Genomic DNA, 113,364 nt, shown 5'->3' with positions numbered 1-113,364 from the left:
CGATAGCCACATGAACGGAGTGGGAATGGAAGGATACAAAAGAATGGTCTAGTTTGGACCAGGGAGCAGCACGGGCTTCACCGTTCAAATTTATTGGGTAAAACCTCCTGCAGGTATCATGCAGCCAGACAGAACAGCCATCAACTACATGTGGAAATGTACTTGCCCATTAGATCTGCATAATTGTGCACCTAAATATATAACGAGTTCACAAAAGATCATCTGTATGAAGATACTGACAATTACAAATCAATGGCTTCATTAAATATATTTATATGCACATCTGTATCTATAATATGAGAATGTATGTTGGTTGGAATGCAATAAAAGTTTTAAAATGCAAAATCCTGTATTTTGCTCACTATAATTCACTTCTTATCAGTATCTAATTTAATGATGTGTGAATTTACTTTAATATTATTAAACCAATTTAATAAAATAGTTCATTAGTGTCCTGTTGGAGATTAAAAATAAAACAATTGCTGCACTAAAAAAAGGCAAAAGTAAACAGAAAATTGATATTGAAATGTCAAAACAAGACAATCCAATTGGGACACTGTCTGTGTGGAGTCTGCACGTTCTCCCCGTGTCTGCGTGGGTTTCCTCCGGGTGCTCCAGTTTCTTCCCACAGACTGAAAGACGTGCTGGTTAGGTGCATTGGCCATCTCCCTCAGTGTACCCAAACAGGCGCTGGAGTGTAGCGACAAGGGAATGTTCACAGTAACTTCATTGCCTTCATAAGCCTACTTGTGACACTAATAAAAAAATAAACTTTAATCACTTTCCCATTTATTAAAAATGTTTTAACAGCTCTTTGGAATAATGAACTATTTTATTAAATTGGTTTTGTTCTTAACATTAAAGTAAAATTGCCTTCCTTGTAATAATAAACATTCAGATGGGTAATATGTTCATCAGTCACTAAATAAGCTTGTTGGTCTTTTGCAACAGAGCTCACATAGACTCATAGAGGTTTACAGCATGGAAACAGGCCCTTTGGCCCAACTTGTCCATGCCGCCTTTTTATTAAACTCCTAAGCTAATCCCAATTGCCCACATTTGGCCCATACCCCTCTATACCTATCGTACCCATGTAACTATCTAAATGCTTTTTAAAAGACAAAATTGTATCCGCCTCTACTACTACCTCTGGCAGCTTGTTCCAGACACTCACCACCCTCTGTGTGAAAAAATTGCCCCTCTGGACACTTTTGTATCTCTCCTCTCTCACCTTAAACCTATGCCCTCTAGTTTTAGACTCCCGTACCTTTGGGAAAAGATATTATCTATCCAGCTGATCTGTGCCCCTCATTATTTTATAGACCTCCATAAGATCACCCCTCAGTCTCCTACGCTCCAGAGAAAAAAGTCTCAGTCTATCCAGCCTCTCCTTATAACTCAATCCACCAAGTCCCAATAGCATCCTAGTAAATCTTTTCTGCACTCTTTCTAGTTTAATAATATCCTTTCTATAATAGGGTGACCAGAATTGCACACAGTATTCCAAGTGTGGCCTTACCAATGTCTTGTACAACTTCAACAAGATATTCCAACTCCTGTATTCAATGTTCTGACCGATGAAACCAAGCATGCCGAATACCTTCTTCACCACTCTGTCCACCTGTGACTCCACTTTCAAGAAGCTATGAACATGTACCCCTAGATCTCTTTGTTCTGTAACTTTCCCCACTGCCCTACCATTAACTGAGTAAGTCCTGCCCTGGTTCAATCTACCAAAATGCATCAACTTGCATTTGTCTAAATTAAACTCCATCTGCCATTCGTCAGCCCACAGACCCAATTGATCAAGATCTCATTGCAATTGGAGATAATCTTCTTCACTGTCCACTATGCCACCAATCTTAGTGTCATCTGCAAACTTACTAACCATGCCGCCTATATTCTCATCCAAATCATTAATATAAATGACAAATAACAGTGGACCTAGCACAGATCGCTGAGTCACACCGCTGGTCACAGGTCTCCAGTTTGAAAAACAACTCTCTACAACCACCCTCTGGCTTCTGTCAAGAAGCCAAATTTTGTATCCATTTAGATACCTCACCCTGGATCCCGTGAGATTTAACCTTGTGCAACAAGCTACCATGCGGTACCTTGTCAAAGGCCTTGCTAAAGTCCATGTAGACAACATCAACATATTTTCACTCAGGCTTAACTAGCAAAGGGGAAGAAAACATCAAAAGATCAAATGTTAAAATGTGAACTATTCAACCACAAAAATTTTGAAGATAAATTTTGATTTATTTAGACTCAAAAGTGTGACAAACAAGAATTGTTCAATAGGCGTAAACCTTGACTTTCTGAACTTCTTTGTCCTCACATTCCCTTTTCCTACTGTAGTAATAAAATGTGTTATCACGTCTTTGAAGTTTTTTCACGTATCCAGAATCTGGCCAACGATCCACCTGCATTGAATAGAACATCACTGTCTCAGTTTTGTCATCTATTTCCTTGATTATCTCACACATACGGCACATCGCAAACTGAAATGTAGCCATTGAGGTGCAGCATATGAAATATTTGGGTATCTATTGCGATATATCACAAAGCTTCCTAAAAATTATATTACAAACATTGTGTGGAATGGTATTTATTCTTTATTTGATAAGTATTCCACATTTCCCCAGTGGGAATAAACTAACCGATGTTAGGTTTGCAAAATGAGGACAAAAATCTAGGGTGCCTAGACCATCAGATTGTTTCGAAAGCTGCATTTTCCCCAGAAAAATATAACAATTGCCACTTTTAAATAAGGAGATAGTTTTAAACTGCTTTTATGTTATAAAAATCGGTGGCACAGTGGTTAGCACTGCTGCCTCACAGCGCCAGGGACCTGGGTTCAATTCCCAGCTTGGGTCACTGTCTGTGTGGAGTCTGCACGTTCTCCCCATGTCTGCGTGGGTGTCCTCCGGGTGCTCCGGTTTCCTCCCACAGTCTGAAAGGCATGCTGGTTAGGTGCATTGGCCGTGCTAAATTCTCCTTCAGTGAAACTGAACAGGCGCTGGAGTGTGGTGACTAGAGGATTTTCACTCCATGGCAGTGTTAATGTAAACCTACTTGTGACACTAATAAAATAAACTTTAAATCAGTCTTTATAACTTCTAGAATTGTAGAACTTGGCCATAATGCATTTGTGACTTCATCAGTCAAACCCAGTTGACCTTACTAGTGGAGCTGTGTATATCTCATTATTGTCACCGCTAGGGTGTTCATTCTTCAGGTTAAACCATCTGGATTAGATAAATGTGTACTACCCTTTATAAAATTTCTGCAGGTTTATAATTATAAAAATGGAAATTAGTCAATTGTAGCATGCAGTTAATAAATCATGGAATTCATTACCCCATCTACTTGTTTTACTTGCTTGTATTCTATTTCATCTCTGTACCCAGCTTGTTGAAATCTGTACAAATTTTCAATTTCTTCAGTCCACTGTTTGGCACGGCTCATAAATTTTGGTTTTACTTCCTGCCCTTGGGTTCCAAAATCTCTCAAAGACATAATGTAATAAATACCTAAAACAGAAAAGGAAATAAAAGTCTATCCTCTAATGTACACCTTCATGTAAAACTGGTTCACAAATCACACCTTTATCATTGATTATTTTTAAAAATTCAGCACCAATATATGAAAAATCTGAAGTTATACTCGTGTGGTCACTGATCCTTCAGAATACATTTAATAGGAAGAGTTACATTTATATTGTGCTTTTCATGCTTCAGGGCATCCCAAGTTACTCTTCAGCCAATGACATATATTTGAATTGCAGTCATTATTATAGTGTAGGAAATGGGGCAACCAATTCGCACACAGCAAGATCCCACAAACAGCAATGACAGATAACCTACTTTAGCTGCTTGAGGGATGAATATTGGCCAAGACACCCGGGTAAAACTCCCCCGTTCTTCTTCAAACAGTGACGTTGTCCATGTCATTTGAAAATGAATGCTGTGACCTGCCCAGTATGTTTGGAGCATGAATGCAAAGCCATCACTGTGCTGAAGGGTACTGAGAGATGTAACTTAAATGAACTTTCTCTTTGCATGCTTCAAAATGCATACTCGGTGTCAAGGGATATGGGGAGAAAGCAAGAATATGGTGTTGAGGTAGAGAATCAGCCATTGAATGGCAGAGCAGGTTTAAGGGGCTGAATAGCCTAGCTCTCCTCCTATTTTCGGTGGCACAGTGGTTAGCACTGCTGCCTCACAGCACCAGGGACCCGGGTTCGATTCCCAGCTTGGGTCACTGTCTGTGTGGAGTTTGCACATTCTCCCCGTGTCTCCATAGGTTTCCTCCGGGTGCTCCGATTTCCTCCCACAGTCCTAAAGGCGTGCTGGTTAGGGTGCATTGGCCGTGCTAAGTTCTCCCTCAGTGTACCCGAACAGGTGCCAGAGTGTGGCGACTAGGGGGTTTTCACAGTAACTTCACTACAGTGTGAATGTAAGCCTACTTGTGACTAATAAATAAACTTTATTTACTTTATTTTCTATGTTTCCCTTACAGTCAGGTCTCTCTTATCTAAGAACCTTAAGGGATATCTATTCTGTAGTTTATTGGCAAAGAGCATTGGTAACTTTACTTTGGATCACCCTGCTCTTCAGGGCATTAATATTCAAGGCTTTTGAGTGGGGGAACTTCCCAGTGACAGATCTGTTCCCCAGATCCAGCAATGAGTCAGTCTGGCCAATCTATAGCAGTAGCCTGAAGTATTGCAGAGCTGCCTGGCTCTACTGTAGGATGACCAACCTTCCCGAAGGTGTGGGGTGCAAACTCCAATCCCTGGGACCGTATTTTTGAACCAGATGCTTACTTACCTCAATCATCCTCCAGTTCCCCCATAGTGAGATCCCCCATAGTTAGCTGATTAGTTATTTAGCTTGCTAAAAATTCTCAGGTCGGCAGCAAAGACACACAGGAGAAGGACTTACCTTTGAAATGCTGCACAATTGGTTATTTCTACACAGAGAAAACAGGCTGGACTGTTACTTTATCCTGGACTTCTGGACGTTGGATGTCGTTGGCGTGTTGTTGTCATCTGTAACTAGGCAACTCATGACGCTACAATGCAGCTGAGAATACTCTTCCGGACTCATTGCAAACCACGTGGAGAGAGTAACAGCCCATTCTGAATGAACTGCCTTGTGTTCCTCGACATGGCCAAAACCATTCTTGAAACACATGTTTGATGAATACCGAAAACATTTTCCCGATTCATACAACAAATTACTTTAAGAAGCCTATATTTCCAAGTTATTTGTTTTATAAGTCAGTAATCGAATGTCAGTTAACAGAGAGAAACACTGTGACAGTACACGGGAGAGTGAATTAGTGGAACATAAAAGCAAGATAGCAAGGGAGAACCTCGGGATTGGACAGAAATGTGACAAAGTGGCAGACAGTAATGAGATTAGGGACAGATTCTGGTTAGGGTCTGCTATAAGTATTAATATATCAGAGAATGCAATACATTCAGCAACTGGATTTACAGAGGCAATCCAGATAGACTTGAATTGCTCTGAATTAATACGTGGCAGCATAATGTTAGTTCCTGAGATTGGAAGAATGGGGAGGGAGGGCATTTTTGAGCATGCTACTGCTGTACATGGCCGCCTGTGTGGCTGCAGTCATTGAGGTTGCTATGCCAAGTGTCAGTTGAAGCATTGAACTGAGGCAGCATTAGTCTGTGACTCTGAGTGAAGACCTAACATCACATCATTACTAGATCTACCACAGTCACAGCTGCCAGGATTACCACGTGCCAGATTAGTCAGGTGCAGTTTACACAGGGAATGGAGCAAAGGGCGGCACGGTAGCACAGTGGTTAGCACTGCTGCTTCACAGCTCCAGGGACCTGGGTTCAATTCCCGGCTTGGGTCACTGTCTGTGTGGAGTTTGCACATTCTTCCTGTGTCTGCGTGGGTTTCCTCCGGGTGCTCCGGTTTCATAGAAATCATAGAAACCCTACAGTACAGAAAGAGGCCATTCGGCCCATCGAGTCTGCACCGACCACAATCCCACCCAGGCCCTACCCCCATATCCCTACATATTTTACCCACTAATCTACTCATCTCAGGACACTAAGGGGCAATTTTAGCATGGCCAATCAACCTAACCCGCACATCTTTGGACTGTGGGAGGAAACCGGAGCACCCGGAGGAAACCCACGCAGACACGAGGAGAATGTGCAAACTCCACACAGACAGTGACCCAAGCCGGGAATCGAACCCAGGTCCCTGGAGCTGTGAAGCAGCAGTGCTAACCACTGTGCTACCGTGCCGCCCCACAGTCCAAAGATGTGCGGGTTAGGTTAATTAGCCATGCTAAATTGCCCCTTAGTGTCCTGGGATGCGTAGGTTAGAGGGATTAGTGGGTAAATATGTGGGGATATGGGGATAGGGCCTGGGTGGGATTGTGGTCGGTGCAGACTCGATGGGCTGAATGGCCTCTTTCTGCACTGTAGGGTTTCTATGATTTCTATGAGGTGTGGAATTGTCCAGAGATACAATACCTGCATCATACTGGAGGCGGGACCTGTACAAATTGGACAGGTTACACCTGGGCAGGACTGGGACTGATGTCCCAGTGGGAGTGTTTGCTAGAGCAGTTGGGGAGGGTTTAAACTAATATGCCAGGGGGATGGGAACCTATGTAAGGAGTCCGAGAAGGTGGGAGCAAGGACAAAATGTGGGGAGAATGTTCCAACTTCATCAAAAATCAGGAAAAAAGTTAAAAGGAAGGAGAACTCAGGAGATGTTATTAATGGAAGTGTTAGAATTCAAAAATAAGGTACAAAAACTAGCATAAGGGCACTTTATCTGAATGCTCATAGCATTCGAAACAAGGTAAATGAGTTGACGGCACAAATCATTGCGAATGAGTATGATTTGGTGGCCATTACAGAGACATGGTTGCAGGATGGTCACAACTGGGAGTTGAATATCCAGGGATATCAGACTGTTCGGAGGGACCGACAGGAAGGTAAGGGAGGTGGTGTAGCTCTGATATTTAAGGATGATATCAGGGCGGTAGTGAGAGATGATATAGGATCTATGGAAAAAAAGGTTGAATCCATTTGGGTGGAAATTAGAAATAGTGAGAAAAAGTCACTGATAGGCGTAGTCTATAGGCCACCAAATGATGACATCATGGTGGGGCGAGAAATAAACAAAGAAATAACTGATGCATGTAAAAATGATACAGCAATTATCATGGGGGATTTTAATCTACATGTCAATTGGTCAAACCAGGTCGGTCAAGGCACCCCTGAGGAGTTCACAGAATGTATCCATGATAGCTTCCTTGAACAGTATGTAATGGAACATAAGAACATAAGAAATAGGAGCAGGAGTAGGCCATCTAGCCGCTCGAGCCTGCCCCGCCATTCACTAAGATCATGGCTGATCTGAAGTGGATCAGTTCCACTTACCCGCCTGATCCCTATAACCCCTAATTCCCTTACCGATCAGGAATCCATCTATCCGTGATTTAAACATATTCAACGAGGAAGCCTCCACCACTTCAGTGGGCAGAGAATTCCAGAGATTCACCACCCTCTGAGAGAAGAAGTTCCTCCTCAACTCTGTCCTAAACTGACCCCCCTTTATTTTGAGGCTGTGCCCTCTAGTTCTAGTTTCCTTTCTAAGTGGAAAGAATCTCTCCACCTCTACCTATCCAGCCCCTTCATTATCTTATAGGTCTCTATAAGATCCCCCCTCAGCCTTCTAAATTCCAACGAGTACAAACCCAATCTGCTCAGTCTCTCCGCATAATCAACACCCCTCATCTCTGGTATCAACCTGGTGAACCTTCTCTGCACTCCCTCCAAGACCAATATATCCTTCCGCAAATATGAAGGAGCAAGCTATCCTAGATCTGGTCCTGTGTAATGAGACAGGAATAATTAATGATCTTGCAGTTAGGGATCCTCTCGGAAGAAGCGATCACAGTATGGTTGAATTTAAAATACAGATGGAGCGTGGGAAGGTAAAATCCAATACCAGTGTCTTGTGCTTAAACAAAGGAGACTACAAAGGGATGAGAGAGGCGTTGGCTAAGATAGACTGGGAGCAGAAACTTTATGGTGGGACAATTGAGGAACAGTGGATGGCTTTCAAAGCAATCTTTCACAGTGCTCAGCAAAAGTATATACCAGTGATAAAGAAGGACTGTAGAAAAAGAGATAATCAGCCATGGATATCTAAGGAAATAAAGGAGGGTATCAAATTGAAAGAAAATGCATACAAAGTGGCAAAGATTAGTGGGAACCTAGAGGATTGGGAAATCTTTAAAGGTCAACAGAAAACCACAAAAAAGGTATAAAGAAAAGTAAGATGGATTACGAGAGTAAACTAGCTCAAAATACAAAAACAGATAGCAAAAGTTTCTATAAGTATATAAAACGAAAAAAAGTGGCTAAAGTAAACATTGGTTCTTTAGAGGATGAGAAGGGGGATGTAATAACTGGAAATGAGAAAATGGCTGAGACATTGAACAGGTATTTTGTGTCGGTCTTCACAGTGGAAGACACAAATAACATGCCAAAAATTGATGATAGGAAGGCTATGGCAGGTGAGGACCGAGAAACTATCACTATCACGAAAGAGGTAGTGTTGAGCAAGTTAATGGGGCTAAAGGTAGACAAGTCTCCTGGTCCTGATGGAATGCATCCCAGGGTACTAAAAGAGATGGTGGGAGAAATAGCAAATGCACTAGTGATAATTTACCAAAATTCACTGGACTCTGGGGTGGTTCCCGCAGATTGGAAAACACCAAATGTGGCGCCACTGTTTAAAAAAGGAGGTAGACAAAAGGCGGATAACTATAGGCCGGTTAGCTTAACTTCTGTAGTAGGGAAAATGCTTGAATCTATCATCAAGGAAGAAATAGCTAGACATTTGGACATAAATTGTCCCATTGGTAAGACGCAGCATGGGTTCATGAAGGGAAGGTCATGTTTGACTAACTTGGTGGAATTCTTTGAGAACATTACATGTGCAGTGGACAATGAGGAACCTGTGGATCTGGTGGATCTGGATTTCCAAAAGGCATTTGACAAGGTGCCGCACCAAAGACTGCTACATAAGATAAAGGTGCACCGTGTTATGGGTAATGTATTAGTATGTATAGAGAATTGGTTAACTAACAGAAAGCAAAGAGTGGGGGTAAATGGATGTTTTTCTGGTTGGTGATCAGTGACTAGTGGTGTGCCTCAGGGATCAGTGCTGGGACTGCAATTGTTTACGATTTACATAGATGATTTGGAGTTGGGGACCAAGTGTAGTGTGTCAAAATTCACAGATGACACTAAGATGAGTGGCAGAGCAAAGTGTGCAGAGGATGCTGAAAGTCTACAAAGGGATATAGATAGTCTAAGTGAGTGGGCGAGGGTCTGGCAGATGGAGTACAATGCTGGTAAATGGGAGGTCATCCATTTTGGTAGGAATAACAGCAAAGTGGACTATTATTTAAATGGTAAAAAATTGCAGCATGCTGCTGTGCAGAGGGACCTGGGTGTCCTTATGCAAGAATCACAAGGAGTAGGGTTGCAGGTGCAGCAGGTCATTAAGAAGGCAAATGGAATTTTGTCCTTCATTGCTAGAGAGATGGAGTTTAAAAACAGCAAGGTGATGTTGCAGCTGTATAAGGTGCTGGTGAGGCCACACCTGGAGTACTGTGTACAGTTTTGGTCTCCTTACTTGAGAAAGGAGGAGGTACAGAGGAGATTCACTGGGTTGATTCCGGAGTTGAGAGGTTTGGCTTATGAGGAGAGACTGAGTAGGCTGGGACTATACTCATTGGAATTCAGAAGAATGAGGGGAGATCTTATAGAAACATATAAGGTGAGGTCCCAGAGGATTGGAGGATAGCTAATGTGGTCCTGTTATTTAAGAAGGGTAGGAAGGATAACCCGGGAAATTACAGGCCGGTGAGCTTGACATCCGTGGTAGGGAAGTTGTTAGAGAGGATTCTTAGAGATAGGATGTATGCACGTTTAGAAAGGAATAAACTCATTAACGATAGTCAGCATGGTTTTGTGAGAGGGAGGTCATGCCTCACTAACCTGGTGGAGTTTTTTGAAGAAGTGACTAGAATGGTTGACGAGGGAAGGCCGTGGATGTCGTCTATATGGACTTTAGTAAAGCGTTTGACAAAGTCCCTCATGGTAGGTTGGTGCAAAAGGTTGGATCTCATAGGATAAAGGGGGAGGTGGCTAGATGGGTGGAGAACTGGCTTGGTCACAGGAGACAGAGGGTGGTAGTGGAAGGGTCTTTTTCCGGCTGGATGCCTGTGACTAGTGGTGTTCCGCAGGGCTCTGTATTGGGACCTCTGCTGTTTGTGATTTATATAAACAATCTGGAAGGTGGTGTAACTGGGGTGATCAGTAAGTTTGCGGACGACACGAAAATGGCTGGACTTGCAGATAGTGAGGAACATTGTCAGAGGCTACAGAAGGATATAGATAGGCTGGAAATTTGGGCAAAGAAATGGCAGATGGAGTTCAATCCAGATAAATGCGAAGTGATGCATTTTGGTAGAACTAATGTAGGGGGGAGCTATACGATAAATGGCAGAACCATAAAGGGTGTAGATACGCAGAGGGACCTGGGTGTGCAAGTCCACAGATCCTTGAAGGTGATGTCACAGGTGGAGAAGGTAGTGAATAAGGCATATGGCATGCTTGCCTTTATAGGACGGGGCATAGAGTATAAAAGTTGGAGTCTGCTGTTGCAGTTGTATAGAACGTTGGTTCGGCCGCATTTGGAATACTGCGCCCAGTTCTGGTCGCCACACTACCAGAAGGACGAGGAGGCTTTAGAGGGAGTGCAGAGGAGCTTTACCAGGATGTTGCCTGGTATGGAAGGGCTTAGTTATGAGGAGAGATTGGGTAAACTGGGGTTGTTCTCACTGGAAAGACGGAGGATGAGGGGTGACCTAATAGAGGTGTATAAAATTATGAATGGCATAGATAGGGTAAACGGAGGGAAGCTTTTTCCCAGGTCGATGGTGACGTTCACGAGAGGTCCTAGGTTCAAGGTGAGGCGGGGTAGGTTTAACATGGATATCAGAAGGACGTATTTTACACAGAGGGTGGTGGGGGCCTGGAATGCGCTGCCGGGCAAGGTGGTGGAGGCGGACACACTGGGAACGTTTAAGACTTATCTAGATAGCCACATGAACGGAGTGGGAATGGAGGGATACAAAAGAATGGTCTAGTTTGGACCAGGGAGCGGCGCGTGCCTGGAGGGTCAAAGGGCCTGTTCCTGTGCTGTATTGTTCTTTGTTCTTTGTATTATGAAGGGAAAAGATAAGATAGAAACAGGGAAGTTATTTCCACTGGCAGGTGAAGCTAGAACTAGGGGACATGGCCTCAAAATAAGGGGGAGCAGATTTAGGACCGGGTTGAGAAGGAACTTCTTCACACAAAGGGTTGTGAATCTGTGGAATTCCCTGCCCAGTGAAGCAGTTGAGGCTACCTCATTGAATGTTTTTAAGGCAAGGATAGATACATTTTTGAACAGTAAAGGAATTAAGGGTTATGGTGAGCGGGCGGGTAAGTGGAGCTGAGTCCACGAAAAGATCAGCCACGATCTTATTGAATGGCGGAGCAGGCTTGAGGGGCCAGATGGCCTACTCCTGCTCCGAGTTCTTATGTTCTTATGGTATTAACCGTGCACTGGCTGCTGGAACTGGATTTCTATGGCCTACATCTACATGAGCGCTCACTGGAAGATACCAATCAGACCTGTGAGGTCCTTTCTGAAACTTCAATCTGTGCAATCTGCTAGAAAACCTGATGATAGAACACTGTTTAAAGTTTATTTATTAGTGTCACAGGTAGGCTTACATTAACACTGCAATGAAGTTACAGTGAAAATCCCCTAGTCGCCACACTCCGGCACCTGTTCGGGTAAACTGAGGGAGAATTTAGCACGGCCAATGCACCTAACCAGCACGTCTGAAGAAGATTAGGGCACACGGAGTTGGGGGTAGTGTGTTAAAGTGGATTGGGGACTGGCTATCCGACAGGAAGCAAAGAGTCGGAATAAATGGGTGTTTTTCCGGTTGGAGGAAGGTAACTAGTGGCGTGCCGCAGGGATCGGTACTCGGGCCGCAACTGTTTACCATTTATATAGATGATCTGGAGGAGGGGACGGAGTGTAGGGTAACGAAGTTTGCAGACGACACAAAGATAAGTGGAAAAGTGAATCGTGTGGAGGACGGAGAAGATCTGCAGAGAGATTTGGACAGGCTGAGTGAGTGGGCGAGGATATGGCAAATGGAGTATAACGTTGAGAAATGCGAGGTTATACACTTTGGAGGAAATAATAACAAATGGGATTACTATCTCAATGGAAACAAATTAAAACATGCTACCGTGCAAAGGGACCTGGGGGTCCTTGTGCATGAGACGCAAAAGCCCAGTCTGCAGGTACAACAGGTGATCAAGAAGGCAAATGGGATGTTGGCCTATATTGCGAGGGGGATAGAATATAAAAGCAGGGATGTCTTGATGCACCTGTACAGGGCATTGGTGAGGCCGCAGCTGGAATACTGTGTGCAGTATTGGTCCCCTTATATGAGGAAGGATATATTGGCATTGGAGGGAGTGCAGAGAAGGTTCACCAGGTTGATACCGGAGATGAGGGGTTTGGATTATGAGGAGAGGCTGAGGAGATTGGGTTTGTACTCGTTGGAGTTTAGAAGGATGAGGGGGGATCTTATGGAGACTTATAAGATAATGCGGGGGCTGGATAGGGTGGAGGCGGAGAGATTCTTTCCACTTAGTAAGGAAGTTAAAACTAGAGGACACAGCCTCAAAATAAAGGGGGGTCGGTTTAAGACAGAGTTGAGGAGGAACTTCTTCTCCCAGAGGGTGGTGAATCTCTGGAATTCTCTGCCCACTGAGGTGGTGGAGGCTACCTCGCAGAATATGTTTAAAGCGCGGATGGATGGATTCCTGAGCGGTAAGGGAATTAAGGGTTATGGGGATCAGGCGGGTAAGTGGTACTGATCCATGTCAGATCAGCCATGATCTTATTGAATGGCGGGGCAGGCTCGAGGGGCTAGATGGCCTACTCCTGCTCCTATTTCTTATGTTCTTATGTTCTTTCAGACTGTGGGAGGAAACCGGAGCATCCAGAGGGTTCCCATGCCGTCATGGGGAGAAAGTGCAGACTCCACACAGACAGTGACCCAAGCCGGGAATCGAACCCGGGTCCCTGACACTGTGAGGCAGCAGTGCTAACCACAGTGTCACCATGGCACCTTTGTTTTTGTATTTTGTGTATTGGAGTTCAGGTCTCTAAGGAGAAAAGCTGTTCTGGAGATGGTGCCAGGTAAACTGCAGAGTGCTGCGCGCATTTCATCCCCATAAAGATGCAGCATGTGGCCACTTCCCCGTAGACTTCAGCTGAATGGCACAATGCCCACTGACTGTCATTTATCTGTTCAGAAACTATTTAAAAGGATTGCATTCATTCGCTCTTTATTTAGGGGATACAACCTGATCCTAGAGTCATAGAGATATCCTGCACAGAAACAGGCCCTTCAGCGCAACTCATCCATGCTGACCAGGGTTCCTAAACTGAACGAGTCCCATTTGCCTGTGTTTGGCCCGTATCCCTCTAAACCTTTCCCAAATGTCTTTTAAATGTTGTAATTGTACCCGCCTCTGCCACCTCCTCCGTCAGCTCATTCAATATACGCACCACCCTCTGTGTGAAAAGGTTGCCCCTCAATCTTTCCCCTCTCATCTTAAACCTATGCCCTCTAGTTTTGGACTCACATCATGTTCCTCCACTGACTGTTCCACTACCTTCCTCAGTTTGCCTCTGCTCTATCTGCACAAATAGGATCTCCCATGGTAGATGTGTTGAGTTTGATGCTCGGCTGGGTTGATGTGAGTGATCTTGGCTGCCATGGGGTGTTTGGAAGGCCCAGACTGTGGCTTTATTGTGTAATTGCATCTGCTCTAATTGAATGTTAGCTCAGTGATAATATTCTTATTACTGAATTGAAAGTTGTGGACTTTAGGCCTGGGTGTGAGCAACACAGTCTCAGTTGGTGCAGCACTGAAGGACTGCTGCATTACTGAGGATGCTGTCATCAAAATGAGAAGTTCAACAGCTGGAGTTGTTGCTGTTTGACAGGGTCAGGCAGGAGGTGAGATATCCCAGAATGTTTTCCACCGGAGTTCAACATCTGTAACTCCAGCCACCCAACAGGAACTCGTTCCCACTCCAGCCGCCAACTTCAGCCATTGGCATCACTAAAGGGCATCCACTCCCTCCCGCCTGTCTCCCCTCTCAATGGAACAGGAGAGCAATAGGGGACAGGCATCCAGGGCAAGAGGAAATGGGAGGCAGAGAGGAGGTGTACAATCAGACATGCTGTTCTCTCTCTGTTTAGTCTCCTGCTTTGATATCACTCTGAGTGGGGATCGCACTCTCTGTAGCATCAGTTAATATAACCTTCATCACAGGGACTGCAGAAGACATCTAAACACCACCTTCTCCAGGGTCATTAGGGATGGGCACGAGATGCTGGCCTCGCCAGTGACACCCTCATCCCATGAATGAATAAAAGACAACAGTAACTCACACAAAGGACAGAACAACCCCCAATTTCAGCATCAAAGATAAAGGCAAATTACTGCGGATGCTGGAATCCAATGTTTCGAGTCTGGATGAGCTCATTTCTCTATTCTCTCCAGATGTTGTCCGACCCGCTGAGATTTTCCAGCATTTTCTGTTTTTGTTTCAGCATCAAAGATCAGTGGGCAAAGCTGCTAGTTTGAAGGTTAAAAAAGATTTGGATTTTCACTTGAAGGTTCTGTCACCTTCAGGGCTATGAGCTAGAAAGGTGGGCGGGTGGATTAGGCTGAATTGCTTGTTTTTGGTTGGCGCAGACACAATGGGCCAATTGGATGCATTCTGTTGCTATAAATTGATTCTGTTTCTGAATAATGAGTCCATAATTTCCCGAGGGGAGACGACAGAGATGAGCAATGACAAAAAAAAAGAGAAAACACTGAACTCTGGGGATTACTGAAATTATTTTTTAAATGGTGTAGAAATGTAGGCACCCAGGAAGAGCTCAGATTTCTCTTTGAGGATGATGATAGTCCCTCTGGAGATGGTTTGTTTAATGGTGTATATTCCTCACTTGGGGATTTTCACAACAACTTCATTGCGGTCACAAGCCTACTTGTGACACTAATAAATAAACTTATCAATTCATGTGAGATTGAAGTTTGGCACTGAAAGCACTCAGCTCCCAGGCAGCAGAGAGCAGCAGTGTCACACTCTCAGCTCTCAGCTCAGTTGTCACAGCCTGGGCTCCGGCTCCTCTTGCTGCTTCCTTCTTCCGGGATCATCACCACACAGTCCCGCCCCTGCCCCGCTCTGATTGGTGCTCTCCACACCCGCCCGGCACAGGGAGCTGTGTGATTGGCCGGTGGAGGTGTCAATCAGAGGTGGGGACTGTAGCAGTTTCAGATTGATACAGTTGCCGGGAGGGAACAGCGATGAGTTCCTTCCAGGGTCGGATGCGGGAATATCCCAGCGCTTCCATCGACAGGTTTGACAGGGATAACCTGCTGGCCAAGGCTTATTTCCTGTCGCACTGCCACAAAGGTGGGAAGCCCTCTTTTAAATCTCAATTGGGAATTGTCGAGTAACCCCAGATACAGGTTGTTCAGCTGGTTTCTGTAGCAAGGGGGTTCCTTTTCTGAAACCAGACGCCGCTACAAGTTTACTCAGTTTTGTTCCATCGTCCCTAACATTTCTGAGGGTAGAGTCAGTCCCCAGGGTATGTGGAGATGAAGCAGGGCAGCCTGTGTTAATGGAGTTCAGATGCACTATTGAATAGTGAAACAGACTCAAGGGATTGAATATGCGATTCCTGCTCCTCAGTTATGCAGGGTGTTTAGATTGACTGAGAGCTGTCTTCAGTCTTGGGCGAGGGTGGCACAATGATTAGCACTGCTGCCTCACAGCGCCAGGGACCCGGGTTCAATTCTGGCCTCGGATCACTGTCTTTGTAGAGTTTGCACATTCTCCTTGTGTCTGCGTAGGTTTCCTTCGGGTGCCTAGTTTCCTCCCACAGTCCAAATATGTGTGGGTTAGGTTGATTGGCCATGCTAAATTGACCCTGGTGTCAAGAGGATTCATGATGTGGAGATGCCGGCGTTGGACTGGGGTAAACACAGTAAGAGTTTTAACAACACCAGGTTAAAGTCCAACGGACTTTAACCTGGTGTTGTTAAAACTCTTACTGTGTCAGGGGGATTAGCAGGGTAAATGTGTGGGGTTACGGGAATAGGGCCTGGCTGGGATTGTGCTCAGTACATACTTGATGGGCCGATTGGCCTCCTTCTGTACTGTAGGGATTCTATGATTCCTGTTTTGTGAGTACCTGTTGGGTAAAGTTTTTTTGAAGTTTATTTATCAATGCCACAAGTAGGCTTACATTAACACTGCAATGAACTTACTGTGAACATCCTCTAGTTGCCACACTCTGGCACCTGTTCGGGTACACTGAGGGAGAATTTAGCATGGGCAATGCACCTAACCAGCATTCTTTCAGACTGTGGGAGGAAACCCATGCAGACACGGGGAGAACGTGCAGACTCCACACAGACAGTGACCCAAGCTGGGAATTGAACCCGGGTCCCTGGTGCTGTGAGGCAGCAGTGCTAACCACTGTGCCGCCTCACAGTGCTAGGGACCCGATTTTGATTCCCAGCTTGGGTCAATGTCTGTGTGGAGTCTGCATGTTCTCTCTGCATCTGCGTGGGTTTTCTCTGGGTGCTCCAGTTTCCTCCCACAGTCCAAAGATGTGCAGGCTGGGTTGATTGGCCATGCTGAATTGCCCCTTAGTGTCAGGTTACTTTAGCAGGGTAAACAGGTAAGGTTACAGGAATAGGGCCTGGGTGGGATTGTTGTCTGTGCAGACTCAATGGGCCAAATGGCCTCCTTCTGCACTGTAGGGATTCTATGAATCAAATTCCTGCACCACAGGCTTTGTTGAGGAAAGAGTTCATAGAATCCCTACAATGCAGAAGGAGGTGATTCGGCCCATCGCTGGACTTGAGGACTGTACTCAGCAGTGCCTCACAAGCAACCTGGTGATGCTGAGCAAACGGGAAGCACAAAATTGTCCACACTGCCTGGTCTAAATCTGCCCATAATGAACTCCTACAGGGATACACTTGGTTCCTTCACCAGGGAACATCATGACTGGTTTGACGAGAATGACCAGGTGATAAAGGAGCTGCTAATTCACAAGCCCAAGGCATTCCGGAACTGGAAAAACTACCAAAATCCGTGGGGATGAAAGCAGGTCCAGAGACAAATGAAGGCTGAGATCCAACAGAAAAGCTGTGAGCTAAAGAATAGATGTTGGGTGGAAGGAGCGCAGGAAATACAGCAACTCGCCAACAGCCATGACATGCATGGATTCTTCAGCACAATCAAGACCATTTACAGCCCAAACCTTCCAAGGACGTAGCCCACTGAGACTGCAGCATGGAGTGGGGCTTCTCGAGGACAGAGAGGCAGTCAACGCTTGTTGGAAGGAACACTTTTAGGATCTGCTCAACCAAGACTCAGTCTTTGATCATGTTCCACAATATGCTATCTGTCACCAGCTCAGTGCAATCCCAGCCCTATATGAGTTTGCAAAGACTATTCATCAGTTAAGAACAAACAAGGTTGCTGGCACAGACAGAACCCCTGTTGAAATACTAAAATATGGCGGAGGAATACTCTTGACATAAATGCATGATCTCATCTCCTTCACCTGGAAGGAGGAGAGTATGCCAAGATATCTGTGTGACAATGTAATTGTGATCATCTTTAAACAAAGAGACAAGACTGATTGCAGTAACTGTAGATCATGGGGAAGATCATTGCAAGAGTCTTTCTCAATCACCTTCTCCCCTGGTGAAGGGATCTTACCCGAGTCACAATGCAGGGTCCATCCATCAAGAGAAACGGTGAACATGATCCTCACAGCAAGACAAGTGCAAGAAAGTTACAGAGAGCAGCAGCAACCTCTAGTCATGACCTTCTTTGACCTTGCAGAGAACTTCAGCTCTATCAGCCGGGAGCGACTATGGAGTGGCTTCCGCAAAATTGACTGCCCACAGGAATTTGTCACTACCCTCTGCCTGCTGCGTGATGACAGGCTAGTTGTGATCCTTACCCACAGAACTGCCATAGACCCAGTATGAGTGCAAACTGGGGTCAAGCAATACTGTGTCATTGCACTAACGCTCTTTTCCATCTTCCTCACCCCAACACTCCACCCCACCTCCAGAAGCTCCCTGCTGGAGTGGAACTACGCCACAGGATAAGTGGGAAACTACTCAAACTGAGACACCCCCATTCGAGAACCAAGATCACCCCAACCTCTGTCATCCAGCTGTGCTATACTGATGTCACTTGCGTATGCGCACGCTCAAAGACCGAGCTCCGAACTATTGTCAGCGCATTCACGGGAGCTTATGAAAGAATGGACCTTGGGCTAAACATATGGAAGACAAAGTTCATCGACCAACCTGCTCTCGCTGCACAACACTGCTCCCTCCCCACCCTCCGACTATCAAGATCCACGGTGAATCATTGAACAACATCGATCATCTCTCATACTCTGGGAGCCTCCTCTCCGCAAGGTGATAAAACTCCACATTGCCTCCAGTGTGCCAACAGCTGCTTGGGGTAAAGAGTGTTTCATGGCAAAGTCCTCAACCCAGCTCCAAGCTCGTGGTCTACAAGGCTGCAGTGTGGACTGCCCTCCTGTGTACGTCAGAGACATGAACAATGCACAGCAGACACCTTACATCCTTGGAGAACTATCACTAGCGATGCCTCCTGTAAAATCAATAGCAGGATAAATACTCCAATCTCTCAGGCCAACAGTGCCAGTATTGAGGCACTGGTTGTGGTCAGTCAGTTACGTTAAGTGGGCCACATCATCCGCATGACACAAGATTCCCAAGATAAGCTTTTTTGAACCGCTGCAGTTTATGCAGCGTAGGTACACCCTCAGTGATGTTAGGGAGGGGGTTTGAGGATTTTGACCCAGCTGAAGAAACAGCGATACCTTTTCAAGTCAGGATAGTGTGTGGCTTGGAGGGGAACTTCCAGGTGATGGTGTCCCCTGCTTCTGCTGCCCTTGTCCTTCTAGATGATGGAGTTTGTGGGTTTGGAAACTAAAAAGTTGATGTTGAAGGAGCCTTGGAGAATTGCTGCAGTGCATTTTGTCGATGAAACACCCCGACACCACTGTGCAGGGGGTGGTGAAGGGGGTCAGTGTGAAGTGAAATTGAAGTTTATTTATTCATCACAAGTAATGCTTACATTAACACTGCACTGAAGCTGCTGTGAATTTCCCCTAGTCGCACAGTCTGGTGCCTGTTCGGGTCAGTGCACCTAACCAGCACGTCTTTCTGACATGGGGAGAACGTGAGAACTCCACACAGACAGTGACCCAAGCTGGGAATCGAACCCCGGGTCCCTGGCACTGCAGCAGGGCTAACCACTGTGCTATCAAAAATGGTGGATGGTGTACAATCAAGTGGGGCTGCTTTGTCCTGGATGGTGTCAAGCCTCTTGAGGGTCATTGGAGCTGCACTCATCCTTGCAAGTGGGCAGTATTCCATCACACCCCTGACTTGTGCCATGTAGATGATAGACAGACTTTGGGGAGTCAGGAGGTGAGTCGTTCACCTGAATGAAAGTCTAATGCTAATGACTCTTTAACACAATGTGCATTAGCGAATCACATACAGGAGCACTAATTCTACTCAATGAATTACAACCTGGAAGAAACATCTTGAGGTCATCATTTTCAAAGTATCTATGATGTAACAAGGAGAACATTAAAGATAATTTACAAATTTCATTTAATGGAAAGGACTCTATTAATGCCGCAAAGCTTTAAGTTTGGAAAAAGAATTACTGAATATTCGGGTTTCCAATTATTTTGCAGATCACATGAAAGGATTAAGAGCTCCTGTCTTGAAAAGACGACTGGAATGCAGGTACTGATCCCACTTTGGGTTTCTCTTAAATGATCATTGCAGGAAATGCCCCTTTGTGTTGCAATGGATTATGTATCTTGTGTATTTCAGTTAGGTTCTGCTTGTGTTCTCCCTCAGAGGAATTGTATTATTTGTATTTAATAGTATTTACAGAGTTGAAACAAACATTCCACCATCTGACTTGTCCAGTAATAACATCACACAGCTTGCCCTGAATTTGACGCAATGCTTCACTCATTCGTGTCTCACGCTCGCGCACAAAGATTAGATACTGATAAAGATAATATTCTGGTACAGCTTATAAATATCTCGGTCTCTTTCATGGCAGGCCTGTAGTTTCTTGGATGATGTTGATGCATTAGCTGAAGTGAAGGTCTAGTAAAGCAAATGATTCTGAGTATGCAGTGAGGTTTCTTGTAGTTGAATTTCCAGAGGTTGGATCCCAGGTGAATCTGAATTTGAAACAGGTTGGGTAATCTGGCTCTCTGTCGGAATCTCCCACTTTCAAAGAACAAAGAAAATTACAGCACAGGACTCAACTAAAACCCCCTACCCTTCCGGGGACCATATCCCTCTATTCCCATCCTATTCATGTATTTGTCAAGACGCCCCTTAAAAGTCACTACCGTATCCGCTTCCACTACCTTCCCCGGCAATGAGTTCCAGGCACCCATCACCCTGTATGTAAAAAAACCTGCCTCGTACATCTCCTTTAAACCTTGCCTCTCGCACCTTAAACCTGTGCCCCCTAGTAATTGACTCTTCCACCTAGGAAAAAGCTTCTGACTATCCACTCTGTCCATGCCTCTCATAATCTTGTAGACTTCTATCAGATCGCCCCTCAGCCTCCGTCGTTCCAGTGAGAACAAACCAAGTTTCTCCAACCTCTCCTCATAGCTAATGCCCTCCATACCAGGCAACGTCCTGGTAAATCTTTTCTGTACCCTCTCCAAAGCCTCCACATCCTTCTGGTAGTGTGGCGACCAGAATAGAACACTATATTCCAAGTGCCGCCTAACTAAGGTTCTACAAAGCTGCAACATGACTTGGCAATTTTTAAACTCAATGCCCAGGCCGATGAAGGCAAGCATGCCGTATGCTTTCAAGAAAGGTATCGCTGCTTGGATCACTTGTAGCTAGTTTGGTTTGCGGTGAAACTCTGTCTCCAAGCAGCTGGTTTTAAAAGCAGACATTCAAACTCAGTAGATTCCAGTCATCCTGTGTTTTTGTTCACTCTTGGATATCCACTCAGCGTCGTTTGGATGTTGAAAACCATCATGAATCAATGGAATGTAGATGAGATCCATTCACATCTGAAGTACTCACATTTCAACGTGCCCTTTTGACCCGGGTAGAACAGCGACTCACGTCAACTGGAATTCTACAATCCTCTGTGTCAATCCATCTTTAAACAAAGGGAGGTGTGAATTCCCCAGATGGTGGTGAATCTGTCAATGTCCATCTTTAATTAGGTATTTACTTGAGATTTAGGATTTAATTCCTTAGATTCTGGAGCAATCCCACTTGATAATAAATTGGCAAATGTTACACTTCTTTTCAAGATAGGAGAGAGAGAGAGAGTCAGCAGCAAATTACAGGTCAGTTAGTCTAACATCAGTCAGTGGGAAGATGCTGGAATTTATTGTTAAGGAAGGTCTTAACTATCCTCTTAGAAAAGCATTGTACATTTACAACAAACAACTTTTTTTAGAAGGGAAATCCTGTTTGACAAATTTATTTGGAGTTTTTTGAGGATGTAACTCGTAGACAAAGGGGAACCAGTAGATGTAGTATATCTAGACTTCCAAAGGGTATTCAATAAGGTGCCACACAAAAGATTAATAGGTAAGCTAAGAGCTCATGGAGTTGGGGGTGGTATTTTAGCACGGAAAGAGGATTGGTTAACAGATAGGAAGCAGAGTCAGCATAAACAAATCTTTCTCAAATTGGCAGGCAGTGAATAGTGGAGTGCTGCAAGGATCGGTGCTGGGGCCGCGCCTATTTACAATCTATATTAATCTCAGATGATAAGACACAGAGTAATGTATGTACAGTTCCTGATGAAACAAAGGGGAGGTAAGCTGTGGGGAGGACACAGCGAGGCTGCAAAGCGATTATAGGCAGGTTAAGTGAATGGGCAACAAGGTCTCTGATGGATTAAAATGTAGAGAAGTGTGACGTTATTCACTTTGGTCGTAATAGAATAGAAGCACAGAATATTTTTTAAAGAATGGGAAACTTGTAAGTTTTGATGTTCAAAGAGACTTGGGTGCTTGCACAACACAGAAAGGGCAGCATGGTGGCACAGAGGGCAGCACGGTGGCACAGTGGTTAGCACAGCTGCCTCACAGCTCCAGGGACCTGGGTTCGATTCCCGGCTTGGGTCACTGTCTGTGCGAAGTTTGCACATTCTCCCTGTGTCTGCGTGGGTTTCCTCCGGGTACTCCGGTTTCCTCCCACAGTCCAAAGATGTGTGGGTTAGGTTGTTTGGCCATGCTAAATTGCCCCTTAGTGTCCTGAGATGCATAGGTCAGAGGGATTAGCGGGGTAAATGTGTGGGGTTGTGGGGATAGGGTCTGGGGTGGGATTGTGGTCGGTGCAGACTCAATGGGCCAAATGGTCTCCTTCTGCACGGTAGGGATTCTATGATCTATTGGCATGCAGGTGCAGCAAGCAATTAGGAAGGCAGATGTTGCCCTTTATTGCAAGAAGATTAAATACATGAATAGAGGGGACTTGCTCCAGTTGTACAGGGTGTGGTGAGACCACACCAGGAACACTGTGCAGCTTTGGTTTCCATTTAAAAGAGGATGTATTTTTATTGCAGACGGTGCAGCAAAAGTTCACTATATTAGTCCCTGGGATGAGGGGGTTGCCTCGTGACGAGGGGCTGAGTAAATTGGGTTTAATCTCTCGAGTTTAGAAAAAAAAAAAGAGGCGGTTTCATGAAACCTACAAAATTCTGAAGGGGTTTGATCGGGTCAATGTTGAGAGATTGTTTCTGCTGGTCAGGGAATCTAAAACACTGGGCACATCCTCAGGATAAGAGGCTGATCATTTAAAACTGAGATGAGAAGAAATTACTTCACTCAAAGGGTTGTGAATCTTTGGAATTCTCCACCCCTGCGGTTTGTTGCTGCTCCATGGTTTAATATATTTCAGGCTGTGGTGAAGAAATATTCGGACCCTCGGAATTAATTGATATGGGCAGCAGGTGGGGAAGTGGAGCTGAAACCCAAGATCAGCCATGATCATGTTGAAAGGTGGGCCAGGATTGATGGACCAAGTGGCCTACACCCGCACCAATTTATCGTGCCCTTGTGACTGTCTGGATTTCAAAAATGCCAGAAGTCACTTGATTTGTAGCGGCCATTTTAATCATCTATTTGTGAACAGTTTGAAATGTATTGACTGAAAGTTCATAAGATATTGGGACATGACTCTGTTGTCTTTCTCCTCTTCAACAGATGTTCCTGTATTTTCTTTGCCACCCGTAACTCTCATAAGTTTTGTGAATCTCCTCTTCTGCTTTTCTTCCATTTCCATAGTACTAAGGGTAATTCTAAAGAAAGATCCGGCCATTTTTAAGCCTATTTTTCATCTCTGCTTCTAATCTGATTTTTTAATGAACCTTGCTTTATCTTTTTCTAGAATTGCCACTGACTTCAGGTCTTGACTGCACCACGTCTTCCGGATCTTCTTTCTAGACTTCAACTGAGACTACTAGTCTTTGCACTTTAATCTGTCTCTGTGCTCTCTCTCCAAACGTTTAGTCTTGTCACACCATTTGTATCCACCAGACTCTTTACTGTGTTTGTTCTAACCCTGCCTGTCTGGTTATTACATTTGTATCACTATGTTGTACAGTATGGAAGTCCTTGACCCTCAAGTTATTGTCAGTCTCACTGTGTAAACTGACCCCTATTGTTGGAAGGATTTTGAAGCTTCAAAGGTTTTTGATTTGATTAATTATTGGGATATAGTGCAAAGTATTGTTTCTTGCACGCCATACAGACAAAGCATACCATTCAAAGAGTACATGGGGAGAAGGAAAGGAGAGAGTGCAGAATGTAGTGATACAGTCATAGCTAGGGTGTAGAGAAAGATCAACTTAATGCAAGGTAGATCCATTCGAAAGTCTGATGGCAGCAGGGAAGAAGCTGTTCTTGAGTCGGTTGGATGTGACCTCAGACTTTTGTATCTTTCTCCTGACGGAAGAAGGTGGAAGAGAATATGTCCGGGATGTGTGGGATCCTTGATAATGCTGGCTGCTTTTCCGAGGCAGTGGGAAGTGTAGACAGAGTCAATGGATGGGAGGCTGGTTCACTTGATGGACTGGGCTTCATTCACAATCCTTTGTAGTTTCTTGCAGTCTTGATCAGAACAGGAACCATACCAAGCTGTGATACATATGGAAAGGATACTCTCTATGGTGCATCTGTAAAAGTTGGTGAGAGTCTTGGTGAACATGCCAAATTTCCTTAGTCTCCTGCTAAAATAGAGGTGTTGCTGGGCTTTCTTAACTATAGTGTCGGCATGGAGGGACCAGGACAGGTTGTTGGTGATCTGAACACCTAAAAACCTGAAGCTCTCGACCATTTCCACTTTGTGCCTGTTGATATAGACAGGGGCATGTCCTCCACTTCCTGAAGTCGATAATTATCTCCTCCATTTAACTGACATTGAGGGAGAGATTATTGTTGTCGCACCATTTCACCAGATTCTCTGTCTCTTTCCTGTACTCCGTCTCGTCATTGTTTGAGACCTTGATGGTTGAGGTTGACTTATACGTAGAAACATAGAAACTAGAAGCAGGAGTAGGCCATTCTGCTCTTCGAACCTGCTCCACTATTCATTTTGATCATGGTGGATCATCAAATTCAAAATGCTGATCACCCTTCCCTCCCCACCCCCATATTCCTGATCCCTTTAGCAACAAGAGCTATATCTAGTTTCTTCTTGAAATCAGATAATGTTTTGACCTCAACTACATCCTGTGATAGTGAATTCCACACATTCACCACCCTCTGGATGAAGAAATATCTCCTCATCTCAGTCCTAAAAGGTTTGTCCCTCATCCTCAAACTATGACCCCGAGTTCTGGACTCCCCTACCATTGGGAATATTCATTTTAAATCTACTCTGTCTAACCCTGTTAGAATTTTATAAATTTCTATGAGATCCTTCTCACTCTTCTAAACTCCTCTAAACTCCAGTGAATATAACCCTAACCGACTTAGTCTCTCCTCATATGACAGACCTGTCATCCCAGGAATCAGCCTGGTAAACCTTCTCTGTATTCCCTCTATCGCAAGGACAAGGTTAGCACTGCTGCCTCACAGCATTAGGGACCTGGGTTCGATTCCCTGCTTGGGTCACTAACTGTGTGGAGTTTGCATATTCTCCCTGTGTCTGCGTGAGTTTCCTCTGGGTGCTCCGGTTTCCTCCCACACCCCAAAGATGTGCTGGGTAGGTGCATTGGCCATGCTAAATTCTCCCTCGGTGTACCTGAACAGACGCCGGAGTGTGGCAACTAGGGGATTTTCACAGTAACTTCATTGCAGTGTTAATGTAGGCCTACTTGTGACACTAATAAATAAACTTTACTTTTTTATTTTTACAAATCTGTACGCAATACTCCAGCTGTGGTCTCACCAACACCCTATACAATTGCAGCAAAGCATCCCTTTCCCGATACTCAAATCCTCTCGCTATGAAGGTCAACATGCCATTTGCCATCTTTACTGCCTGCTGGACCTGCGCGCGCACTTTCAGCAACTGATGCACGAAGACTCCAAGGTCTCGTTGAGTATCCACCTCTCTCAATTTACACACTTCAAGTAATAACCTGTCTTCCTATTGTTGTTACCAAAGTGGATAACTTCTCATTTATCCACATTATACTGCATCTGCCATGCAGATACCCACACACTCAACCTGTCCAAATCATGCTGAAGCATCTCTGCATCCTCCTCACAATTCACCCTCCCACCCAACTTTGTATCATCTGCAAATTTGGAGATAATACATTCAGTTCCCTCTTCCAAATCATTAGTATATAATGTGAACAGTTGGGTTCTTGCACAGATCCATGCAGAACCCCACTAGTCACTGACCGCCAATCAGAAAAAGACCCATTTATGCCAACTCTTTGCTTCCTATCTGCTCACCAGCTTTCTATCCATCTCAAGACATTACCTGCAATCCCATGTGCTTTAACTTTACATAGCAGTCTGTTATGTGAGATCTTGTCGAAAGCCTTCTAAAAGTCTAATAAACCACATCCACTGGTTCTCCTCGGTCAACTCTACTAGTTACATCCTCAAAAAATTCCAATAGATTCGTTAAGCATGATTTCCCTTTTGTAAATCCATGCTGACTTTGTCTGATTATACCACTGCCTTCCAAATGCTGAGTTATGAAATCCTTGATAATGGACTCTAGCAACTTCCCCAGTACTGACATTAGGCTCACTGGTCTATAGTTCCCTGTTTTCTCTCTACCTCCCTTTATGAATGGAGGTTTACATTAGCTACCCTCAATCAGTAGGAACTATTCCAGAGTCCAAAGCATTTTGGAAAATAGCCACCAATGGATCTACTATTTCCAGGGCCACTTCCTTAAGTACTCTGGGATGAAGATTATCAGAACCTGGAGATTTATCCACCTTCAATCCCATCAATTTCCCCAAAACCATTTTTCTACTAATACTGATTTCTTTCAGCTCCTCACTAAAACTTCCTTCTCTCAGAACTACAAAGAGTATAAAATGTGAACAGACAAATTTGTTAGAGTTCTTGAGGAGGTAACAAGAAAGTTAGATAAAGGAGAACCAGTGGACGTGATTTATTTAGATTTCCAGAAGGCCTTTGACAAGGTGCCGCATAGGAGACTGTTAAATAAGTTAAGAGCCCATGGTGTTAATGGTAAGATCCAGGCATGAATAGAGGATTGGTTGACTGGCAGAAGGCAGAAAGTGGGGATAAAGGGGACTTTCTCAGGATGGCAGCCGGTGACCAGTGGTGCCTCAGGGGTCAGTGCTGGGACCACAACTTTTCACAATATACATTAACAATTTGGAAGAAGGAACTGAAGGCATGTTGCTAAGTTTGCAGATGATACAAAGATATGTAGAGGGACAGATAGTATTGAGGAAACAGGGGGCTTGCAGAAGGACTTGGGAGAGTGGGCAAAGAAGTGGCAGATGGAATACAATGTGGAAAAGTGTGAGGTTATGCACTTTGGAAGGAGGAATGGAGGCATAGACTATTTTCTAAATGGGAAAATGCTTTGGAAATCAGAAACACAAAGGGACTTGAGTCCTTGTTCAAGATTCACTGAAGGTTAACATGCGGGTTAGGAAGGCAAACGCAATGTTAGCATTCATGTCGAGAGGTCTAGAATACAAGAGCAGGGATGTACGTCTGAGGCTGTATAAGGCTCTGGTCCGACACCATTTGGAGTATTGTGAGCAGTTTTGGGTGCCATATCTAAGGAAGGATGTGCTGGCCTTGGAAAGGGTCCAGAGGAGGTTCACAAGAATGATCCCTGGAATGAAGAGCTTGTCGTATGAGGAACGGTTAAAGACTCTGGGTCTGTCCTCGTTGGAGTTTAGAAGGATGAGGGGGGGATCTTATTGAAACTTACAGGATACTGCGAGACCTGGATAGAGTGGAGAGGATGTTTCCACTAGGAGGATAAACTAGAACCAGAGGGCACAACCTCAGGCTAAAGGGACGATCCTTTAAAGCAGAGATGAGGAGGAATTTCTTCAGCCAGAGAGTGGTGAATCTGTGGAACTCTTTGCTGCAGAAGGCTGTGGAGGCCAGGTCATTGAGTGTCTTTAAGACAGAGATAGATAGGTTCTTGATTAATAAGGGGATCAGGGGTTATGGGGAAAAGGCAGGAGAATGGGGATGAGAAAAATATCAGCCATGATTGAATGGGGGAGCAGACTCGATGGGCCGAGTGGCCTAATTCTGCCCCTATGTCTTATGGTCTTATGACAGATGGAGAATAATGCAGCAAAATGTGAAGTTATTCACTTTGGTCATGAAAAATATTCTGAGGTTTTTATTCTTAAAAGATGAGAAACTTTGTTGAAAGAGACTTGTTTGTGCTGTTACAGGAACATAGGAAGTTAGTATGCAGGTGCAACAAGCAATTAGGAAGGCAAATGGCATGTTGGCCTTTATTGCAAGGGGTTGAAGTATAAGAATAAAGAAGTTTTGCTACAATTGTACAAGGTTTTGGTGAGACCACACCTGGAGTACTGTGTGCAGTTTTGGTCTCCACACTTAAGAAAATATATACTTGCTTTGGAGGTAGTACAATGAAGGGTTCACTAAGATGAGGGGGTTGTCCAATGATGAGAGATTGAGTAAATTGGGATTATATTCTCTGGAGTTTAAAAGATTAAGAGGTGATCTCATTGAAACGTATAAGATTCTGAAGGGGTTTGATAGGGTGGATGCTGAAGGATTGTCTCTGATGGATGGGGAATCTAAAACATGGGGCAGTCTCAGGATGAGGGGCCAAACATTTGATTGATTTATTATTGTCACATGTATTAGGATAGAGTGAAAAGTATTGTTTCTCGCGCACTATACAGGCAAACATAATGTTCATCGAGTACATGGGAGTGAAGAAAAGGATAGGGTGCAGAATGTAGTGTTACAGCTACCAATAGGGTGAGGAAAAAGATCAGCTTAATATGTGATAGGACCATTGAAAAATCTGATGGCAGCAGGGAAGAAGCTGTTCTTGAGTCGGCTGGAATGTGTTTTCACCCTTTTGTATTTTCTTTCCAATGGGAGAAGGTGGAAGAGAAAAAGAGCATTAGAATGAGTGTAAAAGATGCTTAGAGAGTGTGCTGAGGACAGCTTGCAAGAAGTCACCACGCTGCGGTGCCATCTGGGAAAAATCTTTGGACTGAAATTAGAAATTTCTTCACTCAAAGGGTTGTGAATCTTTGGAATTCTCTACCCGCGAGGGTTGTGGAAGCTCCATTGTGTCGGAATAGGCAGATTTTTTGGGTCTCGGGTAATTGAGGGATATGAGAAACGGGTGGGGAAATGCAGTTGAAATCCAAGTTCAGCCATGATCGTGATGAATGGCGATGCAGGCTCGATGGACCGAGTGGCCTACTCCTATTTCTTACGGTCATATTTAAATGAGAGGGAGGTACCGTACAAGAGATATCCTCTTGGTTGCTGTCACTGGAACATCTTGGGCGGCACGGTAGCACAGTGGTTAGCACTGCTGCCTCACAGCGCCAGGGACCTGAGTTTGATTCCTGGCTTGGGTCACTGTCTGTGTGGAGTTTGCACATTCTCTTCGTGTCTGCGTGGGTTTCCTCCGGGTGCTCCGGTTTCCTCCCACAGTCCAAGAGACGTGCTGGTTAGGTGCATAGGCCATGCTAAATTCTCCCTCAGTGTTCCCGAACAGGCGCCGGAGTGTGGCGACGAGGGGTTTTTCACAGTAACTTCATTGCAGTGTTAATGCAAGCCTACTTGTGACACTAATAAATAAAAAACTAAACTGTAAATACTACTTTGAAAGATTTTTTAAAAAACTAAAAATTGCAGATCTACATACAAAGACCATAGCATTCATTCATAATTCCCTTTTTTCACAGCCTGGAGTGAAATGTTGTTTTGAATGAAAGGGTTGTTCTGGTCTGTGAAGCACACACGTGTCACTGAACTGTTTGTGTTGAATTATTAACTGGCGTTTTGCAGCTGCAGGGCAGGATTATTAATAGGCCGTGTGGTGTTTATGTTGCCTTTTCACAGCAAACTGAACTAACCAGTCCCAAAGACCACTCCACAATAATCTACGTAGAACAAATGAAGATTCCCCACAGATGATAATCCTTCCCCTTCCTGATCTAACCACCATAAAAATGCTTGAATAGTCACTCTCCCGGCAGGCTGGGTGAGTAGCTGATTGCTGCAGATTAGGATGTTTCCCCCTTGTTGAATCGCCTGCTCCCGGATTGATAGGGATAACTGAGAGTACAACTGAACTCTGTACCCATGGATTAGAAACAGAATGTTGCTTAGGGTTGCTAAGGGTCCCCAGCTGACAGTGAAGCTGTGTGATCATTGGGGAAGGACAGCATCAGGCTTTGATATGATGCTCCGTAACCCACCAGCATTGAAACGTGTCAATATTTGCTGTTCTGTTTTATGATGCTGAACTGTTATTTATCTTCATTACAGCTTGAAGCTGAAGCTTTATTGTTCTCCAGTCACAAAGGAGATTCTGCTAACAAGTAGCAAGTACAAATTCTGGGAGAATTATATTGTAAGTTCTCTGTTTAAATTGTTTGTACCTCATGTTTTCTCATCTCCTTTGCTGACCTGATGGTACTTGACAAATGGCTGTTCTTTCTATGATAGACTGTAGGAGGCTATTGGATTAATGTGTCCATCATCGTTAAGCCCGGTTCTGTCCATGCTGCAGACACAAGACCAGGAAGAAAAATTGGCTAGGGGTCACCACGGAGAACTCTGGCTGTTTCTTCCAACTCTCCCTTCCTAACCTGGGATGTTCAGGATAGCTGTTGTATATTTCAGCTGATACTCACTTGGCACAGACCTCCTAGCCAACAGGAACCATTCCGCACTGGAGTCGGAATTCTCGCAAGCCCCTGGTGATGGGATCCATAATGGGAATCTGGAATCCCACAGCCGTGAGGAGGTGGGGGGGGGGTCGTTGATCAGGAAGATCTTTCAGCTTCACTGTCTTTGAGGATGTCCATCTTCTTTCTTGAACGGTGATGTGACAGTGAAAGATGACACCTGGATATGAGGTGGAGCCTGTGCCTTCAAGCCCATCCCACCATGGAAGATGGCACAAAACCCCCAGATGCATAATTAATTATGCCGGTTTTGGGAGACATGGCATGGTTCCCTGCCACCCTCCGCAGCGGGAAACGAACCCCATCCCCAGCCTGCCGTGGGACCTCATTCCGAATGGGAGAATTCTGCCCTGGGTATCTATCGGGTACCTGCCAGAATGTCCCATTAATTAAATCTCCCATCATCATCATGAGTGAGTTTGAGCAATAGAAATGACTAACAAGCTTTTTTTCCCAGACATGTGAGCAGATATTTTGTGCTGGAAAATGATCAGCCCAAAGAACATGATTATCATTTTTCCATTTCCCCTCTCCTCGGTCTCTGAGTGAGATTCCCAGTTGTGCTGATTTAGGGTCGGTTTTGTGCTATGGGCACATGCCAGTTCCAAGCTGAGGAAACGTGCCCATGGTTATTTTGCACTGCATGCTTGTAGGAGAGGTGATGGCCTAGTGGTATTATTATTAATCCAGAAACTCAGCTAATGTTCTGGGGACCCGGGTTTGAATCCCACCATGGCAGATGGTGGAATTTGAATTGAATTTTTAAAATCTGGAATTAAGAATCTACCGATGACCATGAAACCATTGTTGATTGTCGGAAAAACCCATCTGATTCACTAATATCCTTTGGAGAAGGAAATCTGCCATCCTTACCTAGTCTGGCCTACATGTGACTCCAGAGCCACAGCAATGTGGTTGACTCTCAATGGTGTTTGGGCAACTAGAGATGGGCAATAAATGTTGGCCAGCCAGCGATGCCCATGCCCCAGGAATGAAGGAAAAATAAGGTCTAAGGCAGAGAAAGGAGCTTTTTGTTCAGTTGTTGTGGGCTGTATTTGAACCGAGGTCTCTGAGATGGAAAAGGAGAGTGTGTCTTTATCTGTTGCTGAATGTCCTTGAGTTATCCTGGAGCATATAACCAGCTTGGTGTATAATTAATATTAAGTAGCAAAAAAAAATGGATCACAAATTTTAACAATGCTTTGTACTGAGGTAAGATTCAGTTTGTGTTACTGAAAGAAAATAAGTACAGTAAATATTTGTTTTTACAGATTGCTATTGAAGTTGAAACTCCAACGCAAATTTCCTTGGTTGATGAGGCAACTGGTGAGGTAGATGCAAGAAATGCTCTTTCTAATTTCATTAACGGGAAGATCTGGAGATTATGTTGTCAGTTAAAGACATGATATGTTAAAGAAAGTGTTAATCTGGAAATATATAAATTTTAAGCAGTTGAAGAGTTAACAATTTAACATGATTGGTTCCCTTCACAAAGTTCAGTTTTGTGAAGAATATCTACATTTTGTTTTGGTAATCCTTTCTGAGCACAATTCCCCAGCTAAGAGGACAAGTTGCACATCTCATTCTCTTCCTCTGCTGGTTTTCCTCAACTGAGAGATAACCCTTGCGATAATGAAGATTGTTTTTGTGCCGTGTGGGGAAAGAATCCGGCGTCTGCTCAGTTACTCTGCATTCCAGAAACTCACCATGTAAGGAATCAGCAACCACAGACTGGCACCTTTGGTGCCTGAACACACACTGTTTGGATTATGGTTTGAATTCAGAATCAACTATGTTCCAGTAATGGTCAGCTGGTCAAGAAAGTGTTGAATGTTTTCCCCTGTGTCCCCACTTTCTCCTCAAGGTGCTCATTCGCTGCTTGAATATGGATATGTGGCCATTACTTCTGCATCGCCATTTGGTATTTCATCATTTGAGAGCCCAAATAGATGCTATTGGTACAGTCTTCCATGTAGACATTATGGGGGAGACTTTCTGCCCCCTACCCCGCTCCCTGTTATCAGGGAGCAAAAAATCCAATGGGGGCCTCCAACCAGCTTTCACGCTGGCAGGATTTCCCTTTGACATTGTCCCCAACCCCGCCAATGATGTCATGGGGCCCCAACTATGAAAGATTGGGAATCCCATGACCACACCCCCCCCCCCACTTTTCCCCTTGCTGGGTGGTTTACAACAGCTCTGGACAAACGGGGACCTGGCGAACATTCCCCACCACAAGCGCATGGGTAAGAACAGTCCCCAGGAGGGGGAGGTCATGCCTGGAGCTGGGGGTGACATGGTGGCACAGTGGTTAACACTGCTGCCTCACAGTGCCAGGGACCCAGTTCAATTCCCGGCTTGGGTCATTGTCTGTGTGGAGTTTGCATGTTCTCCCCGTGTCTGCGTGGGTTTCCTCCGGGTGCCTCCCACCTTCTGAAAGACGTGCTGGTTAGGGTGCATTGACCTGAACAGGTGCCGGAGTGTGGCGACTAGGGGAATTTCACAGTAACCGCGGGGGCGGCGGGGGTGGGATCCTATTCTTTTCAGATCAGGGCTCCCTTTAAAAACAGTGTCCCAATCTGTCAGGTGTCGAAGGTGCTGATGAGGTGGGTTCATTCAGAGCCCGTCCCGCCAGCATAACTTTGTGGGTCCTGACCCCACTGTGCTTTTTAAAATATTTGAAAATTTGATGGAAACGTTGTCAGGCTGTCCTCTGCTTTCCCGCCTGAGGCAACACTTTGGGGAAAATAAATCATCAGAATCTGCCCTGTAACTGTGCTTGATCCTGAACTTGGCTGACATCCAAGATCCTGGAACAGTGCCTTTCACCAGTGGGGGTTACTGGATAATTCTGTACTGATGAACAGGAGTTTGGGATTTTATTTTTCTTCTATCTCTCTCTCTCAGCCTAATCCCAACCCAGAGTCTGGTCATTTTCCATGTGCCTGTGTTAAAGCACTGGAATTCCGTGTGGCTTATAACCATTACCACTGTTTTCCCAATGACATGACGGTAATAATGTTGTAACTGCTGAACTGTTAAAGCTTCCAGGGCCCAAATCATGTGCTACTGCAGAATATTTTGCTTTAATTTTACATAATGATAACTTGCCTCGAATGGAAATTTTAACCTTGACATGATGTGACCATTGATTACAGTGGTGCCAGATGCAACTCCCCCCTCACCCCACCCCCTCCCCCCAACCCATCCAATTTATTTGTTTCCGAGAGAAGGGGACTTTATTCTTTTTCTGCAAACAGAAGTGCTGCAGCTGTGCTGTGCACCCTAACTGAAATTGTGATGAGTGTGTGCTAAACTGTTCACAATGTACAATTGAAACCCAACTTCTGGAGACACCTGTTCGCTGTAGATGTTCTGTTTCCTGGTTACGTGGAGCCTTCTTGAGTTCTCTGCCCAACGGGCAGGTCTGACCCACAGCACCGCGATCTGGGCCATATGTGGGACATGAAGGCGGGTCCCAAATCCACCCCTGCGCAAATGGAGATCGAAAACCCCCCAGGCTGCTGGTACCAATCTGATCCACACCGACCGTCCAGCTAAACATCTTATCACAGAAATATCACGAATCTATATTAGCTTTAATTCACAATTTGAACACACTGATTCTATTTGCTTGCAGTGTGTATGTTTCTCTGTACATGTCTTTTTTCCTTCAAAAATAGAAAGAAGATGTGCTCGTTACGCTTTTACCTGCTGGACACTGCCCTGGATCAGTTATGTATGTATTTTTGTCTTGTGCTTTAACTTAACACACGCAGTAGAGAGTGCATATGTGAGAAAATAATTATTTTTGTAAAGTTGTGTGTGTTTGTGTGAATAGGAATTAAAAACTGGAAATTCCTAGCAACTAAGCATCTGAAAATGAAATCTGATTAACTGTTCAGAAAAAGCCTTTCCTAAAAGAAAGAGTGGAGGAGTTGTGTCATAGAATCCTTACAGTACAGAAGGAGGCCATTTGACCCATCAAGTCTGTACCAACCACAATCCCACCCAGGCCCTATTCCCGCAACCCCACGGATTTATCCTGCTAGTCCCCCTGACATTAGGATCAATTTAGCATGGCCAATCCATCTAACCTGCACATCTTTGGACTGTGGGAGGAAACCAGAGCACCCGGAGGAAACCCACGCAGACACGGGGAAAATGTGCAAACTCCACACAGACAGTGACCCGAGGCCGGAATTAAACCCGTATCAGAATGGATAGCTTGGCTGTCAAAGGTGCGATGGGTCAAATGTTCTCCTTCTGAACTGAAGGATACCTATGATTCAAAACCGTGTGCTGGAGCAGTATCTGATGCTAGCAGGAAAGTTAATTGGATCAGTGATAAAGTGATGGTAGCAACAGCAAACTCTCCATTGAGCAGACTCGTTTGGACAGAGACTTCTCCTGCGGAAATTGTGAAGTAGGTCTTTGTGACCTGCCAATCTGCTTTGAAAGTGAATTAGGAACATGGGAACATAGGAGTTAGGAGCAGAAGTCGGCATATTCAGCCCTTCGAGCCTGTTCCACCATTCAATCAGATCATGGCTGATCTCTCCCTGGTCTCAAATCCACCTCCCCACCTGTTCCCCATATCCCCTTATCCCTTTTTTATTAGAAATATATCTATCTCCTTCTTGAAACCATTCAATGATTCAGACTCCACCGCGCTATTGGGCAGTGAGTTCCACAAATTCACCACCCTCTGCGAGAAGTAGTTCCTCCTCATCTCAGTTTTAAATCTACAGCCTCTCAACCTATACCTGTGACCTCTTGTTCTAGGTTGCCCCATAAGAGGAAACATTTGGTCTACATTTACTTTATCAATCCCTTTTAGAATTTTATACACCTCGATCAGATCGCCTCACATCCTTCTAAACTCCAGCGAGTACAAGCCCAAACTGTTTAATCTCTCCTCATACGTCAACCCCAGAATCAATCTGGTGAACCTCCTCTGAACTGCCTCCAATCCCACCACATCCTTCCTCAAATAAGGAGACCAAAACTGGACACAATACTCCAGATGTGGTCTCACCAACACCCTGCACAATTGCAACAACACTTCTCTACTTTTATACTCCAATCCCTTTGCAATAAATGCAAACATCCCATTTGCCTTTTTTATTACATGCTGCACCTGCATACCTACTTTCTGTGATTCATGAACACAGACACCCAGATCCCTCTGCCTGGACGCATTTTGAATCTGTTTTCCATTTAGGTGTTAATTTGCCTTTCCATTTTTTCTGCCAAAATGGATAACCTCACAGTTACCCACAAAAAAAAAGGGGAAGATAAAGAAACGGATGTCATTATACACATTGGTGGAAATGACGTAGATAGGAAGAGTAGGGGGGTCCTAAGAGAGCAATTCAGGGAGTTGGGAAATAGGTTAAAAAGTAGGGTCACTAGGGTGGCCATCTCTGGGCTGCTCCCAATGCCTCGTGCCAGTGAGGCTAAGAATAGGGAGTTGGTTCAAATGAATGCCTGGCTAAAGGACTGGTCCAGGAGGGAGGGCTTTATTTTCATAGACCAATGGGAGGTTTTCAGGAGAGGATGGCACCTGTACAAGAGGGAGGGGTCACAACTAAGTTGGAAGGGCACAAATATCCTGGCTGTGAGCTTTGCTAGTGCAGTTCGGGGGGGTTTAAACTAGTATGGCAGGGGGGTGGGGATCAAACTATTAGGTCTATAAGTGTGGTGGCTGGGGACGAGCTTGGGGCTGGGACAAGGCTGGCAAAGAAGAAGAGCACTCTGGGGGAGGACGACCTCACTGAGCCTGGGGGTCTGGAGTGCTTATACTTCAATGCAAGGAGCGTAGCAGGTAAAACAGACGAACTTGGGGCCTTAATGCGCACGAGGAATTTGGATGTGGTTGCGGTGACAGAGACTTGGTTGAAAGAGGGACAGGACTGGCAGCTGAATATTCCAGGGTACAAGTGTTTTAGGCGAGACAGAGGAGGGGCCAAAAGAGGTGGGGGAGTAGCGGTATTGGTTGGAGAGCATATTACAGCGGTGCAGAGGGAGGACAATTCGGAGGAGTCGTGTAGCGAGTCACTCTGGGTGGAGCTTAGAAACAGGAAAGGCGCAGTCACTATGTTGGGGGTGTACTACAGGCCCCCCAACAGCCCAAGGGAAGTGGAAGAATGGATATGTCAGGAGATACTGGATAGGTGCAGGAAATATAGGGTTGTTGTAGTGGGAGACTTCAATTTCCCTGGTATAGACTGGAAATCGCTGAGGGCAGGGACTCTGGATGGGGAGGAATTTGTAAAATGTGTACAGGAGGGTTCGTTGGAACAATATGTGGACAGCCCGACTAGAGAGGGGGCTATACTGGACCTGGTACTGGGGAATGAGCCCGGTCAGGTCTTCAAAGTTTTGGTTGGGGAACATGTGGCAAATAGTGACCACAATTCTGTTAGCTTTAGGATAGTGATGGAAAAGGATGAGTGGTGTCCCAAGGGTAAGGTGTTGGATTGGGGGAAGGCTAACTTTATTGGGATCAGGCAGAAATTGGCAGCTCTTGATTGGGAGAGGCTGTTTGAGGGTAAATCCACATCTGGCATGTGGCAGTCTTTTAAGGAACGGTTGTTAGGGCTACAGGACAAGCATGTGCCTGTAAAAAAGAAAGATGGGAAGGGTAGGATTAGAGAACCGTGGATAACCAGGGAAATTGAGGGACTGGTCAAAAGGAAAAGAGAGGCGTATGTTAGGTCCAATCAGCTAAAAACGGAGGGAGCTCTGGAGGAGTACAATGAAAGTAGGAAAATACTCAAACGGGGAATTAGAAGAGCAAAAAGGGGTCACGAAATGTTCTTGGCAGACAGGATTAAGGAGAATCCCAAGGCATTTTATTCATACGTTAGGAACAAAAGGGTTGTTAGGGAAAAAATCGGACCTCTCAGGGACAAAAGTGGGGAATTATGCTTGGAGCCCAAAGAGGTAGGGGAGATCCTAAATGAATACTTTGCGTCGGTATTCACAAAGGAGAGGGATGTGTTGACTGGGAGTGTCTCGGAGGGGAGTGTTGAACCGTTGGAGAAAATCTCCATTACAAAGGAGGAAGTGTTAGGTTTGTTAGAGAATATAAAGACTGACAAATCCCCAGGGCCTGATGGAATCTATCCAAGGCTGCTCAGGGAGACGAGAGGTGAAATCGTTGGGCCTCTGACGCAAATCTTTGTCTCGTCACTGGACACAGGTGAGGTCCCAGAGGATTGGAGGATAGCCAATGTGGTCCCGTTATTTAAGAAGGGTAGGAAGGATAACCCGGGTAATTATAGGCCGGTGAGCTTGACGTCCGTGGTGGGGAAGTTGTTGGAGAAGATTCTTAAAGATAGGATGTATGCGCATTTAGAAAGGAATAAACTCATTAACGATAGTCAACATGGTTTTGTGAGAGGGAGGTCATGCCTCACTAACCTGGTGGTGTTTTTTGAAGAAGTGACCAAAATGGTTGACGAAGGAAGGGCCGTGGATGTTGTCTATATGGACTTTAGTAAAGCGTTTGATAAAGTCCCTCATGGTAGGCTAGTGAAAAAGGTTGGATCCCATGGGATAAAGGGGGAGGTGGCTAGATGGGTGGAGAACTGGCTTGGTCATAGAAGACAGAGGGTGGTAGTGGAAGGGTCTTTTTCCGGCTGGAGGCCTGTGACTAGTGGTGTACCGCAGGGCTCTGTATTGGGACCTCTGCTGTTTGTGATTTATATAAATGATCTGGAAGAAGGAGTAACTGGGGTGATCAGTAAGTTTGCGGACGACACAAAACTGGCAGGACTTGCAGATAGTGAGGAACATTGTCAGAGGCTACAGAAGGATATAGATAGGCTGGAAATTTGGGCAAGGAAATGGCAGATGGAGTTCAATCCTGATAAATGCGAAGTGATGCATTTTGGTGGGAATAATGTGGGGAGGAGCTACACGATAAATGGAAGAACCATAAAGGGTGTAGAGACGCAGAGGGACCTGGGTGTGCAAGTCCACAGATCTTTGAAGGTGACGTCACAGGTGGAGAAGGTGGTGAAGAAGGCATATGGCATGCTTGCCTTTATAGGACGGGGCATAGAGTATAAAAGTTGGGGTCTGATGTTGCAGATGTATAGAACGTTGGTTCGGCCGCATTTGGAATACTGCGTCCAGTTCTGGTCGCCACACTACCAGAAGGACGTGGAGGCTTTGGAGAGAGTACAGAGGAGGTTTACCAGGATGTTGCCTGGTATGGAGGGGCTTGGTTATGAGGAGAGATTGGGGAAACTGGGGTTGTTCTCCTTGGAAAGACGGAGGATGAGGGGAGATTTAATAGAGGTGTATAAAATTATGAAAGGCATAGATAGGGTGAACGGTGGGAAGCTTTTCCCCGGGTCGGTGGTGACGTTCACGAGGGGTCATAGGTTCAAGGTGAAGGGGGGGAAGTTTAACACAGATATCAGAAGGACATATTTCACACAGAGGGTCGTGGGGGCCTGGAATGTGTTGCCGGGCAAAGTGGTGGAGGCGGACACACTGGGAACGTTTAAGACTTATCTAGACAGCTATATGAACGGAGTGGGAATGGAGGGATACAGAAGAGTGGTCTAGTTTGGACCAGGGAGCGGCGCGGGCTAATTGTTCCTTGTTTCTCGTTTCAAGGCTTCATTCTATGATCATCTTGCTGGTGCCAGTACAGAGCGAGACTGCGGATAGTTGGGAACCTGTCTCGGGGGCAGGGAATTCATATGGTGTTCGTGGAAGTGGAAATGACTAGGGTTGGGAAGCATTTTCCGATCAGGGCCATTGTGATCTCCTGGACTCGTTTCGATCGCCTCAGGGGGTCGGAGAGGAATTTCCCAGATTTTTTTTTCCCCATATTGGCCCTGGGGTTTTTCACTCTGGGTTTTCGCCTCTCCCTGGAGATTACATGGTCTGGAATGGGGGGGTGGGGGTGAGTTAATAGGTTGTAATGAACAAAGCATCGTAGCTGTGAGGGACAGCTCGGTGGATAGGATATTGGTATGTAGATAGGCTGGAAAATTGGGCGGGGATCCTGGATTCAGGATTCAATCCTGGACCGGGGAGGGGAGCGGGCTTGGAGGGCCGAAGGGCCTGTTCCTGTGCTGTATTGTTCTTTGTTCTTTGTATTAAACCCCATCTGCCATTTTCCTAGCCTATCTATATCCGCCCGTAAAATCTTTATATCCTCTTCACAGCCTGTTTTCCCACCTATTTTAGTATCTTCTGCAAGTTACACTCTGTCCCTGCTTTTTTTAAATTCATTTGTGGGACATGGGGCGTCGCTGGTTGGCCAGCATTTATTGCCCATCCCAAGTTGCCCTTGGAGGGCAGTTGAGAGTCAACCACATTGCTGTGGCTCTGGAGTCACATGTAGGCCAGACCTGGTAAGGGCGGCAGATTTCCTTTCCTAAAGGACATTAGTGAAGCAGATGGGCTTTGCAGACCATTTATATAGATTGTGAACAGTTGAGGTCTGAGGACCGACCCCTGCGGCACCCCGCAAGTTATATTTCACCAGCCAAAGAAAGACCCACTTATCCCGACCCTCTGCTTGACCTCGGTCGGGTTTTGTGAAAGTGTGTGCCGTCGTTGTGTGCTTTTGGCAGCTGCTCGCGCACACATTTGTGTCTTGGCATGTGAGCTACCCGTGTTTGAATACTGAATTCACTCTTGTGTGTCGAGATTGCCAAAGTCTGACCCCATGCATCTCACATTCCTCCCACTGTAATTCAGTCCAGACCTTTGGAAACGAGCTGATTTTATCAAACAGCTAATAATGCAACTTCTGTTAGATTCTATATGGAGTACACATAAAACAAAATGTTTGACTTGAACTTTATATTCCTAGTATTTACAACTTGCTTTTCTCAACTATGTTTAAATGTTTAAAGTTGAAACAATGCGATGGGGTGTAAATGAACTGGCATTCCCTCTTGCCCTTTTGCAGGTTCTTGTTTGAAGGGGTAGATGGCACGGTGCTATATACCGGAGATTTCAGACTAGCCAAAGGCGAAGTTGCTCGCATGGAATTGTTACATTCTGGTGGCAGGTAAAGTCCATTTCCCCGCTGGCAAATCAAACTGTGTCATCTTCAGGAGTGTATGACGAATAAAAAAATTCACCAGGAAAAACTGTGTGGTTGAGATCAGTATCTCGGCGCTTTTTTTATTCATTCGTGGGACATGGGCGTCGCTGACTGGCCAGCATTTATTGCCCATCCCTAGTTGCCTGAGGGCAGTTGAGAGTCACCCACATTGCTGTGGCTCCGGAGTCACATGTAGGCCAGACCAGGTAAGGACGGCAGATTTCCTTCCCTAAAGGACATTAGTGAACCAGATGGGTTTTTCCGACAATCGACAATGGTTTCATGGTCATCACTAGATTCTTAATTCCAGATATTTTTTTATTGAATTCAAATTCCACCATCTGCCGTGGCGGGATTCGAACCCGGATCCCCAGAGCACTAGTTGAAACTTGTGAGCTCCCTGGTATGAGTAGTTTGTACAGCTTTACATTGAACTAATTGAGACTCAATCTAACTTTTTTGCACAGCTGCCTCACAGCGCCAGGGACCCAGGTTCAATTCCCGGCTTGGGTCACTGACTGTGTGGAGTCTGCAAGTTCTCCCCGTGTCTGCGTGGGTTTCCTCCGGGTGCTCCGGTTTCCTCTCAGTCTGAAAGACGTGCTGGTTAGGGTGCATTGACCCGAACAGGCGCCGGACTGTGGCGATTCGGGGAATTTCACAGTAACTTCATTGCAGTGTTAATGTAAACCTTATTTGTGACTGACAATTTTTAAAAACTTTTTAACTCAAATGATGGTTTTAAGAGCATATTTACAAAGATTTTTTTCAGGGATTTTTAATTAACTGTTATTAACAACAGTAGCTCTCTTATGAGATTTTTTTTCCATAAAATCTTTTACCAATAAGAATTTTTATTGAAAATGTTAACAACACCGATACATAAACTTCTAAAGTTACAAATGGCAGAATATTGAAGAAAACAACAGTTTAGTGATGGCCCTAACAAAGGGTCATCCAGACTCGAAACGTTAGCTCTATTCTCTCTCCACCGATGCTGTCAGACCTGCTGAGTTTTTCCAGCATTTTCTGGTTTTGCTTCAGATTCCAGCATTGAAACATGGAAGATAGGCGCAGGAGGAGGCCATTTGGCCCTTTGAGCCTGCTCCGCCATTCATCATGATCATGGCTGATCGTCCAACTCAATAGCCTAATCCTGCTTTTTCCCCATAAATACTGCATCCGCAGTATTTTGCCTTTACTTAGTTTAGTGATGATGCCTCTAATTTTAATCGTTTTCCTCCACTTCTTTGCCCACTGTTGTTTACTGGGCATTCATTGTGCTCTCTGTAACCCTTGTGCTAAACACTTCTGCCTTCCACTCTCCTTCGAAAACCCAACCACCTGACCAAACGTTTGGTTACCCCCCCCCTAGATTCTCCGCCTCTTGGTTCACTGCCCATTTTCAGATTATTGGGAGGTTTTTCCACATTAGATTCAGTCTCAGTGTATGATGAGGATGAGTCAAGGCATCAACAGTGACTGAGTTGAATGTGTGGCCACACAGACTGTGCACTTATTCCTTGTCTATGGTGTTTGAAAAACATAGAGTCATCCAGACTTGAAACGTTAACTATGTTCTCTCTCCACAGATGCTGTCAGACCTGCTGAGATTTTCCAGCATTTTCTGTTTACAGTTTACAGCTACAGTTTTGTGTTCTATCTTTGCCCTCTGTTCACGGTCTGGAAAATATTTTGTATGTATTAAAATATTCCTTGTACAATTAAACAGTACTCCTTTGTTCTATTACAGGGTCAAAGACATTCAGAGTGTTTACTTAGACACAACTTTTTGTGATCCTCGATTTTACCAAATCCCGAGCAGGGTAAATATTTTAGAAGCTTCATATTTTTATTGGAATGTGCCAAGAATTTTATATATTTTGGTTTGCACTATCCTAAAACTGATAACCCAGTGAGTTATCAATGTATAGTCTATGTTATAATGCAAGTTTTCTACAGAATCTTGAAGTATAGCACAGGGTGAGAGACCATTCAGCCCATTAAGAACATAAGAAATAGGAGCAGGAGTGGGCCATCTAGCCCCTCGAGCCTGCCCCGCCATTCAATAAGATCATGGCTGATCTGAAGTGGATCAGTTCCACTTACCCGTCTAATCCACTGTGCCAACCACTGTGCCACCTGCTGTCCCTGGAAATGTCTTTCTGTCCTGTGTCAGAGTTGAATCCTGCACCAGCTGATGACTGGTCACCACACCGTGCTGTCTCGATGCTTCCAGAAACTCAGTCATTCAGCAAGCTCGAAACAGAAATAGATAGATTCCTGGGTGCTAATGATATCAAGGGATATGAGAATAGTAAGGAAAAAGGACGCAAAAGGGCGATGATCAGCCATGATCTGTGTGAATGGTGGAACAGGTTCGATGGGCTGAGTGGCCTCTTGTTCCAATCTCCTGTGTTCCTATAATTCTGGAACTGGTTCAATTTACCATTTAAAACTGACTCTGAATTGGGAGAGTGCCCTTTGAAGACTAGATTTTGTACATCTGTGTACAGATTGCATACTGAGAAATCAGCTCAGTTAGAGTCATGCAGTTTATGACTAAGTAAGTCATTGGCCAAAAGCCAGTCTGGGTTTAATATTTTGTTTCCTATCTTGCTATTAAAGGAGGAGTGCCTAAATGGGATACTTGATTTAGTGAGAAGCTGGATCACACTCAGTTCTTACCACGTAGTGTGGTTAAACTGTAAAGCAGCCTATGGATACGAGTATCTCTTCACTAACCTCAGCGAAGAATTCAACCTTAAGGTGAGTGGCAGAAGTTTGCAGCGAGTTATTCGCTCTCAGAGTTGCAAATCACTACATTTTAGTGCTTTAGGGGTGTTAGGAAAACAATGGTAGTTTTAAGGGATTTATATTTGTGTTGCTAAAGATTAGAAATAAGGTATAGTTTTAAATGGGTTTAATTTAATGTTTCTGAGCCTGGAAGGATAAAGCCAATAGTTAGATTCATGCTGGACAAAGGTGTTTGTATGTGTGGGGATTAGTTTAAGTTCCAACTGTGTTTCTGTTCTGCTTAGAGAAGGCTGCAGCATGAAGAATAAATAGGTGAGCAGAGATGTGAGGATAGTGCTTAGCAACTGGGAACCCTTACTGCATTTTTAAAAAAAAGTTTTTTAAGTTTTAGTTTTAGCTGGAATTTTTTGCAGTTGGAGACAGGACCTCGAGGATTGAGCATCTCTCAACTCTGCCAGAAGAAAGACTAGACAGGATGGGAGCTGCAAAGGGGCAGGCTTCCCAAAGAACCAGTTACTGCCCAGCTAAGCAGGAAATTGGGACAGAAAGAATTTCTCAAGACATCTGAAGTTAAGAAAAAAGAGACCAACGTTTTGTTCAAGGAACAAAACAAGGGTTTTGAGTCAAAGAGAAAATTGCAGTAACAAGGTTTAAAGTGGGACAGCAGACTTCAGAGTTAAATCAAAGGTTTGATGCCATTTTAATAAGAGTCCGGGAATTGAGAGTTGAAGCAATTGTGAACAGTTTGTACAGCAGTCAAGACAAAGAAATCCTAAAGTGGGGGTTGGAAATCGTGGACTGGATTCACTGCTAAAAGTTGAGCAGAAGCTATTTAAAATTGTCATTTGTAAAACCTGGACTGGATTTCAGAATGTAAACCATTAAGGGAAAGCATTATTATGAGAGAAGATTTTATAGCATGTTCTTAGAGTAGACTTTGGAAACTCTCAAGTAATAATCATCTGGGGAGATTCTGAGGAGAAATTCACAGACACTAACTTAGATTCAGAGAGGAGTGTGTTTTTGACCACAGCCAATCTGTGTGTTTAAAGGGGACTTAGTGTTAATGGAACGATTGTAGTTTAAGATGTACTTTGTAATCCGTGTTAATCTTTATGTTTGTTAAATTAAGGCGGAGTAAAGAAATATTGTACAATAATCCAACTTTTCACGTTTTCTCTCTTGTTGTTAAGACTAATTAGTGGTTCAGTGACTCTGTTCCTCCATGCTTTATAAGAAAACAGTAAAAGCTACAGTGTTTTGAGCCAGGATTCCATTCTGGGATCTTCCTGTTATAAAATCAACTGGGATCGTAATGGGGTGAGAATAGATTTTGTTCTTGGAACGCAGTCATGGTGGCACAGTGGTTAGCATTGCTGCCTCACAGCGCCAGGGACCCGGGTTCAATTCCAGCCTTGGGTTAGGTGGATTGGCCATACTAAATTGCCCTTGAGTGTCAGGAGGATTAGCCGGATAAATACATGGGGTTACGGGGATAGGGCTTGGGTGGGATTGTTGTCGGTGCAGGCCTTGATGGGCCGAATGGCCGCCTTCTGCACTGTAGGGATTCGGTGATAAGTGAAATTCTGTGAGTTTCCCAAAGCTGGAGCTTTTTTGTTGGGGGGAGGGTTTGAATATTTCCTGCTGCTAACTTCTGTCACTGAACATGATGCAAATAAATTCAATAAACTCATTCTTCCTGACACAAGGTGCTAAATAGGGAATTGGGGTGTCAGCCTGTGTGGCCATTCGCCTGAGAGCAGCCACGTGCAATACGGCAATCACAGTGTTAAAATGCAGCCTGTCAGTCTTTACCATCTGAAGATGATATATAGCACGATAAAACAAGCAAGCGGAAAATGAATTTAGTCACTTTTATCTTACTTATAATGCTTCACACGTTTAGTTTACTTCTTGTGAAAACAGGATCACACCTGTATTTTCCTGTATGATTTTTTTTTTTTACCTTCAGGTCCATCTGAACAAGCTGGATATGTTTAAGAATATGCCAGAAATTCTGCATCATGTGACCACAGAGCGCGCGACGCAGATTCATGCATGCAGACACCCCAGGGTACGGCAATATCCTGAGGTTAACATCACTCAGAAAACCAGAATCATTGCCTGTGCATTTTGTAACATGTAAAGCATTGCATTATCTTTTCTCTCTGCCATTCTTGGTTTTTAATCTTAATTATCAAAATCCTTCAAATGTAATGTTCCTTTTCTCTCTTTACTCTCTTTTCCTCTCTCGCTTTTTCTCTTTTCTCTCTTTTTCTGTCTCTTTCTCCCTTTCTCTTTCTTTTTCTCACTCTTTTTTACTCTCTCACTCTCTCTCTTTCTCACCCTTTTCTCCCTCTCTTGCTTTCTTCCACTCCCTCACTCTTTTCTCTCCTCTTTCTCTCTCGCTTTTGCTCTCTCTCTTTTCAACCTTTTGTATTTTAATTGATGTTTTCACCAGGATGAGGATTTTATCCGTGGAAACAGACTCCCGTGTGGTATTACAGCAAAGAATGGGACTCCACTCCGCATCATCAGCATCAAACCTTCTACCATGTGGTTTGGCGAAAGGACAAAAAGGACTAATGTAATTGTAAGGTATGAAAGCATTGTGCAACAGCTACGTAATCTGTGCATGTGCTATACAGATGCACACTATTGGTAATGAACTTGTTTATGACCTTGCAATATTGTTGTGAAGTGGCATATGTAAGGTTAAAAATGGGGTGTTTGACAAACGTAAATAGTGAAAAGAAATGCTAAAACCAAAAAAGGAAATCATGTAGCATTGTCTCTTTAAAAAGCAGGTGTCTTCGTGTCTGCGTGGGTTTCCTCCGGGTGCTCCGGTTTCCTCCCACAGTCCAAAGATGTGCGGGTTAGGTTGATTGGCCAGGTTACAAATTGTCCCTGAGATGCGTAGTTAGAGGGATTAGCGGGTAAATATGTGGGGGTAGGGCCTGGGTGGGATTGTGGTCGGTGCAGACTCGATGGGCCAAATGGCCTCCTTCTGCACTGTAGGGTTTCTATGATTTTCTATGATCTTTATGCATGGATTTTAAATTGCAGAGTGCAGGCTGCAGAAGCAAGTTTTTGTAACATTTGTATCAAAGCCGAGTAGTCAGTGTTTCAACATAACAAAACAGGCTTTTGAATTGGACCAATGAGTTTAAAGCAAGCATGCAGAGACACAGAACTAATGGAATTCAAATGTGAGGGTTGTTGACAGCCTCATACCACTCAGATCACAGTATTCCTGTGAGATGATTCGAGGCATATAAACCCAGAAAAGGGGGGGGGGTAACTGTCAGAGTATGCTTGCCACCTCTTGAGTGGGAAGGTGAGGCTGTCATGTAAATCCTGCAGTTTCATATATGCCTTCATAATATCACCATCTAAATAGAGTAACACCAACTCAAAGTGTTCTAAATGAGAGCATCACCAGAGAAGGTTCATACTTCTAAAGGACATCTGTTTGTATATTCGTTGAGATTGACTGGATTCTGTAATGATTTATTTTATTATTCCTGAATGATTCTTGTAATATTTGAACAGCATTCTATTGGGATTTTATTCAGTTTGTTAATTGTCTTAATAAGGTTGTCACCAGTTTTTTTTTAAAAATCTGTTAATTGTTCATGATGGAGAGTGTCAGATCCTGCTGTAATTTACCAAAACCTGTAACTTCCTATGACCCCACACACACTCGTACAAGATTACGAGGCAAAGTATATCCCGTTGGAAAGTGTCCAGAGGAGGTTCACAAGAATGATCCCGAGAATGAAGAGCTCGTCGTACAGGTGTGGCTGAGGACTCTGGGTCTGTAGTCACTGGAGTTTAGAAGGATGAGGGGGGGATCTTATTGAAACTTACAAGATACTGCGAGGCCTGGATAGAGTGGATGTGGAGAGGATGTTTCCACTAGTAGGAAAAACTAGAACCAGAGGGCACAACCTCAGGCTAAAGAGACGATTCTTTAAAACAGAGATGAGAAGTAATTTCTTCAGCCAGAGAGTGGTGAATTTGTGGAACTCTTTGCCGCAGAAGGCTGTGGAGGCCAGGTTATTGAGTGTCTTTAAGACAGAGATAGATAGGTTCTTGATTAATAAGGGGATCAGGGGTTATGGGGAAAAGGCAGGGGAATGGGGATGAGAAAAATATCAGCCATGATTGAATGGGGGAGCAGATTCGATGGGCCGAGTGGCCTAATTCTGCTCCAATGTCTTATGGTCTTATGGTGGTGGTGAGCTGCCTTTTGGAAACGCCGCAGTCCATGTGGTGTAGGTACACCCACAGTGCTGCTCGGGAGACGGTTCCAGGATTTTGACCCAGCGTCAGTGAAAGAACGGCCAATATATTTCCAAGGCAGGATGATGAGTGACTTGGAGGGGAGCTTCCAGGTGCTTGTGTTCCCATTCACTTTCTGCCCTGCCTTTCTAGGTTGCAGAGAACACAAGTAAGGAACCTTGGCAAGTTGCTACACTGCATCTTGTAGCTGGTACACACTGTGTCTTGGTGACGGAAGGAGTGAATGTTCACTCAGTATTTTTGAGCTGTTATGTTGTGCATTGATTAACTTTCTCCCTCGTGAGCATGATATCAACTTTATAGAAATTAAATACAAATGTCTCAGCTTTGGATGGCTGGTAGAATAAAGATGTCATAGCCAACTATGATTCGACTTGCTGATCTCAGCCAGATCTTTGACTGAGGCCCCACGATCGATGAGGATGCACCGGGTGTGGGAGGAAAATTTCTTCTGATTCCTAACCAGTGACCTCTCCCAGCAATGAATGGGCAATGAGGCCTCCACAATTGGTTACACTCGCTCTCAAAGCTGCCACGCAGAGAAAAGCCACTTGGGAGACCTGAAATAACCAATAACCAAATCTAAAGTATTTCCAGTCCAGTTAGCAAACCTGGGTTCAGACAATTCTCAATGAGTTGAGATTCGGTTTGTATCTTGCAGTACCGGATCCTCTCTTCCCTTTTGTGAGCACTCATGAGTATCGTTTGTGGATATCTTAAAACACTTCTTTGGTCAGACAAGATTTCATTGATATTGTTAAGGGCAATGATGTAGCTTTGGCAGTGGTACAAAGAGTGGGATTTTCTCACCTGAGGTCAATGGACCTTTGCATGGTCCACTGAACTTTCTGTCCCACCCGCTACGATTCCTGTGGCAGGCCGGAGGGCGGCACGGTAGCACAGTGGTTAGCACTGCTGCTTCACAGCTCCAGGGTCCCGGGTTCGATTCCCGGCTCGGGTCACTGTCTGTGTGGAGTTTGCACATTCTCCTCGTGTCTGCGTGGGTTTCCTCCGGGTGCTCTGGTTTCCTCCCACAGTCCAAAGATGTGCGGGTTAGGTTGATTGGCTAGGTTAAAAAAATTGCCCCTTAGAGTCCTGGGATGCGTAGGTTAGAGGGATTAGCGGGTAAAATATGTAGGGGTAGGGCCTGGGTGGGATTGTGGTCGGTGCAGACTCGATGGGCCGAATGGCCTCCTTCTGCACTGTAGGGTTTCTATGATTCTATGATTCAAAGAAATGAAATGTAAATTGCTGATGGTTGAAGTGCTGCAGGATCTGTGCAAGGATCAGAGACTGGATTGTATTTTAAGTTGTCAGGTGTCACGAGTTTACAGATCACCTTGTGAGTGAAATAACCCTATCAAACTGCGTCTAATGCATTATTTTGCAAAGCAGTTGAAGATAAACTATGATGTACGCCCAAATGAACAGAAATGTCTCCAAAATGACATTAGCTGAAATTTGCTTTAAAAAGGGTTGTTGTTCAAATTTTAGCTGGTTTAAGGCTATAAAACTTTCAAATCTGTAACTCAGTTTTGCTGATGTGAACATGACCAGGGGAAAGGAAGGAGGCTCAGAGCAGTTAAAGCAGTGTGTTAATGACAGCATGTAAATAAAACTATCCCTGGACTGATTTTTCTTTTTAATTTTAAAATCTCTGAATAGGATAAATACTGTTCATGCAATGTGGGTGTCATTGGCTAGGCCAGCATTTATTACCCATCCTTAATAATGTTAGTGATTTGATTTGATTTATTATTGTCACACATATTAGTATATAGTGAAAAGTATTGTTTCTTGCGTGCTATACAAAGCATACCGTTCATAGGGAAGGAAAGGAAAGAGTGCAGAATGTACTGTTACAGTCATAGCTAGGGTGTAGAGAAAGATCAACTCAATGCAAGGTAGGTCCATTCAAAAGTCTGATGGGAGCAGGGAAGAAGCTGTTTATAGAGTCCAGATGACTCCAGAAAATGCAGATGTATGGGTCCAGATGACTCCAGAAAATGCAGATGTATGGGATTGGGGGTGATCTAGGAAATTGGATCAGGAATTGGCTAGCGGATCGGAAACAGAGGGTGGTGGTTGATAGTAAATATTCATCATGGAGTGCGGTTACAAGTGGTGTACCTCAGGGATCTGTTTTGGGGCCACTGCTGTTTGTAATATTTATTAATGATCTGGATGAGGGTATAGTTGGGTGGATTAGCAAATTTGCTGATGACACCAAAGTCGGTGGTGTGGTAGACAGTGAGGAAGGGTGTCGTAGTTTGCAGGAAGACTTAGACAGGTTGCAAAGTTGGGCCGAGAGGTGGCGGATGGAGTTTAATGCGGAGAAGTGTGAGGTAATTCACTTTGGTAGGAATAACAGATGTGTTGAGTATAGGGCTAACGGGAGGACTTTGAATAGTGTGGAGGAGCAGAGGGATCTAGGTGTATGTGTGCATAGATCCCTGAAAGTTGGGAATCAAGTAGATAAGGTTGTTAAGAAGGCATATGGTGTCTTGGCGTTTATTGGTAGGGGGATTGAATTTAGGAGTCGTAGCGTTATGTTGCAACTGTACACAACTCTGGTGCGGCCGCACTTGGAGTACTGTGTGCAGTTCTGGTCCCCACATTACAGGAAGGATGTGGAGGCTTTGGAGAGGGTGCAGAGGAGGTTTACCAGGATGTTGCCTGGTATGGAGGGGAGATCCTATGAGGAGAGGCTGAGGGATTTGGGATTGTTTTCGCTGGAAAGGCGGCGGCTAAGAGGGGATCTTATTGAAACATATAAGATGATTAGAGGTTTAGATAGGGTGGATAGTGATAGCCTTTTTCCTCTGATGGAGAAATCCAGCACGAGGGGGCATGGCTTTAAATTGAGGGGGGGTAGTTATAGAACCGATGTCAGGGGTAGGTTCTTTACCCAGAGGGTGGTGAGGGATTGGAATGCCCTGCCAGCATCAGTAGTAAATGCGCCTAGTTTGGGGGCGTTTAAGAGATCCGTAGATAGGTTCATGGACGAAAAGAAATTGGTTTAGGTTGGAGGGTCACAGTTTTTTTTTAACTGGTCGGTGCAACATCGTGGGCCAAAGGGCCTGTTCTGCGCTGTAATGTTCTATGTTCTATGTTCTATGACCCTTTGTCAATCTGGACTCGAAAAGTCAGCTCTTTTCTCTCCTTACAGATGCTGCCAGACCTGCTGAGATTTTCCAGCATTTTCTCTTTCGGTTTCAGATTCCAGCATCGGCAGTAATTTGCTTTTATCCAGTGTTTATGGAGTCGGTTGGTACGTGACCTCAGACTTTTGTATCTTTTTCCTGACGGAAGAAGATGGGAGAGACTATGTCCGGGGTGCGTGGGGTGGTGAGCCGCCGCCTTGAACCGCTGCAGTCTATGTGACATAGGTACACCCACAGTGATATTAGGGAAGGAGTTCCAGGGATTTGACCCAGTAAAAGTGAAGGAATGGCGATATACTTCCAAATCCGATTATGTGTGACTTGGAGGGGAACTTGTAGCTGGTGGTTCCTGTGCGTCTGCTACTTTGTCCTTTTAGAGTTGAATAACTTGATTATATTTCAAACTTGCTGTTTAAAGTTACTGCCAGCAAATCGGTATCAAACGGGTACACTTGGGAAAAATGTATATATATTCTGACTTGGATTTAATCTCTTAAGAACTCATGCACATTAACAAGGCTGACACCTCAGCACAGGGGGTGTGCAGCATTGTCAGTAATGCTCTGCTTGACATGACGTGTCCCTATTGCAATGCATGTTAAAAGATCCATTGGCATTGGTCCATTTTGTGATCTAACATTCCACTCAATGACCAATGGCCTATCTAGTGACTGTGCTAGTATTTGAAATATATTTATTCTTTTATGAATTGTTTTTAGCATTTTCTGAGCAATCTGAGCATATAGATTTTAGGAGTAGATTCTTTATCCTCTCAAATGAGTTTCCCCCTATTGGTCTGAATGGAATAAAACTCTGTTGTAAATGTCAGACCAAGTGGCAGTGTGAGCTGTGAAACTGGAGGTAAAATCCATCGGGTGAATTAGCGTCTAATTAATTAGCATTGTGGGAGACGATCTTGAGCAGAACCTAGAGTTGTCTTTTCAAAGAGAGCACCTGTAACATTGGATTATCTTCCACCCATTGTCCAGGCTATTTACTGCCAACATGCTCAGCCCGCCCCCCCCCCCCCCCCCCGTTCTCCTCCAACCCCACCCACCCCTGCTCCCACAGTGGGTCTTTCCACAGCAGAGGTGGCTTGCCATTGGCCACTGGCAGGATCTTCCAGTCCCACCAAAGTCTACAGCGGAATCAACTTTGAAAGGGCCAGAGTGAAGAGGTTGCTCATTTAGGACTGAGACGTAAAGGATATTTTCATTGAGTGTTGTGAATCATTGGAATTTTCTTTCCCAGAGAGCAGTGAATGGCCAGATGTTGAGTATATTTCTGGTTACGATCAATAGATATTTGGACTGTTTGGAATTGAGAGTTATGGAGACCGGTTGGAAAGTGAAGTTGAGGTAGAAGATCAACCATGATGTTATTGAATGCACAAATAGGCTCGAAGGCCTGAATGGCCTATTCCTCTTTCCATATGTTGGACTATGAATAAAGTTGCCTCTTATGCTCTGAGTCTGTGAAAGAATCTTTTAACCGCAGTAAGCATTCTTAATGAAAGATTTTGAATATAGGCAGATCTAAGTTCAACCCACAGTAATGCAGGTGGGGAAACAGCGAAATGAAATTTGTTCAAAGTCATTGTGGTCTACGTCATGTATATAGGTTTCAAGACAAGAAGAGGAACTACATACAGCAGCTGTAACAAATATAGAAAGAGACTTCTGAGATGTACATAAACATAAAACAAGTATATTGAGGTTTTAGGTGTATATGGCGCTCATGTAATACAAAGGAATTAAATTCAAAATTTTAAACCATAACTTATTTTAACCACGACATAATTCTAATTAAAAATTGTTTGGAATATGTGTTAAAATATCAAACAAGTGGAACATGGTGAATTCGAAGTTGGTATAGTGGCCAGCAGGTGAATGTGTTTTTAAAAATTCATTCACAAGATGTACGTGTCACTGACTAAGCCAGCATGAAGTGCCTATCTCTAAGCACCCTCAAAGGTAATCCTCTGCGGTCCACCCACACGGCTGTTAGGGAGGGAGTTCCAGGATTTTGACCCAGTAACAATGAAGGAACTATCATCTCAAGTCAGAACGGTGTGTGGTTTGGAGGGGAACTTGCTTGTGTATGTTGTTCCATACTTCTGCTGTCCTTGGTGGTAGAGGTTGCTGGTTTGGAAGGTTCCATTGATGGAGGGTTGGCAAGTTGCTGCAGTGCATTTTGTAGATGGTATGCACTGCTGCTATAGTGTGCCAGTGGTCGAGGCAGTGAATTTTTAAAATGGCGGATTGGGTGCCAATCAAACAGGTCGCTTTGTCCTGGATGGTGTTCAGCTTCCTGAGTGTTGTTGAAGCTGTACTCATCCAGGCAAGTGGACGGTTTTCCATCACACTCCTGACTTTTGCCTTATAGAAGATGGACAAGCTTTGGAGGGTCAGAAATTCACAAGAATTCCAAGCTTTTGATCTGCTGTTATAGTCACAGTATTTATATGGTTTGTCTAGTTCAGTTTCAGGTCAATGATAACCCCCAGGATATTGACAGTGGGGGATTCAGTGATGGTAATGATGTGGAATTTTAAGGAGAGATTGTCATGTTCTCTCTTGTTAGACCTTGTTCAGTTATTGCCTGGCACACGTGTGGCATGAATGTTACTTGTTAGTTGTCAGCCCGAGCATTAATGTTCTCCAGATCTTGAGTGTAAATGTAAACTGTGCTGTGTATGTAGTATCAGTGGTTCCTGTCAGACCCGGGTTGGGCACACAGCTACTTTTACCATAAAATAAATTGCATTCCTGCACAAAAGGATGGTTCACTAGTATTTAACTGGGAAATGTCCTGAAGCACAGATCGGTTATTTAAGAATTATATTTATTATTGATTTCAGAACTGGAGAGAGTTCATACAGAGCTTGTTTCTCGTTCCACTCATCCTTCAGTGAGGTAAAGCTGAGGTTTTTTTTCTATTATCTATATGTCTTCAAATTTTATGTTGTGAACTTGCAGTTTAATCTCTGTCTAATTGCATTTTTATGTTTCTTAAGCTTGGTATTAATATAGCAAAGTTGCATGGATGCCAGTGACCTGAAGCTACTCTGTCACAGAATCACCCAAAACCACTGCCGTGACTACAGAATCTGTTACAGAGTACAATAGAGATTTTTTGTTTTAATCTTTTGAAGAAACTTGCATATAATTTCTTAAGTAGACCAGTTGATTTATTTGGAAGCCGAAATGATGTAATGGAATTTGAGAGAAAAATTTCCAAGTATTAATATTGCTTTTTTCTCTTTTCCGCCACCTCCCCCCTTCCCCAACCTTACTCGCTCTCGATCCCCCTCACCCTTGTGTGTCTCTCCTTCTCGCCTGTTTTCCCATTCACTCCCTTTTGCTGTCTTCACTCTCTTCCTTGCTCATTCACGAGTGCTCTCTCTCTCTTTTTGTTCTCTTCCTTTCACAGTTAAGGGATTTTCTTTCCTATGTCCAGCCTGTGAGTATTTACCCAAATGTTGTGCCAATGGGCCGGAGTTATGAAGATGTCAAAAAGATGTAAGTTCAGCATGTGACATAGCCTTTGGTGCTCATAGCGAATGACCTTTGGATATTTCCCACTGTAAGAAGTTTAACAACACCAGGTTAAAGTCCCACTGTGCAGAGTTGCCAAGCGGTTCTTTATTTGGGGATTTCTTGGACTGTCAAAATGACCATTTGACAAACTCATTCCTCCAGTTAAACCTTCTCCGGCAACTCGATATTTACTGGGGATTGCACCGCAATAGAAAATAGTCAAATGTCGAGTAACTATTTTGAATACAATTTTTTATTTACTCTTTCATGGGATGTGGGCATCACTGGCTAGACCTGAATTTGTTGCCTATCCCTAATTGCCCCTTGAACTGAGTGGTTTTCTAGGCCATTTCCTATAGAATCGCTATGGTGCAGAAGGTGGCCATTTGGCCCATCGAGTCTGCACCGACTCTCCAAAAGAGCATCTTACCCAGGTCCTATCCCCATAACGCCACACATGTACCGTGGCGAATCCACCTAACCTGCACATCTTTTGAGTGTGGGAGGAAACCAGAGCACCCGGAGGAAACACACGAGGAGAAAGTGCAAACTCCATCCAAGCCTGGAATTGAACCCGGGTCCCTGGCGCAATGAGGCAGCAGTGCTAATCACTGTGCAACCATGTCACCCAGTTCAGAACAGTTAACCACATTGCTGTGGCTCTGGAGTCACATGTAAACCAGACCAGATAAGGATGGCAGATTTCCTTCAATAAAGGACATAATTGAGGATAGTTGTCATTCAATTCCAGATTTATTAATTGAATTTAAATTCTACCAACTGGGATTTGAACCCATGTCCCCAGAGTCATTAGCCTGGACATCTGGATTATTGTCCAGTGACATTACAATGCCATCCTCTGCCCCCCAGTCCAGGAGTTTTCAATTGTGAGTTGTATATCTAATGTACACTTGGATAATAATTGTAACAATTCCCACTTTGAGCTGATTGGATAATTTTTTTACTTTTAAATTTTAATCCGACTTTAGTTGGTGATTAATCCTGTTTTTGTCTTGATTTAGTTTGAAGCCATTGTGTAGGAAGTGTTCGGGAGGTGGTGAACCCATCTACAAGCCACTGGGAAAGCTGAAGAGGTCACGGAACTGCTTTAGCAATGAGGAAGGTATGAGCGTTGGATAAATGGGGCAGGATACATTAATTCCTTACACAACTCAAACTGAGAGAACTCACATCACTGCCAGGCCTAAAACTGGCTCTGGGCAGAACCAAACTGTATATTACCGTGTTGTATAATGGCAGTTCCTGACAGAAATTATTCCTTCTCAAACAGTTGGAGGGGTAGAAGACTCACCGATCAAAACCTGACCTAGATAATAACCCGATCTCCCAGTGAAGTGGGAGACTTCCTTCCACCCCACCATGGATACCGGAAGCTACCCCTCCCCCAAACTTCATTGTCAGCATGTTCTACCTCCACACCGACACGGATTGCTGCCATCTGAGCATCAGGGTCTGCCTGATGGGTCCCCAACATGCCAAGCCATTCCCCCAAGTACCCCCAAGTACCTGGAGGCTTTCCCACCGCCTCTCCCCCCACCCCCACCACCAACAGCGTGGCCATGGCATCTGGTCTCCGCTAGTGGAGATCAGTAGTGATTCATGCCGACGTGACCTCTCACCGGAGAGGAGGGGGAAGCATGCAGGCCAAACTCCCTAATGAGATGGAAATCTAGTCAATCTGATGCTAATAAGCTTTGTGCTCTTTATGGTCTCGCCCTGGAAAAGGGGCTGGGAAGTTAGCAAACCTTTTCGCGCTGGGCGCGAATTGGAATTGTAGCATCGCGCACCATTTTCCTGGCTCATCACACTGATTGCCAGGCATGGCAAGGCGGTAAAAATCACACCCGGTGAGCTGTTTGCTTCTTGCTTTCAGAGTCTGTTTTGTTAGGGCATAGCACCTTCCAACACATAATGAGAACCAGAAATCAGATTTAAACCTTCCCCAGCAAACTCTCGTGAATAAATAACCCATTTTCCCATCCTCCACCCCTGCCCCCGCCCCCACCCCCACCCCCACCCCCACTCCCATCCCGCCCAAAACAAATATGATTGATAATGGTGAACAAATTCTCAACACCAGACCAACTTGGTTCACCCAATTAAACTAGGACAGAGGCCTTTCACTTTATCAAATTTATCATATTTGGTTATAAAATCAAAGTATATAATGTTAGCACCATTTTTCTTTGTTTCTCCAAGAGTAAGCTAATCTCCTGGTGTTGCGGTTTCCTCCCACAGTTCAAAGATGTGCGGGTTAGTTTGATTGTTGACCCTAGTGTCGGGGGATTAGCAGGGCAAATGTTTGGGGTTACGGGGATGGGGCCTGGGTAGGACTGTGGTCGGTACAGACTCAATAGGCTGAATAGCCTCCTTCTGTACTGTAGGGATTCTATTATAGTTGAACCAGTGCTGAATTGCAACATATGTTCTGTTATTGCTGAGATGGGAAGCTCTTTAATGGGAAATCTACAAGTCATAGAAAGCATAGAAACAGTGCGGAAGGAGGCCATTCGGCCCATCAAGTCTGCACCGACCACAATCCCACCCAGGCCCCACCCCCACATATTTTTTACTTGCTAATCCCTATAACCTACGCATCTCAGGACTCTAAGGGGCAATTTTAGCATGGCCAATCAACCTAACCCGCACATCTTTGGACTGTGGGAGGAAACCGGAGCACCCGGAGGAAACCCACGCAGACACGAGGAGAATGTGCAAACTCCACACAGACAGTGACCCGAGCCGGGAATCGAACCTGGGACCCTGGAGCTGTGAAGCAGCAGTGCTAACCACTGTACTACCGTTAACTTTGTATTTTTTTCACTGTCATGGAGGACACAAGTTAAAATGGAAGTGATTATTTGGCACACAAAGAGTATGGAATTGTGTAAATGTGAATGAATTAAGTTATTACATTAAGGTGTTATAAAGATTGCTTTTATTGCTAAGGTCAATATTGCCCATTGGGAACACAGGATTTGCTCAATGAATAAAGATCTAGTTTGCATTCTACCATCTACCACTATAGACTGACTGGCCTGTGGTAAATATGTAGGATTTAAGATGTGAACCTGTTAACAGTTTGCACTAATATCCTTGATGTTTAGATGTGTCGTGTAATTTTTCATGAAACTGCTTCAGTTTGTGAATTTAAATTTGTTTTTTTCAACAGATGGGGACTACAAAGACCTTTTCGACGACTCTTATCTAATTCCACTAAAGCAGAAGTTGAAATGTCCACAGCATTCAGAGTTTGATAATGAAACCGGGGCCTTGCTGCAGGAGAGGGATCAGACCACCAATACAGAGGGTACAAGTGAACCTCCCATTATCTTAAATACTCAATTCCTTGAGTGTGAAGAATCAAATGATGATGATGATGAAGAAGAAGAGGACGAAGAAGCCAGTACAATTCACACAAAAAGTGAGTTGAATTCCGCGAAAGAGGGAGTAATTGCTAATCTCTCATCACAGTTATCCACAGGAGAAAAAGCATGTGTAACAGAGTCTCCACGCTGGGATATGTTTTTCAAAGCGGAGCCAGTTTTGATATCCGAAACTGATGAGGATTCAGAGGTTGCCCGGGAGCAAGAGCTTGGTTCGCAATCACCGAAACTGTTCAGTGATTCTGAAGATGGAGACTCCACTTACCATCCCTCTCAAACCTCATCCCAATCAACTCACATATCAGAGCAGGAAAGTCAAGGCAGCTTCCTTGACACGGAAATTCACCTTTCGCAAAATAAAACGGGTTCTGTGAAATTCACAAACACGAAGGATAAACCCTTGTTAAAGGTAAATCCTGATGTAGAAGACAGCAAAAACTGGGATCTTCAACAAGGTGATGGATTTCATCCAGATTACATTTCAAATTTGAAGTATAATCCCACTGGCTCCTTGCTAAATAACAACATTAAGGAGACATGTTCAGAACATTTGAGTAAAAGTGCTGATTGTCAGCAGCAAGAAAGAGAACAAAATTCAATTCCTGTTTCCAAGCCTGACTCTCAAAATACCTCAGACTTTGAAATTCCATCAACCCCGGATTCTGAATCCCCACAGCCAGAGGAACTGAACGTCCTCTACAATAAATTAGCTGCTGGAAAAACAGTGAAAATCGAGGCAGCTAAACAGTTACGTGGTGGTAAATCCTGATGATGTGAATGTGGGCTTGGAACTACAGAAATAAAGTACATGTCCCTTCTATCACCACTATTCACCAAATCCAAATAGGAGGAAAGAAATCCGAATTATAACAAGGTTGCATACACACTCTCCAATGGTTTCATTTAATATAAAACTTTTGTATTTGTTTATTTAAAAATTGTGACAAATATTGTCTCTTCATCCTTGGGACAAGATTCTGGAATTCTTTATCTCGCAGCATCATTATGAACAGCAAGGCTCAAGGAGAAAGCCAAACCTACCTCCTCAGGATAATTAGGGGTGGACAATGCTCCACTTAACCAAATCAATTGACCCTGCACATTCCGATCATAGAATCATTACTGCACAGAAGAACCAAGGAGCAATTTGCATACTGCCATTCCCCTGCCCTGACACCTGTCCAGCACATTCCTCCTTTTCAGATATTTAGAAAATGTGGACAACCTTATAACACAAGAAATCAATGTTTCCATTCTATCTGCACTGGCCAAAAAATGAGTCCTCCCCCGGCCTCACCCCACTTTCCAGCAATTGGTCCGTATCCCTGCAGGTCACGGGACTTCAGGTGCTTATCCAGACACCTTTTAAATGAGTTGAAAGTTCCTGCCTCTCCTTTCAGGCAGTGAGTTCCAGACCCCACAACTCTTTGGATGAAAACAGTTTTCTCATTTCCCCTCTAATCTTTTACCAATCACCTTAAATCTGTCACTGACCTATCTGCTAAAGTAAACAGGCCCTTCCTATCCAGGCGCCTCACAATTTTATTCATCTCAGCCTCCTCTGTTCCAAGTAGAATAACTCCAGCCTATCCAATCTTTCCTCATTGTTGCAATTCTCCAGTCCTGGCAACATTCTCGTTAATCTCCTCTGTACCCTCCCTAATGCAATTACATTCTTTCTGTAATGAGGTAACTAGAACTACACAAACTACTCAAGTAATGGCGAAACTAATGTCTTATACAGTTCCAACATACCCTTCTTGCTCTCGTATTCCATACCCCGTCTATTAGGTCCAATCATGAAGCCATTGTTGACTGTTGGAAAAGCCCATCTGGTTCACTAATGTCCTTTAGGGAAGGAAATCTGCCGTCCTTACCCGGTCTGACCTACACAACTGCAGACCCACAGCAATATGGTTGACTCTAAAATACCCTCGGAACAAGGGAAATTGGGGATGGGCAATAAATTCAGGCTGAGTCAGCTATTCCCACATCCCATAAACAATGTTATTTAAATGAAGGACAGTATTCCATATGCCTTCTTAACCACCCTTTCAAGCTATCCTGCTACCCTCAGGGATCAGGATATACACTCCAAAATCCCTCACTTCCTCCACACCTCTCAGTATTCTCCCATTTACTGTTTGATTTATTATTGTCGCATGTATTAGCATACAATGAAAAGTATTGATTCTTGCACACTATACAGAGCATGCCATTCATAGATAAGGAAATGTGAGTGCAAGATGTAGTGTTACAGTCATAGCTAGGGTGTAGAGAAAGATCAACTTAATGCAAGGTAGGTCCATTCAAAAGTCTGACAGTAGCAGGGAAGAAGCTTCTCTTGATTCGGTTGGTATATGATCTCTGACTTTTGTATCTTTTTCCCAACGGAAGAAGATGGAAGAGAGAATGTCCGGGGTGCGTGGGGTCCTTAATTATGCTGGCTGCTTTGCCGAGGCAGCGGAAAGTGTAGACAGAGTTAATGGATGGGAGGGTGGTTTGCATGATGGATTGAGCTACATTCACGACCCTTTGTAGTTTCTTGCTGTTTTGGGCAGAGCAGGAGCCATACCAAGCTGTGATACAACCAGAAAGAATGCTTTCTATGGTGCATCTGTAAAAGTTGGTGAGAGTCATAGCTGAGATGCCAAATTTCCTTAGTCTTCTGAGAAAGTAGAGGCATTGGTGGGCTTTCTTAACTATAGTCTCGGCATGGGAGACCAGGACAGGTTGTTGGTGATCTGGACACATAAAAGCTTGAAGCTCTCGACCCTTTCTACTTCGTCCCCGATGATGTAGACAGGGGCATGTTCACCTCTACATTTCCTGAAGTCAATGACAATCTCCTTCGTTTTGTTGACATTGAGGGAGAGATTATTGTCACCGCACCAGTTCACCAGATTCTCTATCTCATTCCTGTACTCTGTCTCGTCATTGTTTGAAATCCGACCCACTATGATGGTGTCGTCAGCAAACTTGAAAATCGAGTTGGATGGAAATTGGCCGCACAGTCACAAGTGTATAAGGAGTATAGTAGGGGGCTGAGAACACAGCCTTGTGTAATCCTTTGCCTTGTTTGATCTCCCCACTTCTTCAGATTGAATTCCATTTGCCACTTTTCGGCCTACCTGCACCAGTCCATTGATAACTTCCTGCAGTCCGGTGCATCCCTCCACAGCTTCCCTTCTCACCATCAATCACATGGCCAATTTTTGTTTAATCTACAAACTTATTAATCATGTCTCCTACATTTACATCCAAATCATTAATACGTACCACAAAAAGCAGGGGACCCAGTACGGAGCCCTGTGGAACCCCACTGGAAACAGCCTTCCGGTCACAAAAACACCTGTCAACAATTACCCTTCATTTTCTGCCACTAAGCCAATTTTGCATCCAGTTTGCTACGTTCCCCTGGATCCCGTGGGCTTTTATTTTTTAGTCAGTCTGCCATGTGGAACCTTGTCAAAAGCAATGCTAAAATCCATGTCAACTACACTATCCTCATCAATCCTCATTACTTCCTCAAAAACATCAAATTAGTCAGACAAAACTTTCCCTTAACAAATCCATGCTGACTGCCCTTGATTAATCCTGGTCTTTCTGAGTGACCGTTAATCCAGTCTCTCAGAATTGACTCCAATAATTTAGCCACTACGGAGGTCAGACTGACTGACTTGTAAGTATTTGGTTTCCTCCCTCCATTTTTAAACCAAGAGTGCATTAGCAGACCTCCAGCACGTTACCCATATCCCGTGTGGATTGGAAAATGATGGTTACACCACTGGAATTTCCTCCCTGGCTCCTCAAGATCTGTGGTACATTTCAACCAGCCCTGGTGATTTATCCACTTTAAAAGATGCTAACCTCCTTAACACTTCTGTCCCAGTGTTTATCACATCCAATATTTCACACTCCTACTTCTTAATTACAATGTTTGTATTTCCCCTTTTTTTGAAGACAGGCACAAAGTATTCATTAAGAAGCATATCCTCCACAATAGGTTACCTTTTTGGTCTTTTATGGGCCTTACTCTTCCTCAGTATCTGCTTACTCAATCTATTGATAAAACATCTTTGGGATCTCCTTGTTCTTGCTTGTCAATATGCTTTCATACCCTGGCTTTGCTTTTCTAATTTTCCCTTTGATTTCACCCCTTCACTTGCGATATTCTTTTCAGCTTTCTGTAGTGTTGAGTACTTTGTGTCAGGCCTATCTGGACATCCAAGAGGCTTTGGACTTGGCTGCCCCACCCTTTTTACCTATAGGTCCATGTTTGCTATGAACCCCTCGAATTTCCCCTCGGAATGCCTCCCACTGCTCTCACACCGATTTATCTTCATCTAGCTGTTTCCAGTTTGCTTTTGCGAGTCACTCCTCAGCTTAGTAAAATTGGCCTTGCTCCAAATTAGTGTTCAAAATCCTGTTTCACCTTTCTTCTTTTCCATAATTATGTTCAAACTGAATCGTGATCACTCCTGACAAAATATTGTCACTTCACCCACCTGTGCAGCTTCATTACTTAAAACTAAATCCAGAACCACATCCTTTGTTGAACTTGCGACACAATGGCAAAAAAAGTTCTCTTGAATGCACCAGAAGAATTCCGTTCCCTCTATTCCTTTCACGCTGAAACTATCCCAGTTAATATTCGGGTGATTAAAATCCCCTCTTATTTCTACCCTACTCTTTCTGCATTTCTCAGGGATTTGCCTCATATCTCCCTCTGACTGCTTGGGGATCTATCGTTCATTTCTCTTCATGTGACTGCACCCTTTTTTGTTTAAGGCCTCATTTGATGATCCTTCGACACATCATCCCCTCCTCACAACAGTACTTGTTTTTTTGACCACAATTGCCACTCCACTCCTTTTTATCCTGCTCTCTATCCCATCTGCAAACCATGTAACCAGGAACATGAGTTAGTGTGTGGTTTATACAGGTCCCACCTCCCCTGGAACCAGTCCTGATGCCCCACAAATCTAAAGCTCTCCTTGCTGCACCATCTCTTCAGCCACACATTCAATCTGCTCTAACCTCCTATTTCTATGCTCACCAGCACATGGCCCGGGCAGTAATCTGGAGATTATCTTTGAAGTTTCGTTTTTTAATGTCTTTCAGACAGGACTGATCCCTTTTTCTACCGCAGTCATTGGTACCAATATGGACCCACCACCTCTGGCTGTTCACCCTCCCCCTCCAGAATGTTGCAAGTTTCTGAAGACAGCATCAAGCAGGGCTAATCATAGAATCCCTACAGTGCAGAAGGAGGCCATTCGGCCCATTGAGTCTGTACCGACCACAATCCCACCCAGGCCCTATTCCCGTAACCCCACATATTTACCCTGCTAATCCCCCTGACACTAGGGTTTATAGTTTAAAGTTTATTAATTAGTGTCACAAGCAGGCTTACATTAACACTGCAATGAAGTTACTGTTAGAAACAAGCAGTGGCTCTGATGACAAACAGGAGGAATGCGATTGGGCTTCCAATATCAAGCTGTGGTCTAGAACTACGATTCTGAGGTCGCAAAGTGTTGCCAGGAAATGGAGAAGCTTGGACTGCTGGTCTGGTCACCTAATCAGAATATCTCGGAGTCTAAATGTTCATGGGTATCATTCAGAACGAACCAGTGAAAATGGCTGCAAAGATACTGGCAAATAAACCTAGGGCTAGGATTAGGAAATCCACAAAGGTCTGACCTTTGTGTGACCCTTGCATGGTTTATTCTCAATCGCCCTTTGAAAGTGGTCACACAAGCCACAACCTTCTCAAAAGCAGCAATTAGGAATAGACAATAAATGCTAGCTTTGCCAGTGATGAAAGCATCGCGAAATGAATTGAAAATACATCTGTCGGCTTCAGTTGCTGAGCCAGTGTCGAACAATGAGGCTTCTCTATTCATCTTTCCTTATGTAAGGCAATGGTTGCTTTCTTATCAGGAAGGAGCTGCTTACAGAGATAACATTTCCATTTGTATTTGAACTTGCAAAGTCCCCTCCAGGCAAGGTCAGTATTAGCTTTGTATCTAACAAGATTTTTTAAAAATCCTGTTGGGGTCAGAATCTCTACAAGGCTTTAACTGGAAGACTGTGGACTTCCAATACTTCGAGGGCAAGCGAAAGGTCGGGAGGAAGTCACAACAAGTGAATGAGGAACGCAATACTTGACTGCTTAGAATCATAGGACAGGGCCGTGTATGTGAAGATATGTATTTCCCAGCATGCATAGGTGAGCCAAACTGCAAGACCAATTGATAATCTGAAATTGATTTTCAGTTTAATCCTTAACACAAGGATTGATAGGACTGGAAAATTCAGAGTGAGGCCAAAAATCAGATTCCGGTCTGCAGAAAATCAGTTCCAAATTTTCCCCTCGCCACTTTCATGGCGGACCGATGGTTGGTTGGTTCCTCACTGATCCATGTCAGGAATGCTATTTGCACAGATTACTATATCATGAATGCTCATTAAATATGCTACTCGTCGGAAACAGTTCCCTCCCCAATACTGCCAGTGGAAATTAGACTAGTTTAAAACACATTTGGAAATGACTGGCGTGCAGCTGTCCACCCTCACTCTGCTGTGACTTCCAGATGAATGCAACATTCAAAACCTATTTGCAACAGCACTGCTCTGGTTTCTCAGCAATTGCAGTGTAATGCTCCACTAGTGGAGGTGTAGGGTTGGTCTGCTTATGGTGGGTCCTCTGCACTCTGGAAGGACAGCACTCAATTTGTACAGCAGCTCTCAGGCAGAGCTTCACTTTGAAACAGAAGCCAGCATTGGGCTGGGTGGGGGTTGCAGGAAGGATGACTCATTGGCGCAGGAGGCGGCCATTTGGCTGATCATGTCTACACCGGCTCGCCAAACAAGCATCATGACTTAGTGCCACTATCCTGCCTGGGTAGCATCTACCTCCTTGGTAAAGACGGATGCCCTCTTGAATGCCTTGATTGAACCTTCTCCACCACACTTCCAGGCAGAGCATTTCAGAGCTTGTTTCTAACCTTCCCTGGAGGGCAATAGAAAACTGATGAGGTTTTAATGACTTTGTTAGTTGTATACTCACCATTACATATACTAGCCATTTACCCCAGAATTCAGGCAGCACAATGGACCCGTGTTCAACTCCAGCCTTGGGTAACTGTCTTTTGTGGAGCTTGCACATTCTCTGTGTTTGCAAGGATTTCCTCCGGGTACTCCGGTTTCCTCCCACACTCCAAATACGGTTAGGTTGATTGGCCATGGTAAATTGCCCCTTAGTGTCGAAAGATGTAAAGTTTGTGGGGGGGCGGGGGGGGGGGGGTGATTAGTGGAGTAAATGTGTGGGGTGACAGTGATAGGGTGGGGGTTGGGCTTGAGTAAGATGCTCTGTCAGAGAATCGGTGCAGACACAATGGCCTTCTTCTGCACTGTAATTTTGCTGTGAATTAATGTAAACTTCTCTTACTGCTATACTGGAATTTGAACTCTGGATTACTCAGCCAGTTTCCAGTATTGGAAAAGCAGCAGCCAGAATAGACCAACTTGAAACATTGACATTTATTCATTTCTTTGAGCTAAACATATTCTACAGCACCAGTTTTCAATTCACCGCTCAGTACAAAGGAGGTATACACGACTTAAAACAATCCTACAAATTGTAAGAAAAATATAAGTCAATTTTCAACTTTAAATTTTCTTGATATTTAATTCAGGCTATAAACTCCCAGACTCCAGAACTCCAAGGCCCTGGGATCATTCACCAGTTTACCCTTTCTTAGGAGGGGGGGGGGGGGGGGGTGGGGGGAGGGAGGGGTTACTGCTTCAAAACCCTGCCCCTCACGTTGATTTATAATTTAAAAAATTCTCCATCAACATTAAAACATTACCACTCGAGGTAGCAGCTTTCAGTTCAAAGGGTTCAAGGTGAAGGCAGACATTCATCTTGTGTGATGTGCAGTCTCTCCTCTCCAACCATTACAAAAGGAATCTGTGCCTCAGTATCACCTCAAAAACTACAATTGGCTCATTTCTGGTGGTTTGGGTATCTGTGAACGCTGCACAAAGTGCTCAGCACATTTGCAGTACTCAGTGGGAATCTGGGTAACACTTTCAGCTGATCAATAAACCTGACTTCTGACAGAGCACAGTTTTTTTTTAAATGTCAGGTAAAAAAACATTAACTGCATAATTGAAGCCAACTTTAAACTTGCATTATCGCGCGTCACACATCTTCCTGATGCGTTGGCTCTGTCACTTAGGATAGGCAGCTTACAACTGGGCCGACACTGAGCTCACACCAAGAACAGGGAAGTTTAAATTCGCCCGACAGATTCTCTGGCTGAAATTTCCACAATCATCACTTGGGCTGTTACTCAAAATATAATAACTCAATCTGGAACTTAAAAAAAAATCTTTGCACAATATAATGCCTCTTTGATGTTCCATGTTTCATTCAGACTCAAGCTGCTACTGTTTTAAGGAGAGCACTCCGCAAGCGCAATAGTTAGCACTTTCAAACAAAGAAAGCACGTAAAAAAAAGCAGATATATAAAAAAATCCCCTCAGCAACATCACTCGTTTCAAAATCTTTGGAAGGACGCCCAAATTAAACAGTACCTTTAACGATTTTGCCTAAACGGTATTCAAATACCTAAACCTTAGGGGGTGGGAGTGTGGGGACGACAGTTGCGACTGCTACTCGTTTCTTCAAATATCCCCCACTCCTATTAAAAAGATAAGTACAAAAAATAACTTATAATTGTATTTCTGTTTGCGCAATCTATTACTTAAAGACCTAAAGATGTAATGACCTCAAACACAAACTCACTGAAAAATTATATAGGACACTGTATCGCTTCATTTTGGGTTCCAGCCTTGAAGGTTAACAATTTGCTCAATGCCCCATAATTAATATGGGCATTCTCCATTTTAGATGTACTCACACTCCTTTACTTATTTTTTTGAGCCTTGATATTCTCATTCTTGATACTGGAGGGGGTACTAATTATTTGGGTATAACTGGTGCGCAAAAAATTTGGTCTTAATAGATCTGTAATTTACAGAGTAGCATCAGTATTACAGGGAAGCAACTGCACGGAGATGCGGGGCGGAATTTTCCAGCCTTGCTTGGCCTGAAACCGGAAAATTCCACCCGAGGTCAACGGACCTATGGTCCGCCCCTCACCCACTCCAATTCCCGTGGGTGGGCAGGACGGTAAAGTTCCGGCCCCGATGTCCACTTTAGAGTGGGGAAACACACCAACTGAATCTTTGGAATATAGAATGTTAGCTGTCTGTCTGACCAAGTTACATTTATTCAGTTTAGCAAATGTAGGTAGAAACTCACAAGGCAAACATCCACTAGAGAAAAGTGGGAAAATCTTTCTGAATCAATACTGTCGTTTAAAGTAAAAAGGGTAGAGAGAGAGAGTGCTCTGGTAAAACAGGGTGTGCTGCACAAAGAACACTGTCACAATGTTAGTCAGTGACCACTTGTGCACAGGTTATAAGTAGTATCAATGACTTGATACAAGAGGACAATTATTTCTCCCATAAACACCATCCCACAGAGCTGCTTTCCAACTTGTAACTATCAACAAATTCACCACATGGCTGCGTATTTCAACTTCCCTAAATGGCATTACCCGAGAAATCTGATGGAATCAGAACACAAAAATAAAAGGGTCAACACATTTCTATCTAAAAAAAAAAACAAATACAATTTTCTTCTTTGAGTATTGGTTAATTCATGTATCCTCTGCAGGACAGTGATCCACACTTGCATTCAATCCTGCGCTGTCTTTTGGGTGAGCTGTTGACTTCAGAGGTTTCTGTAATGGACACATCACCCGAACCTACCAAAACCAACAGTACAAATACACTAAATCAGTGAACAAAACATTCCATTCTCACAATTATATCATGAAGCTGGGTTCACGTATTTTTTAAAAAGGATCCCACTTGAAATTAATTTAATCCATTCCTACGGGATTCTACAGCAGAAACTTAAACATTCATTTATGGAACGTGGGTGCTGGCTATGTCAGTATTTATTACCCATCCTTAATCGCCCTCGAGTTGGATGAAACATTCAGAAAGAACACAACACCTATTCTTGATGAGAAATTTCAGCAGTAGGTCTTGTCCTTTTTTTTGCTGTTTTATTCCCACTGCCCTCACTCACGGCATGCAGTCTCTCCCTTAACCAGTTTTAGAGATCATTCATGTATTGGGTGTGACACTTGACAAACAGCAAGGAGGTCAAATTCAAAACTCCCACCATATAGCAAATGGAGAGGCCAAATTCATCCAGTAATTCGAGTTGTCACAAGAACAAGTGACCCATGTAAATCATCACCTGGTCATGAAACACTACGGCCAGTGGACTGACAAAAGGAGAAGGAAACCTCGTTTCTTTCTCTCTGCAGCCTGTACATAATGTGGTTAATATTGCCCTTCTAAAACAAACACTCAGCTGTGAGAATTTAATTGTTACTCATGATGGATCACTACCTCCTCAAGGCAATGGACAGTATCATAGAATCCCTACAGTACAGAAGGCGGCCATTCGGCCCATCGAGTCTGTACAGACCACAATCCCACCCAAGCCTTATTCCCGCAACCCTCATTTACCTTGTTAATCCCCCGACACTAGGGTCAATTTAGCATGGCCAATCAACCTAACCTGATCAGCATCAGACACAAAAAAGATTTTTAAAATGCTAAATCAGTGACGGTGAGGCAGGAAGAACACCAACATCATTCAGTCAAAAATGCAAAATGCTGGAAAATCTCAGCAGGTTTGAGAGCATCTGTTAACATTTCGAGTCTGAATGACCCTTCGTCAGAGCTCTATTCTCTCTCCACAGATGCTGTCAGACCCGCTGAGATTTTCCAGCAGTTTGTTTTGTTTCAGATTCCAGCACCTGCAGGATTTTGCCGTTAACCCATTCAGAGCTGCCGACTGTACAAAGACAGAGGAAGAAATTAGGAGAGTATTTTCTCCAAACGAGAAAGATGATCATGATTGAAAATGCAGTTTACAAACTTGGAAGAATGTTTCGCAGGTAGTCACAAGACATTGTCACATTTACTATAGTAGAAAATACTAAAAGGTTTGAGTAATTTACAAAATGTATAAAATGAAGAAGGACCATATTAATTGATCAACACCTGACCCCATTCAAAAACCTCCTCCAAAAATAGCTGGAATTTTATGGGAAGTGGTTGCCCCAGCCACTGACCAAAGGCAATCCCACCTCGAGACTTCCTGCATTTGGCTTCAGGTAAATACAATATTGGCTGTGAGACGCACCTTTCATCTGATAGTCAAAGGTCAGCTCTTCCCCAGCCTTTATAAAACGTGTCGAGAATAGTGCAATCCTCGGGAAGCGAGTATCCAAACTATCGATGAAAACATTGTAAACTTGGAGATTGGGATCACACTGTGGAAGAGAAGGTCAGATTTAATCCAATCCATCAAACCAGATTGGCCAACAAGGCTAATTATCAAAATTGCTGAGTGTCAAACTGCTAAACAATAATTCAGTGCAAGAAATAAAGCATTTGGATTGTTCCAAACAGGAACAACTCATCAGACCCGTATGTAACACTATTTCTCTTCACAGGAGAAAGCTAATCCAATCACACCCCCCTCACACTCCTCATATACTTCACCTGTCCCATTTACTCAAAATAATTTGCATCCTTCTTAAAAATATTTGTGGATTCTATTCCGACAACAGTTTGTGGGAAAATACACTCCACATTCCTACTACTTTCTGCGCAAAAGAAACATTCTTACAATGTTTTTCCTTATTACTGTGGAATAAATAGAAGTGCAAGTGAAAATAGGCCACAAAACAGCTCTCAAGTTTCTCATCACAGCTCCAAGCCCCCGTCCCTGGTCACATTCCAGTCAATCTAAGCTGTATTGCATTTACACCTTCCCAGTAATGGGAAGCAAATCCGCCACAATATTGGATTTCATTTTTGTGACTAGGAAGCTTTTAATTAATTCCCATCTCCCCCGCCCCCTCCCCCACTCGCCCATCTCTCTCTCTCCCCCACCCCCCCTGACCCCACCCCCACTTGCCCATCTCTTCCCCCGCCCCCTCCCCCACTCCGTTCAGAAAGCATTCGGAAAAGTTAACCTCCGCTTCAGTTTCACATTTACATACCAAACATTAAATATATTATTCTGCACAAATGTGTACACTCGTGGAAGTATCAAGGTTGTTGGCAAAAGTCTGCATTAAGAAAGTGAGTTGAGGCAACAGTAACATAGAGTCATAGAGGTTTACAGCTTGGAAACAGGCCCTTCGGCCCAACTTGTCCATGCCGCCCTTTCTTTTTTTAAACCCCTAAACTAATCCCAATTGCCCAAATTTGGCCCATATCCCTCTACACCCATCGTACCCATGTAACTGTCTAAATGCTTTTTAAAAGACAAAATTGTACACACCTCTACTACTACCTCTGGCAGCTTGTTCCAGACACTCACCACCCTGTGTGTGAAAAAATTGCCCTTCTGGACACTTTTGTATCTCTCCCCTCTCACCTTAAACCTATGCCCTCCAGTTTTAGACTCCCCTACCTTTGGGAAAAGATATTGACTATCTAGCTGATCTATGCCCCTCATTATTTTATAGACCTCTATAAGATCACCCCTCAGCCTTCTACGCTCCAGAGAAAAAAGTCCCAGTCTATCCAGCCTCTCCTTATAACTCAAACATCTAAACTCACTCACTCCAAGTTAAGGTTCACTCATTAGCTCAAATTTCTGCAATCTCCTCTGTGTTTGGGCTTCTTCTTTCTAAGTTACCACAACCACTTTCGCTCACGTTGCTAAAATGACTTAATTTAGAATTTCAGATCTAACCATTTCCACAAACTGTTAAAATGCAAAGCACATTTTTAAACTCCACACTGAATCACCATCTTAGTGTTACATTGGCTTTCTGTCAAGCATGAATCCACAAGCTGAACCATTGTAAATCGAGCAGGCCATACCAGTGCCAAAGCTGCCCCCTCCCTCCCCACCCCGTCTCACGCTGATCACAACTCATCCTGACCTTAGCTTCCTATTTAACCCCAACATGCGGATCCAAAGTGACCCCTATCCATCCCATCATAGAGACTGATGTGGAGCCTCTAACATCACTTCTTTCAGTCCATCTGTTACACAAATGTACCTGTGACACTTCCATACCAATATTCTCCTGACCAAACTCCACCCTCTGTATATTTCCATTCTAATTTTGACTGACCACAATCCTACCCTGCACTGGCCCACTCACCCATCATCCCTACTCTTAAAAAAAATTATTCAGGGGATGCGGGCATCGCTGGCTAGATCAGCATTTGTTGCCCATCCCTATGGAGGTGGTGGTGAGTTGCTTTCTTGAACCGCTGCAGTCCCTGTGGTGTAGGTACATCCACAGTGCTGTTAGTGAGGGACTTCCAGGATTTTGATGCAGCAACAGTGAAAGAACAGCAATTTATTTCCAAGTCTGGATGGCGAGTGGCTTGGGGGGGAACCTGCAGGTGGTGTTTCCCATGCTTCTGCTGCTCTTGTCCTAGGTGGGAGAGGTCACGGGCTTGGAGAGTGCTGTCTGAGGAGCCTTGATGAGTTGCTGCAGTGCATCTTGTACATGATACACTCTGCTGCTACTGAGCATTGGAAATGGAGGTGGAGAGAATGAATGTTGAAGGTGGTGGAAGAGGTGCAATCAAGTGGGTTGCTTTGCCCTAGATGGGGTTGACCTTGAGTGTTGCTATAGCTGCACTCATTCATACAAGTGGAGAGTATTCCATCACTCCTGATTTGTGCTGTGTAGATGGTAGACAGGCTTTGGGGAGTCAGAAGGCCAGTTACTCTCCACAGAATTCCCAGCCTCTTGAGCTGCCCTCATAGTCACAGTTTTCATTTGTTCCTCGTCCTAATACCTCCAGTTTAAAACATTCATCCTGACGTTTGAATCCCTCCATATCCTCGGACCCCCTCCCAGGTTCTAACCACTTTCCGCTCTTCAAATACCCCAGCCTCTGAATCCTCTGACATCTTCCATCTCTTTACACCATTACCGGCAATTACATCCTCAGCTGTCTAGGCTTCATAAGAACTAGGAGCAGGAGTAGGCCATCTGGCCCCTCAAGCCTGCTCCGCCATTCAATAAGATCGTGGCTGACCTTTTCATGGATTCAGCTCCACTTACCCGCCCGCTCACCATAACCCTTAATTCCTTTACTGTTCAAAAATTTACCTATCCTTGCCTTAAAAACATTCAATGAGGTAGCCTCAACTGCTTCACTGGGCAGGGAGTTCCACAGATTCACAACGCTTTGTGTGAAGAAGTTCCTCCTCAACTCAGTCCTAAATCTGCTTCCCCTTATTTTGAGGCTATGCCCCCTAGTTCTAGTTTCACCCGCCAGTGGAAAAACAACTTCCCTACTTCCATCTTTCTATTCCCTTCATAATTTTATATGTTTCTCTAAGATCTCCCCTCATTCTTCTGAATTCCAATGAGTATAGTCCCAGTCTACTCAGTCTCTCCTCATAAGCCAACCCTCTCAACTCTGGAATCAACCTGGTGAATCACCTCTGCACCCCCTCCAATGCCAGTATATCCTTTCTCAAGTAAGGAGACCAAAACTGTTCTCAGTATTCCAGGTGTGGCCTCACCAGCACCTTCTACAGCTGCAACATAATCTCGCTGTTTTTAAACTCCATCCCTCTAGCAATGAAGGACAAAATTCCATATGCCTTCTTAATTACCTGCTACACCTGCAAACTAACTCCTTGAGATTCCTGCACAAGGACACCCAGGTCCCTCTGCACAGCAGCATGCTGCAATTTTTTACCATTTAAATAATAGTCTATTTTGCTGTTATTCCTTCCAAAATGGATGACCTCACATTTACCAACATTGTACTCCATCTGCCAGACCCTCGCCACTCACTTAGACTATCTATATCCCTTTGCAGACTTTGTGTCCTCTGCACGCTTTGCTCTGCCACTGATCTTAGTGTCATTTGCGAATTTTGACACACTACACTTGGTCCCCAACTCCAAATCATTGATGTAAATCGTAAACAATTGCGGTCCCAACACTGATCCCTGAGACACACCACTAGTCACTGATCGCCAACCAGAAAAACACCCATTTACCCCCACTCTTTGCTTTCTGTTAGTTAACCAATCCTCTATCCATGCTAATACATTACCCGTAACACCGTGCAACTTTATCTTATGTAGCAGTCTTTGGTGCAGCACCTTGTCAAATGCCTTCTGGAAATCCAGATACACCACATTCACAGGTTCCCCATTGTCCACTGCACATGTAATGTTCTCAAAGAATTCCATCAAATTAGTCAAACATGACCTTCCCTTCATGAACCCATGCTGCGCCTTACCAAAGGAACTATCCATGCTCTAGAATTCTCTGCAGAAAGGTCCCTCTTCAAATTCTTCCAGACTCTCCTTAAAACCCAGTACTTTAGCTAAGATTTTCCTCCCTTGGTTCAGCTCCATACCTACCTCTTTTACAAACAATAAATTGCTAGCTAACCGACTTGTTGGATGTGCCATTAATTGAGGGGCTAAATTTCCCCAATCTGTACTTTCAATGAATTCATTGATGCAGACATTTGCAAAAGTTGGTGATGAGGGGACCAGGGAAGATCTTGTTCATGGCTGACAATACAAATTGACATCACATCATCTGAAGGAGTATGGGGGGGGGGGGGGGGGGTGCGGGAGATGATGAAACAATGTAGGAAGATTTACAGACCGATGTCCAATGCCATTTATAATTTTAGAAAATAAACTGCCTTCATTTTTAAAGATTATGATTGTGAAGTGAAACAATTTTAAATGTCAACAACACCTGGGATATCAAAAATATTCATGGAGTTATTTGGTTGACTTTATGAAGGCTGTTTTAAAACATATCTCAACAGTTGCAATAGCTTTGGCATATTCAATATATTTAATTTCTGAGAATAGGTTTAATCGACACTAAGTGGTTCCATACAACATCATTAGGTGGCAGGAAGATTTATTTTTAAATTTATAATCCAGAACCCCGACTTCTTTCGAACAAGCTCCATACTTACACTGTGATTCACAAAGTGTGAAATGTTTCCAAATCTTGCAGCATCTACAGTGTACTCATCCTCCACGTAATCTAGATCAAACAAGTAGGTGATGCCTTTACTGTCGTAAAACTTCCCTCGCCTTTCTGCTTCTTCACTCGTGATAACCTTTCAACAGAGAGAGTGTAAGTAGACAGATGCAGTTTGATGGAACAGAGGTGGTCAGCTCTGATCAAGGCTGAATTCATGGCCTCAGCTTCAGAAACCAGCTCATATTCAGGACAGTCAGATTACAGATTGTATTCAGTTATAATTAAACTATCATTTTATCACTGGCATTGCAGCAAATGTGCCGACAGACCTGTAAATGTTCTTACTTCCATTTGAACTGAAAAACACTAAACAGATTCAGCACTCTTTCCTGGAGGGAGTGCAAACACGAGGGTAAATGGATTTGACACAGATGTGGGAGAGCAACTCGAGATGATCACAAAACACGAAAGCAGATTAGCGGAGCCAGCATCTTGCCCATAGGTGCCTCGTGATCATGTTGTACATGAACCACCTTGGATAATGCAACAAGGAACAATACAACTTGTAAATGAATTTGCAATTCAAATTAGCTCTCACTGCAAGCAGATTGGTCACAACAAATACAAGACTCAGGGTTATTCAGTTCCTTCTGCTTCCTTCCCTCAAACAGTTTCAGATTTTGTCTCCCCTCATTTCCCCTGCTCGCCACCTAGCCCCCCTCACCCTCGCTCCTTGGCCCCCGGCACCCTGCCCCCTTCACCCAAGTTACATTCAGAGGAGTGAGGGACAGAAATTCACAGGATTAAAACAGCAAGACATTTTTTTTTAGAAAAGTCACAAGCTAAGGTTCTGCATCTGTCAGATTTCATAATATGAACTAAAATTAGAAGCACTAAAATGTGACTTGGGAAAGGCCAGTTTTGGTTGTTTAAAAATATTTCCCTTTTCATGGTCAGCGATTCAGCAAACTGGCAGATTGGACAACAAAAACAAAATACTGCAGATGATGGAAAACTGAAATAAAATCAGAACATGCTGGATTCGTAGAAATCATAGAAACCCTACAGTGCAGAAGGAGGCCATTCGGCCCATCGAGTCTGCACCGACCACAATCCCATCCAGGCCCTACCTCCAGATATTTACCCGCTAATCCCTCTAACCTATGCATCCCAGGACATCTAAGGGGCAATTTTTAACCTGGCCAATCAACCTAACCCGCACATCTTTGGACTGTGGGAGGAAACCAGAGCACCCGGAGGAAACCCACGCAGACACGAGGAGAATGTGCAAACTCCACACAGACAGTGACCCGAGCCGGGAATTGAACCTCGGACCCTGGAGCTGTGAAGCAGCAGTGCCAACCACTGTGCTACCGTGCCGCCCCTATTGGCTAGCTGTAAGACGACAGAGGGTGGTGGTTGATGGGAAATGTTCATCCTGGAGTTCAGTTACTAGTGGTGTACCGCAAGGATCTGTTTTGGGGCCACTGCTGTTTGTCGTTTTTATAAATGACCTGGATGAGGGCGTAGAAGGATGGGTTAGTAAATTTGCGGATGACAAGAAAGTCGGTGGAGTTGTGGACAGTGCGGAAGGATGTTGCAGGTTACAGAGGGACATAGATAAGCTACAGAGCTGGGCTGAGAGGTGGCAAATGGAGTTTAATGTGGAAAAGTGTGAGGTGATTCACTTTGGAAGGAGTAACAGGAATACAGAGTACTGGGCTAATGGTAAGATACTTGGTAGTGTGGATGAGCAGAGAGATCTCGGTGTCCATGTGCATAGATCCCTGAAAGTTGGCACCCAGGTTGATAGGGTTGTTAAGGCGGCGTATGGAGTGTTAGCTTTTATTGGTAGAGAGATTGAGTTTCGGAGCCAGGAGGTCATGCTGCAACTGTACAAAACTCTGGTGCGGCCGCACTTGGAGTATTGCGTACAGTTCTGGTCGCCGCATTATAGGAAGGATGTGGAAGCATTGGAAAGGGTGCAGAGGAGATTTACCAGGATGTTGCCTGGTATGGTGGGGAGGTCTTATGAGGAAAGGCTGAGGGACTTGAGGCTGTTTTCGTTAGAGAGAAGGTGGTTAAGTGGTGACTTAATAGAGGCATACAAGATGATCAGAGGATTAGATAGGGTGGAGAGTGAGAGCCTTTTTCGTCAGATGGTGACGGCTAACACGAGGGGACATAGCTTTAAATTGAGGGGTGATAGATATAGGACAGATGTCAGAGGTAGGTTCTTTACTCAGAGTAGTAAGGGCGTGGAATGCCCTGCCTGCAGCAGTAGTGGACCCGTCAACATTAAGGGCATTTAAAGGGTCATTGGATAAACATATGGATGATATTGGAATAGTGTAGATTAGATGGGCTTTAGATTGGTTTCACAGGTCAGCGCAACATCGAGGGCTGAAGGGCCTGTACTGCGCTGGAATGTTCTATGTTCTATGATATAATCAGCAGCTCGGGCAGCATGTGGAGAGACAGAGTTAGTGCTTCACAGCAGAGATCTTTCATTGGAACCGAGAAGAGTCTGAGACGTAGCAATGTTTAAAGTAAATTACCCGTCTTTGTACTTGCTTTAAACCTGCTTTAAATCTCATACTCTGAAGCATGAATTCTCTCTTTCTGCAGGCCTGCTAAGATTAGAGATTAGCTTCAAATATACAAACAATCTTAGAGATTTAGAAAGAGAGATTTAAGGGTTTCTGCAACTCACCAAACTCCCAGCTCTCGAGGTCGCACTCCAGTGCTAAGACTCGACACTCAATGGAGTGCGAGGAGTTTGGTGAGGAGGGAGAGTGGTGTTGTTTTGCCTTTTCCATCTTTTTCACTCTGTAGAAACTGGTTCTCTACTAAAGGGGAAGGTAGCTGTTTGGTGAGTGATAGGTACAGTTAAGGCTCAATCTATTCTTAAGGTTTAAATAGTACAGGAATGTGTGGCAAGATTCAATGAATATATAATTATTTTAATTGCAGTGAGGAGATTGACACTGCCCTCTGCAGCAAGGGAGTAAGGGTCCTGGCGGCAGCATTGTCTGCCCAGTGCCAGGTTCAGGACATCTGCTCTGGGCTGGAGAGGAACGATCCCATTGCTGTGGTCCAGGTAGATACCAACAACATTGGGAGAACCAGGGAAGTGGTTCTGCACAGAGAGTATGAGGAGCTGGGCATCAAATTAATGAGCAGAACCTCAAAAGGTCATAATTTCTGGATCATTACCTGAGCCGTGTGCAAATTGGTATAGGTCACATCAGATTAGAAAACTGAGCGTGTGACTCTAAGACTGGTGTGGGGAGAAGTGGTTCCGGTTTGTGGGGCACTGGCATCAGTATTGGGGAAAGTGGGGTCAGTCGACACCTGAACTGTGCTGGGACCAGTGTTCTAGCTAACAGCATAACTAGGGAACAGAGAAAGGGCTTTAAATTAAGATGGGCAAGGGATCAAGCTTAGATTTCCAGAAGACACTTGGCAAGCTGCTGCGTCAACTGTTGTTGTAAAAAAGGTTAATGATGTAGGGGGTACCATAGTAGCATGGATAGAAGATTGGTTAGCTAGTAGAAAACAGAGTATGCATAAATGAGTCACTTTCTAATTGGCAGCATGTGACAAGTGGAGCTCACAGGAGTGGTTACTGAGGTCTCAACTTTTTACAATTTATGTCAATGGCTTAGATGAAAGAAGCACTGGCACAATAGCTAAATTTGCAGACAGCACAAAGATAGGTTGGAAAGTATGTTGTGAAGAGGACATGAGGATGCAGACAGATATGGATAGAGAGAGTGAGTGGGCAAAAATCAGGCTGGAAAAGTATAAAGTGGGAAAGTGTGAAGTGTTCACTTTGGCAGAAAGAATAAAAAGGCAGAGAGTATTACTTCAACAGAGAGCAGCTGTAGAATCCCAAGATGCAGAGGCATCTAGGTGTTTTCGTGCAGGAGTCATTTGCAAGTAATCAAGAAGGCCAATAGAATACTAACCTTCATTGCAAGAGGAATTAAACTGAAAAGTTAAGGATGTTATGCTTCAGTTACACAGGAAATTGGTGAGACTACTGTGTGCATTTTTGGTCTCTGTGTTTAAGGAAGGATTTAATGTGTTGGACGTGGTTCAGAGGATGTTTACTAGATTGATACCTGGAATGAAAAAATTGTCTTATGGAGGAAAGGTTGGACAGGCTGGGCTTGTTTCCACTGGAGTTTAGAAGAGTGAGGGTGACAGTTGATTGGAGTAGACAAGATCCCGAAAGATATTGACAAGGTGGATGAGGAAAGGATGTTTCCTCTTGTGGGCGAGTCCAGGACTAGGGGGCACTGTTTTAAAATTAGGGGTCGCTCTTACAGGACAGAGATGAGGAGAGATCGTTTCTCTCAGAGGGTTGTGTGACCTTTGAACTCTCTGCCTCAGAAGGCAGTGGAGGCGGGGCTATTGATTTTTTTTTTAAAAGATGGAATGGAGGGAGATTCATTCCTTAGGGTTATGGCGGAGGGTGGGGGGGGGGGGGGATCTTACCAAACAGAGCAGGCACTGGAGTGGCTCCTATTCTGTATGTCTGTGATTTGGTGGAGTTGGTGCCAGTTGGTTGTAGCAGAGGTGGAAAGCACAAAGGAAAGGTTGAGTGGGGGGGGGGGGGGGGGGGGAGAGAGGCGCAGCACACATGGGGATAGGATGGGTGCAGAGCACAGTGAAAACACAAACCAGGGTAACCGACCAGCCCTCAGCAATGACACAGTAAGGTCTTTTTAAAAATCTGCACGGCACAAAAATAATTCAATTTCTACACAGACTCTGCTGTTTCAGGCCTACTCTACAGGGGACAAGCAAACTTAAAACAACAAAATCAGAAATGAGGTTAAATTAAATCTTCAATACACGTCAGCATTCTGAGCCAATATTTACTATTTCACAAGCAGGATTGGAGCTATCCAAACCAATAAAGCCAGTGTTTCAACAGAACACTCAAAAGACCAATATGCAACAGTGTTTCCAATCAGGGCAATGGACACACTGACCGGTGACTCTGACCTACAGACTATCCGCTGTCATTACCCACAGCCTCAGATATGCAAAAAGGAACATTTCCATTTTTGTAGCAACTGGATTGATACATGAATAGGCAAGGGACAGAGACAGACCCCATAGAGGCAAAAGGTCTTTAGAAAAGCATCATGGGTCAGCGCAGGCTTGCTGCGCCAAAGAGCCTGTTCCTGTGCTGTACTGTCCTTTGGTCTTTAACTAATGTGACCACAGGATATCCTAAAGCACTTTGCAGCCAATGAAGTACTTTTTGAAGTACAGTCACTGCCGTAATGTAACAAACGTAGTAGTCAATTTGTGCATCTGTATTGGTGATGTTGTTTAAGGGATAAATATTGGCCAGGACACCGGGGAGAATTCTCCTGCTGTTGTTAAAATAACAGAATTGGATCTTTTCAGCGTACTAGAGGATCATAGAATCCTACAGTGCAGAAGGAGGCCATTCAGCCCATCGAGCCTGCACCGACAATCCCACCCAGACCCTATCCCCGTAACCCCATGTAGTTACCCCTAGCTAGTCCCCCTGACACTATGGGACAACTTAACTTGGCCAATCCACCTAACCCGCACTGAAAAGTTAAGGACCGTGGGAGGAAACCAAAGCACCCGGAGGAAACCCACGCAGACACGGGGAGAACGTGCAAACTCCACACAGATAGTGACCCAAGCCGGGAATCGAATCCAGGTCCCTGGCACTGTGACGCAGCAGTGCTAACCACTGTACCACCGTGCCGCCTATGGCATGGGATTTGATTTATCATCAGAAAGACGGCACCTCTGACAGTGCAGCACTGGAGTGTCGGACTGGATTTCTGTGCTCAAGGCTCTGGATTGGAAGTTGAACTCAGCTTTGAGGTGAGAATGTGCTACTCATGGAACCAAAGCAGACAATACCCAACTCCAGTCAATTTAGTCCCACAGAACAAGAAGATTAGGAGCTTGCAGGCTCACACCTTCCTAACCAGCACATCCAGGACACAAGGGCAGCACGGTGGCACAGTGGTGAGCACAGCGCCAGGGACCTGGGTTCAATTCCCAGCTTGGGTCACTGTCTGTGCGGAGTCTGCACGTTCTCCCCGTGTCTGCATGGGTTTCCTCCGGATGCTCGGTTTCCTCCCACAGTCCGAAAGATGTGCTGGTTAGGGTGCATTGGCCATGCTAAGTTGTCCCTCAGTGCTCCCGAACAGGCGCCGGAGTGTGGCGACTAGGGGATTTTCATAGTAACTTCATTGCAGCGTTAATGTAAGCCTACTTGTGACACTGACAAATAAACTTAAACTGAATGCCCTATTCCTGACCTCTGTTCATGTTTGTATGCAGAGATCTCAGAAGGTTGTGGGAATCTTATCATTTCCATTTCACTGAAATCTTCTACATCATTCAACACGATTCCACTCTTCTGAGAGCGTTTCAAACCATTTAACTCATTAACTTCCGCATGACTGAAGTAACTCTCTCTTCAGCCCATTCCCCTCCCACACGCTACAACAGGTTTTGCTTATTTCCCAGATTTAAGAAGGATTTACATTTTAATTCTGTTCAAGTACAAATAAAAATAAACTAACCAATGATTCAAATAAAGTAACTAGGAATTAACATCTCGGCTGCTGATGTCTGAACATCAGCACCCGAGATAAAAAACGAACAAAAATAGAAAAGATACCATAATATCATAGAATCCCTACAGTGCAGACCCATCGAGTCTGCACCGACCACAATCCCACCCTGACCCTATCCGCAGGACCCAAGCTAGTCCCCCTGACACTGAGGGGCAATTTAGCATGGCCAATCCACCTAACCCGCACATCTTTGGACTATGGGAGAAAACCAGAGCACCCGGAGGAAACTCACGCAAACAAGGGGAGAATGTGCAAACTCCACACAAACAGTGACCCAAGCCGGGAATTGAACCCAGGTTCCTGACGCCGTGAAGCAGCAGTGCTAACCACTGTGCCAACAAATAAGAGGAATAACAGATGAATAGGTGGTGGTGATAAATTATCATTTGTGAACTTCCCAATTGCTTCAAGGAAAATGGAAACTCCAGCAGAACAAACACACATTTCCGTGAGCAAATTAAATTAACCACTTCATGTAAAGAGGTAGCGTACAATTCAATTTAAGGAGTTTTAGTCACATGATCACAATAAAGCTGCTGCATTGGTGGGTTGATGTATTGTGTGATAGATTGAGCAAGCCAATAAGCTTTGCCAGTTAAATTTAGGGGAGGCTCTTTGTAACAAGAATGGGTTTGGGTGAGGGACAATGTAATGACAGTCAATCTGATCTGATCTTTCACCTTTATAGGAAGTGTGTGTTCAAAAAGGAAGCAGTAATTGTAACGGGGCAGTCAAATAGGAGATGCTGACCTTGACAGGCAAGAAGACATATTTACACTCGATCAGGACATAACTGCAAGGAGCAAACGAGAAGGAAAAGTGGCTTCAGAAAAAGTCACTTACCCACCATTGAATGGCTAAGGACATGCGTATCAATGGCATCTACACACTTGGCCTTTACAAGTAAATGCAGGCGGGTAGGAGAATCCCTTAAGCTGCTATCGACTAGTGAGCACAATCTTTCCCAGTTCATTTGACCAGGGAGTGTCTGGGATTTAATGCTGGCGCAACATGTCATTCTAAAGGAACATCCACCATAAAATAAATGTAACCTTACCTCGCCAACATATTCCATTACAAAACTATTCCTCTTGATTTTTTCGAGGGTTTTAATGCCCCAACCTCTTCCATTTGAAGTTCTGAAGATGCAGAGGTCATACTGCGTCCCTTTCTGAACCACTCTGTTTGGACACTGGGGGCCGCAGCTGCAGCAAGAATTGCATTCAAAAATGGGTTTGCCTGGTGCAACCCGGAGCTGCCGCTGTGCATTATAAGCAAATTGTGCTCCCGCTTCTTCCGGACAACATTTCTCCTCCAAACAGTTTAAACACTCACAGCCAACCAAAGCATCACTGTTCAAGTTGATCCCAGGAGAAGGTTTGTATTGGTTAATATAACGGAAGTCCAAAGGGGGTGGTTCAAAATCTACTTCATTTTCCACCAGAATTTTACCTCTATGATTCTTCTTCCTGTTCAGCTCGTCTTCCCACCTTTTGAGCGCTAATCTTTGCTTCGATTTCATTACAATGTACTCTGCAACTGTGGATCTGTAATTTTCACAGTTGTTTAATTTTACTTTCTTTGCTGCCTTCACCTTTGCGAAGAATTTGCTTTGATCATCTTGAAACTGCTTTACAAGTCCAATACAGCGAAGGTTTCTCCTCGGCTCCCAGGTGTTGGTAGATTCTGGCCATCCTTTCCACTTTACTAGATAGTAATCTTTACCCTTAAGGGGGGATAAAAATGAATTTAGAAATGTTAAAAGAAGCATCATTTTGTTATCTTCTTCATCTTTTATGATTGAAAGGATGGAGAGAGATCACTAACAGTTTCAAACTTTTGGAGGCTTCCTCCACTCCGCAATACGACTCTGGTCAACTGTTCGTTTGAGATATCAAAAGTAACTTCTCTTTGTAAAGCATCTTTAATGTTGCAAAACCTCCCAAGGCGTTTCAGAGGGACATTAGCAAACAGAATTTGACACCGAGCCAAGTAAGTTGATATTAGGCCAGGCTGCCAAATAATTGGTCAAAAAGAAAAAGGTAGATCTTACGAAGCATCTTAAAACTGAACCGTGAGCAATAGAGAGGCTTAGAGAGGATGGAGGAAATTCCAGGAGGCGAGGAGCCAGGCAGCTGAAGGCATGCTCACCAATGGTGGAACAATGAGAATCGGCGATGCTCAAGAAGTCAGAATTGGAAGAGGGTTGCAGGACTTGAAAAGATAGAATCCATAAAATCCTACAGTGCAGAAGGAGGCCATTCGGCCCATCGAGGCTGCACTGACCACAATCCCACCCAGATCCTATCCCCATAACCCCATGCATTTATCCTAGCTAGTCTCCCTGACACTAAGGAACAATTTAGCATGGCCAATCCACCTAACCCGCACATCTTTGGACTGTGGGAGGAAACCGGAGCACCTGGAGGAAACCCACGCAGACACGGGGAGAATGTGCAAACTCCACACAGACAGTGACCCGAGGCCAGAATTGAACCACTGAGCCACCATGCTGCCCAGATTACAGGGAAAGAGACGGGTGAGGCGCCAGAGGGATTTGAAAACTAGAATGACAATGTTAAAACTGAGACATTACCCAAACAGGAGCCAGTGTAGGCCAGTGAACAGGGAGTGACGAACGAACAGGATCTGGTCAGAGTTGCAACACAGACAACAGAGTTACAAGTTTATGGAGGGTCGCGTGCAAGGTGGACAGCAGGAATGTATTGGAAGCATCAAGTCTCAAGGCAACAAAGGCAAGATTGAGGGTTTCAACAGCAGGTGAGCCAAAGTCGAGTGATGCTATGGAGGTAGCAACAGGCAATCTTAGTGATGGTCTGACTGCGGTCAGAAGCTCATGATGGGTGAAATTTGGCACTGAGTTTGTCAGTTACTTTGTACTTATTTTAAGGCAATTTTAAGCAAGGATTAAGAAGTTTTTACATTACTTGTGAATCTCCTGTGGCTTTGAGGACGGTTACTCAGACGAAGCTAGTTTTATTAGCACAGGCTGAAAAATCAACACCATCTTTGCATCAAGATTAGATATTTTTCTGGAAGTTTTTCTCAGAGCGTGGTCACATGGAGTGATCAGAAACAGTGTAAAAGTTGATCATTTAGAGAGGGGAGCAGAATTCAGTGCAGACGGGAAAAGGGGTGCTGCTTTTTGCCTTCAATATTTGTGGGTTATATTACAGGAAAATTCTTAATTCAATCTGCCTATAAACTAGATCAATAATGCTAAAAAGATTAAAAGTTGATTAAATTCATAAACTTTAAAAAATAGTTGTAAAAGGAACAAGAGCAGGTGCTGGGAATGCATCGCAATCTCAGACAACCACATCTGCAATAAGCATCTGTCTGCATCTCGAAGAACTTCAGTTGGGGAGTTGTTGAGCTGGAGTCTGAGATGCAGACATTACGGGGGATCAGGGAGGGCGGAGTCACCATGACAGTGTGATCCAAGAGGCAGTCACACCTTTTAGTTTAGGGAGTAGGGTAGGAGAGCGAGACTCTGACTCAGGCAGATAGAGGAGCCGGAGGAGCCTCAGCCTTTTCCCCTTCCCACCAGGTCTTGCGTCTGTGCAGATATTCAATTAGCAATGGGTTAAAGAGTTTATGAAGGACGGGCAGGATCAACCATGATTGTGTTAAACGGTGGAGCAGGTTCGAGAGGCTGAAGTGTCCACTCCTGCTCTGAGTTCAGAGTTTGTTTGGCAATGAAGAAACTGACACTTCAGTGATACAGGAAAAAGACAGAAAAAGTTGCACTTTTCACAACTACCAGATGTTTCAAAGTACATTCTAGCCAAAAAGTGGTACTGTTTGAAGTTGTGGTCATTGTTGTAATGTGTGAAACGTGGCGGCTAATCTGTGCACAGCAAGATCCCAATAAAAGGTGATAATGACCAAATCATCTCTTTCTGTCATGTTGATGGAAGCCAAAACATTGAATGTATTCAAGAAGCATTTGGATATAGCACTTGGGGTGAATGGGATCAAACGTTATGGGGAGGAAGCAGGATTAGGCTATTGAGTTGGGTGATCAGCCATGATCGTAATGAATGGTGGAGCAGGCTCGAAGGGCCAAATGGCCTCCTCCTTCTCCTATCGTCTATGTTTCTATGATAAGCACTGGCCCAGGACCCCACTCTTTTGCAAAATTACACAATGGGATCTTTTACATCCTCCCAGACAGACAGATTTAACACCACTTCCAAAAAACAGCATCAAAAACAGGTGTTTGTGATGCAGTGAGTAATGTCTCCGCCTTTCAGCCAGAAGCTTAGAGTTCAAATCCCATTCCAGGACTTGATGGTGACAGATTGTGCATTCAGAACGTGGACAACCAGGTTGAATATCCACTTGTAAAACCTTCCAAAGACCTACAGGAGGCGGTAAGGGTGGGAGCTTCTCCTGGTCAGCCATGCTTGATGCCAAGTGGCGCCCATCAAACTGTAGTCCCTAGCAACAGGCCAGTTCCAGGAAAAACTCACTACGGAAACAAACCCAAAACATGGTCAATATCTGCCTCATGTGCCACGAGAATTGGGAAGAGAAAAAGAGAGAATAAAGGAAACATCCTGTTAGCCTGACATCATCATTCAGAAAATCTTGCAATCAATATAACCAGGCACTAATGATTTGGCAGAGTCAACATGGCTTGATGAGAGAGAAAGGGAGAAATCATCTTTGACAAATCTGTTGAGTTTTTTGAGGATGTAACCTGCAGGTAGACTAACGGAAACCAGTGGATCTAATCTCATCCAGATTTGTAAAGAGGCATTCGATAAAACTGGTACCATGGATGAGGGACTTTCAGGTGTGTGCAGACACTCGAGGTGGTGAGGTCATTCTCCGTAAGAGTAGGGAGGTTAAAATCATGAAAGGTTTTGATGAGGCAGTCTCCAGTAGCAGATGGGTCAGCAACACAAACTTCAGATAATTGGCAAAAGGTACATGAGGAGGAATGATTTTCTTTCTCAAGTGCAGCAAGTTGCAGTGATCGGGAATGTGTTACCTGAAAGGGGGGTGGCAACAGCTTCAATAACAATTGGATAAATACTGGAAGGGGGAACATTTTGCAGGACTATAGGGAAAGAGCAGGAGAATGGGAATAATTGGAAAGGCCTTTCAAAGAGCCGGCACAAGAGAGAAGATGATCAAAGCTGGGGTTAAAGCGGGATGCAAATAAACTAAGGATACACAAGCAAACAAGATTAAAAAACATTCAGTGCCATGAATGTGTGAATCAGTGTCAGAACGGCACAGTGGTTAGTACTGCTGCCTCACAACATCAGGGACCCAGGTTCAATTCCCAGCTCAGGTCACTGTCTGTGTGGAGTTTGCACATTCTCCCCGTGTCTGCGTGGGTTTCCTCCGGGTGCTCCAGTTTCCTCCCACACTCCAAAGATATGCGGGTTAAGTGGATTGGCCATGCTAAATTGCCCCTTAGTGTCAGTGGGACCAAGTAGGGTAAATGCATGGGGTTATGGGGATAGGGCCTGGGTGGGATTGTGGTTGTTGCAGACTCGATGGGCTGAATGGCCTCATTCTGCACTGTAGGGATTCTATGATAGCATTTGGTCACATTTTTGGAAATCAACTCAGACTGAGGATTTTATTTTTACAAAATTAAATATACTGAAAAAGTAGAAAAAAAAATAGAATTCTAAAAGGATTATTCCTGTGACGATTTTCTCAGACACTTGCTTGTCGTTCTAAATGAAACCGTTATGAATGAAACATGGGCTTGAACTTCAGTTCACATTATCCAGGAAGAGGGTGTTAAGACATTTCTGAAATAAGTTGCGCCAGGTTACAAAATCCAAAATTATGAAAGGTTTGCTTCAACTAGAACCTGTACTGTACAAACAAACTGAGCTATGTTCACACCAGGAGGTGGACACAGAACAGGATCTTACACTTTAGAGGAATGGTGTGTGTGTAGTGAACCTACCTTTTCTTTCTTGAACCCACAGAGATACTCCACTTCATATTCTTCCAGATTTCTTTTGTCAATTCCGAGCTCAGAACAGGTAAGGTTTTCTGCTCGACACAATTCCTGGAGAATTTCGAACGATGCTAAACACGGCACACACCACCCTAATACAACAAAGAGAATAGGAAGTTACATTTTGGGCAGGGGAGCAAGAGCAGAGTGGCCAGAGGAAGAGCAGAGTGGCCAGAGGAAGAGCAGAGTGGCCAGAGGAAGAGGTACAGAAACTGAAGATACAGCAATGATCTAATTACTTATAAAAATAGATTATTCTGGTGGTTTGTACATCCATAATCCGCACCCTGAAACGATGGCTAACATGTTGGAGATAATCCTTCTTCCTTGAAACACAATCCTGTACAAGACATTAGTAAGGCCACACTTGGAATACTGCGTACAGTTCTGGTTAGCCTATTATAGAAAGGATATTGTTAAACTAGAAAGAGTGCAGAAAAGATTTACTAGGATGCTACCGGGACTTGATGGATTGAGTTATAAGGAGAGGCTGGATAGACTGGGACATTTTTCTCTGGAGCGTAGGAGGCTGAGGGGTGACCTTATGGAGGTCTATAAAATAATGAGGAGCACAGATCAGCTAGATAGTCAATGTCTTTTCCCAAAGGTAGGGGAGTCTAAAACGAGAGGGCATAGGTTTAAGGTAAGAGGGGAGAGGTACAAAAGTGTCCAGAGGGGCAATTTTTTCCACACAGAGGGTGGTGAGTGTCTGGAACAAGCTGCCAGAGGTAGTAGTAGAGGCGGGTGCAATTTTGTCTTTTAAAAAGCATTTAGACGGTTACACGGGTAAGATGGGTATAGAGGGATATGGGCCAAACGTGGGCAATTGAGACTAGCTTAGGGGTTTTAAAAAAAAGAATGGCATGGACAAGTTGGGCTGAAGGGCCTGTTTCCATGCTGTAAACCTCTATGATTCTAATCTAATCCAGGTTGGAAAACAAATCTATGACCTAAATTGTATCACTGGGGCCTCTTCAGCATAAATGATTCCATGCATTGGCTTACATTTTAATTTATTTATGCTGAAGCACCAAAAATTCACTTCCCTGTTTGATAAACTCGTTTACACCATTCAGGAAGCAGAGCTGATTATTTAATTGCTCACGCTGTTACCCCGACAGTTGATTTTCAGAAGAGTACTATACTCACAAACCACAAGTGCTGCAGAGGCCTTGATGAAGAAAATGCCCCCCCCGCCCCACTAAATACAAAAGCTAATACAGAACAGACGTTAAAAATGTGTTAACTGATCAGATACATCCTTTATCTTTACAATCCAGCATGGAATTTAAATGCAAATTTCAACCACAATGCTCAACAAGCTGCGACAGATTAGAACAGGCATTTGTGTGACCACCACCCTCACAGACAGAGGTCACAACATAAAATGGCGCAAGCCGTGGTCCAACTCATCACAATTTGAGCAGTAGATCAGAGGTTATTTCAGGCACAATGTCGCACATTAGATTTGTGGGGAGTGTGGTGTAGCAGGGAGAAGGGGGGAAGAGTTACGACTGTAATTAGCTTTTTTAAAAAAGTTTTGAATTAAGCATTTAGGTAAATGGATAGATGGTGTGACCGCAGCTTTCACTTTTACAGGAGTGTTAACGTGGACAAGTGGCCCCAAGAAGTTTCACAGAAGCACAAAGGAAGCTTCCAGAAGGGTAACAAAAGACCTAGTCAAAAGAGGTGAACTGAAGGGAGGTCATAAAAGGAGAGAGGGGGAGGGAATATGACAGATCAAACAGCCAAGGTGGGAAAACACACACTTACTGAGTCAAAGTGACTTCCCAAAAGGGCAGAACGGGAGAAACACAGAGTTCTGGGCGGCCATTAAAGCTCAACAGGGAGAGACAAAGAAATGACTGCATTTAGACAAAGTGTTGGGGGGTGTAAAAAGGAGACAACACAGGCCTGCAAGCACAGGGCTGAAGGGAGTGTGGGATAGAGCACACGGACAGTTCGACAAGGCGATGGAGTTTGTGGCAGAGGCCAAACACAATGTTTAGCTGGAGGCAAAGACAGCTGAGTCAAGACTACAAACAGTGAGAAGTCTCGCAACACCAGGTTAAAGTCCAACAGGTTTATTTATTTATTTTTATACTTTTCCAATTCAATCAAATCAATTCCAATTCAGAGTCTCAACAAGTTGAGACATTTCCAATCCAGGCTGACAAGACAGGGCAAGCGACCAAACCACCCTGTCCTGGGCCCGATCTACATGAGCCAAGCTGATTGGAGAAGGGGGAGGTTCCTCCTCCAAGACTTGGGCTCATTTGCATCTTAGCCAAAAGGCCGAGATGCCGCTTTTAAAAATTGCTTCATATGAAACATATGAAGCTTCAATGTAACCTAATGACCTCAAAGTCCAACAGGTTTATTTGGTAGCACGAGCTTTCAGAGCGTTGCTCCTTCATCAGGTGAGTGGAGAGTTGGGTTCACAAACAAAGCATATATAGGCAATGACTCAAATGCAAGATAATGGTTGGAATACGAGTCTTTACAGGTAATCAAGTCTCTACAGGTAAAGTCATAGAGGTTTACAGCATGGAAACAGGCCCTTTGGCCCAACTTGTCCATGCCGTCCCTTTTTAAACCCCTAAGCTAGTCCCAATTGCCCACGTTTGGCCCATATCCCTCTATACCCATCCTACCCATGTAACTGTCCAAATGCTTTTTAAACACTGTACCCGTCTCTACTACTGCCTCTGGCAGCTTGTTCCAGACACTCACCATCCTCTGAAAAAATTGCCCCTCTGGACACTTCTGTATCTCTCCCCTCTCACCTTAAACCTGTGCCCTCTAGTTTTAGACTCCCCTACCTTTGGAAAAAGATATTGACTATCTCACTGATCCATGCCCCTGATTATTTTATAGACCTTTATAAGATCATACTTAAGCCTCCTACGCTTCAGAGAAAAAAGTCCCAGTCTATCCAGCCTCTCCTTATAACTCAATCCATAAAGTCCCGGTAGCATCCCAGTAAATCTTTTCTGCACTCTTTCTAGTTTAATAATATCCTTTCTATAATAGGGTGACCAGAACTGTACACAGTATTCCAAGTGTGGCCTTACCAATGTCTTGTACAACTTCAACAAGACGTCCCAACTCCTGTACTAAATGTTCTGACTAATGAAACCAAGCATGCCAAATGCCTTCTTCACATTTTGTCCACCTGTGACTCCACTTTCAAGGAGCTATGAACATGTACCCCTAGATCTCGCTGTTCTGCAACTTTCCCTAACACCCTATCATTAACTGAGTAAATCCTGCCCTGGTTCAATCACCCAAAATGCATCACCTCTCATTTATCTAAATTAAACTCCATCTGCCATTAGTCAGCCCACTGGCCCAATTGATCAAGATCCTGTTGCAATCCCAAATAACCTTCTTCATTGTCCACTATGCCACCAATCTTGGTGTCATCTGCAAACTTACTAACCATGCCTACTAAATTCTCATCCAAATCATTAATATAAAGGACAAATAACAGCGGACCCAGCACTGATCCCTGAGGCACACCGCTGGTCACAGGCCTCCAGTTTGAGAAACAACCCTCTACAACCACCCTCTGGCTTCTGTCATCGAGGCAATTTTGTATCCATTTGGCTACCTCACCCTGGATCCCGTGAGATTTAACCTTATGCAACAATCTACCATGTGGTACCTTGTCAAAGGTACAGACAATGCGAGTGGAGAGGGGTTTAATCACAGGTTAAAGAGGTATGAATTGTCTCAAGCCAGGACAGTTAGTCGGATTTTGCAAGCCCAGGCCAAATAGTGGGGGTCACACGTAGTGTGACATGAACCCAAGATCCAGGTTGAGGCCGTCCTCATGCATGCGGAACTTGGCCATCAGTTTCTGCTCAGCGATTCTGTGTTGTCGTGCGTATCAGAATGCAGAACAGAATATAGCACAGCAGGAGGCCATTTGGCCCATCGAGTCTGTACCGACCACAATCCCACTCAGGCCCTATTCCCATGACATTTCATAACCCCACACATTTACCCTGCTAATCTCCCTTACACTAGGGTCAATGTGCGGCACGGTGGCACAGTGGTTAGCACTGCTGCCTCATAGCGCCAGGGACCCGGGTTCAATTCCAGCCTCGGGTCGCTGTCTGTGTGGAGTTTGCAAGTTCTCCCCGTGTCTGTGTGGGTTTCCTCCGGGTGCTCCGGTTTCCTCCCACAGTCCAAAGATGTGCAGGTTACGTGAATTGGCAATGATAAATTGCCCCTTAATGTCAGGGGGATTAGCAGGTAAATATCTGGTATTATAGCGATAGGACCTGGGTGGGATTGTTGTCGGTGCAGGTTCAATGGGCTGAATGGCCTCCTCCTGCACTGTAGGGATTCTGATTCTATGAAATTCAAGTTGTGCGATCGTGGAACAACAACCTGCATCAAATTTTATAAATAATAAAACTACTAAACTCAATTTCCAAACTTATCACAGCAGTGTATCGTCATTAAGTAATATGATGTTAAGCTGATGGGGAATTTTCACCATACAATCTTCAATTTAGGTAGTTGAAAGATTAACAACAATGGGGTATAATATTCTCAGAATATTTTTTTAAAAGATCCTGAGGCGGCATTCCCCTCTTCTCACAGGTACACAACAGCCAATTATCAGCTTGTGTTCAGGTATATCAATAACAAAAGCTTGTAAAAACGCCTGGTGCTGAATGCTCCCGGCATAACGTCATTCTGTATAAATCAGCAAATGGAATCAGCAGCCCGAAGGGGAGCAGAGGTACAACGGAGAAGAACAAACGACATCAGCCACCGTCAAGAACTCAAAACTCTGGAGAATTGTATGGAATTCTCCCATTTTGAGACCAAGTTGGTGTTGGCAGAGCGGTGAACAGCGCATCGGGACAGTGCAGCACTGTGGCAGAGAGTTGGCATACTCACCCAGAAGTCTCTGGTGAACTGAGGACCGCCATTTTGGTTTGATTTATTATTGTCACATGTATTAACACAGTGAAAAGTATTGTTTCTTGCGCGCTATACAGACAAAACATAACGTTAATAGAGAAGGAAAGGGGAGAGTGCAGAATGTAGTGTTACAGTCATAGCTAGGGTGTAGAGAAAGATCAACTTAATGCGAGGTAGGTCCATTCAAAAGTATGATGGCAGCAGGGAAGAAGCTGTTCTCAAGTCGGCTCAAGAGTCCCCTTATTTAAGGAAAGACAGTTGATTGGAGGCAGTTCAGCGGAGGTTCACTCGGTTGGTCCCCGGTATTGAGGGATTGTCTTATGAGGAAAGGTTAAATGGGTTGGGACTTTATTCATTGGAATTTAGAATGAGAGATGATCTCATTGAAACATATCAGATTCTTAAGGGGCTCGACAGGGTGAATGCTGAGCATGTGCACGCCACTCTCCATCAACTGGGTTTGATGCCAATGTAATTTCACACGGGCGTGACACAAGATTGGAAAGCCTGATGGGATTCCTAATTGGGCAAAAGGAGGATAAGTTCCCAGGCCCTGATGCCTTATACCCCGGGTTAGAGATGGTGGATGCATTGATTGTAATTTTCCAAAAAGCCTTGGATTCAGAAGTACCGGAGGATTGGAAAACTGCCAATGTGACACCCCTATTCAAAAAGGGAGGGAGGCAAAAGACAGGTAACTACAGACCAATTAGCCTAACATCTATTGTTGGAATCAATTATTAAGGAAGTAATAGCAGCACATTTGAAAAACTATAATCTAATCAAGCAGATCCAGCACGGCTTCATGAAAGGGAAATAGTGTCTGACTAATTTATTGGAGTTTTGCGAGGAAGTCTCAACTAGAGTGGATAGAGGGGAACCAGTAGACGTGTTGTATTTGGATTTCCAGAAGGCGTTCGACAAGGTACTTCATAAAAGGTTAAATCATAAGATAAGAACCCATGGTGTTGGAGGTGATATATTGGCACAGATAGAGAATTGGCTAATGGACAGGAAACAGCGAGTGGGAGGAATGGGGTATTTTTCAGGTTGGCGATCTGTAACCAGTGGGGTTCCTCAGGGATCAGTGCTGGGACCACAACTGTTTACAATATATACTAATGACTTGGACAAAGAACGTGAACGTACTGACACCAAACATAGGTGGAAAGGCAAGTTGCCAGAGGGATACAAACCAATTGTTCAGAGGGCAGAAAGTTGGCAAATGGAGTATAATGTGGGAAAATGTGAAGGTCATTTTGGAAGGAAGAAGAGTATTATTTAATTGGAGAAAAACTGCAGAAAGCTGCAACACAAAGGGACATGGGGGTAATTGTGCACAAAACACAGAAAGTTGGGTACAGGTGCAGCAGGTAATCAGGAAGGCTAATGGATCGTAGGCCCTTATTTCAAGAAGGTTGGAACGTAAGAGTAAGGAAGCCTTGCTGCAACTGTACAAGGTACTGGTGAGACCACATCTGCGATAAGGTGAGCAGTTTTGGTCCCCTTATTTAAGAAAAGATATTTGATTGGAGGCAGTTCAGCGAAGGTTCACTCGGATGATCCCCGGTATGGAGGGATTGTCTTATGAGGAAACAGGTTGGGACTCTAGTCATTGGAATTTAGAAGAATGAGAAGTGATCTCAGTGAAATGTATCAGATTCTTAAGGGGCTCGACAGGGTAAATGATGAAAAGATGTTTCCCCTCATAGAAGAGTCTACGGCCAGAGGACATAGTCTCAGGATAAAGGGGTGCCAATTTAAGACTGAGATGAAGAGGAATTTCTTCTGTCAGATGGCTACGAGTCTTTGGAACTCCTTGCCAAGAGAGCTGTGGGGGCAGAGTCTTTGTGTATATTTGGGGCTGAGATAGATTGATTCCATTACTGATCAAAAATCTAAGGTTTTGTGGAAAGGGCAGGAAAGTGGACGTGAGGAATGTCGTTGGATCAGCCATGGTCCTATTGAATGGGCTCGAGGGGCCGGATGGTCTCCTCCTGTTCCTATTTTGTATGGTCTTATTCCAGTGGGAGCTATGAGCGTTCATGATATGCAAGTGGCATTTCTGCCACCTGCCAGCAGGAAGAGTGACCATTAACCCGCCACTGGGAGGATTGTAACGGGATTTTATACCAGCAAATTCCTGACTATTTGCCTCTTGCCAGATTCTCCTCCTATCAGCAAACCTGCCGTGGGTGGGTTGGGAGAATCCCGTCCACTCTCACTGTTGTGGGTCTCAGGTCAGGCTGTAGCACAGGCATCCTGTAATTCAGCAAAGCTAGCACACACAACTCCAGCATTTCAAATCTATGTTCATTTTATTTAAAAAGTACCCAAAGTAAATCTAGTTCAAATGTTACAGCAGTCAGATACATGTTTTATGTTGTACCACCGGGGGGCACTTGGCCAGAATGTGCTGGATAGGAAAGTGTGTCATATAATAAAAAAGTGAAACCTTTATCCAACTGATTTCACCATCAATACTGAAGGCACAGGGAGGTCTTATGACATAACAAGGCAGCAACCCTGCCCATGAACTAGAAGCTCCGAGTTCAAGTCCCGGCTCTGGACTTGAAGGCCTAGCGATGTGCATTCATAACGTGGCCAAACAGCTTGGCCTCCTTGTCCTACCCATGCTGGGGGTTGCGGAATTATCATAGAATCCCTACAGTGCAGGAAGAGGCCTTTCAGCCCATCGAGTCTGCACCGACCACAATCCCACCCAGGCCTTATTCCCGTAACCCCTCATATTTACCCTGCTAGTCCCCCTGACACTAGGGTTAATTTAACATGGCCAATCAACCTAACCAGCACATCTTTGGACTGTGGGAGGAAACCGGAGCACCCGGAGGAAACCCACGCAGACACGGGGAGAACATGCAAACTCCACACAGACAGTCACCCGAGGCCGGAATTGAACCCAGGTCCCTGGCGCTGTAAGGCAGCAATGCTAACCATTGTGCCACCGTGCCAGGTTATGGGTTGGAGCTGCCTTCAGCAGGAGAAGGCATGTATGTTTTGAAAAAGATAACCAGTGTTTCTAGAATCAAGTGCCCACGGCAAATTTCTGGCACCATGTTTGGATACAGAGGAACAGGCAAGGACAACCTTAATAAAATTAAATGTCAAAGGACACCGTTCAGGCCCAGCTGTCTGCACATTATCTACCATTACATCCATTCAATCATCTTTCACATGTCTTAAAAATATCTGGATTGACTCAGTTACGTCCTTTAGAAAGGATGTAAAAGCCTTAGAGTGGGTGCAGGACAGGTTAACTAGAACTGTACCAGGGATGAGGACTCCCGGTTACACAGGGATTGTCCTCCTTAGAGCAGAGGTTAACACAAATCTTCATAGACATGTTCAAAGTTATGAGGGGGTTTGGTAGGCAGGAAAAAAACCTTTCCATTGACAGGACGGTCAGTAAGCAGAGGACACAATTAATGTAATTAGCATAAAAGCTAGGGATGAGGAGGAAATGTTTTCAGACAGTGGCTGGGATGGGGAATACACTGCCTGAGAAAGTATTGGTAATAGATTCAATAGTAACTTTTAAATATTAAATAATAGATTCAGTAACTTTTAAATATTAACTCAATGCACTATTAACTATTAACTCAATAACACTAATAACTCAATATTAAAAATCTGCAGAGCAAGAGAAAGACCAAGGGAGTGGGATTCGCTGGAAGATAAGAACAGGAGTAGGCCATTCAACACCTCAAGGCTGTTCCGACATTCAATGAGATCATGGCTGATCTGTGGCCTAACTCCATAAACCTGCCTTTGGTCCATATCCCTTAACACCTTTGCTTATCAAAAAATTATCTATCTCAGGATTTAAAACTAGCAACTGATCTAACTGTAACTGCTTAGTGTGGGAGAGAGTTCCAAACCTCTGCCAGAGGCTAGCTCTTACAGAAAAGATGATGGGCCAAGTGGCCTCCTGTGCTGCAAGACTTTACAATCAGTTCTGGCAATACATTCCACATTTTAAACCAATTTTAAGACAAAAGACTTCTAACTTTGCCTTTAACGCTCCTAGCTTGAAATGCTGGAAAATCTCAGCAGGTCTGACAGCGGAGAGAGAGGAGAGCCAACTAGTTTGATAAATCATTAATAATATGTTCCACCAAAGGCGACTGTGGAAAAGAGGAGTTTGTGATGCAGGGCACAACATATCGTCATAGATACAAGTCTGCACAGCTATCAGAAAACAAGGAATTGGAGAAAAAAAGAGCTCTTCTGATTGGCAGAATGTGACAACTGGTTTGCCACATGGATCGGAGTCAACTTTATGCAGTTTTATAAAGTATTTAGACGGAAGTACCGAAATAATGTTTTCTACATTTTTTTTCCAGGCTGGCGCCGGAGTGTGGCGACTTCTTGCAAGCTGCGCCCAGCATACCTTCTAATTCTATCTTTAACTCTTGTTCTATGCTTCTAAAACTTCATTCTAACTCTTTTAAACTTTCTAACAATGACACCCTACCTCTGACTGTAACACTACATTCTGCACTCTCTCGTTTCCTTCTCTATGAACGGTATGCTTTGTCTGTATAGCGCGCAAGAAACAATACTTTACACTGCATGCTAATACATGTGACAATAATAAATCAAATCAAATACATTAGTGATGACACAGAGGTAGACTGAGTACAGTCATAGTCAGAGTCATACAGTGCAGAAAAGGCCCTTCAGCCCATCGAGTCTGCACAGACAATAACTACCACCAAAGGCGCGCTAATCCCATTTTCCTGCACTTGTCCCATATCCTTGAATGTTGTGATGTTTCAAGTGCTCATCCAAATGCTCTTTAAAGGTTGCAAGATTTCCAGCCTCCACTATCTTCCCAGGCAGTACATTCCAGGTTCCCACCACCCTCTGAGTGAAAAAGGTTTTTCTCAAATCCCCTCTGAATCTCCTGCCCCTCGCCCTAAAACTATGCCCCCTCGTGACTGACCCTTCAGCCAGTCTCCATACTCACCCTGTCCATGCCCCTCACAATCTTATACACTTCAATTAGGTCGCCCCTCAGCCTTCTAGTAGTGCCAGGGATTGTCAGAGGATACAACAAGATATAGATAGATTGGAGACTTGGGCACAGAAATGGCAGATAGAGTTTAATCCGGACAAATGTGAGGTGATGCATTTTGGAGGATCAAATTTAGGTGTGAATTATACTGTAAAAGACAGAACCCTCAGGAATATTAACATACAGAGGGATCTGTGCATGCAGGTCCACAGTTCTCAAAGTGGCAACACAGGTGGCCAAGGTGATTAAGAAGGCACATGGCATGCTTGCCTTCATTGGCCGGGAAGTTGATTTCCCAAGAGTTGGGAAATCATGTTGCAGCTATATAAAACCTTGGTTAGGCTGCATTTGGAGTATTGCGTGCAGTTCTGGTTGCCACACTACCAGAAGGACGTAGAAGCTTTGGAGAGAGTGCGAGGAAGGTTCACCAGGATGTTGGCTATGAGGAGAGGTTGAATAAACTAGGATTGTTTTCACTGGAAAGACAGAATCTGAGGGGAGACCTGATAGAGGCCTATAAAATTATGAGGGGTACAGACAGAGTGGATAGTCAGAGACTTTTTCCCAGGGTAGAAATGTCAATTACAAGGGGGCACAGGTTCAAAGTGAGAGGGGGAAAGTTTAAGAGGGTTGTGCGGGGGAAGTTTTAGTTTTTCACGCAGAGAGTGGTGGGTGCCTGGAACGCGCTGCCAGAGGAGGTGGTGGAAGCAGGCACATTAACAACATTTAAGAGGCATCTGGATGGGTACATGAACAGGGAGGGAATAGAGGGATACAGACCGAGTAAGGGCAGAAGGTTTTTTAAGTTTAGTTGGAGCATCATGATCAGCATGGGCTTGGCGGGCCGAAGGGTCTGTTCCTGTGCTGTGCTCTTCTTTGTTCTGCTCTAAAAGAAACCAATCCAAGCCTATCTAGTCTCTCCTTATAGCTCAAATGCTCCATCCTCAGCAACATCCTGGTGAACCCCCATGTACCACCTCTAGTGCAATCACATCCTTCTTCTAGTGAAGTGACCAGAACTGCACACAGTATTCCAGCTGCGACCTAACCAACACTCTGTACAACTCCAACATTACCCCTTTGCTTTTATACTCTACATCACGACTGATGAAAGCAAGTGTCCCATATGCCTACTTAACTATCCTATTCACCTGCTCTGCCGACTTCAGGGATCTGTGAATAGTTACCCCAGGATCCCTCTGTTCCCCTGAGCTTCCCAGTATCCTGCCATTCATTAAATGCTCCCTCATCTTGTTTCTTCCTCCAAAGTGCATCACCTCACACTTATCAGGATTAAATCCAATCTGCCACTGCTCTGCCCATCCGACCAACCCATTTATATCATCCTGCAACCTATAACCATCTTCTTCACTATCAACCACCCCACCAATCTTGGTGTCAAACTCCCAAGTTCACAAAATTCCAACAATGAAATTTCAAATGCAAACAGAAGAGCTTTTGTGCTTCACAGGCTGCTTCCCACAGATCCGAGATGGAACATAGAACATAGAACATAGAACATTACAGCGCAGAACAGGCCCTTCGGCCCACGATGTTGCACCGACCAGTTAAAAAAAAAAAAAACTGTGACCCTCCAACCTAAACCAATTTCTTTTCGTCCATGAACCTATCTACGGATCTCTTAAACGCCCCCAAACTAGGCGCATTTACTACTGATGCTGGCAGGGCATTCCAATCCCTCACCACCCTCTGGGTAAAGAACCTACCCCTGACATCGGTTCTATAACTACCCCCCCTCAATTTAAAGCCATGCCCCCTCGTGCTGGATTTCTCCATCAGAGGAAAAAGGCTATCACTATCCACCCTATCTAAACCTCTAATCATCTTATATGTTTCAATAAGATCCCCTCTTAGCCGCCGCCTTTCCAGCGAAAACAATCCCAAATCCCTCAGCCTCTCCTCATAGGATCTCCCCTCCATACCAGGCAACATCCTGGTAAACCTCCTCTGCACCCTCTCCAAAGCCTCCACATCCTTCCTGTAATGTGGGGACCAGAACTGCACACAGTACTCCAAGTGCGGCCGCACCAGAGTTGTGTACAGTTGCAACATAACGCTACGACTCCTAAATTCAATCCCCCTACCAATAAACGCCAAGACACCATATGCCTTCTTAACAACCTTATCTACTTGATTCCCAACTTTCAGGGATCTATGCACACATACACCTAGATCCCTCTGCTCCTCCACACTATTCAAAGTCCTCCCGTTAGCCCTATACTCAACACATCTGTTATTCCTACCAAAGTGAATTACCTCACACTTCTCCGACAGTGCAAGATAGACATACAATATCATCCTGCATCTCCCCAAGCCACACAACTCGGAGATCTCTGTCTTCATTAAATTCTGACCCCCTCAGGCACCCCCGATTTTAATCCTTTCACCATTTGGTGGCCGTGCCTTCAGTTGCCTGGCCCCTGGAACTTCCTTGCTACACTACTCCACCTCCCCCGCCCCCCTCACTTCCTTCAAGAAGCTCCCTGAAACCTGCCTCTATGACCAAGCTTGTGAGCATCTGACCTCATTATTTCCTTATGTGACTCAATGTCAAATCGCATTTCATAATGTTCCTGCAAAGCATCGCGGGACATTACATAAAGGGTGCTAGATAAATAAACATTCTTGGAGTATGAAGGGTGCTATTAAGGCAGCTTTCACTGTCTGTGGCCACCTCCACTGTCTAGTTAACAAAATGATGATCAGAATCTTATTCTCTTTCCCTTTGCAAAAGTATTTTGTAAAAGTGCCGACACTATTCCGAGCTCCTACGGTTACTGAAGATGACAGTTACTAAGGATTATAGATCGTCAGCAATCAGTCAAAAATCTAAAGAGAGTTCAGCATGAACTGTAGCTGTTAAAGTTAGTCCCCCTGGTGTCAGGGGCAATTATCTCCAAAACAAGGCAAACAAAAAAGGGCAGAAAGCATGAGCAGGTTATCTATAATCCTCAGTTACTGACTTGCAAAAAGGTTTCAAACTCCCTGTCTGCAAACAACTGTGCAGATTCAAATGTCAACTACAGGAAATCTCTCCAATAAAATTAGAATCTTCCAAAGTTATCACAAACCTTAAAATATCGATATAATATACAAGCTGCAATAAATAATAGCCTGGACAGCAGGAAACTGCCTAAACTTCACCAGATAAAGCCACAGGATCCTAAACATTCACCTGAAAGGGATGATGGATTAATTCCTTATCCACAAAGGGGGTGTCCTCTATCAGATTACAGGTCACAGCACGGTTTACTTAGTGTTTTTAAAGAATCTTTTCGATTAATTTCACTCTGGGTTTGCAAGCTCCTTCACTAGGGTGATTGAATCCACTGTGAACGCAAACTCCATAACCGGAACGTTGACACAATCTCCCTCCATAACCAGTGGCGCAGGCTTTACTTATCCCACACTTCCAAACCCACAAGCCATCTGTCACGATTCCTATGACAACCCCTTCCAAACCCGTGACTTCTACCAGCTACAAGGACGAGGGCAGCAGATACACGGGAACACCACCACCTTCAGGTTCCCCTCCGAGTCACTCACCACCCTGACTTGGAAATATATCGGCAGTTCCTCCACTGTCACTGAATCAAAATCCTGGAATTCCTTAATAGCACAGTGGGAGTACCTACACCACACCGACCGTGGCAGTTCGAGGAGGCAGCTCATCGCCACCTTCTCAAGGGCAATTAGGGACGAGCAATTTAACACTGACCTCACCAGCAACACCCACCGTCTGAGAAAGAATACATTTTAAACCCCCCCAGCATTCCACTACATGTCGCTGTGCCTTCAGACACCTCAGAGGCAAAGCTGGAATTCCCTCAACACTTTGCCACCTCTTTTCTATTTAAAGACCCACCGCTTTACCAAGTCCCTCCCAGTCTTGCCTCCTTTAGCATAGGGCAGCATGGTGGCACAGTGGTTAGCACCGTGCAGAAGCAGGTCATTCGGCCCATTGAATCTGCACTGACCACAATCCCACACAGGCCCTATCCCCGTAACCCCACATATTTACCCTGCTAATCCTAGGGTCAATTTAGCACAGCCAATGCACGTAACCTGCACATCTTTGGATTGTGGGAGGAAACCGGAGCACCCGGAGGAAACCCACACAGACACGGGGAGAACGTGTAGACTCCACACACAGTGACCTGAGGCTGGAATTGAATCCAGGTCCCTGGCGCTATGAGGCTGCAATGCGAACCACTGTGCCACCATGCCACCCTTCCCACAGTTCAAAAGAGATGCAGGTTAGGTGGATTGGCCGTACTAAATTGATCCTTTGTATCTAAGATGGTGGGGTGGATTAGCCATGGTTAATGCATGGAGTTAGGGAGATGGGCCTGGGTAAGATGATGTCTCAAGAGTCAGTACGATCTCAGTGGGCTGAATGGCCTCTGTAGGTATTCTATTTTCCTGCAAAAGTCCTCTATTAAAATGTGCAATGTGTGAGATACCTTTGAAAAGTGCAGCACAGGCACACACTTACAGGAAACCCGACCACATTAAACTGGAAACATAAGAGTGGATTTTAATTATGCTTTTGAATGCAGACGTTTGCATGATGTTACTTGTCCACAAGGCCCTCCCTCCCCACAGGGCAACATTTACCAGACATTTACCACTAAGGGGACTCGGTGGGCCGCCAAGAGCAAAATCTGTTGGTGTGCAGAGCATTTCCTCGGTCTCCCAACTTGGAACAACGCAATCAGAATGTCCCAATGCCTTCAAACTGAAAGTATTAAAAGTTACTCCAGTGAATGTCCGGCAGAAACTCAATCTGTGTGAAAAGGTGAATTATAAACCAATCTCACTCCTAGTGGGGGGGTTCTGTGTTGAGAGAAGCCTGATTTCAGACACTTTCTTCGGGGGGGAGAGTGCACCATATGGACGGAGCAGCGAGAAGCCGCGGCTCCGGGAGGTTACATTGAAATTGCTACATTCACAATGTAACAAATGCTGCTTTTGTGAATGGGGGAATCGCGGAGGCCCGGGCCACAGCTTCCTGCAACTCCACACACTGCTAATACTCAACCCCCTCCCCCAAAAAACCCCCCAAAACACCAGCAACACCCAGCAGATACTCACTGCCGCGGATTTCAGCCATCTTGCAGTTTCCATTCAAACATGGTGGCGCGTAAAGACGTTGCATTAAAACGCTCAACAACTCCTCCCCTTCTTAAAGAGACTCCGAAAACCTGACAAAGACACGCTGAGAAAGGGAGAGAGAGATTCAGCAAGGAGAGAGAGAGGGGGATTGAGAGACACTGAGAAAGAGAGAGAGATTCAGCAAGGAGAGAGAGAGAGGGATTCAGCAAGGAGAGAGAGAGAGAGAGGGATTGAGAGACACTGAGAAAGAGAGAGATTCAGCAAGGAGAGAGAGAGGGATTGAGAGACACTGAGAGAGATTCAGCAAGCAGAGACTGAGAGACACAGAGAAAGAGAGAGATTCAGCAAGGAGAGAGAGAGGGATTGAGAGACACTGAGAAAGAGAGAGATTCAGCAAGGAGAGAGAGACTGAGAGACACTGAGAAAGGGAGAGAGATTCAGCAAGGAGAGACAGAGAGAGGGATTGAGAGACACTGAGAAAGAGAGATTTAGCAAGGAGAGACTGAGAGACACTGAGAAAGAGAGAGAGATTTAGCAAGGAGAGACAGAGAGAGAGAGGGATTGAGAGACACTGAGAAAGGGAGAGAGATTCAGCAAGCAGAGACAGAGAGGGACTGAGAGACACTGAGAAAGAGAGAGATTCTGCAAGGAGAGACAGAGAGAGAGAGAGGGACTGAGAGACACAGAAAGAGAGAGAGATTCAGCAAGCAGAGACAGAGAGAGGCTGAGAAAATGAGAGGCCAAGAGACAGAGGGAGACTGAGAAAGAGAGACTAAGAAAGAGAAAGAATGAGAAAGGGAGGGAGACTGAGAAAGAGATACTGGGGAAGAGAGACCGAGAAAGACAGAAATACTGCAAAAAAGAGAATGAGATTGAGAAAGACAGAGATAGACTGAGAAAGATATTGTGAGAGAAACTAAGGGAGAGACTGAGAAAGACAGATATGGATACTAAGAGAGAGAAAGAGGAAATAGCAAGCATACCATGGTAGAATTTAGCATTCAGTTTGAGAGTGAGAAACGTGGGTCAGAAACAACTGTGGTAAACTGAAATGAGGATAATTACAAAGGAATGAGGACAGAGTGGGCTGGAGTGGACTGGGAAAGGAGCTTAGCAGAAAAAACAGTTGATCAGCAATGGCAGATATTTATGAAAATAGTTCATGATTCACAATAAAAATACAGCCCAGTGAGGGAGAAGGATTCTCAGAAGGGGATAGATAAATCAACCATGGTTAACCAAGGAAGTTAAGGAAAGTATTAAACTGAAAGAAAAAACATACAATGTGGCAAAGATTACTGATAAGCCAGAGGATTGGGAAAGTTATAAAAACCAACAAAAGATGACCAAAAATAAAGCAGGAGAAAATGCCGAAAGATGTGTGGGTTAGGTTGATTGGCCATGGTAAATTGCCCCATAGTGTTAGGGGGAATAGTCGGATAAATATGTGGGGTTATGGGGATAGGGCCTGGGTGAGATTGTGGTCAGTGCAGACTTGATGGGCCGAATGGCCTCCTTTTGCACTGTAGGGATTCTGTGATTCTAAGATAAACTATAAGGGTAAATTAATATAAAAATGGAGAGTTAGAGCTTCTTTAAATATAGAAATAAGGAAGAGAGAAATGAACAGAGGTCCCTGAGGGAATGAGACTGGGATATGATAATGGGGAACCAGGAAATGGCAGAGGAGTGAAATAAATACTTTGCGTCAGACTTCAGAGCAGAAAACACCTTACGTTCCAGAATACAAAATAATCAAGAGGAGGAAATAAATCCAATAACTATCATTAGGGAAAAAGTAGTCAGGAAAGTAATGGGGCCAAAGGCTGATAGGCCCTCTAGACCTGATGGGTTGTATCCCAGGATTTGAAAGGGAAAAGCTACAGAAATAGTGGATGCACTGGTAGTAATCTTCCAATAATCATTAAATTCTGGAAAAGTCCCAGAAGACTGGCAATCTGCCAATATAACACCCTGATTTAAAAAGGGAGGGAGACAAAAACAGGTCAGTATCGGTCAGTTAGCTTAACATCTGACATTGGGAAAATGTTAGAGTCTGTTATAATGGATGTAATAGCATTTAAAATACATGATATAATCCAGCAGAGTCAGCATGGCTTCATGAAGGGAAAATCATGCCTAACAAATTCATAAGAATTCTCTGAGATAGTAACGAGCAGGTTAGATAAAGAGAAACCAGTAGATATAATATTCTTGGATTTCCAAAAAGCATTCAATAAGGTACCACACAAAAAGCTACTGAATAAGATAAGAGCCCGTGCTAATGGGGGTGATATATTCGCATGGATAGAGGATTGGCTAACTGATAGAAGATAAGAGGGGTGTTTTCAGGATGGCAATCTGTAACTAGTGGAGTGCCACAGGGATCAGTGCTGGGCCACAATTATTTACAATATGCAATATATATTGATGACTTGGATGAGGGAAGTGAATGTATAATTACCAAGTTTGCAGATTACACAAACATTAGTGGGAAAGCAAGTGGTGAGGATGACACAGAGTCCACAGAGGGATACAGGCAAGTTAAGTGAGTGGGCAAAACTTGGCAGATGGAATATATGTATGAAAATGTGAAGTGATGCACAATTGGTCAGAAGAATAAAGGAGCTGATTATTATTTAAATGGAGAAAGACTGCAGAAAGCTGCAGCACAGAGGGATTGGGAGGGCTTCGTGCATAAATCACAAAACACTAGCATGCAAGTTCAGCTGGTAATAGAGAAGGCAAATGGTCTTTATTTCAAAGGATATAGAAATAGGGAAGTCTTGCCAAAACTACACAAGGCATTAGTTAGACCCCACCTGGAATATTATGGACAGTTTTGATGTCCTTATCTAAGGAAAGGGATACCAGCATTGAAGGCAGTCCAGAGAAGGTTCACAAGGTTGATCCCGGGTATGGAGGGATTTTCTTATGAGGAGAGGTTGAGTAGATTGAGCCTGTACTCAATGGAGTTCAGAAGGATGAGAGGTGACCTTATTCAGACATTTAGGATTCTCAGGGGGTTTGGCAGGTTAAATGCTGAGAGGTTGTTTCCCCTTGTGGGAGAGTCTAGGACCAGGGGGCATAATCTCAGAGTAAGGGGGTCGCCCAATTAAGACAGAGTTGAGGAGGAATTTCTTTTCTCAGAGGGGAGTGAATCTGTGGAATTCTTTACCACAGAGGGCTGTAGAGGCAGATTTTTAATCAATAAGGAAATCAAGAGTTATGGGGACAAGGCGTGAAAGTAGAGTTGAAATCACATCAGATCAGTCATAATCTCATTGATGATCAGTCATGGTCAAAATGAATGTCAGAGCTGCCTCGAAGGGCCGAATGGCCAACTTCTGCTCCTGTGTCTTATGGTCTTTTAGACAGACAGAGAGAGAAAGAGGCAGAGACAGGGAGAGAGAGACCAGCAGCCAGGTCTGCTGCTAAAGCCATCACACTGCCTTGACCCATGTGTCATTTACAGTTGCTGCACTGGAACCCACTGTACCTTTCTGACATCACATTCGGGGTTTATGTTAAACATGCAATATTTTCCTTAAAACCTCAACTCGCAAACATTTGTAAGATGTGAAGCAGCAAATGCTGTAGATGGACAGGATTTGGAAAGCAAAAAGCAGGTTCAAGTTTCAGATGTCAGTTATGTTCAGACATCCTCCTGCCCTGTTTCTGATGTTTATGGGTTTTAATGGTTCGTGCTGTGATGGTCTATTCTGTTAACTGTTGCTTGATGTGTCTCAGCAGCCCCACTCTGGCGCAGGGGTCTCTGGCGTGGCGGTCCCTGGTGCGGCAGTCTTTGCCACATTCCCTACAGGAGAAGACAGTGTGCCGAGAAGGTGTGCGGTTCACTGCTCTCTGTTTTCTTTGGGTCTTCTTCTTGGTTAGCTGAGCTTTTCCTTTCTATTTGCCTCTTCCAATTACCTTTCCAGTCGGCCTTCAGAGGTCACGGCTGTCAATGACTGTCTCCCAGTTGTCAGTGTCCATGTCCACCATATTCCTATTTCTCTCTCAGGTGCCCTTGTGGCAGCGTATAGACAGCCAGGAGGTCATTATCCTGTGGCCTGTTCACCAGACAGCCATCATCCATTTAATGAATGTGGCCAAGCCAACATTGGCTGAGCAATGAGTTTACATTGCTGGAGTTTGCCCACTCCAGGACCTCAGTGTTGGTGACCTTGTCGAGATGCTGAGGATACACCGGAGACAGCGAAGGTAGAAACATTTCTGCTGCCTAGCACATGTTGTCTAAGTTTCACCTTTGTAGAGTAGTGCGCTGAGGATGCTGGACTCACTGTTTGGTGTGAACTTCAGGAATAGCATCTCCACTTTCAGTTCAGCACAGGACAGCCTCTTGGACTCAACATTGAGTTCAACAACTTCAGACACTCACCTCTGCTCCTGTTTGTGTGTGTGTGTTTGGTCTTGGATGGCAGTTTTGATAACTATTCTGCACTTTCCCATGCACGCCCCCACTGGATCCATCTTTCACTTCTGCACGGTGGCACAGGGTTAGCACTGCTGCTTCACAGCACCAGGGACCCAGGTACGATTCCGGCCTTGGGTCACTGTCTGTGTGGAGTTTGCACATTCTCCCCGTGCCTGCGTGGGTTTCCTCCGGGTTCTTGGTTTCCTCCCACACTCCAAAGATGTGCAGGTTAGGTGGACCTGCCATGGTAACTGCGTGGGGTTACAGGGATAGGACAGAGGGGAGGGCCTGGGAAGGATGCTCTTTCAGAGAGTCAGCGCAGATTCGATGGGCCGGATATCCTCTTTCTTCACTGTAAACATTCTATGGTTCTATTCCCATCCTTACTTTTGCTTTGTAACATCATCCTCATTGTTATTTAATTTTCTGTATTCCACCCTAACCTTTTGTTATTCCCGCTCCCCTCTTCTCACCATCCCTGTACTTGCTTAAAGGCTGCATTAATTATGCCACCAAAAGAGAAAATGCTGGAAAATCTCAGCAGGTCTGGCAGCATCTGGAAGGAGAGAAAAGAGCTGACGTTTCAACTCCAGATGACCCTTTGTCAAAGCTTTGACATTTGGACGCTCTTTTCTCTCCTTACAGATGCTGCCAGACCTGCTGAGATTTTCCAGCATTTTCTTTTTTAGTTTCAGATTCCAGCATCCGCAGTAATTTGTTTTTATCCTTTATTTAATTATTCCACACTATCAGCGAGAGCTCTTACTGCATGTGTGCAGATGCAGGGACTGTGTCCGTCTGTGAGTGTTAAAGTGAGAGAAGCTTTCAACTGGATCTTTGATTTCTGTCATTGAATTCTGCATTTCCTTTGTCAATCTTCATCTTATCATTGTCTCCATTACAACAAAATCAGCTCATGGAAAAAAGTTGCAACTACTCAAAATGTCAATTAAAATAGTGCTTCAAATCTGGTAGTGACATCCCCAACCAATACTCAATCAGGGGCTAAAGCATGATCCTGGGATTAATTATCTACCAACTAAGCTACCAGGCTATGTACTATCCCCCTGCACAAAGCCTTTCCAACTTGATCACTCCTTCAAATATAACACATTTGTATATTTATAAGAATATCATTTCATGGTTAAAGTTGCAGTTACCGGCCTGGGAGTAAAACAATCACGCACCATCTTGGTGGGTGAATCTGAGCATGTTCCGGTGGCCACACTGTGGGCCTGGCGTGCGTGTGCAATTATCCCTAACTCCATTCTGGTTGGCGGCAGGCATCACAGTATTCCTTAAAACCTGTTTCATCTATAACCTTTTCCAGTTCTGATGAAAGATCATTGACCTGAAATATGAGAATCTGTTTCTCTTTCCACAGATGCTGCCTGAGCTGATGGGTATTTCCAGTATTTTTCTGTTTTTTTAATTCAGATTTCTGGTATCTGCAGTATTTGGTTTTCTTCCTGCCTTTAGATTCTGGTTGAGGGTCAGGGCACCAGGAGAACTCCCCTATTCATTTACACACACTGTACAGGTCAAATATCTTACCTTAAACAGCAGCCACTGACAGTGCTGCACTCCCACATCACTGCACTGACAGTGCTGCACTCCCACATCACTGCACTGAGGGAGCTGCACTCCCACATCACTGCACTGACAGTGCTGCACTCCCACATCACTGCACTGACAGTGCTGCACTCCCACATCACTGCACTGAGGGAGCTGCACTCCCACATCATCGCACTGAGGGAGCTGCACTCCCACATCGTCGCACTGACAGTGCAGCACTCCCACATCACTGCACTGACAGTGCAGCACTCCCACATCATCGCACTGACAGTGCAGCACTCCCACACCACTGCACTGACAGTGCTGCACTCCCACATCATCGCACTGACAGTGCAGCACTCCCACACCACTGCACTGACAATGCTGCACTCCCACATCACTGCACTGACAGTGCTGCACTCCCACATCATCGCACTGACAGTGCTGCACTCTCACATCACTGCACAGACAGTGCAGCACTCCCACACCACTGCACTGACAGTGCAGCACTCCCACATCACTGCACAGACAGTGCTGCACTCTCACATCACTGCACTGACAGTGCTGCACTCCCACATCACTGCACAGACAGTGCTGCACTCTCACATCACTGCACAGACAGTGCTGCACTCTCACATCACTGCACAGACAGTGCTGCACTCTCACATCACTGCACTGACAGTGCTGCACTCCCACATCACTGCACTGACAGTGCAGCACTCCCACATCACTGCACTGACAGTGCTGCACTCTCACATCACTGCACTGACAGTGCAGCACTCCCACATCACTGCACAGACAGTGCTGCACTCTCACATCACTGCACTGACAGTGCTGCACTCCCACATCACTGCACTGACAGTGCAGCACTCCCACATCACTGCACTGACAGTGCAGCACTCCCACACCACTGCACTGACAGTGCAGCACTCCCACATCACTGCACTGACAGTGCAGCACTCCCACACCACTGCACTGACAGTGCTGCACTCCCACATCACTGCACTGACAGTGCTGCACTCCCACATCACTGCACTGACAGTGCTGCACTCCCACATCACTGAACTGACAGTGCTGCACTCCCACATCATCGCACTGACAGTGCTGCACTCCTACATCATCGCACTGACAGTGCTGCACTCCCACATCACTGCACTGACAGTGCTGCACTCCCACATCATCGCACTGACAGTGCTGCACTCTCACATCACTGCACAGACAGTGCTACACTCCCACATCACTGCACTGACAGTGCTACACTCCCACATCACTGCACTGACAGTGCTGCACTCCCACATCACTGCACTGACAGTGCTGCACTCCCACATCATCGCACTGACAGTGCTGCACTCTCACATCACTGCACAGACAGTGCTGCACTCCCACATCATCGCACTGACAGTGCTGCACTCTCACATCACTGCACAGACAGTGCTACACTCCCACATCACTGCACAGACAGTGCTACACTCCCACATCACTGCACTGACAGTGCTGCACTCCCACATCATCGCACTGACAGTGCTGCACTCTCACATCACTGCACAGACAGTGCTACACTCCCACATCACTGCACAGACAGTGCTACACTCCCACATCACTGCACAGACAGTGCTACACTCCCACATCACTGCACAGACAGTGCTGCACTCCCACATCATCGCACTGACAGTGCTGCACTCTCACATCACTGCACAGACAGTGCTACACTCCCACATCACTGCACAGACAGTGCTACACTCCCACATCACTGCACAGACAGTGCTACACTCCCACATCACTGCACTGACAGTGCTGCACTCTCACATCACTGCACTGACAGTGCTGCACTCCCACATCATCGCACTGACAGTGCTGCACTCTCACATCACTGCACAGACAGTGCTACACTCCCACATCACTGCACAGACAGTGCTACACTCCCACATCACTGCACTGACAGTGCTGCACTCCCACATCATCGCACTGACAGTGCTGCACTCTCACATCACTGCACAGACAGTGCTGCACTCCCACATCACTGCACTGACAGTGCTGCACTCCCACATCATCGCACTGACAGTGCTGCACTCCCACATCACTGAACTGACAGTGCTGGACTCCCACATCACTGCACTGACAGTGCTGCACTCCCACATCACTGAACTGACAGTGCTGCACTCCCACATCACTGCACTGAGGGAGCTGCACTCCCACATCATCGCACTGAGGGAGCTGCACTCCCACATCATCGCACTGACAGTGCAGCACTCCCACATCACTGCACTGACAGTGCTGCACTCCCACATCACTGAACTGACAGTGCTGCACTCCCACATCACTGCACTGACAGTGCTGCACTCTCACATCACTGCACAGACAGTGCTGCACTCCCACATCACTGCACTGACAGTGCTGCACTCCCACATCAACGCACTGACAGTGCTGCACTCTCACATCACTGCACAGACAGTGCTGCACTCCCACATCACTGCACTGACAGTGCTGCACTCCCACATCATCGCACTGACAGTGCTGCACTCTCACATCACTGCACAGACAGTGCTGCACTCCCACATCACTGCACTGACAGTGCTGCACTCCCACATCATCGCACTGACAGTGCTGCACTCCCACATCACTGAACTGACAGTGCTGCACTCCCACATCACTGCACTGACAGTGCTGGACTCCCACATCACTGCACTGACAGTGCTGCACTCCCACATCACTGAACTGACAGTGCTGCACTCCCACATCACTGCACTGAGGGAGCTGCACTCCCACATCATCGCACTGAGGGAGCTGCACTCCCACATCATCGCACTGACAGTGCAGCACTCCCACATCACTGCACTGACAGTGCTGCACTCCCACATCACTGAACTGACAGTGCTGCACTCCCACATCACTGCACTGACAGTGCTGCACTCTCACATCACTGCACAGACAGTGCTGCACTCCCACATCACTGCACTGACAGTGCTGCACTCCCACATCACTGCACTGACAGTGCTGCACTCTCACATCACTGCACAGACAGTGCTGCACTCCCACATCACTGCACTGAATGTGCTGCACTCTCACATCACTGCACAGACAGTGCAGCATTCCCACGTCTCTGCACTGACAGTGCAGCACTCCCACATCACTGAACTGACAGTGCTGCACTCCCACATCACTGCACTGACAGTGCTGCACTCTCACATCACTGCACTGACAGTGCTGCACTCTCACATCACTGCACTGACAGTGCTGCACTCCCACATCACTGCACTGACAGTGCTGCACTCCCACATCACTGCACTGACAGTGCTGCACTCCCACATCACTGCACTGACAGTGCTGCACTCCCACATCACTGCACAGAAGTGCCAGCCTACATTTCATGCCAAAACATCTGGGGTCAGACTTGAAGCCAGAACTTTCTGACAGAGGTGAGATGAAGTGCTATCAGAACCAAACCTGGCACCAATGTCCTGTTGGGCGACACGGTGGCACAGTGGTTAGCACTGCTGTCTCACAGCGCCAGGGACTCGGGTTCAATTCCAACTTCGGGTCACTGTCTGTGTGGAGTTTGCACGTTCTCCCCATGTCTGCGTGGGTTTCATCCGGGTGCTCCGGTTTCCTCCCACAGTCCAAAGATGTGCGGGTTAGGTGGATTGTCCATGCTAAATTGAACCCAAGTAAATATATGGGGTTATGGGGATAGGGCCTGGGTGGGATTGTTGTCGGCGCAGTCTCAATGGGCCGAATGGCCTCCTTCTGCACTGTAGGGATTCTATAGTTGAAGGTAGAGTATCTAAAATTCTGTAAAATATTCTGAGGAATGATCTATAGAAGATTAGAATGAGCTATTTTGACTTTTTGAAAATCCTCAAGAGATCAGCTGGGTTTTTTTGATGTTGGTAACATTTTACTGACTTGAAATTTTCATTGAATTTTTAATAACCAAATTCAAATCCTTTCTTTCTCTTCCAATGTTCATGTATATTTCTGTGGTTTCTGCACCAACACACAATCCTCACATTTCTTTACATTTTAAATAAATTTTAAGTTTTGCTCTGACTTATTTTTGTGCTATTTGAACAATTTGATTACATTATTGTGTGGTAATGACTTCTCCTGAGGGACTTCAGTGCACCAGTATTTTCCCAAGGTACTGATTTAAATCAAATAGTTTATCTAGTCATCCCCGAGCTAGCTGGTACCAGCTCCCCGCCTGATTAGCGAGAGTCACAGATATAATAGTGAGTTCATTCCATTTTTAAAGTTTATTTATTATTGTCACGAGTAGGCTTACATTAACACTGCAATGAAGTTACTGTGAAAATCCCCTAGTCACCACACTCCAGTGACTGTTTGGGTACACTGAGGGAGAATTTAGCATGGCCAATGCACCTAACCAGCACGTCTTTCGGACTATGGGAGGAAACCGGAGCTCCCGGATATTCTGCCTGGGAATAGGTTTATCATAGTGCACAGATAAAAGAATGTAAGAAAGATTTTAAAGTTTATTTATTAATCACAAGTAAGGCTTACATTAACACTGCAATGAAGTTACTGTGAAATTCCCCTAGTCGCTACATTCCGGCTCCTGTTCGGGTCAATGCCCCGAACCAGCACGTCTTTCAGACTGTGGGAGAAAACCGGAGCACCCGGAGGAAACCCACGCAGACACGGGGAGAACGTGCAAACTCCACACAGACAGTGACCCAAGCCGGGAATCAAACCCAGGTCCCTGGTGCTGTGAGGCAGCAGTGCTAACCACTGTGCCACCGTGCTGTCCCTTTGCAATTCTATAGCACCTTTCATAATCACGAGGTGCCTCACAAATCTAAAATGGGATGTGTCAGTTCTATCATTATACGAGCTAGCTTAATTGAACTGATTAATGCAACCCATTGATCTTGCTGTTCTTTTGGTTGCTGCTGGTGCTGAGGAGGAGGAGCTGGAGGAAGAATTGCGGGCACGGGAGGCCCGGGCCTTATCACTCGCAGGAGTAGAGGGAGGCGACCACCAGAGGCAGGAGGTGGCCACCATTCACCTGGAGTGGGGGAACGCAGAAGAAGGAGGGAGCAGAGACCCCGGCAGTTCCATGCACGAGTGTCATTTGAACAGATGTCGGACACTGTGCGCCGTCGACGTCTCCGCCTCTGAAAGGAGGCCGTGCAACACCTGTGCCACCTGCTGCAACACCTGGCACCTAGAGGGGTGGGAGGGAGGGGGGGGGGGGGCACCCACTGTCGGTGGCTGTCAAACTGACGGCCTCTCTGAACTTTTACGCGACTGGCTCCTTCCAGACCCCCAGCAGAGATGTCTGTGGCATCTCCCAATCAGCCGTGCACACCTGTGTCAAGCAGGTCACAGAAGCCCTGTATGCCCGGGCTGGGCAGTACATCAAATTTAACCTGGGCCCGGCCCATCAGGAAGCCTGGGCTGCAGAGTCAGCAGCCATTGCGGGGATGCCTAACGTTCAGGGGGCCATCGACTGCCAGCACGTCGCCCTCAAGGCCCCCCTACAGAATCCGCGGAGATTC

General features: G+C 44.7%; 3 protein-coding genes across 6 annotated transcripts; 1 reads left to right on the top strand and 2 right to left on the bottom strand.

The window, feature by feature from the left end:
* Positions 1 to 2,245: 2,245 nt before the first annotated feature.
* On the bottom strand, positions 2,246 to 3,530 carry meig1 (meiosis/spermiogenesis associated 1). Its single transcript, XM_078235984.1, has 2 exons — positions 3,364 to 3,530; positions 2,246 to 2,426 (listed from the first exon to the last, which is right to left on the bottom strand). Exons 1-2 carry the CDS (start codon positions 3,520 to 3,522, stop codon positions 2,298 to 2,300), a joined length of 288 nt encoding a protein of 95 aa, XP_078092110.1. The 5' UTR covers positions 3,523 to 3,530; the 3' UTR covers positions 2,246 to 2,297.
* An 11,955-nt stretch (positions 3,531 to 15,485) lies between these two features.
* dclre1c (DNA cross-link repair 1C, PSO2 homolog (S. cerevisiae)) lies at positions 15,486 to 58,928 on the top strand. Of its 4 annotated transcripts, XM_078235979.1 has the most exons (14): positions 15,486 to 15,656; positions 20,017 to 20,068; positions 30,292 to 30,376; positions 31,985 to 32,044; positions 34,397 to 34,452; positions 40,657 to 40,758; positions 42,545 to 42,617; positions 43,420 to 43,560; positions 45,521 to 45,622; positions 46,010 to 46,146; positions 53,878 to 53,932; positions 54,450 to 54,538; positions 55,579 to 55,679; positions 57,750 to 58,928. In XM_078235979.1, the coding sequence occupies exons 1-14, from the start codon at positions 15,548 to 15,550 to the stop codon at positions 58,730 to 58,732; spliced, it is 2,145 nt and encodes a 714-aa protein (XP_078092105.1). In that variant the 5' UTR covers positions 15,486 to 15,547; the 3' UTR covers positions 58,733 to 58,928. The 4 variants fall into 4 exon arrangements, with proteins under 4 accessions (XP_078092105.1, XP_078092106.1, XP_078092107.1 ...); XM_078235980.1 differs by lacking the exon at positions 40,657 to 40,758 and having other exon boundaries at positions 15,526 to 15,656; XM_078235982.1 differs by lacking the exons at positions 15,486 to 15,656; positions 20,017 to 20,068 and having other exon boundaries at positions 30,326 to 30,376; positions 31,985 to 32,039.
* A 6,569-nt stretch (positions 58,929 to 65,497) lies between these two features.
* Positions 65,498 to 101,881, bottom strand: LOC144508096 (histone-lysine N-methyltransferase SUV39H2-like). The gene is made up of 6 exons (XM_078235983.1): positions 101,836 to 101,881; positions 86,688 to 86,833; positions 81,786 to 82,454; positions 74,071 to 74,217; positions 69,269 to 69,398; positions 65,498 to 67,808 (listed from the first exon to the last, which is right to left on the bottom strand). Exons 1-6 carry the CDS (start codon positions 101,852 to 101,854, stop codon positions 67,696 to 67,698), a joined length of 1,224 nt encoding a protein of 407 aa, XP_078092109.1. The 5' UTR covers positions 101,855 to 101,881; the 3' UTR covers positions 65,498 to 67,695.
* Between the last annotated feature and the right edge of the window lie 11,483 nt (positions 101,882 to 113,364).

Source organism: Mustelus asterias, chromosome 19 (genome assembly GCF_964213995.1).
Source record: "Mustelus asterias chromosome 19, sMusAst1.hap1.1, whole genome shotgun sequence".
Taxonomy (NCBI): Eukaryota; Metazoa; Chordata; class Chondrichthyes; order Carcharhiniformes; family Triakidae; genus Mustelus; species Mustelus asterias.
The sequence above is the reverse complement of the archived record's forward strand: the minus strand, read 5'-3'. Positions and strand labels throughout refer to the sequence as shown.

Excerpts from the sequence above, each read along its gene's own strand:
- LOC144508096 (XM_078235983.1), bottom strand. Across the intron at positions 74,218-81,785 it reads TAATGGAATATGTTGGCGAG|GTTATCACGAGTGAAGAAGC; the intron begins GTAAGGTTACAT and ends CTCTGTTGAAAG. Across the intron at positions 67,809-69,268 it reads CTTTGACTATCAGATGAAAG|GTTCGGGTGATGTGTCCATT; the intron begins GTGCGTCTCACA and ends TGGTTTTGGTAG.
- dclre1c (XM_078235979.1), top strand. The coding sequence starts at position 15,548 with ATGAGTTCCTTCCAGGGTCGGATGCGGGAATATCCCAGCGCTTCCATC. Across the intron at positions 32,045-34,396 it reads TTGATGAGGCAACTGGTGAG|AAAGAAGATGTGCTCGTTAC; the intron begins GTAGATGCAAGA and ends CTTCAAAAATAG. Across the intron at positions 43,561-45,520 it reads GCGAAGAATTCAACCTTAAG|GTCCATCTGAACAAGCTGGA; the intron begins GTGAGTGGCAGA and ends TTTTACCTTCAG.
- meig1 (XM_078235984.1), bottom strand. The coding sequence starts at position 3,522 with ATGTCTTTGAGAGATTTTGGAACCCAAGGGCAGGAAGTAAAACCAAAA. Across the intron at positions 2,427-3,363 it reads AAGTAAAACAAGTAGATGGG|GTGGATCGTTGGCCAGATTC; the intron begins GTAATGAATTCC and ends TATTCAATGCAG.